Source organism: Barbus barbus (assembly GCF_936440315.1).
Source record: "Barbus barbus genome assembly, chromosome: 48".
NCBI lineage: Eukaryota > Metazoa > Chordata > Actinopteri > Cypriniformes > Cyprinidae > Barbus > Barbus barbus.
Window position 1 is genome coordinate 22,413,558 of NC_136726.1, and position 144,179 is coordinate 22,557,736.

Consider the following 144,179-nt stretch of genomic DNA (forward strand, 5'->3'; position numbering starts at 1 on the left):
TATAACAACATCCCCTGAAAATATAATAAATATCAATCAGTTTCTTCCTTCGTCCTCTACATTGCATGGGTTTTGTATTTTATTTAGTTTTTTCATATAACGAGGACTCAGATATTCTGTACTTTAATTATTTAACTATACTATATAATTATTTTAGCCCCAAATCTTGAAAATGTAAATAAATTAAACAATAAATAAATACAATATTACTGCTTTGAATGAATGTAATATTTTAGTATTTAATTTAATTATGCATTTAATAAATTTTCTAAACCTAATGATATAAATAATAATGAAACAATAAATATTTAAAAAGGCATGAAAATTACAATATGACTGCTTTATTGTTGCAAAATAGCTTTGGGTGATTTAGTGCCACAATGCATTACTGTTTATACCCATAGTGGCACCAGAGAACTCAAATCATATTGTCCAGCATGTTTATTTAAAATATAATAAATATCAATCAGTTTCTAGCTCCGTCCTCCACATTGCATGGCTTTGTATTTTTTTCATATAATGAAGAATCAAATTTTCTACGAAAACATACAAGTTTTAGAACTGCAAACACCCCAAAGTCTTGAAAATTTAAATAAATTAAACAATAAACAAATACAATATTACTGCTTTGAATTAATTAAATATTTTAGTATTTAATTTAATTATGCATTTAATACATTTTATAAGCCTAATAATAGAAATAATAATAAAACCATAAAAATGCATTAAAATCCATTAAAATAATATTTAAAAAATACAATATGACTGCTTTATTGTTGCAAAAGAACTCAAATCATATTGACCAGCATGCTTTTGGGGTCATATGATGCGATTTGAAGTTTTCCTGTTTTTCCTGTTCGTGCATATATAAGATCCGTAAAGTTAAGACTCGTCCACGCCTTCCTAAAACGCCTCATTCAAACGCCCCCACATATCTACGTCACTGTGTTGGAAGATCTGCATAACACCACCCAAATGTTTATGTAAAAAAAAAAACACTTATATTTGCTGTAGTATTGTTGCTTCCTCCACCACCATGTCGTGGAGACGTGTTTCCAAATACGGTGAGGGGCGTAACATTTCCATCACACGCTTGAGGTATTCGGCCAATCACAACGCACTAGATAGCTGGCCAATCAGAGCACAACACGCTTTTCAGAATTACAAGATTTGTAAAAATCGACACGTTTCAGAAAGACAGGGCAGAGAGGAGCAACAATAATGTATGGTATGTGGAAAATAATGTTTTTTTAACCTTAAACCATGTAAACACATTACATTACACCAAAAACACAAAATAATGTTCTTTTTACCATCGTCATATGACTCCTTTAGTTATTGCTTCTGACAGCTTGCTGCAGGGATATTAGACCTCTTTCATTTAAATACACTTTACTAACACTGACGAAGTTGTTGTTGAAATCACTTCTGTCACCATTAAAAGTATCAAAATGATCAAAGTTTTAATCCGTTCTTCAAAACAAGTTGAATAATTCCTGTGTTTGTTTATTCACCAGGGAGCAAGTTTCAACTCAGGAGCACCGCTGATTCTGTATTATAATGCATACAGGGTATTTTGCAGTAACAGGTGTTTCTGTGGACACTTCAGACTCAATCTCATCTGTTTTGGCACAGCGGTGATGGATAGACCCATCTGAGACGCCCAGCGTAATTTTCCTCCCCTGCAAAACAGCATCAGCATGTGTTCTCCTCCATAATATATCACAGACCCCCTCGCCTCCATAAATCACAGCTAGAGCTGCAGGCTACGTTTATTTCATTCTGGAAGAATAAACTGCACCTGATCATATAATGTCGTTCTGTTTTAGTTTGATATATAAATCAGTCTGATGTAAAACCAAAGTGTGAACTTTACTGTTACTAATCCACAGTGATTTTCAGAGGCAGTTACGTAAGTTAACATGTTTTGAGCTTTTCAGAATTTATTTCCCATTAACTTAAGACTGTTTTTGACCCAAGATATTCAAAATAAAATATATTTAATTATACATTTAATATATTAACCCTAATAAAATAAATATTTTATAAATAAAAAAAAATTAAACATTCATTTTAATCAATAAAAATGAAAACCATATTGGCTGGCATGTTTTTAATTATTGAATTACGGAAAGTCTAGTCCAACTCGTCCCTGGTACAGTAGGAACATGAACATCAAAATGGAAAGAAATGACGCTTGGGTAAAATTAACTGGCACCGGCAGCAGCCAAACCCTCTTTCTTATTAAATATTAGTATTTAATTACAGACATAAAACAGATTATTAGAGACATTTTGAAATGTTCCCACAAAACCTCCACAGCTCATGACCCAATATTACGTTGAGATCATAAAATATACCGTTTCCCATCACATTTGAGTCTTGCCATTTTATACTTTGGACATCGAATCAATGGCACATCAGGAACGAGATACCAGCCGCGAAAGAGATGTAAAAAAGTAGTCTGAATGATCCACCTAATAAAGTTCAGAGAGGTTAGTTAGGACAGACAATATCGATTCAGCTGGGTAAATTGTAGAAGACACAATAGCGGCTACCGGTCAACAATGCCAGTCCTCGTCTGAACCTTGAATGTATATTGGTGGTTAAAGGTACATCCTTCCACACATTCTTTAATTCAAAGTGAATGCCGTCAAGTACAATGCCTGGAAAAGGATATTTTAGGCCTCACGTCCTGTTCATCCGATGTCATCACGGTGAGGTCAACGCCGTGACATTTAATCCAGAACTGAAGATGGTGACCTTCAAGAATTCCATTAGAACCTGATTTCCTGTTGGGTAGAGATTTAAAAGAGATTGAATTCCATTGAGAGAATTCACTTCTGTACATAAAACCAAACCAGTGATGTTTGCATGATAATTCATACAGTTGAATGACTTTGTAAAACATAAACATGTGATGGATTTTTGAAATGCACAGTTTAAAAACGGCCAAATAAACAGGAAAACTGGAGTAGTTCTTAGAGGAAATGTTGTCCTATATGCTTTATCACATGAAGTGCTCACTTCCCTTTAGGATTTGTGTGTAAAATGCATGCATCACATTCTTACGGCTTTTGTAACTTGGTTTTTCAACTCTTTAAGCATTAAAAAAACATAAAGCTCACCAAACGTTGCCAAGAAACACAAACTTAAAAACATTTCTATAGTCATAGGGTATCAACCTACTGAGAAATTCCTCAAATGCTCCCGTTGAACTCGTCATGCCCTCTCATTCTTCCTCGGCTGTTGAAAATATTCCCAGTAAAACCTTTTTGCACCTCATAAACTGTTTTATGCTGTGTTGAGCACCTCATATTCACTTTTGAGACAGGTCTGCTACATGGTCTTCAAATAAACCTACAAATGGTTTGTCAATAATACGAGAACGTATATAAGACATGCTAAAATTGAAACACTTCACCTTTAAACTCAAACTGAACAAATGCAAGATATGTAATTTGGTTTTATAATTCAAAGTCTCAGCTCGTACGTATCAGAAATGGCACCGCAAATCAAATCAGACTGCGCTGAGAACATCTGAATCCATCCACAATCAAATTAAATGCTGTGCAACTGTTATTATTTCATCAGCTTGTAATTTGAAGGCAGTTAGATGATCTCGATAGGCTCATATGTAAATTTGCATATTCTTAGGATGCACGTGAGATGCATCAGCAATCAGAAGCACAAACTATCATGGTTAACTTGCAAACAAATGCTAAAAAAATAGTTCTTTAATACAACTTAAAGAAGAAGAAAAGAATACTTAATTATGCTTCATACATTGTTTTTGCATCAGATAGGCGAGACACTTTATTTTTTCAAGGCTGAAATGACATTAATCTTTCCTCCAGCGCCTTCTACAGTCGCTATGATTGATGTTTGCTAAGCTTATTACTTCAATTATGCCGTCTGGGGCTGAACAATTTCCCACGATGCAATGTATCAGTCACTCTGGTCATTATTTCTGCCATTTCCAAGACGTCTAATGACATTGATAACATTTTAATCACCAAACTGGCCAAATGAAAGCGGATCATGTCACTGACGATCGCATTTCCATTAGGCGTAACCCAGCAGTCGTGCCTTCTCAATCCATTTTTGACATTTATGCATTAACTGTATAGCTTGATTTTGTCCCTCAGATCAGATGAGGCCATAATCCAGCACATCTCATAACTAAAAGCTCACAAAATCATTCTGAAGGCATCACGACATCGTTTGCAGTTGTGAGGATTGATTACATCGTAATTGTCTTCTTCTTGGCAGACAGTGAACATATTAGCTCTGGAAAGCAGAACAATGTGCACCGAGTGTGTCTGAGGGACATTAGAGCAGGCAAGACACTTAAAGTCAAATGTTTCTAGCCTTTCAGCCTTTCTTACTAGACCACAGATACTCGTTATGGATATTAATTGTCTTAACCTGCAGTACAGTTCACGAGGATGAATAATGAATGAAATATTATGAGAGAAAATTATTATCATGTCGTTATATGGTAATTTCCACCACGAGACAAGACAATATTTTACGGAGGCACATCAGTATTTCACTTACATGCTAGAAAAAAACACCAAAATTAAAAGAAATAGTTCACCCAGAAACCACTAGATCTTCAGGAAATTACCAGTTATTTCGGCCTGTTTATCATGCAAAAGTTCCTTTTTGTGTTCTAAAGGAAAAAAAATGGTTTGGGGAAAAAAGTGGTTATAAAAATAGAAAATAAATAATTAATATTTAGGGTGAACTATTTGTTTTACATTTTATTTTGTATCCCAAGGCATTCTCTTTTCGTAATTGCCCTACATCATGGTAGCTCTGAGTAAAAGATATTGCTGAAGTTCATCTTCTGATATTGGATTCCAGCCTCAAATATTCAGCTGGAGGTAATTTCATTCTGGCCACGACTGGACAAATGACAGAAATTCTTCTTTCTTTGTGAAACCGGAGCATTATCGTTGACATTTTGCTCAAGTCTTTTGCTGTTGCTGCGTTCCAGGACACATACTGTGGGAGGTTGCGTGTGTGGCACAGACCTTGAATGACTGTTTACACCAATCTGTCATTCATTCTAAATGAGGTGAGAGATCCACATTCAAGCCACGAATCCTGAAGGTAAAAAAGAGTGTCTTGGATCTTCTTAACCTTTCTTCTGAACCCCTCTCCATTCACACCTAGAACGTGTAATATAAAACTAATTATTTTAGCGTCCTCACCAATGCACCATTATGTTCTGCTCTGTTGTTTTATCATCTGAAAAAAAAAATTTCTGAAAGTTATTCCAAAGATATCTTCTCTGTGTTGTTATCGTTATAATTAACTACATAAATATATAGTATCATTACAGAATTTCATAGAATGAGAACAATTGTTAATACTTACCAAGGGCATAGAATTTCGAGGCGAGGGACATATTCCTACAAATATCTAGCAAGTAAATTGTCTCTAGCAATAATTTTGATCAAACAATTAAATATATGTATATGTAACCACTGTTGTTATAATTTTGCTTTCAAAGACAGACATTTAATACAGACAAGGTATATACGTGCACAGTTCAGTTGAATGATAAAGTTGATCCTGTTTAACTTTATGTTGTTAAACATGATGAACCGATGTACAAGGCAAACAGTTAGCTGAAATATCCACGAAATAAAAAACAACACTGAAATGCTCGCCATATTAATGGAGTGTTCCAATAGTTAGCAGGAAACCGGTTACCTCATCTGTTCATAGATGTGTGTTTAATGTTATCTTTGGAATGGAAAAATATTGATATCTTATTCGAAAACAACATACTTTTCTCTTCTTATTTCAGTTAATGTCATAAAACTAGCGATCTAAGACATGAGTAGGCTACTGACGGTGTTGTAAAAACATGGCTGAAGAAGACGTGAAAAGAGACAAACTGATTCAACTGAGTGAGTCATTTACGCTGGAACCGTTCTGATGATTCAAACTCGTTATTCGATCATTCAGTTCGAGCGATTCACTTGCAAAAACCAGATCAAATCCATTCATTTTCGAATTTCAACATCGCTTGGGATGATTTTTAAAAAGCACGTATAGTGATTTGTGAAACTGAGCTTTTCGAAACTCTGAATTAAACCATGCATCGCAAAATGATTAACTGTTTCGAAGAGGTCCAGTCGGATCACAAATAATTTGATTCATAGCGGAACTTCAAATTGTGTATCGCAAATCATTTAGATCAGGACTTCGATCGGAGCTGGTTCGTGAATCATTGGATTTAGATCGGAAGGCAATGACTTTGCAGGCAGCGTTTTTGCACGAAGGCACCACACAAAACTGATTTCGGACAGGCTTCTGAGGCAGTGTAACGGTTAAATGATCTACAACAAAATAGAACGAGTTTTGGTGATAACGAAACAAATATTTAATTACTATAATACTAATTTCTCGCAAGAAATAACATCAAAAGTGCATAAAGTTAACCAAATGCAACTTTCAGCTCAACCGTCACGGAATGGAACGCACAGGATTGTGGGATATCAGAGGCTGTGAAGGATACATCTATGCTGCCTTCAAAAATCGATCAGATGAAGGTATCTCATGAGAAAGGAAGTGAAGCTAACTTTGGATTCAGACAACGTCTTTCAACTGAAAGTAGCTAAAGCCTGCTTGAAAAGTCGCTAAATGTCGCTAGATGATGTCATATGCTAATTAGCATATTCATGACGTCAGTGCGTCGTATTGTCTTGACTCTCTGTGCTCACGTACTGTATTTTAATGCAGCCAAATTCTCAACAGAACTGTTTTCATTTATATGTTACTGTTTCTGTTGTCAGAAAACGGGATGAATATGAAATAGTGACTGGAACGCGGTCCATTAAAACTAACCAGCTCTCCCTTACAAAATGTTAATCTGCACTAAAGTCCTGATTCATAATCGAGCCGTCGTCTATTGAAATCAAATACACATAAGATAAAGACATTGGCTTTGCTGTTATTTTGGCTATATTTGCATGTAAAATAGAGTTAGAAGCTACAGAATATCTATTTTAACTGAAAGCACTGCTCCTCTCTGCCGCTTGCTGAACAGATCAGACGCAAAGAGAGGTGCGTGCGCACTGGGAAAGAGAGACCTTGTGCTCGCATGACAGGTCCGGCGGGTCTCAGAAACTAAACAAGGTTTGTCCAAGAAGTCGCTAGATTTGTCGGTAGGCGCTTTTTTGGAAAAAAGTTGCTAAGGGGTCTGAAAAGTCGCTAAATCTAGCAACAAAGTTGCTAACTTGGTAACACTGGCCTTGATGCCTTCCTGCCTTGGAATTTGTCCTCCGAAGGCAGCATTTTTCAGTTTCAGGATGCAGCCCCTAGTATCGCAAATCATTTGATCTTCGGAGCGCATAAAGCGAATCATTTGATTTAGATCGGAAATTCTGAGCGAGTTTGTGAATCTATTGATTCAGATCGGAACCTTGGAGCAAGTTCGCGAATCATCCGCGCTCAAAGTCCTGATCTGAAATGATGGTTTGCAAATCATTATTCAAGGATGCGTTTCCCAAAAGCCAAGTATGGTCGTTAGTTCCATTGATCTCTATTGGTAATGACGGAACTTGTGACCGTAGTTGCTTTTGGGAAACCAACCCGGTCTCATCCCAACTCGTCACATATTGACGCTTTGGTTTTGGCGTCGCTTTTTGACGCTCAAGGTACCCCTTTAGCGTCATTTTTCGACGTGAAGGGAAGGTACCCCTTTAGCGTAAGTTTTCTGCGTCGATATGCTAACGCGATACTGGGAATTTTATCGTCATAATAAGGTTGCCATTATTGCATATATGTAGGGGTGTGATTTTTCAATGTAAACAGTCACAATAGTTTTATTTATATGACTTACCCAACCCCTGCCCCTAAACCTACCATCTGTGAAGAAAACGCAAGATATAGGAGGCAGATGCAAGTACTGGCATAATTTATTTAAAAATTATTAATATACGCTAAGTGTTTCCTATTTAAAAAAATTACCTTCCCTTCATGTCGAAAAGTGACGCTAAAGGGGTACCTTCAGCATCAAAAAGCGACGCAAAAACCAAGCATCAATATGTGACGAGTTGGGATGAGACTATGTTAGGGAAACACACTCCAGATGAGGACTTTAGAGCGCGGATCGTGAATAATTTGTTTTAAATCAGAACTTCAGGTTTGCATCTTTTGCTTCAGATCGGAACCCTCGGAGCACGGATCGTAAATCATTTGATTTCAGGAATTGGGTGTGTTTGCTAATCATTTGATTCGGACTTCAGCGCACATAGCAGATTAATATGCAATTTTCTCTGATTTAGGATTAACAGAGTTTTGGAGTATCCATATACTTGTATAGATCAACTTTGAGTAAAAAAAAGAGTGGGTTAGAGCTAGATTTGTTGTTTAAGTTTGAATTTAAATGGAAATTTAGCTAGCAAGAAACACAAATAAAGTAAGTTATAACTATTTTCTCTTTGGAGTAGTGAAAGAATCCAAAGAAAACATCTTTAAAACAGAAAGAAATAGGTGAGATTAGATGAGAAAAAAAAATTACATTGGAAAAACAAGTGAATGACAGCTTCCTCAAAATTACAAATTAACTTCAATGTCTGCCTTCTATTATAAATACATCCGTAAACTTTTTTGACATTTGGATTAACTGATTAATTTGTTGTTTGTATTTAAGGAGAGAACTGTAGTTTCCAAAGTCGGACATCGTTTGTTATGATTAAGCCTTTTTACAGTTATTGACAACATCAGCCTTAAGAACTCTCTCCTCAGCTTTAGCAATCAGGTTGATTTACGAACTCTAAACCTACACAGATCATTTTAAAAAGTTCAAAACCTTATAATATCCACAACTGCTGCACAAATGCTCCTGAACTCATTTGTAGGAAGAATTGTATAAACTTGTTAAATGATCTAAACCAACAACGTGTATGTTAGACCCTATTCCATCTAAACTACTAAAAGAGCTGCTTCCAGAAGTCATAGATCCTCTTTTGGCTATTATTAATTCGTCATTGTCATTAGGATATGTCCCCAAAACCTTTAAATTGGCTGTTATTAAAAAAACACAACTTGACCCCAAATATCTAGTTAATTACAGACCGATCTCAAATCTCCCTTTTCTGTCAAAGATACTAGAAAAGGTAGTATCCTCACAATTATATTCCTTCTTAGAGAAAAATGGTATATGTGAGGAATTCCAGTCAGTATTTAGACCGTATCATAGTACTGAGACTGCTCTCATTAGAGTTACAAATGACCTGCTCTTATCATCTGATCGTGGTTGTATCTCTTTATTAGTTCTACTGGATCTTAGCGCTGCGTTCGACACTATCGACCACAACATTCTTTTGAATAGTCTAGAACACTTTGTTGGCATTAGTGGAAGTGCCTTAGCATGGTTCAAATCGTACTTATCTGACCGCCATCAATTCGTAGCAGTGAATGAAGAGGTATCATATCGATCACAAGTGCAGTATGGAGTACCTCAAGGCTCAGTACTAGGGCCGTTACTGTTCATGCTTTACATGTTACCCTTGGGAGATATTATCAGGAGACATGGTGTTAGTTTCCACTGTTATGCTGATGATACTCAGCTCTATATTTCTTTGCGGCCCGGTGAAACACACCAAATTGAGAAACTAACGGAATACATAGTCGATATAAAAAACTGGATAACGAGTTATTTCTTACTACTAAATTCTGAAAAAACAGATGTGTTAATTATCGGACCTAAAAACCCCTCATGTAATAACCTAGAACACTATCTAACACTTGATGGCTGCTCTGTCGATTCTTCGTCATCAGTTAGGAACCTAGGTGTGCTGTTTGATAGCTATCTTTCATTTGAAAGCCATGTTTCTAGCATCTGTAAAACTGCGTTTTTCCATCTCAAAAACATATCTAAATTGCGACCTATGCTCTCAACATCAAATGCAGAAATACTAATTCATGCGTTTATGACCTCAAGGTTAGATTACTGTAATGCTTTATTGGGTGGTTGTTCTGCACGCCTGATCAACAAACTACAGCTGGTCCAAAATCAGCAGCTAGAGTCCTTACTTAGAACCAGGAAGTGTGACAATATTAGCCCGGTTCTGTCAACACTGCATTGGCTCCCCATCAAACATCGTATAGATTTTAAAATCTGGATAACTACTTATAAAGCACTGAATGGCTTAGCTCCTCAGTACTTGAGCGAGCTCTTATCACATTATAGTCCTCCACGTCTGCTGCGTTCTCAAATCTCTGGCTGTTTGATAATACCTAGAATATCAAAACCGACTGCGGGCGGGAGATCCTTTTCCTATTTAGCACCCAAACTCTGGAACAATCTACCTAACGCTGTTTGGGAGGCAGACACACTCTGTCAGTTTAAATCTAGATTAAAGACACATTTCTTTAACCTGGCTTACACATAACACACTAATACGCTTCTATTATTCAAATCCGTTAAAGGATTGTTAGGCTGCATTAATTAGATCAACCGTAACCGGGAACACTTCCCATAACACATGATGCACTCGTTACATCGTAAGAAGAATGGCATCTATTCTGTTTCTCAGTCCGTGTCCAGATCAGATGGTGGATCGGCTCCGAGAGATGATGTCTCCCTGATCGTCGGCGGAGGCCGGGACACCTGAATGAGATAAATGCAATAAAACTAAAAATAAAAAGAAAAGAAAATAACTAAAAATATAATAAAATACCTAACTACATAATACTATTATTGTTAGAAATTGCAACAATACAAAATAGAAATAAATACATTTATTAATACATTTAATTAAAACAATAAGTAAACAAAAAATACACAATTATCTCCTGGCCAGAGGAGAGCTGGCCCCCCGACTGAGCCTGGTTTCTCCTAAGGTTTTTTCTTCTCCATTCTGTCTCAGAGGGAGTTTTGGTTCCTTGCTGCTGTCGCCTCTGGTTTGCTCAGTTGGGGACAATTAATTTCTAGCGATTATCGTCAATTTGATTTAGCAGATACTATTTAAACTAAACTGAGCTAGACAATGACATCTCTGAACTCAATAATGAAATGCCTTAACTGAAAATTGAGTGTTTAATCTTATTTTTATACATTACTGACACTCTATCCTCCAATTTGATACTGTTAAGTGCTTTGACACAATCTGTATTGTTAAAAGCGCTATATAAATAAAGGTGACTTGACTTATCATTATAATTCTATGATAATAGGGAAGTCCAAACTACAACTATAACGATATTGTTGGAAACAATTTCAGAACGATTTTATTACAGCTGATGAACCATAAAAACTGACAGCCAATCAGCATTGGTGTGGATGCTATTTATAGCGTTAAAGCCGCCATTCTTGCTGTGAATGGAAATCAAAACTGTTCATATAAAGAAGACTCTTGTGGAACATAAAACAGCTTCACAGTGGTTGAGCAATATTTTATTTGTAGAGTGCTTGTCATGTCCTACGTACAATATGCACATCAAGCCAGCATAAATAACGAATACAATCACTGATTTTGAACATATATATATATATATATATATATATATATATATATATATATATATATATATATATATATATACATATACATAGAGAGAGAGAGAGAGAGAGAGAGAGAGAGAGAGCAGACTAAGGCTTTGAGATGAGTTTGCTCTCTCCTCTGGCTCCATCTGCTGGAAAACAACCTGAAGAACTTCATATGCTTCAAATGAAGAAGCACTTCTGTCTGAACCATAATCACTTGTAAACATCAAGACTTCATTTGTACATCAGTATCTTAAAGAAAGAGTTCACCAAAACATGAAAATTCATCCAAATACTTACCAAATATGTCATCTTAAACCGGTATGACCATATTGAAAAATATCAGCATATGGGTTTGAAGAACATGAGGGTGAGTAAATAATGCATGAATTAAATTTTGGGGTGAACTGTCCCTTTAAAACCACAACTGACAGCATACATCCATCTTCAATAATGTTATTCAATTCCATAAAATCCTAAAACAACTCTTTTTTTAGGCGGCACTTTTTTAAGTGTAACCTTAACAACTCGAACAAGCAGCTCTGTTTTGCTGTTTTTCACGTGTTTCTCAGGTTCTTGAGCTCCAGCTCCAATTGTTGGATTCTCTTGTCCTTTTCTCCGAGTTCATCTTTGAGTTTCCCAATTTCATCCTGCTGCTTGTAGACCATCTTCAGGAGCTGCATATGAGACCGAAAAATCTCCTTAATATCTCACTTTATTTTCATCAAATAATTATGTAGAGAGCAAATGGAGTCTTCTGGATCAGATGTTGCTTCTTAGAAAAACTCCCTCTTATGGGCAATTTAAAGTTAAAATCCCATATTAAAAGAATAAATCAACAAACTTAAACTCAAGGCAGCTGGTCAAAGAATCAAATCAAAAGCAGACAAAACAGATGAAATATTATTTCTAGTGTGACGCTACCAAAGTTTGTGATGAGAAACACACTGAAGTGCTGCATCAAAGCTGGATTTGTTTTGCTAAAAATACCTCATTTATAATGTCTGATCTGAAGACCCCAAAATAGTCACAAAAACACATTCATTCTCTATTAATAACACATTATTCATCTATAAAAGCACATTTACTTTATGTTTGAATATCAGTTACAGTTTTTGCATAAGCCCGCATGAGACTTGCTTATTTACTTGGTTAATTTAAAAATACTTCAGTGAAAAATGCACAGAACAAAAGCTTTATCAAATAACATGTTGTCCAAGCACAGAAACCAGACGGGAAAGCAGCTAATGAGGCACATCTGTAGATGCGCTTCATCTGTTTCATCATCAGATGGCAGTATAATATATATTAAGATGGCAATAAATATATATTAATGGGTTTTATCACATGGAAGAAAAAAGTAACAGTAAATCAGCATATTAGAATGATTTCTGAAGATCATGTGACACTGAAGACTGAAGTAATGATGCTGAAAATTCAGCTTTGCATCACAGAAATAAATTACATTTTAAAATATATTCAAATAGAAAACATGTATTTTAAATTATAATAATATTTCACAATTTTACTGTTTTTACTGTATTTTTGATCAAATAAATGCAGCCTTGGTGAGCCAGAGAGACTTCTTTCATAGAAGTGCAACAAATCTCCAACAGTAACACACACACACACACACACCCACACCTCTTTGTCTGTGTTTGGTGAAATGCTCTCCAGCAGATCAATGCCCTTCACTGTCCGTCTGTCCCGTTTAGATGCTCTGAGACCTGCTGGATTTGGATATTTATATGCTTCTTTAAGAGAAATCAGCAGCGGCCCTGTATAAATACACACACACAGATGACATTACACACATCTGTCCAGATCAGACATATTAATGAATTCAGATCATGTTCATTTATCCATTTATTTTTTAAAATACTGTACATGAAGATTGTCACCTCTGTCAATCCCACTGAGCCACTCAGCGGCCGACAGGGCCGATTCTGTGCCCGCCGTCATGGGGAAAATATCCTCCTGGTACGTCTCAGACTGCAGCGCACACAGATAAAACATGCAAAACTGCTGAAAACATTACTTAAGGTTTGATTTTTTTTAGTGCATAATGGCATGGTTTCAGTCTGTTCCTCACATAATGACGACTGATTTGGTTGTTTTGCTCACCCTGCGTGGGACGATCATGGAAATGGGCTCCACCAGACCTTTCAGAGTCACCAGCTTATAAAACCTGAAGATCTCACACTCGCTCACATCCACGCCGCGTTTAGCCATCACTCCTGCACACCATCAGCAATGTTTGAATAATTGGAAAACACCTTATCATATAAGTTTATTCATATATTCTAATATTTCGGTATTAAATAAACTAATTCAAATATAAAATAAAATAATAAAACAAAAAATCTGTATTTATTTTATTTTACATTTTATGGTTCCCATTTTTTCGATTTATTGTCAAAATGACTTCCATTGTTCTATTTCTTTAAAATTTTATTTTATTTGAATAATAACCTGAAGCAAAACACCATATCATTTAATTTAGTTTAATTATATTATATTATACATTCATTAATTTCTTAATTTCTTTCTTCATTGTCCCCATAAGGAGAAATTTGTCTTGAGCAGTCAAGAGAGCAGATTACACACAAAATTAAAGTAAGATATTTTACTATATATATTATACTATATTAGTGCTATCAAACAATTAATTGTGATTAAGCACATCCAAAATATAATACGTTTTTGTTTACATAATATGTGTGTGCACTGTGTATATTTATTATATATATATAAATACACACACATACACGTATATATTTCAGAAAAAACATGTTATGTTTATATGTTTTTATATATTATAAATTATATGAATATAAATATATACATGTAAATATTTTCTAAATATGTACTGTATGTGTGTGTTTATATATACATTATAAATATACACAGTACACACACAAGTATTATGTAAACAAAAACTTATCGTGATTGTTTGACAGCACTATACTATATATATTTTACTTCATTTATTTTATTTAATTATTCATGTATTTTATTTTCAGTTTGATTGTTTTTTTTAAATAAAAAAATATTTATGTTTTTGTTTTTTATAGATTTTATTTTACTTAATAATAACTGAAGCAATGCTTGAAAAATTGGGAAACACCATACAATTTATTTATTAATATTTATACTAATATTTTAATACTAAACCAATTCGATGATAAAATAAATGAAATGTGTTCATTAGCATTAAATTTTTTGCCTTGATATTGAACTTTGCATCAAGAATATTTAATTTAACTGGTAATTTGTTTATGTTTTTGGTGACAGGAACTCACCCAGACCCTTCTGCGGAGCCGGCGATCTGAACTCCATCAAGAACTGCAGGAAGGGTTTCTCAGCACTCACCTCATAATACCTGATGTTTCCGTCTCCCTGTGGATGTGAGACGATCTCGACAGTAAGATGACCCACAGTTCTGCACGATTCAGATTATCTTAATGGAGAGTCGCTCACCTTCCCGGCCAGATAAAGCATGTGTGTGTCAGCATCATAGAAGGGGAAGAGGACACCGGACAGCCCGTCGATCTCCTCCTCTGTGATGGGAGCGGACAGATCCTCCTGCATGTTTACACACATGTCTTAAGGAATTTGTTGACTTATTCTAGTCGGCCTAGTGGCATTAAACAGTTTAGACCCTACCTGATCCCACAATGCAATCTGTCTAGTGTTCCACCTGGAGAAGCCCGTGGAGAGGACACGCTTCAGATTACCCAGAAACACCACGCGGTTCACTCTGCTGCTTTTACAGTCTGCTTCCTGTTCGGATGAACACATTATACAGAATTAAACAAGCAGGCTCAGTTAAAATATCACGTACAGTTAAAATATACATTTAAAAATAAATATATATTTTTTAATTAATATTTATTTTAGTTAAAATATACAGATATTTTGGTATTTATCATAAAAATATACAAATATAAAAAAATTACAATTTAGTGGCACCAAACTGGAATGATGCAAAGATAACATTTATTTCCAACAAAATATATTGAATTATACACACATGCACAGCTAAATATAATGTATAGTTAAAATTTAAAAATAAAATACAGAATATCTAATGAACTCAAATTAATTGAAATACAACATTTTTATGTTTATTATAAAAATAACATTTAGCAACACCAAATTAGAATAATGCAAAAATGACATTTATTTCCAATAAAATAGAATTAGTTAAACAAACATGTTCAGTTAAAATATTATGTTGTTAATATAAAAATCTAAATAATATCAAATAAAAATATAAAATAGAACTGTTTATTTAAATAATATATATTTTATTAATATATAATAATATAAATGTTTATGTTTATATACTAACTACATTATATAATAGAACTGTTTATTTTAAAACGCATTAAAATATGTTTTATTGTTTATATTTATTATAAACAAAAATAAAAATAAAATTATAATTCTGTGACACCAAATTGGCATAACGCAAAAATATAATTTATTTACAACATAATATATTTAATTAAACAGACATGTACAGTTAAATATAATGTGTAGCTAAAATATAAATAAAAAATTAAAATATCATTTTTTATTTTAAATTAAAATATAGATATATTTTAATTCCATGACACCAAATTAGATTAATGACAATTAAAATATAATGAATTAATTAAATATATATTTTTTAATTTATTATAAAAATAATATTTTTAATAAATATAATATTGCAACACCAATCAGAATAACGCACAAATATAATTTATTTTCAACATAATATATGTAATTAAGCACTTGTGGTTAAAATATAATCTAAATATAACATAAAAAAATATCAAATATTATTTATTTATTTTAAAATACAAATATTTATTTATAAAAACTATAAAAATTATAATTCAAAAACATTTATTCTATTTTTTATTATTATAATCAGAATTATACAAAAACAACACTGATTTCCAAATACATATGGTTTGCGGTATATGACGTCTGCTCTCACCTGAAGAACTTTCCCTGAACGTGGATCAATAATGCGCAGTTTTTTATCCTTACAGCTGGTGGCCAGTAAACTTCCATCAGTGTTGAAGGACATACAGAGGATGACGTCTGGATGGCTGTCAATCATCTTCCCAGCCACGCCCTCCTCCAGGTTCCAGATCAGAATCTGTAACATCATGGGTTTGTCATTCAGGTCACTTCGGGTTAGTTAGAGCTAGTTCTGGTTGTCGTGGTTACCTTGCAGTCGTATCCGGCGCTGAGCAGGATGCCGCTGCAAGTGGGATGCCACTCGATAAGCCCCGCCCCCCGGCTATGACCAATCAGGATCATCAGAGCTTCGGTCATATTCCTCCTCAGACCGCCGTCAGGAATCTGCCAGATTCTCACCTGGAGGTCAAAGGTCACGGCTGCATTGGCATAAATGTCGTTGCCATAATCATCACAGTTAACCGGTTAGATTCTCACCGTACAGTCCTCGGAGCTGGATGCGATGATGTTGTCCATGAACGGACTCCATTTGATGTCCATCACGCTGCCCTGGTGGCCGCAGACCTTTGGGTGATGAGGGTCTATTCTCCCTGGCTGAGAGACAATGAGCTCATATTTAGACCGGGGCTAGTTGTCACACGGGAAAGTTGTCTAAATCTCAGTAGTCAAACGTTTTCTCTAGCAGTGGTGTTGTATGTTGGTAACATCTAGTTAATTTTATCTGACAAAAAATTCCATTCTCATATGCTATTATTACCATCGGTGAGGTAAAAGTGAACATAATAACACAACACTGACATATATTAAGACATGAGTCACTTTATAACAGTGTTCGTTCATTAATGTGAGGTCGGGGCAAGTTGTCACATAGGTTTTATATGCTGTAAAATTAAACTTTATATATTAGTTAAAGTGAGATTAAACATATTTACATAGTTTTCATTGATTTAAATAAAGATAAAATAAAATATAAATATTAGATGAACAATTCATTTTAAAAATGTAATAAAAAATTATGAAAACATAAAATGGTTTTATTTAAAATTATTAAAAATTAATGAAAAAGAAACTTTTAAAATATCGCCTTAGAAACTTATTGAAATAAAATATATGTAGGTAGGTTGAAATACTAAAGTTACTAAAACTGAAAAATAAATTACAGCTAAATAATATTTAGAATAATTTTACATTCAAATAAATATTAAATAGAAATATGTACTTTATTCATTAGTTAAAGTGAGAAATCAGTGTTTCCATTATTTCATTTTTGTTTGATCTAAACAATGGTTTTATTTTTATTTTTTTATTTATTGCATGTCATATTTTTCATTTTTAAATGCATTTCAAGCTGTATTTCATGTTTCATAATTGTTTTTACGGTTTAAATTGGGTTGAAAAAACAAATAGGCAATAAAATGTCTAAATTAAAATAGCCAATTAAATAGCAATATTTAAATACAAATTTTAATACGCATATGCTGGAGAAGATGGTATTGCATTTTTAAGGTATTCTTCTCAACTTTTATGAGAATACTGTGCAACTGTGACAACTTACCCCATATGTGTTAACTAAACTGTATTTTTTTGTCACCCTGCAATCATTGTTTTATAGTCTTTTTATTTCTCTCTCTTTATATTTAAATTCTTTTTCTACATTTAAGTTCTTATTTCTAGAAGGTGGCATTACAAACTATCCTTTCTGGCTTCACAGAAATCTAAGCAGCCACATTAACTTAACTAGCATTCAGTTGCTAACAGTAAATCATTTGATTCACTACATTCTCTTAAGTTTCATAAAACACATTTCTGATGTGGTTTTGCCTCAGTAGAGTGTGTGCACTTGAGGACTGAACTAACTAGTATCAGAAGTCTAACAGAGGGCTGATTGAGCATCTGTACCAGCCGCAACCATCTCTCATTCCCAGAGAGACTCTGACATCAATACATCCTCCAAACGCTGTAAACACACGCTTATGAAAGTGAAAGTGAAGTGGCATACGGCCAAGTATGGTGACCCATACTCGGAATTCATGCTCTGCATTTAACCCATCCAACGTGCACACACACAGCAGTGAACACACACACACACACACAGCAGTGAACACACACACACACACACACACACACACGGAGCAGTGGGCAGTCATTTATGCTGCGGCGCCCGGGGAGCAGTTGGGGGTTCGGTGTCTTGCTCAAGGGCACCTCAGTCGTGGTATTGAGGGTGGAGAGAGCGCTGGACATTCACTCCCCCCACCTACAATCCCTGCCGGCCCGAGACTCGAACCCACAACCTTTGGATTACGAGTCTGACTCTCTAACCATTAGGCCACGACTTTATGGATTACTACTGTCTCTAATGGCATTTGCACATGATCACTGGTTAAACAACTTTACTGTGATAGTACTGAGACCAAAACCTTACACCAGTTTGTTCTACTGTGCGTTGTACAGATATGCTTTCATTGGATGGATGGATAAACTAGTACTTTTGCCTAGTGAATGGTTATGCTCCCACTGGTTGATTAAACAAGTTTGTTTCAGTATATACAGAGTGGTTATTCTATAGTTAATCGGATAGTTAAACCAGTTTGTTGTAATAGGGGCAAAATGATTATGCTCCAGTTGGTTGGTTAAATTACCATATTTAATTTTAGCATTTACAGTATGGTTATGCTGCATTAGGTTGGTTGGTCATACTAGTTTAAGTATGCACAGTAAGATTTGGCTTCACTTATTGGGTTAAATTAGTTTGTTTTATGGGCGGTATGACTATGATTATATGATTATGTTTCACTTGGTAAACTAGTCTTTTGTGGAAGACGTTTTTTTTACTGTGAACAGTATGATTACACCACTTGGTTGGTTAAATTAGTTTTAGTATGCAGACTACAACTACATTTTAACTGATAGGATGATTAAACTAATTTGTTTTAGTACACACAGTATAGTTATGAGTCAGTTGAATAGTTAAACTAGTTTGTGTCAGTATGCACAGTATGACTTTGCTTTGATTGGTTGGTTAAGCTAGTTTCAGTTTTGCACAGTATGCTGAAGCTTTGGTTGAAAAGTTGGTTAAACTAGATTGTTTTAGTATGCTGTACGCAGTATGGTTATGCTTCATTTGGAAAGTTAGTTTGTTTCATTTGGAAACTAGCTGTGCACAGTACATTTTTGCTTCAGTTGAAAAGTTAGTTAAACTTGCTTGTTTTAGTATGCACACTATGGTTATGCTTCAGTTGGATAGTTGATTAAACTAGTTTGTTTTCATGGACAGTATGATTAAGTGTTAACTGATTGGTTAGACTAGATTGTTTTAGTATGCACAGTATGACTATGCTATAGTTGGTTAACCTAGTTTTATTATGCACAGTACAGTTGTGCTTCAAGTGGTGAGTTGATTAAACTAGTTAGTTTTAGTATGCACAGTATGACAATACTTTGGTTGGTTAAACTAGTTTTAGTACAGTTATGCTTCATTTGGAAAGTTGTTTAAGTAGTTTGTTTTCATATGCACAGTATGACAATGATTTGGTTGTTTAAAATGTTGTAGTATGCACAATACATTTGGATAGTTGGTTAAACTAGTTTGTTTCAGTATGCACAGTACAGTTATGCGTCATTTGGAAAATTGGTTTAACTAGTTTGTTTTCAAATGTACAGTATGACTATGTTTTATTAATGGGATGGTTAAACTATTTTTGGTATGCTCCGTATGTTTCAGATGAATAGTTGTTTAAACTAGTTTATATTAGTATGCACATAATGGTTATGCTTCAGTTGAAAAGTTGGCTAAACTTTTGATTTCATTTTGTATGGTTGGTTACACTGGTTACACTTGGTTACATTTTTGATTGGTTACACTAGTTTCTTTTAGTATGAACAGTATGAATATATTTTAATTGATTGGATGGTTGAACTAGATTTAATATGCACAGTACAGTTAAATTGAATTTGAATATTTGGTTAAATTTGTATGTTTGCAAATACACAGTATGATTTTAATTTAACTGATTGGCTAAACTAGTTACTTTTAGTATAATATGCTTTAATTGGTTGGATGGTTAAACTAGATTGTTTTAATATGCACAGTATGGTTATGCTTCAGTTGCATAGTGGGTTAATCTAGTTAAACTAGTTTGTTTGAGGATGTATTGTACATTATGGTTATGCTTTAGTCCCATAACTAGTTAAACAAGTTTATTTTAGTGTGCACATGCACTGTATGGTTATGCTTCAGCTGAAAAGTTGGCTAAACTAGTTTGTTTTAGTATGCACATTATGATTTCACCTTGATTGGTTACACTAGTTTATTTTAGTATGAACAGTATGAATATGGTTTAATTGATTGAATGGTTGAAATCATTTTAGTATGCACAGTATGGTTATGTTTCAGATAAATAGTTGGTATAACTAGTTTAATATGGACAAAACAGCTACACTTTAATTGATCGTATGGTTAAAATAATTTTAGTTTGAACAGAATTGTTATTGTGCTTTAATTGCATAGTTGTTAGACTAGTCAGTCTAGTTTATTTTAGTATGTACAGTATGGCTATGCTTAGTTGAGTATACACAGTAGGATTATGCTTCAGCTGTTTTGGTAAGCAGAGTATGGTTAGGTGTTATTAACTCTACCTTATTAAGCGGGATAACGAGGAACGCTCCTCCTCCCGCGCTCTCGGTGACCACGGCGAGGAATTTGGGGTTGACGGCACAGAAGTGGTTGTCATGGACGCTGTGAGTGATGGGAATTCCCTCGTAACACTGTTCCCTGCTTCCCGTTTTTCCATAAACATGCCGGAACTTGGAGCTTCTGTACATGGAGTGCCACGACATCTACAAACACAGTGAGAAATCACTGGTTACACAGACTAAACCAGCAGCACCAATAACACACATAACCCATGATGAGCACTCAGGTTAGCAGCTCTTGCAGGTTTCTGTTTAATGAATGCGTCTGAGGTTTATAGCAGGATGCAGAGTTTGACAGCTGCCACATCCCACATGTTCTAACGTCAGCGATCAAACAGAGAACATGACCCATTTTCCCTCGTGTTGCTCTCTCTCTCTCTCAAGAGGGTGACGTTGCATTCGGGCGGACAACTCCAATTAATGAGTTGGAGGATTTGCAGAAGAAAGATCTGCTACATATAATCTTCTTCAGTCTCATGCACCCTATATAGCAGATGAAGAGAAACACAGAGTGAATGTTTCTCGCTCCTTTATAAGTCTAACCTGACTAACAGTCACTAAAAAGTGTGATATAATCACATGGAAATGCAAAAATGACACATTTAATATTGACTCTGACTCTTGTGTGATTCTCTCATCCTGTGGTTTTTGTTTGAGTCAGTTGCTTTTCATTGTTTGCTATTGTTTCAGCTCAATTCCTGCTTTGCCCCCATGTGTTTCCTTCTTTTGCTCTCAAACACAAACACACTCCGACTCGAACCGAATCTTCAGGGATTCAAACACAATGGGAATCCATCCGCACCCTCTGCTCAAGAAGGGAAGTGAATTATATTCATATCTTCATATAAAGACAACATGAGCAACACAGAATGCACAACCGTCACTATTTAACTCACTTATGTGCTTGTAATAGACTAGATTGGAAAGAGAAAAGATTTCACACACATTCCCAGTTGTTTGTTTTCACATTTTAATACCTGCAAAAAAAAAAAACTTTTTAATCAGTATTTTTCGTCTTTAAAACAAGATGCATTTGCTATGCAAAACAACTTGAATTCAGATTGTTATTATTATTATTTTTACCCCATTAATAAATATTTTATTATAGTTATATATTTAAAACAAGAAAAATGTTGGTGGTTAAATATTTTTCACTACAAATCAAGACAAGAATATTATTTTGCATTATATATAACAAAATAAAGTCAAATATTGAAGCTTTGGTCATCTTTCTAATAATATTGTGTATAACTTATCAATAATAAGGATTTAATTGGTGATACTGTGCAGTAAATAAAAAATATGCATTTCTAGCTAATTTCTTTATCCATAATATACTGTAATCTCATAATATATTTATATTAGATCATACTATATTCTTTTTACTCACGAAAAAGAAAACATGCTATTAATATGAGACTTAAAAATTATAAAATATATTAATTATAAAAATAAGATAATAAAAACATTAGCTTTTCATATTATAAACTAGTTGTATTTTGAAATTATAATATAATCGTTTCATTAATAAAAGAATTGTGCAAAAAAATATATTCATTATAAAAGTAAAAAATAAAAATGTTATTCATTTCCATGATTTTCTTTACATTTTCTCTGGGAATCCTGCTCTCAGCCATTGACTCAACTAGATCCTGACCATTTCTATGCAGCATCTTCATTCAAACTCTCATGTCAGTCGTCTTACCTGAACTTTGGTCATGAAGATCTGCTCTTTTTGAGCTCCAAATGATCTTCTGCTGCTGAACTAATGAAGAGAAAGACAGAGAGAGTAAATGACACACATCTGCTGCTGCTGTTGAGTGTGTGAGTCAAACACAAACACACATGCTGGAAACACGACTCCTCCCTCCATCTCTCTCTCTCTCTCTCTCTCTCTCTCTCTCTCTCCATCTCTCTCTCTCTCTCTCTCTCTCTCTCTCTGGTGATTATATAACAAATGCAGGGTTTGACTGTCGCGCTGAAATAAACTCTGATCCGCTTTAACATGTGCTGGATACATCTGCATGTTCAGTTCACAGGTGCATCTCGCAGAAAAAGGGTCAAAATATAGATTTTTTACTTCATTAATTTCATGACAGTAGAATGTAAAATGCCGCGTTAAATATGGGGTGAATTATGAAGAATGACTCCAAACATTGATTTGTACTTAAGTAACCTTGATGTTTAAGAGATGAAAGCTTCATTTAGAAATGCATTCAGCTGATGTTTTGGGCGTACTGTTCATAACCCAGAGAGTTTTCATTATAGTTTTTATAATGTTTAAAGTATGTCCTTCTGACAATATCTAATCAAGGACTGAATTAAAGCTCTGCTAAATGACTAAATGTCATCAGGACACAAATCAAAACTGATCTGATGCCCTCATCTGGCCCGTGAGATAAAACACCAGCCACTGGAAACAATCAATCATTTGTGGAATTAAACGTATTTTGTGAATAAAATTGAATGTTTTAGATTTTTGGAAAGTAAACGAAGGGCTAGTTGTCACAAAGTGCAATTATATAAATCTCCAGCAGTGTTGCCAATAGTTGCAAATCACATCTTTGCTGGTGAATTTTTTTTAATGAAAACTCCTCATGACTAAGTTTGAGAAGAGTAATAAATAAACAAATTAAAAAATATTATTAAAATAAAAATCTCTTATCAACAATATAAATTAATTTTATATTTTTATTCATAATATAATCAAATAATCTGTATATTAAATCATGATATAATATTTTTACAAATAAAATACATTTGAAGTTGTATTAATTATTTCATAATGAGTTGTATGCTCATGTCAGACCGAATTAATTTGATATAAAAAAACAACAAACACTGGCAAAATGATGAGAAAAAATATAACAGAGACACAAGGATGCCAAACGTAATGAAAACACCTAGCAACCACCCAGACTATCCTAGCATCTGCCATGCTGAAAACTACTAAAAATATATTATATATATACATATTCCACACAAACACACACGTCTGTAAAACACATGCATTCATAAACACACACACACATGCATTTCCAGGGTTAATCGTGAAACAGACCTGATCTGGCAAAGACATCTCTGTCTGGTCTTCATGCCGTCTGGCCCAGATGAACGAAATCCACGCCAAACTTTGCGTAGCTTTGCTCCATGACACCCTTCCTGTCCCAGGATTTACTGTAATAAAGACACCGATGACCTCATGTTTCAGACTGACTTCACTTCTGTTTGATGTTATTTTAGCACATCTGATTCATTTGAGTTAATTTAACGCAGGTTTAATTGCAGCAGTTTTTGGCTGTGAACATTATTAACTGAATCACACCCACAAAATCTATATTTAAAACTTTATAGTGGCCTGACGTCTGCTAATCCATATTCCAGATATTTTCATGGCTTTCCAGTTCCTTAATCACTTCTTGTTTTGGCAAAAATTATTAGTCTTTTTTTTTTTTTTTTTTACCTGTCCAATTAAAATATCTAAAAATCTTTAAAACAAGACAACAACATTAAGATATTTACATGTTTCCATTACATCTTTTTTATTATATCTTGAATTTAAGTGTTTTTGCCTACTTTGAAAACAATATCCTATTAAAGATGCATTAAAGTTTTAATATCTTATGCAGCGTTTTCTTCATGCAATTAAAGATTTTTAACTTTTGAACTAGTTTATACTTAAAACAAGTGATAAAATATCATATTTAAGATAGATTATTTGAAAGTCATAATGTTTTATGCAGTGTTGTCTTACTGCAATCATATATCTTTAAATTATTGTATTTAAAAATGGGGGGGGGGGGGGGCATAATAAATATGCAATATAATTAAAACATTATAAATCAGAATATTACATTTACATTTGAAAGTATGTTATAATAGAAAAATGTTATCTCAAACTGTATTTCACAATATTATTGTTTTTACTGTATGATGAGCAGAAGAGACTTCTTTAAAAAACATAAAAAATCTTTTGAATGGAAGTTTAGATGACAGGAAAAGAAGAATAAGATACAAAATATAGAGTTTAATACAATTATTTAACATACTGTATACAATTAAAGAACAAAAAACACAATAAAAACCTTGAATTCTGATATAAATTTGTGTCTGTTCCTCAGATTAAACTATCAGATGACTTCAGGAGATTCCTGAATACTTTCATTTATGTCCTTTCAGGACTACATCTTTTGTATTCCACAGAAGAAACTCATAAAGTTTGAAAATGACACAAGTGTGAGTAAATGATGATTGCACTTCAGTTGTCCTGTGCACTGGAAGTTAATTCCTCTAAGAATTACAGCAAAGACCTTGTCTGCAGTTAATCAGCTCCTGCTTTGTTATTCTGGCGTATCAAACATCCCGTCACGTCTGGAGTCTCTTAAGCGCACTGAGTCACAGCATGAAGGTGAACGGCTAATCAGCAGCATCTTTGGTGTGGTGGCTGTTTTATATCCCCTCACCATCTGTTTACTTCGGTTTCCCACGTTTGACAAACCATACCAGAAACTAGCCATTGCACTGTTTTGGTTCAAAGGTTTTAGCTTGAAGCAAGACACTTTTAGGGAAAAACATTGCTTTTGCATGCACCGTTCACTTTTAAGTGCATGTTTGCACTTTAATCTTGTGTCTGTAGATTTCAATTACAATACATATCTTTAAAAGTTGTTTTGTCAAAATGAGTTTGTTTCTCCACTTCAGCTGCACTTACATCACAAGTTACAGTTTTATTCCTATCTATATTCTGAAGGTTTTTATGGAGGGGTTTGTTCATATATCATTTGTTTGATTTTGTTATTGCAGTTTATTTTCAAATACAATGCATATTGTTAAAGGCAGCTTTCTCCAAATCAGTTTGTTTCTGCTCTTTAGCTGCACTTACATACACCAAACTTTGCCGTTTTATTCCTATCTATATCCTGAAGGTTTTTATAGAGGGGTTTGTTCATATATTATTCCCCTGATGTCTTTAACATTTTATTACTAATACATGGTGATTTTTTTTCTCTGGCTGATGACAGTGTTTGCTGATTTATTGTGTGATAAAAATAGATATCCAAAATGTTAACAAAATCAAACAAGTATTTCATCCAGTGTTCAGATTTATATTCTGGAAATGTAAGAAAATGAAAATAGATTATGCATCACTATTTAAACTTAAAGAATTATAAGTTTGCTTAAAATTAGCTTTTTTTTTACCCTACTCACCGGTGGTGCATTAATGCATGACGTGTATAGATTCAAAACTCCCCAAAGTATGTGTTTTAAAGCTTGATGCCACAAGAGAATAAACCTACAGCCACAATTTTGATTTCTTGGGGTTTTTAAAGAATGCATGGAGTGGAAATTCTGGAAGTTCTGGCAGCAACGTGTGTAGTGTTTTCCGACAGATGTGAAGTCCAGAGAGCTGGAGAACTTCATTTTCCACAGCTACACATCTGGAGAGAGAGATACAGCAGCTTTAAGAGCAGTTACGTATGTGGGAAACTACAAGAGAAGCATAGGTATCTGCCTCAAACTCTCTCTCTGTGTTTGAGGACGGTCGCACCGTTTTCCTCCTCCTCGAGACAGCTGTCAGCTCCTCCTTCTCAGATGTAGTTCTGCTGCGGTTCAGGACTCGATCAGACCCGACTATCTGCTCTTGCTGTGATGACCTGATGCACACAAACACACTGACCTATTCATGTATGAACGTATGGAGTACACTTGCATCTTTCTGCTGTGCGTCGCCGCTCTGATGCCAGGTGAGTGTGTGTGAGTGTGTGTCAGTGTTAAGGGGGGATGTGAGTTTACGCAAGCATGTTTGTCAGTGCACTTAGAGTCTGAGGACAAAACAGTCTTCACACGTGAGATAAATCTGATTAAATCTCAAATAAGTAAATTAATTTTGGTTCCAGGTTTTCTTTCAGGGTTCCTCATGAGAAACAGTTCCAAATGAGTCACTAATTGTCATCCAGTAAGAATAGAGAGCTGTAAAATGAATGTGAAGGTGCTCAGATTATTTCATGAGAAATATAGAAGCTTATATTGAGATCTTGGTGCAGTTTGAGATATTCTTGAGATCTGAAACTCTTGAGGAGACTGATGTGAGATTACTGGGATCTTTCTCAGGAAAAAACTGTGGATATTTAGGCAAAAGTCTTGATTTGCTCTTTATTTTAATCTTACTCTGTCTAGAATATTATTTTGAGATATTCTATAGGTTATTTTTTATTTAACAAGCATGATGAAACTCAAAAATTCTATGCTTTATAAGTTCTGAAATATGCTGCATTGTATTTATATTTATACTTTAGGTAGCCTATTTTTGCAAAAGTTGCTTGCGGTTTGGGGCTTATAATATGAGTTGATATGAAGTTCAATAAATTGAATCGCAAATAACAGGGAACGTTCTGGCAAGGTTCTCTCAAAGTTATGAACAAACATTCTTACATAAACAGAACGTTCGTTCAAAGATAATTGGTCTTTAATAATGTTTTCAAAACTTTAGCACAAAAACATTATTTATACATTGTTCATGGAACGTTTTTTTTTTTCTGAAACGTTTTAGTTGGTTGTTCGTCTAATCTTTTTTAAAATGCTACTTTTTGTTTCAGAACATTCAAAAGTAACACCAAACGTAACGTTGTAACGTGATAAAATGTAACGCTCCATAATGCTTGCATAATCAAGCAAAAACGTTTTAAAACATCTAAAACGTTCCAAAATAACGTTTTCAAAACTTAAATGGAACGTTAACAAAACGTTCTAAGAACACATTTTTGTTACCGCTCTGGGAACGTCAGGTTGATAATGGAGGAACTCTAGAGAAACTGTGACCTTCATCCAGATGGACTTTTACGGGAAGGATCTAGTTCCTGGATCAAACACACAATCTGGATCCACTTATGCACTTGCTCTTCTAATGGACCTACACAGGAGGGCACATGTCATACATGGGTTGGGTTACAATAAATGTATGCAGAGAAGATCAATTCTGGCGAACCGAATCCCCAGAAATATCTATATGCCGTTAGGGATTTTTAAAGAGCTGAGAAGTGGTTACCTCAAGTCTTAGCTCATAAATACAGATCTATCCAAACTAGACCTGCCAGAACTTCAGCTAGACGGATTTCCAAGAGCAGTGGCTCCCAAAAGGGTTCCAAGACAATATTCATAATCTTTAAAAAATAAATGTAACATTTTAAATAGTTGCAATTGGTAACAATGCAGTCAAACCTATGTAGCTACAAGCCTTAATTAGCTTAATTAGCATACATAGCGAGTCAGAAAGAATAAAACTGTGATTGTGTCCTGTAAAAGGAGCCATTCGGTAATGCATGATTTGATTTGCAGTAACATACATGCGTTTGCGTGTGGTGCCCAGCAGAGGACGCAGATTTATTACATTGTTTACGTGCATCTCTGAGTAACATGAACTCTTAAAATACTGTCATTTAAAAACAATAGACTGCTCAATGTGGAAAAAGTACGTCTGAGGCAAGATATTTTTAAGGAATGCGTTGGAAAAAGGACCCAGCTTTTGTAATCCTTAGTTCAAAACACATGTGACAGAAGGAGCATATTTCATAATGTCACTGTGATGCATTAATGCTTACAGAGATGTTTCTCTTCGTTTTCGTCAACACGTGATCAGCGATCTGATTGGCTGATGACACCGGAAGTGTCTGAGCCTGTTTATATCATGATATGAACAATGAGGAGAAAATAATATCCATCTGACAGATTTTAACCTACTTTCAGCTTAATCAAAACCAGAGTTTTTTTTCCAATATTTAGTTTTGAGATGCTGACCTAATTATGCCCTCTTGTGTGCTTGGATGTCACAGTCTGGAGTGTTTTTTTGAGGAGAGGTGTGCTGTTACTTTATTAAGCGATTAGACTTGCGATTTTCACCTGCTGGATCATAAAACAGGTGAAAAAAAAAACTAGAAAAATTAGATTTAAAGAGGGACCTGGGCCATATCTATCAGACTTGGATGAGTCAGAAGAGCCACCTGTCCAATAATTCAAATTTAAGAGCGCTTTCCCAGAAACCTTCGACGACTTTACCATGCTGGAATCTTACACAGTCACTTGCCATGTGAGTGTAATGTCTGGTTCATTTCTGGCCCGAAGTGTTGGTCGTGGATTCATTTCTCATCCAAGCCAGAGCCGGTCTGAAAGAACTGAGATAAATCCACATCTTTTCTTTAACACAGATACAAAAAATGTCTAACCAAACTGGCTTTAGCTGGTCTGCCAGTCTAGTCATGCTGGTTTTGCAAAAAATTTAACTTAAGTTCAATATGAAGTTTGGTTTTCAGTAGCTTTTTTTAAAGCTTCATAAGTGCAGTCTTTATGCAAAGGATTTTTTGTCCATTTTTAAGGCAACATTGCAGGTATCCTTCATGGAAAGACAATCCCATTATGCAGTGCAACAATCTGGTAGATGAAGCTGGAGAAAATAGGTTGTACTTTCATTATTAAAATTATTCAATGATTTTAAATTGGATTTTTTTTTGTGTGTGTGATTTTTTTAACATAACAGAAAAACTACTGATAAAAATTGTTCAATGCAATTAAAAAGTATGTATTTTACCCAAAATATATGTATTTTGCTGGGCTAAAAACAACCCAACTTGGGCTATTTGGCAACCCAGCGCTGGGTAAATATTGGGCAGAACACATGCTGACCCAGCAGGTTGGGTTAAATGTTTTTACCCAACATGCTGGGTTGTTCTATTTAAGTCAACTATTGTTTAAAAATGATTGTATTGCTGGCTTAAAATGGACTGGTAATTACATTTTTTCATTATTAAGCAAGAACACATGGACAAAATACAAGACAAATTGAATTTATTTGGGTGAATACAGCATAGTTTACAATATTACATAAATTTATTTAACAAACATTTTAGACATAAAATATCATTTTAATTTAAGTGTATTCAACCGTTCTCTCTAATCGCTTTTTACCGAAATAGTGCTAATTCTCGTGCCGGTGTGTCGCCGAAATCTGAGCCGGTGAAGGGCTCAAGACTCCAAAACCTGGCCAAAAACAGAGATTAGAGAACATATTTAAACCGCTTTCTCCTGAAGAGGACTCAAATAGCCCACGCTTTGACTTTAACTCAGCAGCGTTAAAATCTACCCAGCAATTTAGTTACAGAAAATCTACCCAGCACCTGGGTAAAAATAGCCCAATAAAATGACCCAACAAGCTGAACCCGGCATTTGGGTAAATAACCCAGCATTTTTTAGAGTGTTGCTAAACCAACCAGCTTTATCCAGACAGAATAATTAATTGAAATGCTGGGGCTTCTGTTTGAATTTTACATTGCATTTACATTTAATCATTTAGCAGACACATTTATCCAAAGCGACTTACAAAAGAGGACAATAAAGCAATCAAATTCAACAATAGAGCAATGATATGCAAGTGCTATGACAGTTAGCTTAACGCAGTACACGTAGCAAGGTTTTTTTTGGATTATATAATGAATAAAAAGAAAACAGAATACAAAAAGAATAAAGATAGTTTTAGTTAGTTTATTTAAGAAAATGAGCAGCTAGTAAATGAATTGAGTGCAAGTCTAAAAGGGGCAATTTATTTTTATTTTTTTTAAGTATTAAATTAAAATGGAATTAAAACACATGTGAACTGTGAATCACACATGAAAAATGACTCTAATGTCACCAGATCTTCTCAAGAATCCAGAGCATCTGAGCACATAACATTCTCTATATTCATTACTATTGTAAACTGGGTTAATTTAGCCACAGATCTTGGCTGACTTCACTACCGCTTCACCTCACTTTCCCCAAGTTAGGAGTCTGCTTTCAATACAACCAGTGTTGTTACTGTTTACTAAAACTACTAAAAATATTTTTTGTTAACTGTAATAAAGCTTAAATAAAATAAAATATAAATATTAGATGAAAAATGTATAAAAAAAAATGTAAATGCGAAATGTTGCCTTAACTAGCTGAAAAATATTGAAGGTGAAGTACTAAAAGTGAAATAAAAAAAAAAACTAAAGTGCATTAAAAATCACTAAAACTTTAATGAAATTTGTATGTAAAAATAAAAGCTAATTCAAATGAGTAATAAACACTATTACAGCATGCAAATACTACCTGGATAAAACTTAAAGGGACAGTTCACACACAAATCATTTACTCCCTCACTGAATGATCTGCTGTCTTTGACGTCACAGAATAGTCGCTAGTTTGCGATTACGTGTGTTCACGTGGTGCCGATGTCCTTTTCCTGTGGCTCTAAAATTTTTAGGTCACATGACATTTACGACTGATTGGCTCAAAAATATCCGTCTAGAACTGAGTGGTCACCAGCAAAAATGTTCAGCATGTTCTTGGCACTTCCATGCTAAAATGAGCAGAGATGTTAATAGCCAATGGGCCAACTAGACCTACAAATAGCTAATTTGAATGGCCTAGATCAGTTGTCAAAAAGTATGCTTCAGAGTTCAAATAGCATTTTTGTCTGGAAGAACTCATTCAAGCATTAAAAAAAGAGCTTCACGTCAAAACCTCAAAGTGCATGACCCCATATTCGTGATTTGCAAATCTGATGGATAAGTGAATATTATTTTCTGTGGTAGCACATTACACCACAAATACCACCATTATATCTTGTATTGAAGCCAGAACATTCTTGTCTATAAAGAGACAAAACGACGCTCTCCAAAACGCATTCCACAATCAATGAGCCTGTGAATGTGAGAAACATATTTTCATTTTTTGTTGGCTTCACAACAGGCCACTGCATCTTTTTAAGTGTGATGACTTTTCATCCTGGGCTTCTTTCTTTTTGGGACTTTTCATCCTGCTGAGAAAAAGAGAAGAATATGGAGGAAATGTGACTGAGCCTTTTTCCAGTTTTTTCCTGTCAAACTCGAGAGGCGATGTGACATCACTTCTATGATCCCATATTCTTGCTTCCCATCCAAGTGATCTTTCCCGATAAACATTTAAATGAAATCCAGAGTCTGGGAATGTCCATCCAGAAGTGAATAGACCATCACAGGACGCAGCATTCCCTCTGATATGTGCTGCCGATGGCGTTTAGCTTCAATCTTTCCCTCCTGTTCTTTCATGGTCTCACTGACTGTTTATCATCTTTGTGCACTATGTGAGATAAATTCTGCCTCTTTTAGAATCGCACAAGAATAGAATATGCGTCCCTTAGACATATTGTAGCATTTAGAATGAGCTTTATTGGCCAAGTATGTTTACACATACAAGGAATTTGTTGTAGTGACAGAAGCTCCACAGTGCAACAGAAGGACAGTAACAGGACAGGACACAGGTAATGAAACAAAATAACAAGAAATAGCCAATGACCAATGTACAAGCAGCAAAAAAAAAAAAAAAGAAATACACAATATATAATATATAATATATAATATAGGCGACTATGTATGTACAGGTCAAGTATGTGCAAATTAGAAATGAGAAAATAAAATCAGTGAGTGTGGTGAATGGATAATGTATTAGTTGTGTGTTTTACGTTTATTTATTGAGTGTTCATGAGATGTATTGACTGAGGGAAGAAACTGTTCCTGTGTCTGGTCGTTCTGGTGCTCAGAGCTCTGTAGCGTCGACCAGATGGTAACAGTTCAAAGAGGTTGTGTGCTGGATGTGAGGGGTCCAGAGTGATTTTGCCAGCCCTTTTGCTCACTCTGGATAAGTACAGTTCTTGGAGAGTGGGGAGGGTTGTACCAATGATTCGCTCAGCAGTCCGGACTACCCTCCGTAGTCTTCTGAGGTCAGATTTGGTAGCTGAGCTGAACCAGACAGTTATTGAGGTGCAGAGGATGGATTCAATGATGGCAGAGTAGAACTGTTTCAGTAAGTCCTGTGGCAGGTTGAACTTCCTCAGCTGGCGAAGAAAGTACAACCTCTGCTGGGCCTTCCTGACAATGGAGTCAATGTGAATATCCCACTTCAGGTCCTGAGAGATGGTGGTGCCCAGGAATCTGAATGACTCCACTGCAGTCACGGTGCTGTTCATGATGGTGAGTGGGGGAAGAGCGGGGGGGTTTCTCCTGAAGTCCACGATCATCTCCACCGTTTTGAGTGTGTTAAGCTCCAGGTTGTTGAGACTGCACCAGACAGCCAGCTCCTTAACCTCCTGTCTGTAAGCAGACTCGTCACCGTCCTGGATGAGGCCGATCAGTGTGGTGTCGTCTGCGAACTTCAGGAGCTTGACAGAGGGGACTTTAGAGGTGCAGTCGTTGGTGTAGAGGGAGAAGAGCAGTGGGGAGAGTACGCAGCCCTGAGGAGCTCCAGTGCTGATGGTTCGAGTGCTGGATGTGAATTTGCCAAGCTTTACTAACTGCTGTCTGTCTGTCAGGAAGCTGTTGATCCACTGGCAGACGGAGGTGGGGACGGAGAGCTGAGTTAGTTTATTTTGAAGGGTTTCCGGGATAATGGTGTTAAAAGCAGAGCTGAAGTCCACAAACAGGATCCTCACATAAGTCCCTGGTCTGTCCAGATGCTGCAGGGTGAAGTGTAGTCCCATGTTGACTGCATCATCCACAGACCTGTTTGCTCTGTAGGCAAACTGCAGGGGGTCCAGTAAGGGTCCAGTGATGTCCTTCAGATGAGCCAGCACCAGTCTTTCGAATGATTTCATGGCTACAGACGTTAGTGCCACAGGTCTGTAGTCATTAAGTCCAGTAATTTTGTGTTTCTTTGGGACGGGGATGATGGTGGAGCGTTTGAAGCATGAGGGGACTTCACACAGCTCCAGTGATCTATTGAAGATCTGTGTGAAGATGGGGGCCAGCTGCTCAGCACAGATTTTTAGGCTGGCTGGTGACACACCATCTGGACCAGGTGCTTTCCTTCTTTTGTTTTTCCTGAAGACCTGGCACACATCGTCTTCGCTGATTTGAATTGTAGGTGTGGGGGAGAGAGGGGTTGCTGGAGGTGTGAATGGTTGTGTGAAGAGGTGTTCTGGGCGGGTGTGGGGTGATCGTTCAAAATGACAAAAGAACTCGTTTAAGTCGTCTGCCAGGTGTTGATTCTCCAGAGTGCTGGGGGGTGGTGTTTTGTAGCTGGTGATGTCCTTTAATCCTAGCCACACTGAAGCCGGATCGCTGGAAGAGAATTTGTTCCTGAGCTTGTCAGAATAATTCCTCTTTGCCACTCTGATCTCCTTTTCCAGTGTGTATTTGGCCTGTTTGTACAAGACTTTATCCCCCTTTCTGTGAACATCTTCTGTGAGCATTTAGACCTTTTATCAGTGACTCTCAATGTGAGCGCTGCGGTTTCACAGTATTTATGCCAAAAAAAGCATCACTATAGTGCTCACATTAGAAGGCAAGATCAATTTTGTTTAATGTTGTTGAACTTTTAGAGGTAAAGGTTTGTATGGGGATTTTGGATATCTCTTCTTATCACTCCATATATCAGAAAATACAGACAAAAAAAAGTGTAATGGCAAAATCAATGTTTGGAAATGTACACTGATATTACCAACTGACACACTACAGTAAAATATAGAAATAACTGACTTAAACTCATTTTTAGCTGCTGAAAATACCATTTTGGCCACCACTGTAGATGGGGGAGAACAAAACAAACAAAACACAGTTACGTTTGGTGTATCTAAGTACAGCTGAAGTGAAAAGGTCTGATTTGTAATTGAAATCTACATACGCAAGTAAATAAAGTCTAATAAAATAAACACTTAAATGTGTATTTTAGATATTTTCTTTCCACTAGCTTAAAAGAAGTCAATTTACCTGAAAAAAAAAAAAAAACTCAAAACTGATGCATGAAAAAACAATGGTTTTGCATAGAAGCATATAACAGTCTACAAATGGTAAAGTATTTACCATGAATTTAATCCATTTACAGCCAAATGAATTAAATTGAAAAGCTATTTGGGTTTATTTCAGGGCGGCGGACCTGCTTTAATATTGACACCAGACATGCAAAAATCATCAAGGGTTCGAAGGAGGCTCAGTTTGGATATACTGTTCAACAACACGAGGCAGACGGGCAGAAATGGTAAGACCGCATCTTCAGAAACTGATCTGTAAAGATCTTCCAGACCATAGAAAGTAGAGTAGAAACCAGTTCTGTATGGTAACTTTAAAATTATATTCCCAGTTTGAGTTTCATAGAGTTGAACATTTTCACAGATATTTCTTTTAAAATATCTGAGTAATTAAACAAAGATACAAATGAGTCATTAGTTGTCACACAGTATGAGTACAGAACTATAACATGAATGTGGAGCTGCTCAGACCATTTGATGAGAAATGTTTGAGTTCATATTGAGATATCTGACTTTCATATCTAAGCACAGTTTGACTTTTTCCTTAAGCGGAAACTTCTTTATTTGCTCGCTCTCATGGCTGCCTAGAAGAAACAATCAAGACATTTTAGAGAAAAGTAGAAGTTCAGCAATAATTTTATCCTTGCATAGTTTCATCCATCATATTTTTCCAATGAAATGCTGTTGTGAAATGCGTTCTGGTTCTGCTGTCTGCTGGCAAACACAGTCTCAGAATCGACCTTGAAACGCTCCCAGCAGGAAGACGTATCGCTCTCACTGAAGTAAATCAAACTGCGGTTCTCCCCGATGCAACGTACTTCACTTGCATCTGCACAAAGTCATGGGAAATTAAATAAGCAGTAAACAAAACCATTCACAATGACAACCAACAACAACATATGTTCATAGTAGCGAGTGAGTCAATAACAAACCATATTTTCCATTATTAAAAATACGATCCGCTGCAAAAAGGTAACCAGTAGTTTATATTTCACTATGTTTATATTTGCCAATATTTCTTAATCATTGTTATTTTAAAATGTTTATTCTACAGCACAAAAGTGTGTAGCTTCAAATTTTATTGCAATCATTTTCCAATATTTCCAACCAATTTATTATTGGAAACAGTCATGCAAACAGACAAGTCCCGCCCCCAAATCACATGATTGGTTGACTACGAAGTTGACGGATCAATGTTTTGAAAGTTTCAGTTTTTCACTCTTAATGAAGCCTAACTGAGTATGTGACTCTGTGAGAAACTGCATATACTAATATACATAAAATTAAATCAGATTTAGGTAGACCCCAATGTTAAACATACATTTTAAGACCAGGTGCATGTATAATTGCTGCTATGCAGAATGTGACATCATAAGCTAGTAATGGCATTACTGTAACCCAGCCAGTCTTTACCGTAAAGTATGTTAAAGCTAATCAATTAGTCCTAAACATTACATGCTCACAGTTTTTACAGCCTTTAAAACACAGGGTATTGTTTTTGACTCATAAAAGCCCAGGTACACAAAAGAATACACATCGTTAACCAAACTCCCACGGCACCAAAACCACCGAATCCGGACGTCAGCTTCCTGTTGTTTAATCCTGAGGTTTGTCATCACTGATGGAGAACTGATGGAGCATTGAGAAACCTGGGGGCCTTTGATGTGCACAGGTAAATAAGTGAAAAGTATTTGCACTTGTCTCGACCCGTCTGCGAGCGCAAGCTCTGGAAAGTATGTGTTTTGTGGCTTGTAATTCTCAAACTCCCTCCTGTGCATCCCATCGCAAGACAAACCGCGTGGCGCGCGCTTCCCTCTGGAATGCAATTTACTGCGCAGAACCAAGAGGAATGCAGATTTTTCATTTCTGTAGAATGTCACTTCAAATCAAGGGACTATTTTACTTCATGCACTAATGCATAAAATATTTTAGTTCTTAAAAACACATGCATCTCTAAAATGATTATGTTAAGTTATGCACACTATTCAAAAAATTGCCCCCTGTTGATTTAGTCAAGACCTAAGTGCATCCTGTTTACATGCAAGGATGACTGGATGTTTTGTTAAATTCCACCAAATAAAAAGCACCTCTTTTACATAAATGAATAGTTCACCCAAAAATGAACATTTGCTGAACATGTACTCACTCTCAGGGCATCTAAGATGTAGATGAGTTTGTTTCTTCATCAGATTTGTAGAAATGTAGCATTGCATCACTTGCTCACCAATGGATGTGAATGGGTGCCGTCAGAATGAGATTCCAAACTGATAAAAGCATAACAATCATCCACAAGTAATCCACACCACTCCAGTCCATCAGTTAACATCTTGAGAAGTGAAAATCCGTGTGTTTGTAAGAAAAAAAAGGGGGGTCAGCGAAATAAACTTGATTTAAATGTATTTTTCCAACCCCATTGGCAGATTATTTTTTCTTATTTTAAGCATAAACGCACTTTTGTTTTTTTTTGGTTTTTTACAGAAAACAAAACTTAATAATTTAGTCATTTTAAAAACTTAAAACTTAGTAATTTTTATTTTCAAGTATATGAATCTTGATTTAAGAATGTTGAAATATTTGTACCGGAAAACAAGACAAATACACAAAGTAAGAAATTTTATTTTTTTTTTTTTTTTTTTTTTGAAGAGTCTCCTGTTTCATATAAAAATACATCACATTACGGTCATAAACTGGGTTGACATTAATGGTAAACACTAAAAAAGTACTAGTGAAGAATGAAGAATTTGCAGTACTTTAGGGATATTGGTATCTACATGTCAACATATGCAAGATTAAGAACAACATCGGTCAATATTTCAGCTGGGTTTCTAGCTAATGTCATCAGCAGATGTTTTTATCAGAAGTGGCACACAGTACAATTATTTCAGCTCCTGAAAGAACTCGAAGTGGCTTTGCACCCAATTCCGATTAGTTTTTCAAATCCAATATTTAAGGCTGACCGTCTGCACCGTCACTGTGCAAGTGCTGAAACTGGATCCGTTTGTTCAGACAGCGAAGTCAATATCCAGGATATTACAACTAATACTAATCTGATTGTACTGTTTAGACTGAAATGCATTTCTAAAATTCCAATTTTAATCAGATTTCAGACCACATACAAATACGGTTTGGATTGGGTTTGTAAGAACTATGGATTTTGCACAGTTTTGCGGTTCAGACAACAAAGAACTAAACAGATTTGAGTCGGGCATGGGAAAATTCACTTAAAATTAATTGAACATGCTGTTAGCCTTCATTTGCATATACCGTCTGCATTGTTTTAGCACACAAAATAATTCAGATCAGGCAGTGTTGCAAAACACAACCAAATGCAACTGGCTGTTTTAACAGAAAATATATATATAAACAACTCATTTAAACAAAAAATGTAAATCTAGTAAATGCAATGTAATTTGCTTTGGAAAAAATGCATACATCTAAATGCAAAATAGTGCAAACTTTAGTGAACAAGGTGCATACTATAATGAACCTCATTTGCATTGCAAGTTCATGTGTTTGTGCTAGAAAAAAAAGAGAATGACTTAAGTACAATGTACAGTAGATACTAGTGTAGCATACTTGGAAAAGTTGACATGAAAATTAGTAAACAAATTCTAAACTATTCATTTAAGAGTGTGCTGGGATACATTAGCCCCCGGTTTCACAGACAAGGCTTAAGCTAGTCCCAGACTAAAATGCTTGTTTGAGCTGTCTCAATTGAAAATATCTTGCTCTGACATATCTTAAAATATGTCAGTGCCATTGTTCCGTCTCTAGATGCACACCTGTAAGGTTCTCTTCTAAAGCATTTTCATAAAAGCTGCTTAAATATCTTAATTTAACTAAGGCCTAGTCCTGGCTTAAGCTAAGCCCCGTCTGTGAAACTGGGCCTACAGTAGGTTACTCAGGGTGAGAAAGAGATGGTCTGTCATCCTTTAAGATGTTGAGCTCCAATTTATTCTGAAGGCCCTGGCATGTTGCATTAGCATCGGATGGCTTGGAAAAACAACTGGGTTTAACTTGACATTCCTCAAATAACTTTGCTTCAGGATAGACTAAACCTTCACTACGGGTGCCAAAGAGTAACAGTAGATTCCAATAATGACTGACGTTCAGAAAGTGGTGCATTGTGGGAACTAAGAGTGCTGCACATCACAAAAACAAATGCAATCCATCATGTGATTTAAAGCAAAAACTAATTCTACTATGGTACACCGAGAAAAAAAACGGGTAATTTTCACTCAGAATTTGCTAGTAAATTTCACAAACAATTACAAAGAAATGGCAAGAAACACACTAAATTAATTTTTAACAGTGACATTTTTAAGTAATAGTATTTTCTTGTAAAACGTACTCCAATAATCTGTTTTATTTTGAAAACTCATCTTTACTGTGTACTTTATACAGCATTGTACTAAAAAATTACCAGATTCATTTTCCAAGGGATACAGCAAATTAATTAGCATGCTTAATAAATGACTAGTTTTAACCAGCATAAGATGGTTTGCTTAATAGAGTTAGTTGGTTTCTCAGCCTGGTGAACCTGGTTTTCAGCTGGTTTAGTGTCCAAAAAAATCTAAAACCATCAAACTAGAGCATATTGATTAGCTGAACCCATTCAGTTAAAACCAGCAAACCACCTTAGACTGATTTATGCTGTTTTATGAAGTAACAACAATATGACAAGTTTGCCAGTTGACTGACGGTAAAGTTTCTGTGATACAAAACACATGGATGTAGATAAAACCATCAAACTAGACCATACTGGCTAATGAAAAACACACCAGTGGCCAGATAAAACCAACTAACCACCTTTACACCAGCATAAGATAGTTTGCTGGTCTTTGTAGGTTTAGCTGTTTTTAAGCTCACTTAGCTGGTTTAGGTGCCCAAAACCTCCATAAAACCATCAAACTAGAGCATCCTGACTAGTGAAAACCACCCTGGTGTCCAGTTAAAACCACCAAACCACTTTAGCCTGGTTTATGCTGGGGGTTTTTTCGTACTGACAATATGACAAGAGCACAAATTGACTGACAGCAATGTTTTTGATTCAAGACTGTAGGTAAAAACCATCAAACTACACCATCCTGATTACTGAAAAGCACTTTGTTGGCCAGTTAAGACCAACAAACCACCTTAGACTAGTTTATGCTGGTTTTATTCCATATTGACAATATGACGAGATGTGATTCAAAACCCACGGCTGTAGGTCGCAGTGGCAGTGGAGGAATGTAAACATTGCCATGGATGGATTTCACAGGCCAAACTCTGGGATGCGGTTTGTCGTCGCAGTTCTAAACGTCTTGATCTTAACGTGAACAGCATTACCGAGTTTGCTGTTGGTTTCTGGTATTGGCTCCGTCTCAGATGTACGAAGCTGGAAAAATCTGCTTAGCCGTTCCCTGCTGCTGGGCTCGTGTTGCGTTTTCCTCCTCTCCTATCAGGGAGTGAATGACTTCGACTGGAGCTCTGGAACGCAGCTGGAATGTTGAACTTGTGATCCCATTTGTGTTTCTCATAAAATGGCTGTTTGGAGTCATCTGCTACTGTTCACCAATTTATTCCCAATGTTTTTCTCAAATAAAAACAACAATTAAAGCTGTAATAGTGCATTAGAAAACCCAAATATGCCAAACTAGATTTTAATTAAGCATGATGCAAAATTGAAGATTACATCAAACAATTAACCCTGATCAAATAATGCATGTTGTATAAGAATTTGAGGATGAATATTCTTGTATTTCAGGCTCCTGGTCGGAGCTCCCTTTGAGAGCAGCGGTGAACACCAGACAGGTGACGTCTACAGATGTCCACTAGACGGCAAACCCACCACAAACTGCACACGACTGCACTTAGGTATCATACCACCCGCCTGACACCTCAATATTAACTCTTTCATCGCCAGCATTAAAAAAAAAAAAAAAAGTCAGTCGCTGTCAGCATTTTTAATAATTTTCACAAAAATTTCTATTATGTTTTATGAAAATCTGAATATGCAATATGTCAAAAGAAAGAACAGAGCCTCTGCTTTCAAACTATTTTATTCTAGCTTTATGCATTCTTTTTTATAAATAGTTGAATGTGAATGTTTTTAAAGTTTCATTAAAAAAGCAAACATTTTGAACAAAAATCATGTTTTGTCAAAGAGTACATCTGGATCAGATTCAGAATGATGATAAAAATAATAGATAAATAAAAAAAGATAATTTCCATCAAAACTTCCTGGATTGACATTTAATTTGGTAACAATAGGCAGTTTTAATATGTATGCTGTTTAATGTTTGATGATCACATTATTTTACATATGCAATTAATTATTTCTGCTCCAGAGATTCAGTGTAGTGCTGCCAAACAATTAATCGCAATTAATCGCATCCAAAATAAAAGTTTCTGTTTACATAATATATGTGTGTGTACTGTGTATACTTATTATGTATATATAGACACACACACACATGTGCATGTATATATTTAAGAAAAATGTTATATTTCTATATTAAATATATTTATATACTGTATATATACTATATTTATATTTATATACTGTATGTGTGTGTATATACATACACACACACACATACAGAATATATTTAGAAAATATTTACATGTACATATTTATTTTTGTATAATTTATATTATACACAGTACACACACATATATTACATAAACAAAACAAAACTTTATTTTGGATGCGATTAATCACGATTAATCGTTTGACAGCACTCTTTCTGAAGATGTGTAATAGCGCCTCCTACCGTATATCAGTGAAAACACGGAAAGCTGAAAAATTCTTTCAATGGCAGGGAAAGACTTAAGCTTAAAAAAGGTGTAATGTAACAAAACATTTTGTAATTTTTCTCTCAATCTTCTCTTGCTGTTTGGCTGTTTTTAAGAAAAGGTATCCCTGAACAACGTGTTTGAACGCAAAGAGAAAATGAGGCTGGGAATGACTCTCGCCTCCAACCCAAAAGACAACAGCTTTGTGGTAATATGCTTAATGCAACAAAAAAAAATCATAATTTTGCATCAAAATGCGGATGTAAAATGGCTCATGAATGCTGTTTCATGCTGACGGTGTTTTAGGCGTGTGGGCCGCTGTGGTCGTACGAGTGTGGAAGTTCCTACTACAGCACAGGCATCTGTTCAAGAGTCAACAGCAGCTTCGACTTCACACACAGCATCGCTCCAGCCTTTCAAAGTAAAGCCAAACTCTTCACTGATCAAGCTTCTTCTCATTAAGGATTGCAGATCACATGCATATTGACAGCAGCAGTTTCTCCACAGGATGCGAGACCTACATGGACATAGTGATTGTGTTAGATGGATCCAACTCCATCTACCCCTGGTATGAGGTTCAAGATTTCCTGATTAATGTGCTACAGAAGTTTTACGTCGGTCCAGGACAGATCCAGGTGCGTCTGAATTATGACCTGGAAAATCAGTTTTGGACTGTTCTAACATTGATTTATGCACCGTTTGGACTGTACAATAACAGCACTTACTACTGTACTCCTGGGGCTCAGGAACTCGTCAAACAGTGCAAACTAATCTGATCATTCAAGAAAATATACAGAATTATTCATTGAATATTAATCACTCAGAACACCCTGCCTGCCATGTTGCATTGTAGAAATACCTAAATATATTTTGAATATTTTCTAGCAATTTTTTTTTTTTGGTTTGATGCATTACAGTTACTAACAACAGAATTTGACAAGAATATGACATGTAAAAGCATATAGAAATTATCTCACCAGGTGTTGTGTCCTGTTGTCCAGGTTGGGGTGGTCCAGTACGGTGCGAGAGTGGTGAACGAGTTTCAGCTGGATGATTTCCATACGGTTGAGGAGGTTGTAGCGGCAGCTAAGAATATCGACCAGCGAGGCGGAGAGGAAACACGCACGGCTCTCGCGATCAGTCAGGCTCGGTACAGTGGCGTGCTTGTCTGCTATTCACTAACTTTCACTAACTGTGCATCATTATTTACAATAGAATATATGGAAGCTTATTTACGCCATGGAATAAAAATGTATACAATTATTTATATATATATATATATATATATATATATATATATATATATATATATATATATATATATATATATAATTGTGACTTTTATCTCATTATTTTTTTTCTCAGAATTGCAAGTTCGTAGACCACAACTGCAAGATATAAACTCTCAATTGCGAATTTGCATCTAGATTAAACCTCAGTTTACAACACGCAATTCTGGTTTTTCCCCAAAACAATTTTAGACACCTGACCTGAGCACTTTCAGATAACTTCTTTCTGAGAAAAAAAGTCCAAATTGTGAGATGTAAAGTCTTAATTCAGAAATAAAGTCAGAATTGTGAGATAAAGCGTCACAATTGCATTTTTTATATGTTTGTATTCCGGCAGAAATAGACTTTCATTCAACTCAAATTGGAACTGGAGTCAAGATGTTTTGCAAATGCATAAATCACACAAAAATTTATGGGGGAAGTTGGGGAAGTCGTGGCCTAATGGTTAGAGAGTCGGACTTGTGTGTGTGTGTGTGTGTGTGTGTGTGTGTGTGTGTGTGTGTGTGTGTGTGTGTTGTACGTACGTTGGATGGCTTAAATGCAGAGCATGAATTCCGAGTATGGGTCACCATACTTGGCTGAATGTCACTTCACTTATAAATGGAGATTAATTTTGGATAAACTCATAAGATACACAAATCATGTTAAACAGACAAATTAATTTAAAAATGGAATCTCATTGAATTGAAACTCAACTGGAGTAAAAACAGAGCTGAAACAGTGGGATTCACTCGTTTTCACTGTTTGACTTTCAACAAAATGCACATGTTCCCATTGCTGGGTCGTAACTGATTACATGTAATCTGGATTACATTATCAGATTCCAAAAATTATGTACGTGTAATTAGATTATATTACATTTTAAAACACTCTTTGGAAGGCTTCCATCTTTCATACACATTGCACATTCAAGTTATTTCTTACTGCCAACATTATTGTTTGTCAGCCGAACCTCTTTCACCTAATATATTTAATGTCCCCTGAGATTTTAAATAATACGTTCATGATTAAGTAACACATTTGCATGTTCAAGGTTCTCTGATGTTGGTTAATCGTAAAATATTTATTCTTTTTACTTTTGTCTTTTTACAACTATTGACTTTAATTTGACAGTTTTATGATTTAATTATTTATTAGCTTTTCGTTAAACTCACAAACCCCAGTTGTGGAAACTTTTTAATGCACTTCATGCTGTTAATAACAAGGAATTTAATATTTTATATCAATATAGTACAAGATTATCCTATTTAAATCAATGTGGAAAATGAGAAAGGTCAAAAGTGATCTAATAGTAGTTTGATTTTAATACCTTAAATATTAAATGTAATGGATTGTTACTAACTTCAATTTTTTTTATATATATAATTTGGAATCAGTAACGGATTACAATTTGTAAGTAATCTACCCAGCTCTGCATGTACATGTCTTTGTATATGTATTTATAACAGAACACAAGCATTCAAACACGGAGGTCGCCCAGACGCCAAGAAAGTCATGATTGTCATCACTGATGGAGAATCCCACGACAGCCCAAACCTACGGAAAGTCGTGGAGGAAAGCGAGAAGGATAATATTACCTTGTACGGTATTGCGGTGAGTTAATGCCTCTTTCCAGTAGAATCCTCCAGATTCTGTGTTCTTCAGGTTTACTCTTCTCCGTCAGATTCTTGAGTAGTGTTCAAACAGGTGCACAGGTCGAACAGGTGAATATAGTTCAGATATTCCAATTCCGTTCCAGGTTCTTGGCTACTATAATCGGCGAGGGATCAATCCTGAAGCTTTTCTGAGGGAAATCAAGTTCATCGCCACCGATCCTGAGGAGCACTTCTTCAGCGTCACTGATGAGTCTGCTCTCAAGGATATCGTCGATGCTCTGGGAGAGAAGATCTTCAGCTTGGAAGGTAGAACTCAACGAATACATGTTACACATAATCATAATCTCAAATTTAAACCATATTCCACACAGCAACATGCTAAAAAACATTCAGAACACCCTAGCAACCACATAACAACATAAGAACCACTCAGAACACCCTAGCAACCACATAACAACATAAGAACCACTCAGAACACCCTAGCAACCACATAACAACATAAGAACTGCTCAGAACACCCTAGCAACATAAGAACCACTCAGAACACCTTAGCAACTGCATAACAACATAAGAATCACTCGGAACAAACACCATAGCAACCACAGAGCAACATAAGAACCACTCAGAACACCATAGCAACCACATAGCAGCAACCACATAGCAACAAAAGAAGCACTCAGAACCCTGTAGCAACCACATAGCAACATAAGAACCCCTTAGTAACCGCATAGCAACATAAAAACCACTCAGAACACCATAGCAACCACATAGCAAAATAAGAACCACTCAGAAAACCTTAGCAACCACATACTGTAGAAACATAAAAACAACTCAGAACACCTTAGCAACCACATAGCAACATAAGAACCCCTTAGCAACCGCATAGCAACATAAGAACCACTCAGAACACCTTAGCAACCACATACTGCAGCAACATACAAACAACTCAGAACACCTTAGCAACCACATAGCAACATAAGAACCCCTTAGCAACTGCATAGCAACATAAGAACCACTCTGAACACCCTAGCATCCGCATAACAACATAAAAAACAACTCAGAACATCTTAACAACTGCGTAGCAACATAAGAACCACTCAGAACACCTTTGCCGCCACATAGAAACATAAAAACATCCAAACACTTTAGTGAAAGTGACGTACGGTCAAGTATGGTATCCCATACTCAGAATTTGTGCTCTGCATTTAACCCATCCAAAATGCACACACACAGCAGTGAACACACACACACCGTGAACACACACCCGGAGCAGTGGGCAGCTATTTATGCTGCGGCTCCCGGGGAGCAGTTGGGGGTTCGGTGCCTTGCTCAAGGGCACCTCAGTCAGGTGGAGAGAGCGCTGGACATTCACTCCCCCCACCAACAATTCCTGCCGGACCTGAGATTCAAACTCGCAACCTTTGGATTACGAGTCCGACTCTCTAACCATTAGGCCCCGACTTCCCGAACTCTTGATATGTGTTTTTTAGAAACCACATATCAAAATCTAAAACCAGAAAGAACACCCTAGCAACCGCATAGCTGTATAAAAAATACGCAACACTCTGGCAACCAAATAGGAATGTGCTTAAAAAAAAAAACTCAGAACCACATAGCAACATCTAAAACTACTCAGAATACCCTAGCAACCACATAGCAACATAAACCCTAGCAACTGCATAGCATTAGCACATTAGCATCACTGCAGTGATGTTTGCACAGCAAAACACCGGTTACCACCACAGTCTAGTTTTCTTAGTATTTTTTTACTTTTCTGCAGGCACCAACCAGAACGGTACGGCCTTTGGTCTGCAGATGTCTCAAGCTGGATTCTCCGCACACATCATAGAGGTGAGTGCATCTCCATCCGTTCCAAACAGAAGAAATATAAATATTGACAACAGCGCTAATGTGCAGAGAATTATATTACGTCCTCAGCGAGGTGCATGAAATGCTGTTATTTTGCTCTTTGCACTCTGTGATTGAGTTTGACGCTCTTCCATTAGCCTGGAGCAGAAGCTACGGAATCAGTCAAAATAAAGAGCCATTGAAAGAATGATTCGTTTACCGCTCAGTGCCCATGGGAAAACAAACCTGAGGCACGTCCTTTTAGGGCCTGACAGAAGCATGAAACGCCACTCTTTCAATTAAAATAAGGCTTGTTTATGTTTGAAGCCGTTCCACATGCTGTGAGCGGCATTAAAACCATTTAGACCGTCTTCTGAGGGAAGACTATTTTTCATGCCTTCCCTCTCGGTTTGAGTAATCCCATGCAGGAGAGGAGTTTGAAGGTCTGGGGCTCCTTTTGTGTTAGATGAAGTGTTAGACAATTTACCCAAAGACAAATAAAACATTTTTCATAACTTTTACTGTTGGATTCCAGGAACCGCTCTTGACAGTGACCATTTGAGATGGGAGATAACGTCTCAGAAAGTTTTTTTATTTTTTTATTCTTGACTTCTCCGAGGGAACAAGGTCCAGAGAACACATATGGTTTTGTTGAATTAGGCTCCTCGAGTGAGGAACCCTCAACACAAACACTCTCACACACGTGCCCTTGTGTTTTATGTGCACACTTGTACATGTGACTGTATTTGTAAAGGTCTTATTTGCTTGTGGCTGCAAATGTTTTTAAAGGAATGACTTTGTTTTGTTTTATAAGGAAACGAGTTGGGCATCCATCAAGACTGCAGTAAATAAAACCTAATCAGATGGAAATAAAACGTTTGGAAGTTGGTTTATTAGCTTGGACCGCTGACATGGACATGGCATACTAGATTTCACTGCTTTTGTTAAAGAGCTGCCAGGCCTAGAAAAACTAATACACTCTGTTCCAAAACCTTGCTGTCAAATGTCTACATTAGTGAAATAGATGAAACTGAGTAGAATCAAAAACGAAAATGAAATCAAATCTCGTAAGTGACTGATTTGGATCACTCAAAAGGCCTAGTGTATCATTCAAATAGCGATTACAATTGATTCCAATAGAGTGTGACATTAGCACACAACGTGGTACTTCAGCAAGCATTAAAATCCAAAGAAAATACAAATATTGAGTTAATTTAGAATGAACATTTACCTCACATCGTCTGTATCTCTGATCCTGCAATGCATTCTGGGATTGCCTTCGCCACAAAGCATGTTGCAGCTTGAGACTTTTGATAAAAGAAGGATCTTAAGGCGGCATAATTGTGCTACATTAATGTAAAATTTATAGAAAGGCGAGCACCTTATATATATATATATATATATATATATATATATATATATATATATAAAGTGCCCTCCAAAAATATTGGAACAGTAAAGACAAAATTGCTCTGTTGGCTGTGGAGTCAAGACATTTACAAACATGATTAAAATATGAATATGAGACAAAACTACAGAATGTCACATTTTATTATTGGGTGATTCAACACATAGATGTTTTACCAGCTAAGAAGTTCAGCACTTTTAGAGTTCATCCCTCTATCTGATGTGAGCATAAGTATTGGAGCAGTTGCCTCTCAGGTCTTTCTAAGTGATCAGCTGTGTCCTGCTGCATTAATTCTTCAGATATTAAAGCAGGGAATGTGTCGTATCAGTTATATCCATTACTTCTGTATTCTGAATCCTGTATTCGATGATGACACACACAGACCAGGATGAAGATGAGGGAGCGGACTTTGAGAGAAAAGCAAGCAATTTGGATGCTAAAAGAAAAGAGGAAGTCAGTTAGACCTCTAACAAAAACAAAGGGCATGGAGAAATCAAGAGTTTGGAAACCACCAGCGACACCAGCAACCAACAACGACCTGATCGGCTGAGAAAACAACAGTAGTTGATGACAGACAAATCATAAAAGCTGTGAAAATGAATCCTAAAAGACGTGTCTGTAAAATCACCAACAACTTCCAGAAAGCTGGGGTGATGCTCTGACAATCTACTGTCCTCAGGAGACTTTGACACAGAATTACAGATGCTACACAGCAAGATGCAAACCTCTGACCAGCACCAAACATAGAAAGACAAGATTAGAGTTTGCAAAAAAGCACAAAGGTGAGCCAGAAGAGTTTTGGATCTGTGTTTATGGACCGATGAGACAAAGATGAACCTTTATCTAAGTGATGGGAAAGCAAACATGTGGAGAAAAAAAGGGAACTGCAAATGATCCCAAACATACAGCCTCATCTGTAAAGCATGGTGGAGGTGGTGTCATGGCATGGGCATGCATGGCTGTCTCTGGAACAGGCCCTCTCAACTTTACTGATGACTTGATGTATGATGACAGTAGCAGAATGAATTTGGAAGAGTACAAAACCATCTTACCTACCAATATTCAAGAAAATGCCACCAGATTCATTGGGAATTGCTTCATATTGCATCAGAACAATGACCCAAAACACCCTGCCAGTTCAGTCAAGGAATTTATAAGAGCAAAGAAATGGAAAGTCTTAGATTGCCCAAGTCAGTCTCCAGATTTAAATCTGATTGAACATGAATTTTACCAGCTGGAGAGGAGAGTAAAGGCAGAAACTCCCCAAAACAAGCAACAATTGGGATTGGCTGCATTAAAGGCTGGGAAAAGCATTTCAAAGGATGAGAGCAAGAGTCTGGTGATGTCTATGGGTCACAGACTCACTGCTGTGATTGTGTGCAAGTGATCTGCAACTAAATAATAGCTTTTAATCTTTTATATCTGCCTTATGTTCAACTGTCCCTATACTTCTGCTCACATCAATGAGTGGGATGAACTCTAAAAGTGCTGTTCTTTTTATTTGGTAAAACATGTATGTGTTTGGCCAATAATAAAATGTGACATTCTGTAGTTTTGTCTCATATTCAATCATATTTGCAAATGTCTTGACTCCACAGCCAACAGAGCAATTTTGTCTTTACTTTTCCAATATTTTTGGAGGGCACTGTATATGTGTGTGTGTGTGTGTGTGTGTGTGTGCGCGCAACATTTCTCAGTACTAAAATAACTAAAACTAAAAACCGAAATACATATTAAGATAAAAAGGACAAAAACACAACAAAATGATTTTAAAATTAAGAGAAAATACAAAAATATAAAAATATGAATATCTACTTTTAATTGATTTTAAATAGTTTAATACTAAAAGAACAGTATTATTTAAATATATGGGCACATTTGTTTTTACCCAAATTCCTTTAATGAACTACTTATTTATTAGAATACATCTAAATATTTCAATGTAATAGTACAATAATATATATTTTTTGGTTTGTTTTACCTTTAATCTACTCCAAGCTGTCTCAGAAATTATTAGTTATTAGTGCTCAAAATGCTGAAATGGATCCATGTCTGTGTTCATGTTGATGACAATAAAACATAGTCACTACATTAATTATCCTCTTTATGTGCCTGCAAAATATTAAAGAGCAAAGTGCATAGCCACAATAACATTACATTTTAAATGGTAAAATGTTACATAACTACATTTAACTATTGAAACCACTGCCAATTGTTAAGACATGAATGGTTTTTACTCGTCAGAAACTCAAAATGATGTTATTTCTGACTTTGCATCACTACAGGTTGGTAGGTGTTCTGGGTGGATGCTAGTGTTTTCCTCAATAATCCACACAATTTGAGGCATTATTTCTTTCTTTCTTTAGCACAAAAGTTGCATACTGAAGTTTAATACTCCGGACTAAGGGTTTGTTCAGGGGTTTGCCTTTGCAAGCACCACTAATAAAAAGCGAATGGAACAACGCACAGAGTGTATTGGAGAGAGTTTATTGTGCAAATGTGCCATGGAACTCTGTCAAAGTGTCCACGTCGACATTGCATGAGGAAAACATTGGCAGTGAACGCAGCGAGTTTTAGGCTTCCAGTCAGACTCACAGATGACTGCTGCTCTCGCTCGCATGCATCCAGGATATCAAAGCCAGAGACTTTTCTGTCCGCTTCATCCCAAAGGGTGGTCCAGATCCCTGACATGACCATCGTTTGTATGGAAAATATATCTCCGTCCTCTTGGAGAATATGGTTTGTGTAGTATTTTATTAGTGGTGTTTACTAAGCCAATTGTCACTACGAAGCTGTTCAGTTTATAGTCCAAACAGCAGAAGAGAACTGTTTTTTTCAAGCCAGAGTTTCCCTTTGGGAATATCTAATACATGTTTAGAATAGTGGTTTTCTGTGCTCATTTAAAATATGAATAAATCCTGTAATATTAAATGAATTATACTAAAATAACACAATGCAGCTGTGTAGAAACCCATTAAACCAACACTTTAGCAACTGCTTGCAATTCCCTTAACCTCTTTCTAGCATTGTGTCATTGAGTTGTGCACGGGTCATTCATTTAGTTAGTTAGTACTGGACATTGAGTCTGACTGTGAATCAGAACTGGAGTAGGACTATACAGTATGACCAGCGTATTTGAGTGTAATGGTGGTATTGGTTGGGAATGGGCAGTTCCTTACGGATCTGAATACTAAAGTTAATGTTAATGCAGTGCAGAATTTTGGCAGGAGCTCTAGGATCGGCGCAGGAGAGGTTTGGCAAAGCTCTCTGTTTGCATTCTCTTTACTGCTGAAGTCACTGCCAGGCTATTAGTCATCATCCCATAACACTCACTGAGTTCTCACTGCAGGTACATGAACCCAGATCTCTGGTTCAACACTCTGTGTTTTATATGTGTCTTTCATAAAAGTGCAATGGTTTATGATAAAAGTAAATGTATGCAACTGAAGATGCAAACCATTCTCTTAAAGGATGGGATTCTGGTTGGCGCCGTTGGGGCGTATGACTGGAACGGAGCTGTTCTGAAAGAGACCCGTCATGGTAAAGTCATCCCACCCAAGTCCTCGTACATGAAAGAGTTCCCTGAGGAACTGAAGAACCATGGAGCATATTTGGGTAAGAAACATTTTTGGTTAATACCAAATGAGGATCTGATTCCATGACTGACAAAAATGAATATATACTCACCCTCAAGTTCAAAAACGACGGACTTTCTTGTGTAGAACATAAAAGGAATGTTTAAGAATGTTCACTCTATTCTTTACCAGTTTAATTTATGCATGCACATATTAAAATGAACCAAATTAAGATGTGTTGCACCAGATTGGATGTTGATGACTCTAAACGGCATTGGTTTTTGCATGCATTGCAATCAAAAATGACCCGCCAAGATTGAAAGGAAGGAATCATTAGGGTACGGAAAGAAACATGTTCAATGAATAAAGACATAAATTTCAATCTGTTCCCCATGCAAGCTATCGTAGGTCTTACATATGTAGCATGGACTAATTTTAAGACATTTAAAGCTACTTAACTAACCAGCACCAAACTAGGAAGAAAATACATGCAAGTTTCATAACTAGTCTCAAAAAAATTGTATTAATGCTTTTTAAAATTGTTTATTTTTTCCAAGCCAGTAGGCAATGTTTTTATCATATTTACTGTGTGTATAAGGTATAAAATTGACACTTGTTTCTAGGGTACATGGTGTCATCTGTCGTCTCGGCTCAACACGGTCAGCTGTATGTTGCTGGAGCTCCTCGATTCAACCACACGGGGAAAGTAGTCATCTTCACACTGACCAACAGCGGCAACCTGACCATACTGTACTCACTCTACGGACAGCAAGTAAAGCCGAGTACACACTACACTTCTAAGTTTTTAAAGACATGCTCTACGTGGTACTTCCACGAATACCATGGTATCAAACATGGCAGGGCTCAACAATAAGGCTTACTGCAAATTAAAAACTGATATATACTTTAAAGATACTTGATATTAAATGAAGAAATAAATATCTGTTTTGGCATATAAACATTTAAAAAAAAAAAAAAAAAAAAAAAATTTGGGCCAGTGAAAATATTGGCAGACTAAGTAAAAATCCTTATTTTTGTGCCATGCATGTCAATACCATAATACTTTTTGGTACTTTATGTAAGTGCCAAATTGTAGCCACCTGCCTGTTGCCAAGGTTTCTAGTGTGCACACTTGAGATATACACTCAGAGTACTTATAGTTACACTACGATAAATTGGCAACGGCACAAAAAAGTGATTTTCCTCCACAGCAATTTAGTCATTGTCCAGTGCAAATATCTAAAATATCCTTAAATCAAGATATATTTACTTAAGAAGCAAAATGACATAAGATAAAAAAGTAAACAATAAAGTGATGTTATATATACAGGTACATCTAAAAAAACTTGAATATCATGAAAAGGTCAATATTTTTTGTTACTCATTTCAGAAAGTGAAACCCATATATTATATAGATTCATTACACATAGAGTGAAATATTTCAAGCCTTTATTTCTTGAAATTTTGATTATCATGGCTTACAGATAATGAAAACCCAACATTCAGTGTCTCAGAAATTTAGAATATTACATAAGATCAATAAAAAAAGGATATTTTAAACAGAAATGTCAGGCTTCTGAAAAGTATGTTCATTTCTATGCACTCAATACTTGGTTGGGCCTCCTTTTGCATGAATTACTGAATCAATGCAGCGTGGCATGGACGCAATCAGCCTGTGGCACTGCTCAGGTGTAATGGAAGCCCAGGTTACTTTGATAGCGGCCTTCAGGTCATCTGCATTGTTGGGTCTGGTGTCTCTCTTCTTCCTCTTGACAATACCTCATAGATTCAGGTCAGGCGAGTTTGCTGGCCAATCAAGCACAGTAACACCATGGTCATTGAACCAGCTTTTGGTACCTTTGGCAGTGTGGGCATGTGCCAAGTCCTGCTGGAAAATGAAATCAGCATCTCCATAAAGCTTGTCAGCAGAAGGAAGCATGAAGTGCTCTAAAATTTCCTGGTAGATGGCTGCGTTGACTGTGGACTTGATAAAACACAGTGGACCAACACCAGCAGATGACATGGCAGCCCAAATCATCACTGACTGTGGAAACTTCACACTGGACTTCAAGCAACATGGATTCTGTGCCTCTCCACTCTTCCTCCAGACTCTGGGACCTTGATTTCCAAATGACATGTAAAATTTACTTTCATCTGAACCACTTTGGACCACTGAGCAACAGTCCAGTTCTTTTTCTCCACAGCCCAGGTGAGACGCTTCTGATGTTGTCTCTGGTTCAGAAGTGGCTTGGTAGCTCTTTTCCTGAAGACGTCTGAGCGTGGAGACTCTTGATGCACTGACTCCAGCTTCAGTCCACTCCTTGTGAAGCTCTCCCAAGTGTTTGAATCAGCTTTGCTTGACAGTATTCTCAAGCTTGCAGTCATCCCTGTTGCTTGTGCACCTTTTCCTCCCCAAATTCTTCCTTCCAGTCAACTTTGCATTTAATATGCTTTGATACAGCACTCTGTGAACAGCCACAGCTTTCAGTAATGACCCTCTGTGACTTACTCTCTTTGTGGAGGGCATCAATGTTCGTCTTCTGGATCATTGCCAAGTCAGCAGTCTTCTCCATTATTGTGGTTTCAAAGAACAAGAGATACCCAGAATTTATACTGTAGGGATGGTCATTAATTGAAACTCAAATGTAAATATTCTAATATTTTGAGATACTGATTTTTGACTTTCATGAGCTGTAAGCTCTAATCATCAAAATTAAAACAAAAAAACTTTTGAAATGTTTTACTTTACACGTAATGAATCTAAAATATATGAAAGTTTCACTTTCTGAAATGTTACAAGAAAAAAATGAACTTTTTCACCATATTCTAATTTTTTTAGATATACCTGTATATATATATATATATATAGAGAGAGAGAGAGAGAGAGAGAGAGAGAGAGAGTGCAAATAAAGTGTCTACTTTAATGTTTCTAATAACTTCTGTGAAAATGTCAAAAATTATACATTTTACTACTAAATACAAAATACTTATACTAAATTGTATTATATTTTAAATGATTAAAAACGTATTACTGACAAATGGGTAAAATAGTGGGTTGAAGGATAGTGGCAAAGATTGGTAAAGATTTAAAATGATCCTTAAATAGTCTTAATTCAAAGACTAATTTAAATGATATTAAAACACTCTTTAAATTAAGACTATCTAATAATCCTTGTTATATACCTAAAAAGATTTGTTGGCATACAAACTATTATTCATTTTCACATTTCATATAAGATAAAATGCCATGACAATAAATGTAAGACTTTCTACACCTATGTAATACAACTATGCCTTGGCAACAACCCTCAGAAACCCATGAAAGTGCAAGAATGAAAAAGCACAATCAGTGCAAAAATAGCCTTGTTATAATGTTCTTTTCCATCTGTTGATAAATGACTCCTGCCATTATCAGAACAAATCTTCCACAATCGCCTCTTTTAAACAACATTCCATTTATGGTCTGCTTTCCACAGATGGTTAATTGTTCCATGGAAATATTGCTGTCTTGTCAATAATCTAGGGCTAATCTGCATGAAATAGTGCATGTAAAAGTGCCGCAACTGTTTAGTGAGTGTAGTAGTGTGCACTTGGTCTAAATGGTGCACATTTACCCTGACTGCTTCTTTAATCCATCTGTCTGTATTTTTCCATCATACCTTCTCTCTCTCAAACGGTGGCGTGTTTCATTGGAGAGGCACATCAGTAGATTAATGCGGGCCATGTGTGCGGACAGGAGACAGCGTGTGAAGGTCTAGACTCAGTCACCCGCTCCAGATGGGCAGGCGTCTCTGCAGCCCATGTGCATCTCATCTGCACGTGTGTGTGTGTGTGTGTGTGTTTGTGTACGCATGGCCTGCAGTGAATGCACACAATAAACGCTTACTGTTTCAAACGCTGCCGGTCGCCGATCACAACATTCATTTAGCCATCAACCTGTTATGCACTAGACCGTGTGTGTGTGTGTGTGTGTGTGAGCCCTCAGGAAAGCACTTAGACGGGAATGTGATAAAGTGTGTCTCCTGTTTTCTGGTGTTTGTAAAGCTGGCAGGAACTTTCAGGGTTGAAATGCAAGTTCAGAAGAACCTGCCGCACAATGTGTCTTCATCACTGATGCAATAGAAAAACAGGCTATAGATTAAAATTAAAATGTTACATTTTAGTAAACTTAGAAACTAAAGTACCAGTAAATGTTTTTATTAATTTGTCCATCTGACAGTAAAATGCATAGTTCTGATTGATCTTAATATACCCTAGTGAAAAATAAATATACTTGAATGTATTTCAAATACATTTATTTCATGCTAAGTATACTATAAATACATTTTCATATTTATGTACTTAATAAAATGCCATGCGATTGTACTTTTAGTATAGGCCACTAAACTGGTGTACTTAAAGTCTGCTAAATTGTAACAAGTAATTTTGTACTTAATGCACATTAATTGTGCTGAAATAGTGCTGAAGTACAATTAAACTTAGTATATATAATTGTGCCAAAGTGGAACTATTGCAAGTACACTTTAAATATTTTGCATATTTTGATATTATTCAAAGATCAAATCCTCATCAAAAGTGACATTAAAACACATTTTAAACTTACGCCAAATAAAGTTTAATTATAATTTTTATATCATTAAGTATTGAGTTATCTGTCAGTAAATATATTAGATTTGAACTATACTTAGTAAGAAATACATATATTTTAAATATAGGTTATTACTTTTTTACTAGGGTACATACAATTTATTCTTAATCATAATATGTTTACTTTCTATTAATATTGAAGGCTATATGCTTTATATGTAGCTCTGCTTGACACATTTTGTATGGGGGGTCTCTGCTCCATGTCTCTATTGTCTAAGGGGTTCTTGTCCTAAAAAACTTAATTTTTAACAACTTAATTAACTGCTGTTAACTTAATATTTATATTTTCCATAATTGTACAATACTATGTATTGTAAATGAAAAATAATAATTTTATGAAGCATTTCATTCATTCTCGAATCATTGAAACCTTACTGATTCTTTTGCTTCGAATCAAGTCATGTATTTATCATCAAACGAGGCTTCCTAACATCATAACGCTTTGAAAGTCAAGTCAAGTCAGTATTATTTGTATAGAGCTTTTAACAATGCAAATTGTGTCAAAGCAGCTTTACATCGGCTTGATATAGAGCTGGGTGGCTTTACGGTATTTAGACGGGGAAATAGTTTGTCGAAGTATAATTGTAGACTTCGCCCCCTCGTCCTCTTCCACCAATCACTCATTCCTGACAGCTGCAGTGTTGTTTCACACATTCTTCTCTTTCTCTCTTATCTATCTTTCCTCCCTGCACTATTGTAATCATGAAGGACTACATATTGTACATACATTAAACAATACATTATGGTCGAAAACACTTGCAATTGTTTTGTAGAGCACATCATTGGAGAACACAGGGAAAGTCTCATTGGGGAAAGTCGTGGCCTAATGGTTAGAGAGTCGGACTCGTAATCCAAAGGTTGTGGGTTCGAGTCTCGGGCCGGCAGGGACTGTAGGTGGGGGGAGTGAATGTACAGCGCTCTCTCCACCCTCAATACCACGACTGAGGTGCCATTGAGCAAAGTCGTATTGTCAAGTATGGTGACCCATAATCGAAATTGGTGCTCTGCGTTTAACCCATCCAAGTGCACACACACAGCAGTGAGTAGTGAACAAATGCACACACACACACACACACACACACACACACACACCGTGAACACACACCTGGAGCAGTGGGCAGCCATGCTGCGGCGCCCGGGGAGCAATTGGGGGTTCGGTGCCTTGCTCAAGGGCACCTCAGTCGTGGTATTGAGGGTGGAGAGAGCGCTGGACATTCACTCCCCCCACCTACAATCCCTGCCGGCCGGGGACTCGAACCCACAACCTTTCGATTACAAGACACCGAACCCCCAAATGCAGAGCACGAATTCCGAGTATGGGTCACCATACTTGGCAGTATGTCACTTCACTTCACTTCACTTCATTGCATTACTGTGCAAATTTCCTCATTGTGCTCATTGTCCGAAACAGTGAATCTTTTTGCCAAGAAATTGATTCAAATGATTTGATGGTTTGAAAAGCATTGCTTCTCCAATCATACCACATAGTTTTGTGCTACAGACATGAATGATTCCTCAAACCATCAGTCTTGTGATTGATCACGCTAATGATTCTCATACGGTGAATTGATAAAATGGGTGAAAATCCCTCAAATTTACAATGGAGGAACTCACATAGAGTTGAAATGGGACAAAAAACAACTGCTTAGCAATCATTAATAATCAGGGCTGCCAACTCTCATGCATTTAGCGTCAGATTCATGCAATTGACACTTTTCTCACACTCTCACGCCACAGATCCATTTTCTCATGCAGTCAAAAGCACCTTCAGTTAAAACTATATATATATATATATATATATATATATATATATATATATATATCCCCAAATAGCACCCCACCCAACCTGCTGTGGGAATTCTCACTCCAAGTTGAACTCAAAAGTTGGCAGCCCTATTAATACAATCAAGAAAATCTAGAAACTACCCAAAACAGATACATAGACTATGGCCTAACGTATATGCATGTCAAATGCTCACAGAGTGTGTTTTGGTGAATTATAGATCGGATCGTATTATGGAAGTGAGCTGGCACCGATCGATCTGGATGACGATGGATTGACGGATCTTTTACTCGTCGGAGCTCCCATGTACTTCTACAAAGGCTGGGAGAAAGGCAGAGTGAACATCTACACCATCAGCTTACAGGTGACAACCTCCTAAACACAACACCATAATGCTTTCTCAAAGAATAATTCTTCACAGAAAGACTTGGTTTATGTTCGAAGTAGGAAACTATTCACCGTATTCATTATACACCGCTTGTTTACACAACTCTCGCTGAATCTCCAGCCACAGCTGAATACATTTGATATATTTTACAGTGCAGGGCAACGATTAAACTCGATTAATCGCATCCAAAATAAAAGTTTTTGTGTACATAATATATGTTTGTGTACTATGTATATTTATTATGTTTATATAAATACACACACATGCATGTATATATTTAAGAAAAATGTTTATATATTGAATATATTTATATATAATATAAATTATATGAATATATATATGTAAATATTTTCAAAATCTATACTGTATGTGTGTCTTTATATATACAGTTGTGCTCATAAATTTACATAACCCTTACAGAATGTGTTAATAATTGAAACTAAATAAGAGGGATCATGAAAATTGTATGTTATTTTTTTATTTAGTAATGTCCTGAATAAGCTATTTCACATAACAGATGTTTACATATACTCCACAAGACAAAATAATAACTGAATTTATAAAAAATGACCCCATTCATACCCTTGAATCTTAATATGGACGCATCCGCATCAGGGTGGACCAGGCCTGTGTGTCAGCCCTGCCCCCCTGGAAGGACCTGCGGTGGTTCGAACAAGGCGTGACCATGGGTTTGGTTTATAGAAGGAAGGTTGTTACGACGGATGCCTCCAACACAGGTTGGGGGGCTCTGTGCAATGACAAACTGACCTTCGGCTCCTGGACGAACGCAGAAGGACAGATGCATATCAACTGCCACAAAATGATGGCAGTATGTCGAGCTCTTCCTGCCAGTCCTGAAGGGACACCACGTGCTAGTCCGCTCGGACAAGATGACGGTGGTGTCATACATAAATTGCCAGGGCGGGCTCACCTCGAAACGCCTTTTCGAGATGGCAGAGCACCACTTAGTATGGGCACATCTCAACCTGCGTTCACTGAGAGCAGCTCATGTGCCCGGCGTGCTGAACCAAGGAGCAGATATGCTCTCTCGGAACAACGTCCCCTCAGAGTGGATGCTCCACCCACAGACGGTTCAAGAAATCTGGCAAATCTTTGGAAGGGGAGAGGTCGACCTATTCGCCTCCAAAGACAACTCTCACTGCCAAATTTACTTTTCGAAGAGCGAGGACGCGTTGGCCCACGAATGGCCCAACCTCCTTCTATACGCTTTTCTCCCGATTGCTCTGATTCCTCAAGTAATCAGGCGAATCAGGGAATGCAGGCACAAAGTGCTTCTAGTGGTCCCACTCTGGAAGAACCAGCATTGGATCCCGGAGTTATCTCAGCTGCTAATAGCGGCTCTGTGGCCCATTCCCCTGAGACGAGACCTCCTCTCTCAGGCGAACAGAACGAACTGGCACCCCCAGCTGAGCTGTGGGACCTGCATCTATGGGCACTCGATGGGACTCAATAGATCTCCCCGAGAATGCCCTGAATACCATTAAACAGGCTAGAGCCCTGTCCACGAGTCGCCTCTACGCCCTTAAGTGATCGGTTTTCTCCGCCTGGTGTCAAGTGAGGACCCGACAACATGTGACATATCAGTGATATTGTCATATCTACAAGAACTGTTGGATAAGGGCCACGCCCCTTCCACACTCAGAGTCTACGTGGCAGCTATAGCAGCTTCTCACGTTCCTATAGCCGGACAGTCAGTGGGCCGGAACAACCTGGTTGTCCGTTTCCTGAGGGGTTCTAGGAGGCTCCATCTGCCCCGACCCCTCAAAGTCCCTGCATGGGACCTGCCCACGGTCCTGAGAGCCCTTAAGGGCCCTCCTTTTGAGCCACTACAATCTGCAAACTTAAAAACACTGTTGCTCAAGACTGCTCTGCTACTAGCGCTAGCATCGGTGAAGCGAGTTGGTGACTTGCAGGCTCTCTCTGTAAACCCTCCCTGTCTTGAGTTTGGGCCTAACAACTCTAAGGTCGTCCTAAAGCCAAGACACAGCTATGTCCCTAAGGCGCTCTACACTCCGTTTAGGGCCCAGGTTATTACGCTCTCTGCGCTCCCCTCTTCTGAGGAGGACAGAGAGTTCAACCTTCTCTGCCCGGTCAGGGCATTGAAAACTTACATCGAGTGTTCCGCGCCCTTTAGGCAGACGGAACAACTCTTTGTCTGCTTTGGCGGCCGCACCAAGGGGTGTCCGGTCACAAACCACAGGATATCTCGATGGTTAGTTGACGCTATTGCACTAGCATACTCCTCCCTGGGCCTCCAGAGCCCCATTGGAGTGAGAGCCCATTCCACTAGAGGCGTGGCCTCTTCTTGGGCGTGGTCTAGTGGTGTGTCCATAGCAGACATTTGTGCGGCGGCCGGCTGGGCCTCGCCGTCCACATTTGCCAGGTTCTATAACTTGGATGTCCCAGCCTTACAGGCTCAGGTTCTCTCTGCTTAGAGGGTACACGCCTGTCTTAAGCGGTCCCCTCAGGCATTGCCTGATTCTCCAAGAACGCTCTTGGCCCCATTCCTGGTGCTGAGGCTGTACTTATGACCGTTGAAATGATCTCTAGGCTGGACTGACCTCTAAGAGTTCGGTCCTCATGCCTCCTGCAGGATTCTTCCTGCTCATAATTGGTCTCTCTGAGCCTTATTGCTCAAGGACAGTTTATGTTTGTCGTTTCTCTTCATGGCATGTATTTGTTGTATTGACATGTATTGACTGTATTTGTTCCCCATAGCGTCTAGCGACGCAGTACTCGTTCCCGTATCTAAGGGAACCGAGGTTACGTTAGTAACCGAGTACGTTTGACAGCACTAATTATATTATATTATATTATATTATAAATGGTTTAAATTTAAACCATTTATTATATATATAATATTATATTATATTATATCACTCACCTAAGGAGCCCCTTAGAGCTCATGGTGGTGGAAAGATTTCGGGGTGGGTGAAAAAAATATTTTTCAAATCTTTTGCATTCCCTCGAGAAACTTTTTCTCGCAAAGATGTTTGCGTTCCCTCGAGAGAACGCAAAGTTTTGCGAGGGAACGCAAACATCTTTGCGAGAGAACGCAAAGTTTCTCGAGGGAACACGAAAGTTTTGCGAGAGAACGCAAAAGATTTGAAAAATATTTTTTCCTCCCACCCCGAAACCTTTCCACCACCATGAGCTCTAAGGGGCTCCGTACTCACCAGCCAATTTGCCTGCTAAATTTTTAAGTTACCAGCCATTCATACCTTCTACTAGCTAAAACAATCAAACAAACAAAACATTTCCGAAATAAACCAACAGCTTGAGGCTGTCCACACTGGATGTGACAAAGTGGGTCTTGCAATTCATTTGAACTTTGTGTCAGTACGTCAGAAATACAACGAGGCAGTAGTTTACTGTCATGTCATGCCGCATCCAGTGTAGACAGCATCACTGATTATAATGGATCAACTGATTATTTTAACAAAAATATGAACTTCAAACAATCGTCTGAGATGGTTTGGATGCCACGAGGTCATGCGACAACATTGTTGCATGCTTAAGATTACTATACTAGTATTCGATTCTAAACACAGCTATTTTAATGAATATTTTCTTGTCTTTCTTTCTCTGTTTATTCCGCAGGGCTCTTTTATACCAGATGGGACTCTTGGACCATCAGAAAAGACCCATGATTCTCGGTTTGGCGCGGCCATGTCCGCTCTTCCGGACTTGAATGGCGACGGCTTCAGTGAGCTGGTGGTGGGTGCACCACTGGAAGACAATCACAAGGGAGCCATCTATCTCTTCTACGGCCAACAAAACAGCATCCAACCCAAATACAAACAGGTATTGTGAGTCACTGATATTTAATAAACATGATTAAACGGCATTCCAGTGAAGCCAAAATACAGAATATAATAACAGGTATAACCTTTTGCACCTTATTTGTTCATTTTTAATTCTTACCACTCATCTCAGAGAATAGCCGCTGGTGACATCTCTCCAGGTCTCCGTTATTTCGGCCGCAGTGTGCATGGGAAGATGGATGTGAATGGAGATGAGCTCATAGATCTGTCCGTGGGTGCTTTAGGCGCCGCAGTTCTGCTTTGGTGAGTTTACACATTTCACACGGGGCAGGTTAAGTTAAGAGTCATACTTACGAACCAATAGCTTAACCTAGCACCCATTTTCAGAGCTGTGTCTTACAGGGTTATCATAGTTAACTAAAACTAAAACAGTAAAAAAAAAAAAAAAAAAAAATTGAAATAAAATAATTTAAAAAGTTATTTAAAAAAAAAAAACTTATATTTCAGCTATTTGCCAAAGCAACATTTTTAATTTTCATTTAGTTTAACTTACAAAAATTTTACTAAAATAACTAAAACTGAAAAAAGTAATAAGGACTACACAGACACAACTAAATTACTTAAACTTAAAACGAAAACAGAAATTAATAAATTAATATTATTTTAAAATTAATATATATATATATATATATAAAAAAATCTAATTTAAAAATATAACTGGATCTCAAAGATCCTAAAATAAAACTGGTGGCTTGAGCCATCATCACGAAAATAAAAATATGAAAATAAAAATATATAAAATACTGTACGAAGTATTATTAAAATACACTATAATCCCATAAATATTCAAATTGACAGTTTTAATATGATGTAAATGGATGTGAACGTATAACACAGTGTTATTTTAGTATCATCGGTATACTAATTATAGTTTGTATTAATATTTTGAATTAATTATATATAATATACATATTTATTTATATATTTGCCATTTTAATTTTATTTAAAGTTTTAGTCATTTTGTTGTGTTTTTGTCTTTTTTTAAAGGTATGTTCATATAGATTTAATTAATTATTTCAGTTGTTATTTTATAACATCAAGTTAAATTAAATGAAAATGAAAAAGTTTGTTAAAAATTTGGGTTTTTAAAGATACTTCTTTATATCTGTGTTTCATTTAACTTTTTACTATTTATTTCAAGTAATAATTTTCTTAATGTTTAAGTTGTAGATAATGATAATAATCCTGGTATTACAAAGGGGGGGGGGGGGGGGGGGGGAATCCCAAATGAAGTATCTTTAATACTTTATCATAGTTGTTTCTCACAGACAGCAGTAAGATTAAATAAACAAAAATAAATGTCTCTTGCTTCCAAAAAAAGACCATTGTAGTCTCAACATGAATATTTCTCATCAAAAGATCTTTAGCTCTATAGTTTTAATATATGTTAACATTGTTTCATCTCTATCAGCTTGTATTTCTCCTCTGGGATTTATGGAGAAATGAAAATGATTGATAATTGAAATCTCCTGAATTCTCCCGAGGCAGTTTTATAACTTCATGTGTTTTCAAACAGGTCTCGCAGTGTCATCCGCGTGGGGATCAGCATTCATTTTGAGCCTTCGAAAATCAATGTTTTTAATAAAGACTGCATCCGAGGAGGTCGAGAGGTGTCGTGTATGTTGGCTACTGTTTGCCTGAACATCACATCGCAGACACCGATGACGGATCCAAAAACAGTCGGTATGTAACTGGACTCTATCTGCGAACCTGAAAATGACTGACCAATCAGATGGCTGAATGATAAATGCGCATTTGTTGTATTTTCCAGCGTCCTGTGCCTGTGAGTAATGTCTTTCAGATGTTTGCTCGAAAGGTCACTTCTTAATATTAGAGCAGTTTTTCCTAATGCATAAAGCCTCCGGCCAAAGAGAAAACACTTTAGTCCCAGTATTTAGAGCGAGAGGAGCTCTTGGAAACCATAATAAAACTGTGTCAGGCATCCCTTACATTTCCCATCTGGAACTTATAAGATCAGGACAGAGCATAAATGTGTCTGAGAGTCACAGACAGATAGCATTCACCCTTTTATCAAATACTGGCCATATTTTTAGTCCGAATTGAAGTCTAGTTCCTCCAAAAATTTAAAGTCTGTCATTTATTCTTCCGATTTCTTCAGCAGAACACAAAAGGAGATGCTTAGCAGAATGTCGCTTAAAAATATCCAAATAAGAATACCCAAAAGTAGCCTAAAATGGCTTACATTTGAGTTTGTTCCCAAGGGCGTAGAATTTAGTGGTCAACTGTGGTCAAGAGTATGATAAATGTAAAAATGTTGGGGTAGTTGGATGGGGGTGTTGTGTCCCCACCAATGTCCAAATCAAACCTACATCCAGCTGTTTTGTGTTCATCTGCTCTTTTTACATTGACTATCACACTGTATAGACTCGTACAATCAGATACAACAATCAGTTCTCAAATATGTATTACAGTATATACTGATAAATTTAACATCCACTTCAGTGGTATGAGATGACTGGGTGCTTCCAACTGATTTATTGAACTGAATTGCAGCGGTCAAACTATTTAAAGTATAATAAATATAGCAAGCCAAGACAGTAGTAGTACTGATAGTATTAACATGGCTAAAGGCGCATTAGCGGAGGAACAAACACACTGATTCAAATGAGTGAGTTATTAGCGCTGGAACTGCTTCGATTGATTCAAATTCTAACTTTTGACTTCGATCATTCAGTTCAAGCAGTTCACTAGCGAAAAACAATTCAAAATTTCGACATCGCTTGTAATGATTTTAAAAAGCACATGGGTGAAATGGAGCTTTTCAAAATCCAAATCAGTTGAAACATTGCGTCACAAAATTATTCCCTATTTAGAAGCGCTCCAATAGGATCACGTATCGCAAATCTTTTGATTTAGATTGGGATTACAAAGCATGTATCGTGAATCATTTGATTCAGATCAGAACTTTGGAGTGAGTTTGTGAACCTTTTGATTCAGATCGGGAATTCGGAGCGTGGATCACGAATTATTTGATTCAGATCAGAACTTTGGAGCGGGTTTGTGAATCTTTTGATTCAGATCGGGAATTCGGAGCGTGGATCACAAATTATTTGATTCAGATCAGAACTTTGGAGCGGGTTTGTGAATCTTTTGATTCAGATCGGGACTTCGGAGCGTGGATCACGAATGATTTGATTCAGATCAGAACTTCGGAGCGGGTTTGTGAATCTTTTGATTCAGATCGGGACTTCGGCGCGTGGATCACGAATGATTTGATTCAGATCAGAACTTCGGAGCGGGTTTGTGAATCTTTTGATTCAGATCGGGAATTCGGAGCGTGGATCACGAATGATTTGATTCAGATCAGAACTTCGGAGCGGGTTTGTGAATCTTTTGATTCAGATCGGGACTTCGGAGCGTGGATCACGAATGATTTGATTCAGATCAGAACTTCGGAGCGGGTTTGTGAATCTTTTGATTCAGATCGGGACTTCGGAGCATGGATCACGAATGATTTGATTCAGATCAGAACTTTGGAGCGGGTTTGTGAATCTTTTGATTCAGATCGGGACTTCGGAGCGTGGATCACGAATGATTTGATTCAGATCAGAACTTCGGAGCGGGTTTGTGAATCTTTTGATTCAGATCGGGACTTCGGAGCGTGGATCACGAATGATTTGATTCAGATCAGAACTTCGGAGCGGGTTTGTGAATCTTTTGATTCAGATCGGGACTTCGGAGCGTGGATCACGAATGATTTGATTCAGATCAGAACTTTGGAGCGGGTTTGTGAATCTTTTGATTCAGATCGGGACTTCGGCGCGTGGATCACGAATGATTTGATTCAGATCAGAACTTCGGAGCGGGTTTGTGAATCTTTTGATTCAGATCGGGACTTCGGAGCGTGGATCACGAATGATTTGATTCAGATCAGAACTTCGGAGCGGGTTTGTGAATCTTTTGATTCAGATCGGGACTTCGGAGCGTGGATCACGAATGATTTGATTCAGATCAGAACTTCGGAGCGGGTTTGTGAATCTTTTGATTCAGATCAGGTCTTTGGAGCGTGGATCACAAATCATTTGAATTAGATCAGGACTTTGTGGGTTTGTGAATCATTTGATTCTGATTGGGACTTCAAAGCGTGATATTTTTTTTTAGTAAAACCTCTTTTGAGTTGTGAAGCAGTCCAAAGAAAACATATTTAAATGGAAAGGAAAGTCACTTACAAAATGAGTTTGGATGAACACAAAAAAATCTAACCAAAATTTCTCTGTGTGGGTACAGTGCCAAACAACTAAATGAATCTTCCTCAGAATTGTGACAAAAACAGCAAAAAGCATCATATGACTTCAAAAGTCATATAGACTATTATGAGACTCTTAAGGTGCTTTTTTGACTTTTTTTTTCTTTTCTTTTTTTAGTTTGAGTTGAAAGCCTCTGGTTGCTGTGTTTCATTGTACACTCTTAAAAATAAAGGTTCTTTATTGGCATTAATGGTTCATTGAAGAACCTTTAAAGTCCATGGAATCTGACAAGGCTTTTTATAGTGATTTTATATATATATATATAAAATGTTCTTCGAAAATAAGGAAAACCTTTTTTTCTTTTAGGGACAGTTCACTGAAAAGTTCTTTGGGGAACCAAAATTAGTTCTTCTATGACACTGCTGTGAAAAAAAAAAAAAAACCCTTTTGGAAGCTTTATTTTTAAGTGTAAGGTGCATTATGAACCGGATTTGCTTTTGTAAAATAACTATACATTTGGAAATGGGAACATAAACAGAGATGTTGCTATTGTTGACATTGAGATGTTGTATTTCTGTTCAGCGATGAAGTACAGCTTTGGTTTCGAGGAGAATGGCTATTTCCCCAGAGCCATGTTAGAAAGCACTGAAGAGCCGCAGCCCAGAGACGTCACCCTGAGGCCGGACTCAGAGTACTGCCAGCAAGTGTATTTCCATGTTCATGTGAGCCACTTTCTGTACATGTATCCTTTTATCCATGTCAGCTCTTTTTTTAATTAATCTAGCATCTACATTGAGGTATAAAAGTTTGGGGTCAGTAAGATTTTCTCTTTTTTTTTTTTTTGCGAAAAATTAATAATTTTTTCAGCAAGGATGAATTAAAGGTGGGGTAAGCGATTTCTGGTAGCCAATGTTGACATTTGAAATCACCAAAACAAACATGTCCCTACACCAAAAGGGTCTATTTTGCTAGCTCCGCATCACACATACATACGACAATGATAAGCTCTGTGAAACCAAGCAAAACCAATGTTACTCACCGATCGAGAAAAGCTGATCCGATATTTTTACGGGTCCTACTTCTTGCCTTATCCTAACACCGTGTCTACACCGGACGTGAGTGGCGCAGTGCGGCGCGACAAAATAGGCTACTATAGAACTCATTATAATCAGTGACGCTGTTTACATTGGATGCTGCACAGCAGCATGACAAATCCCCAACAGTAACTGCTGCCGCGTTCTATTAAAAAGTAAAAAAGTAAAAGTAAAGTCGTGACATATTGTCAAGTATGGTGACCCATACTCGAAATTGGTGCTCTGCGTTTAACCCATCCAAGTGCACACACACAGCAGTGAGTAGTGAACAAATGCACACACACACACACACACACACCGTGAACACACACCCGGAGCAGTGGGCAGCCATGCTGCAGCGCCCGGGGAGCAGTTGGGGGTTCGGTGCCTTGCTCAAGGGCACCTCAGTCGTGGTATTGAGGGTGGAGAGAGCGCTGGACATTCCCTCCCCCCACCTACAATCCCTGCCGGCCGGGGACTCGAACCCGCAACCTTTCGATTACGAGTCCGACTCGCCAACCATTAGGCCACGACTTCCTATTCATTACATATTGACACAAATTTCAAATGATTTTCAACGGTCGCTTTGTCGTGTCCAGTGTAGACAGACTTTAGCTGTTGTGGCGCCGCGTCCGGTGTAGACACGGTGTAAGCCGCCTTTTGTTCCCAGACGTTTTCCTCTTTTGTTATTTATCCGCCATCTCTATCTTTCTGTCGTCACTCAGCTCGGCTAATGTCCGTCCTGTGCACTGATGAGCGCCCTCTCTCTGTCAGCATCATGAGTAGACACGCCCCTTACTCCTGATTGGTTACAAGTTTGTTTTGGTACTCGGCCCCGACTCGTTTTCTAAAGCATTTTTGAAAGAATGCATACCCCACCTTTAAATTGATTAGAAGTGCCAGTAAAGACATTGATAATGTTACAAAAGATTTCTCTTTTAAATAAATGTTGTTATTTTGAACTTTCAATTAATCAAAGAATCCTGAAAGAAAATGTATTACAGTTTCCACAAAAATATTAACTGTTTACAACACTGAAAATAATCAGTTTTTTTGAGCAGAAAACCAGCAAATTAGAATGATTTATAAAGAATCATTTGACACTGAAGACTGGATGTTTCTAATGATTCACATAGAAAGCAGTTATTTTAAATGGTAATAATATTTCACGTTTTCTGTTTTTACTGTATTTTTGACCAAATAAACGCAGACTTCAAAAACATTTAGAAAAGCTTACCAATCCCAAACTTTTTAATGCTAGTGTATGTAGGATATTAGCCAGTTATACAGACTCACACACAAATATTTAAATGTCCAATGCTGCAATTAACCAATCAGATTGAAATATTCCAGAGAACTATGTAATTATATGCAATAAAAATGTATTGATTTAGAAATGTCCATTCCAGTCATACTTGATTCACATTTACAGCAAATATTTCAGTTTCTACCCCACTAATAGTTATTTAATAGTTGATGATCACGTGTTAATTTTCATGAATATTGATGTTTGTGCAATATGGAAACTGTTTAATGCAAAAAATAAAATACTCAATATTTTTGTCTTATTTTCGAGTAGAAATATCTAAACATTCTTAAATCAAGGTGCATTTTTTTTTACTTAAAATTTAGGAATATTTTGATATTTGTACTGGAAAACAAGACAAAATATGAAGTAAAAACTCATCTTTGCAGTGCTTGAATGGTATCTTACTGTTTGTTCATACAGGAAGTGACAGATTACACGCGACCCCTGATCTTCAGTGTTAACGTAGGCCTGCAGAACACAGATGAAGGGCCGGTGCTGGACGATGGGTGGCCCACCAGTCTGCAGTCAGAGGTCAGACACACAGACAGACACACACACAGACTGGTAACACTTTTGTCTTGCATCCTTCCAAATGACATTTCTTTCTCTCCAGCTACCGTTCTGGAACGGTTGTGATAATGACGATCGGTGCATTCCCAACCTCATCCTGCAGAGCAGCTCTGACCTATTAGATCGCAGGTTTGTCCTCAAACGCACAATTTGCAATGCTCATAAACATTGCTCTTCAACAAAAACAATGCTCTTACTCGCACATTGAAACACTTCAGTCCTTAAGCAGGGTTTCAGCAGGTCTTAAAAATTCATAATTGATAAATTAAGGCATTAAAAAGGTGTTAAATTGGGCATAAAGGCATACACTACAATATCATCCTTTAATCAAGATAATTTTACTTGAGATGCAAAATAAATATATGAAGTCATGTTTTCTGAATAATTGAACACAACTAAGGGAGTTTATGCTTAAAATATGAAAACAATCTGTCAGTGGGGAATGAAAACCTTTGTGAATTAGGTCAAAGTTTCTGAACCCATTAGCAGATATTTTGTTCTTATTTAATCAAACTCACTTAATTTTTGATCAATTTCCCAGAAAACAAGACTTTTAGACATTTGCATCGAAAAACAAGACAAAAATACAGACGAACATCACTTTTTTTTTTGGTATCGTGATCAGATGGTACAGTAAAAAAAATATTTTTTGTCATATTCTAGTGGTTGGGAGCCAAACTATTCAAGTCACAAACTACAGTATTTTATTTTTTTTGTAAAATTAATTAAAAATAATGCAAATCTGTTGGAAGTTATATTTTTGACATTGTGTTCCCCTCAATTTATTCATTAAAAGGGTCTTAAACAAGTCTTAAATGTACCTTGATGGAACCTTCAAAAACCCTGTTGTTGTGTCTCTGTCTCTTTCAGGCAGTTCTGTGGGCGACGCGAGCGCTCCTCGTGGCCGCCGTGTGTCCATCAGAGGACGAGCGGCGAGCGTCTGGTGGAGGCCAGCCGGAGGAAAGTTCTGGTGGAGGCGCGTTTAGAGAACCGAGGAGAAAACGCATACGGCACGATCCTGCACATCACGCATTCTCCAAACCTCCAGTTCTCCAGTCTGGTGGTGAGGGTTTGTTTTCTGGAAAAACACCCTGATCTAAGTCTCAGGCTTCACCTGTATTTATGAGGGTTTAGAGCATTTAAGAAGGAATTCAAACGTGAGATGGAAGGGGTTGCTGATAAAGAGGCCAAGAGTGAAAGGGAAACTATGAGTCGTGTGTGTGGATGCGATCCACAGCCTAGTGAACTTCCTCAGTGACTTCATAGGCAGCATCCTAATCTCACTGGAACCTGATAAGTGACTGAGCAACACGTATACCACACAAACAGCCCTAAAAGACATGTTAAACTGATTTAAAAATAGACAAAACAAGCTATAAAATAAGCTATTTTAATTTGTTTCCTTGACAACTGGTATTTTAATTAAAGAACAACCTGAATACACTGAATACAAAAATAAAGGTGCTTAAAAGGTTCTTTAAAGTGATGCCATAGAACCATTTTTGGTTCCACAAAGAACCATTCAGTCAAAGGTCCTTTAAAGAAGCATCTATTTCTTAGCTTTTTATCATCTGAAGAACCTTCTTTTGCCACAAAGAACCTTTTGTGAAACAGAAAGGTTCTTCGGATATTAAAGGTTCTTTATGGAACCATTTAGACAAAAAGGTTCTTCTATGGCATAGTGAAGCACCTTTATTTTTAAAAGTGTATGCAAGGGATATTTTAATGCAAATTATCAAATTGAAATTGAATTAAAGTAATTATAAAGACTTAAAGAAAAATCCAGTATATGCTGGTTAGGTATGTTTTGAAGCATGGCTGCTGGTTTGAGCTGGTCCTTAGCTGGTCATGTGCTGGTCCTAAGCAGCTAGCTCCTGCTCAGGACCAGCTTAGGACCAGCACATGACCAGTTTAAACCAGCTCAAACCAGCAGCCATGCTTCAAAACATACCTAACCAGCATATACTGGATTTTTCAACAGGGATCCCTGTCATCACAATTGACAAAAAAAGTAATATAAAATCACTGGTAAATTAAAATCTTTGTAAGCTAAAAATCAAGATGTAAACTGAAATCATGTCTTATTTTAATTGGTTCTCTTAACAACTGCCATTTATTTTAATTAGCAGGGTTTCAATGGTCTTGATCAACCTGGATATAAGAGGGACTTTTAAAAGTGTGATTTCTAGACCTGGAAAGTCAATACAATTAAATCAAATCTTCATGCAAAACTCATAGAAATATTTAATATACCTTTTTTTTTGGGATAAATAAATTGATTAAAATTTTGTTACGTAAATACTGCTCTAAAATACTGTATTTTATCGAGTAGAAATTATATTAATGATTAATAAATAGAAAATAAATAAAATTCCATTCAAATACATAAAAAAAATCCATAAATCACAAACGAATAGGTGCTCATAGCACAAAACACTAAAAAACAGCCAATGGCAATTGATGCATATTTAGATCAAAAATTCAAATAATTTTAATTTCTAAACATTTAAGGCTTTTTATGGATGAAATATGACAGATTAATGAACCAAATTGTAAAATTAGTTTACATGGGCTGTAGTTCAAGTGATAAAACGTCTAAAGTCAGTATATTGACTACTAAATTCATTTTTTGTCTATTTTTACTCCATAATGTATTGGAATTATCTTCTTTTGTGGGCTTGTCTCAGCAGAAATGCATTGGTTTGAAATTGAAAATTAGTTTGTTTTTCAGGCACCTTCGGACATTGCGATCGAGTGTCTGAACTCTGATACGAGTCTCTACCGAATCTGCAACGTCAGCGCGCCGTTCATGAGGTCCTCTGCTCAGGTGAGACGCCTCAAACCTGTAACAACTGACTAGTCTGAATATTACTGATCAATCAAGTGGTGGTTGCATAGTTTAGTGAAGGTATCAGATGGCAATGTTATATACCGTGATATTCAATTAACATATGCATATGGCATGATATTTATAAGATAAATGGCCAACAAACGTGTTGCCATGATGCATTTCCAAATGCCATTTTATTTCCAATTGTAGCATTTCCAAAAACATGTATTGGTTAATTTGGGTACGTTTTAGTTGCGGTCAAAATAATGCTGCTGGCTGATTGCTTGGAAAAATACATGTCAATGAATGTTGGAGTGAATCTGCGACAAAACAGAAGCCCGAGGTTGTCAAAAAGATGTGCATAATCTTCCTGACATCGTCAGAAGCCACAGAATGGAAAACCTCATCATGTAAAATCCTCTTCATGTGCAGATATTTGTTTATGCCTGTCCGAACGGGACGTTTCTCTGCCGTTTTTCACATACCGAAGGTCTGATTCTCACGTGCCATGTGTGTTTGATCAGTCTGTCTCACAGTGGGATTGTTCCTTAGAGAGTTTACAGGTACATTCTGTGATTATTTGGTGTTTCTGTGTGGTTTCCTGTGCTCTCGCTGGGCTGGCGTCGCCCCAGACTCTTCCTTGGACTACTTGAATTCCACTCGCGTCTCTAGAGCCTGTTGGAAATTCATTGCGCCTTCTGTTCAAATCCGGTACAAAGCAGCAATTGCATTAATCACAGTTTTCCAATTAGATGACAGTGAGAAACCATAGAGCCACGTACTAGAACAGTGTGTCCTTTAGTTGCGGTTTGGCTTCTCTGTTGTCTTTCGTTCACATTTTGTTTCATTTATCCAGGTGTATTTTCGACTGGAGTTTGAGTTCAGCAGATCTGTCTTCTTGAACTACGTCCAGATCACTCTGAGGGTCTCCAGGTGAGGTTGAGACCTTTGAACCGATGAGAATCTCATCTGAGGATATATTTTTTTATTAATGTATAAAATGAATGTAGATTAAATAGTTTTTCATTTGGAAAAATGTATGTTGGTTTAAGAAAGCTATAGATTTTTTTAGATTAATCTGTCTGTTTCGTTGCAGTGAAGGTGAAGAAATGTCTCCAGAGGACAACATCAATGACATATATCATAATCTGAAATATGAGGCTGATATTCTCTTCACAAGGTAACACAGAAGCGTGAAACTCACAAAGAAATGCCCAAAAATCAAGTGCTTATATTTATTATAATCATAATAGTAATGTGAAAAAATACAAGTCTTTTAACCTGGGTTATTATAGTTAACTACAATTAAAATCTGAATGGTCCAAAAACAGGACAAAATGAGATTTTTGAAGTGAAATATGACACAGACATGTTCTTGACAGGTTTTGTGAAATTCACCCAGAAATATCTCAAAGCTAATAAATGATTATTCAATATTGAATGCTTCATACGGTGAGTCTTTCTTTCAGAGATTCCAGCCCGTCCCGTTTTGAGATCAAACCTGAGCTCGGCCAGAGCTTCCCTGTTGGGACCGGACCACCCTTCAATCTCTCTTATCAGGTGGGCTCCTCACATCCAAAACAGGTTTTAAATAATATTCTCCAGAATGAATCAGAGCACATACGCAGTGCATTTCAACAAAATAAATATGTTTCTCCTAAAACTATTTGTTTTGCAGATCCAAAATCTCGGCATGTTTCCCGTATCTGAGCTTCTCTTCACATTAAACGTCTTCGCTGTGACCAGAAATGCAAATGCTCTCCTGCGCCTCGCAGACTTGGATATTGATCAGGTGCATTTTTTGTCTTAATTATGTGTACAGATTTTTCAATTAATCAAATTTCGGCCTCAAACTACGAACTTAAAAAAAAAAAACAGTTCATCTGAAACTGAACATTGTGTAATTATTGTTGTAAACGAATCCTTTAACTGCTTCCAGAGCTTGTTATTTTGCCTGATTCACAATGCAAGCAATCTGTTTATCCAGTTTATTTGAGTTGGCACAGCTTGAACTCAATCAGTAGTTGTTTTAGTGGTTGTTGTTCTTGTGTAAATCCTCATCTGTTTTATCAAGAATTATCGTTCACCCAAAAATGAAACTGTGCTGTTAATTTACTCACCTTCAGGCCATCTAAGATTGCTTTTCTTCAGACGAACGGTAAAGAATCCACCAAGGATTTTTAGCCCTTGTTGATTCATAAAATGCATGAACCGCTGTCTGTTTTTAAGAGTCAAAAAAAGCATATCAAGGAGCACAAAATTAATACACATGGCTTTTGACGATATATTGAGGTCTTATGAAGCGAAACGATCAGTATGAGCAAGAAAGTGAATATTATTTACAAGATTATAATTCGAACACGTTTTCATTTTATGTAAAAATAAGACGTTTATTCACTTTATATGCTTTAGATATGTAAAACATCCACATTTTGCATCATTAGTAGGTGGTTTAATAATATTTTTGCTTTACATTCAGCATGTAGTGATTTGAATCAGTTCATTGAAACAAACTGTCCGAAAGAATCAGTTTGCGAGAAATAATCAAATTTCCCCAGGATTACAGGTAATGTTGTAAAGAATGCTCAGTTTCTTTCACGGACCGCTCGTTTCACTTCATATAAACCTCAATATATCATCAGGAACCAAGGGAATTCATTTTGTGTTGCTTGCTATGCCTTTTTTGACTCTCAAAGTGATGGTAGCTGCTGACTTACATTTTATGAATCACCAAGGATCACAGCCCTGCTGAAAACCCCCCAAAAAACTATAGAAACCATCACAGAATGGTTTCCACTACAAATAACATTACAAACCATCAACTTTTAATCTTTAAAAAATGGGTTCCCGTAGTTTTGGGACATATTCCATTAAGATTTATTGGTTTTAACAAGCCACCAATAGAAGGAGACCAATTATCAGTAGAAACCCAAAGCATCCATTACAGTTTCCATTAAAACCAATACAAGTTCCAGTATAACCAGTAAAACCATTACAAATGTTGTGAAGGTGTCTATTTTTTTTTTTTTTCAGCAGGGAGTTTCAGCTAAAAATCTTCTTTACTGTTCTACTCAAGAAACAAGTCAACTATATCTTGCATGGCCTGAGGGTGTGAAAATTAAAAGCAAATTTAAATTTTGGGGTGAACTGTCCCTTTAAGACCTCTGTTTGCTTGTTTGTTTGTTTCAGACGTCTGGCTCTCACTGCAATGCTCCACGTGTCATTACCGCCGGCTCGTCCTCTCAGGAAGATCTCTCCCTCAACCTGCACATGGTGAACTTTATACACATCGTCCACACTTCTTCAAAACTTTTGCGATACACAAATTGCATCCATCTGCAGGGAAACAAAGCAACAGAGGGCTAAAGTGACGAGCTTGTTGAAAACAAACCACCCACCCAACCTGCTTGATCACTTCCTAACACAAGCATTCGTTTGGAATCTTTATGTGCTCCAAATTGGAAATAATTCACTTGCAGTTTCCTGTCTGGCGCATCAAAAAGTGTCCAAGTGATCAAAAAGCATTTCATGTCATTCATATTGTGTTATTTGTGTTCACAGAACACATCCACCAGGGACACATTATCGCAGTGTAGAATCAACCTGCTTCCCCAAAGAGACGTTAGCATCGCCGTGACAGGATGGCTCAATCTGCATACTTTATTAGCTGTGAGTATCTCAGAACCCTGCTGGAAATCCAGATAATAGGTGGTCAGCTGTCTATATATATATACATACATAACAAAAAAAATACATTAATAAATTACAGTTATATTTATCAGTACAGTACCTTTTATAATAATATTGTTACATAAGGAATTTGTTCAGTCATCATGATTTTGAATGCCACATTACCTAATTGTTAACAAATTGTATATAGGTTTTTTATTTATTTTTTCAATCATAATTTTATTACATTTTATTGTATTATCCAATGTAACAACAGCAACAACAAAAATACTGAACCGTACAGAACTTTTCTACCCCAGCATATATAATAAATAATATAATAAAAAAATATTAGTGCTGTCAAATGATTAATCGCATCCAAAATAAGTTTATGTTTACATAATATACATGTGTGTGTACTGTGTATATTTATTATGTATATATAAATACACACACATGCATGTATATATTCATGAAAAATATGTTGTTTGTATATTAAATATATTTGTTATATAATATAAATTATATGAATGTAAATATTAAATATAATATACAGAGTACACACATATATTATGTAAACAAAAACTTTTATTTGACAGCACTAAAAATATATATGCAATTTTTATTGTATTATATATATATATATATATATATATATATATATTCACACAAACAAATTAATTATATAATATATAAATATATAAATTAATTAACAAGAAAATTACATTTATCAGTCTAGTATCTGTTATTGTAAAATAATAATGATTTCTCACATCAGGCATTTGTTCACATTATTGTTTGTTTATTATCATTACTATTTTATATTCCATCTACTTGTTAACAAATTGTTTAAAGGGGTCCATATATTATTAAATATACCTACCTTTCCTCTAATTATATATGTCAATTTTCCCAAAGTAAGCTTTTGTGCTAATTTGTTATTGAAACGGAAAGTTGGTGCAGGACATATCGAAAAGGACTTCAAATTGTTATGAACTGTTTTTTGCAGAGATGCGATTAAAACAACCTCTTCATCTCATTCCTCAGGTGAAATTTAAACGGTTAGATCTGGTATTGACGGCTGTAGTTGAGTTGAGCCCCTCAAGTCCGATGTTCCTCCACGAGGAACGACCCATGAGACACGTGAGTACCTCCAGAATGCTGTAAATCACTGTACATGACACACTTCATGGATAAATGAAAGTGATGCATCTGAGTTCATTACATTTGCTTGTGCTGTAAGTAGAAGCTAGTGTGACATACACGGGTGTAATGAGAAATAAAGATCAGTTGCTTACAGAAATTAAGAGTTTGTATGTTTTTTCAATACACTCTTAAGGTTTTTGCAATGGGCAAGTGAAAAATGAACAAATTCTTCTGAGTAGCAAAATAACTCAAGTGATGTGCTGCCCCCTTATGGATAAATCAGTCTTTAATACTTGATAACTGGTGCAAAAATACAGTGTTAGTCAACTTAATGACACACATAACTTCTAACATTAATTTGTGCATGTTTGCATATGAGGCCTTATCTTGTATACCCGATTCTTCCAAGAATTTGACTTTAAGCGTTTGGTTCTGTAGATAATCCTGGAGATTAGGAAGGAGGAAGATTACCGGATTCCCATCTGGGTGATTGTTGGGAGCACATTGGGAGGACTGCAGCTTCTGGCCCTGCTGGTACTGGCCCTCTGGAAGGTCTGAGACGGTTTTTATTCAGTTACCAAGCTAATATGAACATATGTATTAGTGTAGACTTATATTACTGTAATGCAATTGTAAATACACTTCATTTGAGTGTCAAAATAGGAGATGAAGATGTTTAGGCCTCATTTTGGTTTAATTCGGGGTGAATCTTCCTACGAATGGCTTGCTTTATCTGCATATTAAAATGCATACGACACAAAGTGGTTTAAAATCCAAAAAATGACACTTTAATATGCTAATATTTGGCTATTTTTAACTAAGAATAAAACAATTAAACTTTGTTTTCTGTAATTGAAATAAAGCTCAAATAAAATAAATATTACTTGCATAAAAATTAGATGAAAAGCTCAAACTTAAAAAAATAAATGTCTTGGCAACTAACTGAAATAAAATAAGTTTAAGTTGAAATACTAAAATTGCTCAAACTAAAATAAAACAAATAAAGTAAAAATATACAAAAATAAAACTATCAAAGTATAGAATTACTAAAACTTAACTAATGTACTAAAATTACAAATGTTGCCTTGGCAAATAACTGAAATAAGCTGAAGTACTAAAACGTATTAAAAATAATAATAAAATAAATATTTAAGAAACAACAATAATAACAACAACAGCAGATAACAAATTAATAAACAATACAAAATATAAATAAATGCAATAATAACACTGATATTTGGCTGTTAGGCTAACAAACTTGCATCATGTTTGCTTGACTTATCAACTGAAATCCCTTTTATCCACAGCCAAGCTTAAATTCTGTCCATATGCTTGACACTCTTTTACACTAGAGCTACATTTGCATATCAAGACATACATTTACATAACAAACACTTATTTTAGGGTTTGTTTAAGGTAAAATCTCTCAGGACGCTTCCGCTATTTGATTCAAAACAAATCAGTTTTTCTTTCATCCACAGCTGGGATTCTTCCACAGGCAAAAGAGAAAGAGGGAAGAGCAGGCGACCAATGAGAAGACAGCAGAGGATCGGTAATGCCATGGCAACCTCCTCAGCCAATCACTCAGGGACTCTCCAGACACAGGTGTGTGTCAGCCAATCAGCTGCTCTCGAGCACTGCCACGCCCTCCTGCCTTCCGATGCAGAACCAATCAGCTCGCTTCCCCTGGCCATGCTGCCAATTAAGATAGAAGATGCGGTTTGAGGAAGAAATTTCACGCGACTTTGGAAACAGGTGGAAAGTACTAGTCAACGAAAGAAAAAACACTAATGAAGAGGCTTCGGTTTGAACCATTTTGAGAGGTTTTGGTGCTGATGAATTTTTTGCATGTCACGAAACAAACCTCAGATTGCGGAAAAGAATAGTAAGACTTTTTTTTTTTTGCTGCAGCATAAATTCAAGCTGATGCACTTGCACATTGTATAGAATTTTGAAGTTGAAATTTGTAAATAAAGTTCAGCAATATAATGTAAAACTGATAAAATAAAATATTTAACCATAAACTTATGCACCTTAATGCATTTGGTTGCAACATCTGTTCAAGGTTCATGTATTTGAGATTCTGTCATAATCACAATTTTATATAAAGTACTGGAATCGGAAGTATTGCTTGCTTCCATGTGTTTTTCATCATTAAAACTGGTAAAAGGGTTTAAGGGTAGTTGAAATAAACATGCACATTTTACTTTTTTATTCAGATTTTATTTGCAATATTTTTTTTTCTTTTGTCTGCAAATGTGCTTTCATAAATAATACAAAACAATATATATATTTCTGTAGTGTGATAGCATAAAAATAAATACATGTAAAAGTACAATATTCTATGTAATATCTCTATTGATATTATCATAAGACTTAAGACACAAATTTGGGGGAAAAAATGCTATAAATTAATAAAATATTCTTGACATCTCAACTACCCTTCAACACTTTTTTTTCATGATCGCTGCCTCGAATAACACTGGCTTTGTTCAGAATGGAAAACTAGTCTACTACTTACAAGCGCACTGTATACTGCAGACTATTGAAATAGTATGCATCATTCCATGTGTAAACCAAGGGTTTTTTTGTTTGTTTTTTACATTTAAAGTCGAAGTATTTATGAACTGCCTGACCAAATTATTAGTATGAAAACTCACAGCTGATCAAATTTACAATCCATTCATCACACTGGAAAAGTGAAAGATCAAGTTAAATGCATTGCACTGATGGTTAACCTTATTCTGTGCAGTGTGCACAATTTGATAAACGTACGTCATGCGATGCAGAAAAAGCATACTGTGCACACTATACATACTTCAGCAATAAGTAGTTTGATGGTTCTATTCTAAACATAGTCATTCAATCCAAAATGTTTTCAGACAGTATTTTCTTCTGACATGGCTTCACAGCTTAAGACACCGTGGTGATTCTATGGTCACTCGGTTTAATTTTTGTCATTTATGTCATTTTATTGCATGTGAAGGTGAATGTTTGTCATGTGCTTTTAATTGGACCACTGAATAAATTAAAATCACCTTGGTTTAAAAGATTAATCTTGCTTTTGAATTCCCTTATTTAAGAAATAGTTCTAAATTTAGCATTCCATCACTTGCTCACCAATGGATGTGAATGGGTGCCGTCTGAATGAGAGTCCAAACAGCTGATAAAAACATCACAATAATCCACAAGTAATCCATACCACTCCAGTCCATCAGTTAAACACATAGCCTGTCACTTCACAAGATGAAGAAATAGATACATGATTCAGGCACTTTATCTTCAAACCTTCTGTTTCTTCCTAAAAATACGAGTTCTTTATCCATAACGCTTCTTCCAGTGAAAATGTCATCTCGCCTGAATCGGGAGAGAAATCTGCACAGATCAAGCACCGTTACAAGCCAAAACAGCTCTAAACAAATAAGTGAGAATTTTGATATGAGCGACAACAGGGGATGGACTTTTTCACTGGAGGAAGTGTTATTATGGTTTATGGAGTCATATTTTGGCCAGAAGCGACAGTTTAAAGTGTATTTGTTTGTAACAAACACGCAGCTTTTCACTTCACAAGATGTTAACTGATGGACTGGAGTGGTGTGGATTATTGTGATGTTTTTATCAGCTGTTTGGACTCTCATTCTGACGGCACCCATTCACTGCAGAGCATCCATTGCTGAGACACTGATTCAGTGCTACATTTCTCCAAATATTGGGTGACCTGAGGGTTAGGACATTTTTCAGCAATTTTTTTGTTTTTGTGTGAACTATTCCTTTAAAAACAAACAAACAAACAAACAAAAAAAAAAAATAAATAAAAAAAAATCGCAATTCAAATGCGACAGAACCACACAGGGTCTGACAGGTGTCTTAGATTGATGTTTTTAATCTTGTTATATTTGGTTTGGAAATAAAAACAAGTTGATCGATCTCCAGTAGTTAAAGAATAAAACATGGTGCAAACACAGAAGGTTAAAAACCTCCACATTCAGATTCGGCCACATTCAAGCAGACATGCTCTCAGAAACACACACACACACACACACACACACACACACACACACACACACACACGAGCTAAAAACAGGAAGACATGCTGCTCACACATTCACACAACAGCACCATCCAGAATAAGGCCCCGTGACTCAAAATGAGCTCCAGCACATGTTAATTAACACACGTCAGAATTACAGACTCGCTAATTGGCTTTGCAGTGGCGTCATGGTTAAAAAAAAAAAAAAAAACAATAATAATAATAATAATTATAAATGTCCAACTTTCTGGTTACAGGCACATTTTAATATTCAAATAAAAGAAACCACCTGGCACGGAGTTTAACTTTAGAACATCAACTTTCGGCTATTGATTCATTATAAAATAGACATTTTTCACTCTGTTTTAAATAAACCTAAATAAACCTTTTATTAAAAAAATATGAAAATGTTGACAAAAGAGCAGCTTAATAAAAAAAAAGCTGTTCACATTGTCATAACTAAAGTCCAACACACAATAAAATGCTGTTTGCCAAAAGAAGAAACGTATCAGTTTTCAAAATAAGAGTCCTTTGCGCTACCTGTATCCATCAGCATCAACATCCTCTTTGATTTGTTTAAAAAAAGAACCAGAATGAAACTGGACACTCCAGTTCCTTTGGGATAAAATGCAGCAGTCGGATTTAGTCAGATCTCCCTAACGGATGTATATTTTCTATCTTTTCTAGACTTGCAATCCGTGCACTAAACAAGGTCAAATTAGGAGTCCTCAGCACCGTTTCACAGGTTAAAACAAACTCCAAAAACCAGATCTAATGGACAAACAAAAGCACAGGTCAATGAAATGCAACAAACTCCTCCAGACTTTTGGGAATCTGGTCCCGATACAAGATCTGATGTTGCTGCACGGCACGAGCCGCCAGGCATTTCAGACTCATCTTCATCTGCGTCTTCAGTAGGATTTCAGAAACGCCCGTTGTGCTCTTATCAAGCGGGGTCTTCTTTTGCTTGTTGGTCATGTCCGTATGTGCGCCAGCTTCGACGAGGCTGATGATAATGGCGTGGAGAGTCAAGAAGTCGCTGATGGGACGGTTGTACTGTACAATGAGGTGTAAAGGGCTGTTTCCTTCATGGTCCACTGCGTTTACCTGGGCGCCACAGTCTATAAGCAGCTTGGTCACTTGTGCGTTTGGAAAACTGCACACGTCGTTGGTGTGGAAGTCGTCTACTGGCGTACTAGAGCTAGCCGCTAGGTGCAAAAGCGTTAACCCCTCTCGGGATCGCGGATCTAGGCGTATTAAGTCGTAGATCTGTTTGTTTATACGTGCTCGTTCCTCTTCGCTGCACTGCGTTTTCGTAGAGATGCAAACCAGGTAGAGGAAAGTGAACACGTTAGATTCGTGGCTGTCAGTGGCCACCGGCAACTCCGCATCAGTGGTGGTTCGCAAGCGCGCCATGCTGCGGCGGATCTCTAGGACGCTGGCGTGTAAAACGTGTTCAACGTCCGATGCGTGGACCGGCTCCTTCAAGTGGACCATTTGCGAAAACACTTGCGCAAATCTCAAGAGGTCTTTATGAGTGTTGCGGTTTCCTTGTTGGCGTAGATGCAAGGCGTGCAGCCAGAGTTTGATGCACTGTTCAAACTCCATGTTGTCGGCGTAGACCGCGCCACGGTATATTATGGGATGCGACACGTCTATGTTATCCACACCCAGAATTCGTTCGCGAATCATAAGGCCTTCCATGTGTAGTGCATCCCGGTCGTGTCGAATGACCTCTAAGTCTTGCAAATTTCGGCACTCTGCCCTCCCTCCGTACGCCGCAACAGGAGACGGCAACTCTTTGGCGACAACCCTCTCGGGATCGCGAAATCGCTCTAGCATGGCGAGGTACAAGTAGTGGTAGGACTTAAGAATGTCGTAATTCTCACGGTCGTTGGCGAAAGATGCTCCAAGCAGTTCCAACGCCTCAATGCGGCTATGTACGTTGCAATCCGCATGCGACAGCAGCAGCTCTACGACGTCCGCCTTGCAACTTTCGGCCGCCACTTTCAGCGGCGTCATGCCGTGTCCGTTAACCACCATAGCCGCTCGGCATCGTACCAGCTCCTTCACGATATCCAGATGCCCGGCTTCTGCAGCAAAGTGCAGCGCGGTGGCCCCGCAGTGAGCTTTGGCGTTAGGATCCGCGCTTCGCTCCAGCAGGAAGTAAACAACGTCGGTGTGGCCCTTGTAGGCGGCGATCATCAAAGAAGTGTTGCCGTATTTATTGGCGATGCTGATGTCAGCCTTGTGCTCAACGAGATACCGTACGATGTCCAGCCGACCGTCGAAGCACGCAGCCCTGAGGGGGGTGGAGTTGGTAAGGGTGGTGTGATTCACGTTGGCGTTGTGCGAAACCAGCAAACGTACCACTTCGAAATGCCCAGCACCAGCTGCACACCAAAGAGCCGTGGCGCCATCAATAATATACCTGTAAGAGCGAAAGACAGTGAAACACAGGGCTCTTTTGGAATAGTTACACAATAATGACGTTTCGGCCAGCATTTACCCGCTCTCATGTTGTTCCAAATTTCACAATTCTAAGTGCTCACCAGCACAAACACACTTTTAAAAAAAAGTTTTGAAGTTGTAAACAAAACAAAGAAACAACAACTTAAAAAAAAGTTATTTTAGTATTTCTGCATAAAAAAAATCATGTACAATTTAATGTTACTTGCAGTTTCTTTGTTACTGCGAAATTTACTAGCAATTTCTGAGTTAAAATTGTTTCTACACCAATTTTTTTTCAGTAAAATTCTTTACAGCTCTCCATAAAATTGGCATAAAATATATATTTTTTTTTTACATTTGTAAGGTGTACATGAATCAAAAATATATTTATTGACCAAGAAAAATTTATCACAGTGTAAAGTTCAAATAAAATAATTTACTACAACGCTCAAACTTGTGGTGATGCGTCTTCGTGCGCCATATATGAATGTACTGGAGCATGAAGATTTTCAATAGATAACGACTTAAATTTGAGTGTTCCTCACACAAAGCAATTATATGACTTCAGAAGACAGCGCAAAAGCCACATTATTGAGGATCTCCCGAATTTACTTTAATTGCATGAAAAAAAAAATCATATTCATATTTCATATTCCACATAAGAAAGTAAATCATACTGGTTTGGACATGTATGATAAACACGAATGGCGGTTAAAAAAAAAAAAAAAAAAAAAAAAGACAAGTATTTTATTACACGGGGAATACTCGCTTCTGATTAGTCAATCACGGTATTCAGCGGTCTAATTTTCGCTGTATATCAGTCCGCTTATCTGGGGTAACTGAAACCGGCGCTACTTACATTAGTCTCATATCACTCCGCGGATTCGCGCTCTTTTTAATTCAAACGCCATTTTTCCGTTTCCGTTATCGATTGTTGTAAAATTACCTCAGACAATATTAAATATTAATTTTATAGTAATTGTCGCCACCCCGATTGTAATTGATTACTAAGCGGAATCTTTAGGATTATACACAGGTAAGATTACAACATAATTTGCAATTCAATCAATATTTTGTGTATACGAGTGTAAGAAATAGCAAACATAATATAACGTTACAGTCAGCGAAATAAATGTATCGCTTTAATTTACATAATCAGTGTATTAAAAAGTAACCATATAAAATCATGTAACACGTAAAAAATAGACAACTCACCCGTCAAATCTGACAGTCCCGGTCTGTTCGGTGTCCACTTTATAATGGTCCAGAAGCAGCCGGACCACCTTGTCATGTCCGTTCCGAGCAGCTATAATGAGCGGAGTGGACCTCTGTCCGGCCTCCTGGGTCACATACTCCAGCAGGAATCGGGTCTGAACGGTGGAGTGGTTCAGGAGCAGGGCGGCCAGGGTCAGGACTCGCCCCTCGCTGGCCGCTTTGTGAACATACCGGGCCAGGGACTCCAACCGGGCCAGAGCCGGTACCTCCGCCATCTGTGCAAGATTCTCCCGCTGATCTCAGAGCAGATCAAGCCGTCTCCCATTAAAAACAGCTGCCTGAGCTCTTCAGCTCATATATGAAGCACATGCAGAGTCTCCGCAGGACCAGCTGCCATTAGTGCTGATCTCTATTACAATAAACTCATCTATTAATATGGATCTTATGAGCTGTTTAAAACAAATGGAGACTTTGTCTAACTTACTCAATTTCTGATTATATGAACGGACTATATTGTAACTGATATAGTGATTTTATAATCCTAGACTTTAGTGTTTTAACGTTAGTCTGTTCGATTCAAATCGGAATTCTCTTTCGCTTCTAAACGAGTTTACTCGCCCCATTCCTTCACTTTTATGCTTCGGTTCGTTCTGAGTCCCTCCGCGATAATGTCCGCCGATCACTTCAACAGAACGAATCCAGATTTCGCTGATAAATCCGAATTAAAGCTCAAATCTGCGCTAAATGTGATTGTGTCTTTCACCTCTGCCAGTAACGACGCCCGGAAATGAAGTCAGCCATAACAGGAAGTGCGGCACTGGGATTCCTCGGACTGCTTTTCGAAATAAAAGTCCCATAAAGAACCAATACATTATATATATTTTTTATAATCAATCCCAATAAAATTACATAAAAATACAAAAAAAAAAAAAAACCGTATTTTCCATATATAGTATACTTTGATACATAAAATAACTATTAGTGTATAATATACTATAATATAATTTATGTGTTTGTTTGGATGTACTCCACAATGTCAGAAACCTGGACCAAATAACACAATAATGTGGATCTGAAAAGTTTCCATATAATATAATATCATACATGATTTATTAGCCTATATCTATTAATTCTATTTATGTTTATTATATCTATTTAAAAATGTATTGATGTGTGTGTGTGTGTGCCAAATATTTGCTTTGTGTTTGTGTTTGTTTAGAAGTTTTCTACAATGTCAGAAGCCTGGATTCAATTCCAAAAAAATAATATGGATCTGAAGATATTTATATATTTACACATCACTGTACAATATACAGTCATGGCCAAAAATATTGGCACCCTTGATAAATATGATCAAATAAGGCTGTGAAAATTAATCTGCATTGTTAATCCTTTTGATCTTTTATTTAAAAAATTCTAAAAAATCTAAAAATAAGAATTTAAAATGGGGGAAATATCATTATGAAATAAAGGTTTTTCTCAAATATATGTTGGACACAATTATTGGCACCCCTAGAAATTCTTAAGAGTAAAATATCTCTGAAGTATATTCCCATTCATATTCACAATTTTGAGCACTCCATTAAAAAGAAGTCAAACAGCCCCTACATCAGCACATGTCGTTTGGGAGGGTTTCAAGAAAAAGTATCCTAGCTCGTCCAAAAACAAACTCCAGCATATTCAGTTATCAGACATGACAGGAACTTCAAATGGGACTGGCTTCTATGGTCAGATGAAACTAAAAAATGAGCTTTTTAGCAGCAAACACTCAAGATGGATTTGGTGAACACAGGGATAAAAAGTACCCCATGTGTACAATGAAATATACTGCTGTATTTGTGATGTTGTGGGCCTATATTTCTGCTGGAGGTCCTGGACATCTTGTTTAGACACATGGCATCATGGATTCTATCAAATACCAACAGATAAAAAATCAATAAGTGACTGACTCTGTGAGAAATCTTATAATGGGCCATGTTTGGATCTTCCAACCGTACAATAATCCAAACACAAACCTCAAAAACAACACAAAAATGGGTCACTGAGCACAAAACCAAGCTTCTGCTGGCCATTCCAGTCCTCTGACCTGAACCCTGTAGAAGATGAGTGAGGTGAACTGAAGAGAAGAAGCACCGTCATGGAGCTGTGAATCTGAAGGATCTGGAGTGATTCTGGATGAAGGAATGGTCTCTGATCTCTTGTCAGGTGTTCTCTAACCTCATCAGGCATTACAGGAGAACATTTAGAGCTGTTAAACTGGCAAATGGAGGTTTCAAAAAGTATTGAATAAATGGGTGATGTTAATTGTGTCCAATGTGTTTTAGAGAAAAACATTTATTTCATAATATTTCCTATTTTAAATTCTTATTATCCAATGAAAGGTTGGATTTTATTATTATTATTATTTTTTATAAAAGATCAAACGGATTAACAATGCAGATTAATTTTCACAACCTTCTTTGATCATATTTACCAAGGGTGCCGATATTTTTGGCCATGACTGTATAATATGAGTAAAAAAAATAATAAATATATACATATTTGTAATAAATGCTATGTGTATATACACTTGTAATTTTCTTTCAAATAGATTTAATTATTTAATAATAAATACAATTTTGTTTTGTTTTTGGCAGTCTTTTCTAGGGACACAGTGCTGTATATTCAACAGAAATATTAAATCCTGAAACATGTCATGTGTTTATAAAGGGAGTGGTTTGGATTAAAGGTTTATCTGCACAATCAGCCGCAGCAACTAGAAATGCACTGAAGATCTCACAAAACCTAATCTTTCAGGATTTTGTGTTTGAACAGACAAGCTTTAGTTATTCATTTGTTTTACTAACTACTAACATTTTTATTTAGTTATGTGTTTTGTTTCATTTTACTTTATGAATAAGCATTTGCTTTTATAAATAGTCAGAAGTCAGTGTATAGACCTGATGTATGTTGTAGGACGGGACAGTCACATCTTGTGTTACAGCTACACCAGACACCTGCCATGAGAGTCCTGCAGCTTTACAAGCTCTGCATCCAGGAGAGAGCGGGACTAAACCAGAATGAGTGCTTTCTTTTGACGTTTTACCCCTGCCCGCTGAGGTCAGAGGTCAGTCACGGGATCGTCTGCCTCCAGTGCGGCTGAAAGCAGAAAATCTTCATGGTGCTGCTGAAATGCCACCCATCATGCGCAAGAGGCAAAACTGTGCCATGCATGCTGCCTTCCTGACCAGGTTTGAAACTTTTTATACCACATAATGTATGAAGTACAATGAAAGTTTTGTAAACAATTCAGATGCATTGTAAAAGATTCATATAAGTGCATATTAGTAGTTGGCGTTTATGTTCTAAAAAGTATATCTAATAATTGTATATGGCATATACTTATATATAGACATGTTAATATTTAAATATAAAAATGTGTCTAATGATTAAATATTTATTTCAAATCATTTTGAATATATATTTAAATAGGGATTGGGTTGAATCCACCTTAGAATCACATTCAAAAGCTAAAAGCTCTTTGATGCCTCCCAAAACCCCTGCAGCCGGAGATATTGCATTGGGATTTGAAGGAAACCAATCGGATGAGATTAAAGTGTGTTTCCCACGGCGGTCCATGAGACACTTTCTATCCGCTTTCTACGTTTTCTTGATCTGTAAATGGAGGAAGAGTCTGGATGCGTCCTAAACCATCATCATTACACTTGCACTTTTTAGTTAAATTTTTTTTAGGTCAAAAATTAGCGATTTGAACAAACACCAACACTAAGTATTTAACTTAAACTCTTCACGCTTCTATAGTGAGTTCTGCACCAGGGTTATCATAATCAAGTGAAACTAAATGTTATTTTAAATTAAACGTTCGAATGTGATCTTGAATATTAGTTTTGCATTTTTGTTGTCGTTTGATGCGGCATTAGCTCCTGCATCCTCATGCCAACTAATCCATTAAAGCTGATTTGTGCTCCAACATCTGGTCCAGGGTGCAAAGTCAGCATGAAAGTCAAACAACGGGAGAAAGAATTAAAGTGACATAACCAGAGTGAGACAGATGGACATAAATATATGAAAAATATTTGCCAGATGGTCTGGGAAACGTAGATGCTGCTAAAAGCATCTGCCATCAGCAGAGCGTTGTGTGACTTTAAGGACCTCAGGCATATTTCTCATTATCATTTTATATTTGTCTTTTGATGTCATGTGCTCTTGACAGACACAGCTCGAGGGAGACGGACTCCTGTCTGAGGAAAGCTCAGTTCCACATGGACCTCTGGTGTTATTTCACCCTCCAGAACTGGCTGCTGGACATCGGCAGGCCTTTAGCCATGGTATCAAAATAACGTAAAATAAGCTTCACATTGTTTTATTAAATAGAGATCTGAAAATAATCAAAACCTTTACATTTAAAAAAAAAAAACATCTCTGTGCAAAATTCATTATTTGACAACATTCCATGGCAATGATATTTTTATGTGATTGAGATAGCAATTATAGTTATTAATTTTTTTTATATATATTTTCCATTTTCATGTTAATTTTACTTTGTTTTAGGTTTTTTAATTTATAAATTTTATATACATTATGATGTTAGAGGTTATTTTTTATTATTCTTATTCTTTACTTTAGTTATTTTAGTACGTACATCAAATGAAAATGAGAAATGTTGATGAAGTTTAAAGTTTTTTAATTATTATTTCAAGTAACATTTTGTTTTTACTTATGAAAACACAATATCATTTTAGTAAAGAAAAGGTGGATGTTTTGAGTTGTTATATATAATTTATATTTTCTCTGTGTAGAGATATAGTATAGAGATTATGCACATTTTTTACTTGCAATAATTTTAAGTATTTTACTGTAAAACTGCATGTATTGTTAAATGTAATATACGCTGTAGTTTTGTATTTTGTAAGGTAAATTGAAAGCCAGTTAACAGGTTTTACATTGCTTTATTGCCAAGTGTGCTTACACAAGGAATTTGTCTTGGTACATACAGTGCATGCATTTGTTGCCAAACAATCTTTTAATCAGTTACACCTGTCCTTGTGTATTATTGAGCAGTTTATAATTTTATTAAAATGCTTGTGTTAATTCTCTGGCACAAAGTGTTTTATTTAAGCTGTAAGGTGCCTAAAATCACTGATGTTTGATGCTTTTTCTGTGGGTTTCTTTAGATCTTTTGCCCTTTGGAGTGGTTTCCTTTGAATAAACCTAGTGCCAGTGACTATTTCCACATGCTGTACAACATTACAACACCCTTCCTGCTGCTCAAGGTGAGTTTATTATTATGAAGCAGGTCACCAATTACTGTTACACCTATTTATAGGCTCCACCCCTTTGCTAAGCCCCACCCCTTTGTAAAAATGCAACACGCTGGACCAAGATGTATTACACTTCCAAGTTGTTTTTGGCAGGGCTGCTTTCGGTAAGGTTGGACACTTTGTTAGTGTCATATTTGTCGATGTGAGGCTCAGACAGAGCCTCACAGAGCAAAACAAGCTCAGAAGGATGTGATATTTATGACCTCAGCCGCTACATGTCGCTGAAATGATGTATCACCCCATACCTGTTGGAAATGAACAACTCGGGCCTTTACATCTGAGGAAATATCTGGCAGACGTTTCTGCAGTTCTTTGTCTTCTTGGATGAATTAGAGATTTCTCTGTGTCTCAAAGAACTGCGAAAGAACTGGTTTGCATGATTGATGACATGCAATGCATGCATCCAGAAATCTGTGATGATATTCTTGTCAGGTCAGTGTTGAAGAAATGCTTTTGCAGTTTTGCAGCAAAAGCTTATGGACGTATTTATAATAAAATTTCCGATCTGAATCAAACGATTCACAATATGCGCTCCAAAGACACGATCTGAATGATTCTGAATGATCAAATAATTCGCAATCCGCGATCCGATTGGAGCACTTCGAAACAGGGAGTCATTTTGCAATGCAGTGGTTTAAAGGATTCAGCTGAAATAAATGAATATGAAAAAAGTATGATTTTTAGTATTTCCATTCCAAAAATAACACCCAACACAAGTCTATGAACATATTCAGGTGAGGTAATCGGTTTACAGCTAACTAGTGAAAACACTGCATTAAAATGACGAGCTGCAGCTCAAAATAGAGCGTTTTCACAGCACGTCATCAATCCGGATGTCAACCATATTGGCGGCACTGAATGTAAGCAATGCCACTGAACTGAACGGAACTAGTCTATGGGCTTCGTGAAAAAACGAAGTAGTTCACTATGTCGGGATAAGAAATAGAAGGAAGAATTGCCGGGTCATCAGTCCACAACAAAGGAGGCAGTTGTACGGATCTTTATCACAGGGTTCGACAGGAAGAACTATCTGAAGTTTGTTACTGGCCCGATCAGGCCACTGCTGCATCATCACAAAAGTGTTTGCATAGTTTGCATTTGTTTCTAAGCCTTGCTAATTTAAAAATGAAAGCGATTTTAAAGCCTTCAAGCAAGACTACATTCAGTAGCCCTGAATTGCGTTTCGTTTTCACGTCATCTTTGTAACATTCAGTCCACTGTTGTGGATGAACCCAAATGCAGTTTTATTAAATCCAAGAATGAACAGATACAATATCAAAAAGACTTGGCTATGCGACAAGAACAACTCACCAAAAGCGGGTTACACAGTACAAAGCTAGACCAGGAACAATGGCAACAAGAGGGCTACGTATATCAAACACTGAGGGTCACTTGACAAGAACCAACCAATGAGCAAACCGAACTGAGAATCATATGACAGGACAATAAGAAGACAACCAATCAGAACAGGACACATAGACTAAGGGAGCACATGGCAAGAAACATGAGGGCAAGGGAATCACATGACTAGACAGGAACCATGACAATGATAAAACTAGTGATGGGCAAATGAAGCCTCGGGAAGCATGACTAGGGGAAGTCGTGGCCTAATGGTTAGGGAGTCAGACTCGTAATCCAAAGGTTGCGGGTTCGAGTCTTGGATTGTATGTGGGGGGAGTGAATGTACAAGGCACTCTCTCTTCATCCTCTCTCCATCATCCACGACTGAGGTGAGACCCTTGAGCAAGGCACCGAACCCCCAACTGCTCCCCGGGCACCACAGGGTGTGTTCGCTGATTTGTGTGTGTGTTTACTTTGGATGGGTTAATTGCAGAGCACAAATTCCCAGTATGGGTCACCATACTTGGCTGTATGTCACTTTCACTTCACTGAGGCTTTCCTCTAACTGTTTCGGGAAAAGATTCAAAGCTCAGAGTGTGTTGAAAACATCTGGTGGTTAATAAAAAATATAGCAGCCAAAAGCCTGTGATAGACGTAAGACGAAGCATCAACCACATATTCCATAGATCGATTCAAGTTACATGCACAAATAAAAGCCTAACAGTTTATGTTTGTTGAATTTCTGTCTATGATAAATTAATTTACCCATTAAACTGTGCAATTTAATACCAGTACAAATATCAATATGATGTAGTAAAATAATAATGTACACATATGAATTGCATATGACAGATATTTAATTTTATCTAAAATATAACTGAATAAGTCTGAATTAAAACTGTCTTGTAAAGTAAGATCTGAGGGTTCGAACATTTCGACACGAAAAGTCATTCGCGCACGTGACTGGACAGAAAGTGAGGCTTCGTTTGTCATTGGTCATGTGATTTCTACGTTAACAACACAAGCTTTGCAACAACACATGTTTTTCTTGTTTAACATTGTAAAGCTGCTTTGACACAATCTGTATTGTATAAAGCGCTATAAAAATAAAGGTGACTGGACTTCTTTTGCTTGAATGGACAAATACTTTTGTCAAAATACCTGTCTTGGTATATCTGACTGTACCAGTAGAAAAAAATCCCTAGCGTTGAGCCCTGCGTTTACTTTAGTTTGTCAAAATCCTGCTTACTAAGTCCTTTATGTGATTTAGCAGCTTTTTCCATGGTTTAGACATCATAAATTAGTAGAACAACATATTCAGTAGCACATTAACCGTGCAATCCATGCTGTTGTTTTCATCTGAGTATATATCTCCAATATAGCTGTGCATCCGGGTAACTCAACAAACCGTGACATAGGTGCAAACGCTCTATACATGTGAGATGGAGACATTGGACATTATGATCACATTTGTAGCTTAATTCACTATATTTTGAATAGTTTGACCACCGCAGTTCAGTTGGTGACAGACGGTTTGATAGGAAATCAGTTCATACACATCATTGACAGATAAACTGCACATTTCAGTGTTGTGTTTTATTTTGTGGATATTTCAGCTATCAGTTTGCTTTGTGCATTCAGTTTAACAACATAAAGTAAAGAGATGAACTTTATCATTCAGCTGAACTGTGCACGTATGTTTGGCTACCTTATATGTTCTTACTCTGCCCATGTATTAAAGGTACATCCTTGAAAGCGAAATTACAGTGGTTACATATACATATATTTAATTATTGCTAGGGACAATTTGTTGCTGGATATTTGTAGCATCCCTACTAAAATTTTCAGCCCTTAGCATTTTGAGGTATATTACCTCATGCAATGTTCTGTTCCAGTTCATAGAGCGAAGCCCAAAGACGTTGCCTCGATCTGCCGTCTACCTGTGCATCATCACGTTTGTGATGGGCGCCAGCATGCACCTGGTGGCAGAGTCCATCAACCATCGGCTCCTGCTCAGCGGGTACCAGCTGCATCTGAGCGTCAGAGAAAACCCCATCATGAAGAACCTCAGACCAGAAACTCTGGTATAATTTAGCCTTATTTATATATCATTGTATAGTAGTATTTATTTATATTACACTGTTTATTAAGATTTAGTTGCCAATTCAGCATTTTTAAGTTTCTTAAATTTAAGCTTTTCATTTTTTTCAGCTTTATAACAGTCATTTATTATAGTTAATTAGTTATTATATTGAACTAAAACCATAAAAAAAATATTTCCGTTACTTGAAATAAAAACAATAAATACCGAAAAATATATATTTTGAAAAATTATACTTATTTTATTTGAGCTAGCTGCCATTTCACATTTTGATTTAGTTTAACTTAATGTATTAAAATAACTTTGTGCTTTCCTGTAGCTCAAATAGTAGAGCATGCAAGCAACGTCAAGGTCATGGGTTCGATTCCAGGGAAAGCAAGAGCTGATAAAAATGTAAAAACTGTAACTTGAATGCAATGTAAGTCGCTTTGGATAAAAGCGTCTGCTGAATGCATAAATGTAAATAACTAAAACTGAAATAAAAGTTATGTAGACATTTAAAAAAAACTTAAAAAATGACAAGAACACAAAAAATTACTAACTTTAATTATACTAAATAAACACTAAAAAATACTAAAAGATTTCAAGTGATAAAAAATAATTTTCATAGTTTTTATTGTAATTAACAATAACGGCAGCTTAGTTTTGTGGGCAAACAACATTTTTTCAATAGCCTATATAAATCCCATTTCTCTGTGTTTTCTGACAGATTGACTTGTTTGAGTTGCTGCAGTATTATGATGAAAGTCTGGGTCATTGCATGTGGTAAGCTGTGAAATATTCTGCAAACATTCGGCATTTCGGTGCTGATTTACTTTATACTAGTTAACCCGATTAATTTGAAAATCATAGAAACATTCTTGTCACAAGAGAGTTTAAACAGAAATGTGCAGTTTATAATTTTATTAAAGCATTTGAATAAATTATTTTGTACAAAATGTTCTATTTCAGCAAAAGGTGTCTAAAAATCAGTCGATTTTACATTTACATTCAATTTTTCTTTTATTTTTTTGTAGGTATGTTCCTCTATTCCTCATCCTGTTCCTGTATTTCACTGGCTGTTTCACTGTTGTCAAAGCTGAGAAGACGATGCCCATCTCCGCTTGGCTTCTACTGGGTCCTAGTGGCCTTTACTTCTGGTCAGTTTATCAGTGTTTGGGAGCCACATGCTCTTCATTATTCACCTCAACGAAACTCAACTCTCCTTCACAGATCAGAATTATTTATAAAGTCAGCCCTTAAAGAAAGAACAGCGGCCGTATCGTGTGTTGTGCTGTGGGAATGAGCTCCAGTGTCACACGTTAACTTTGTTTCCAGGCTGTGTTTACATTAGTGTGCCATCTGACACGGGCATTTCCTTTCCTTATCTGTTAGACTGATGATTAAGGCGCCCGTCTCACTTTATAGATCACGGTCAAGATCATTTAGAAATGTTTTTAAACGACAAACCACTCATTTACACATATTTGTGAATCGGAATAGCAGATTGTTCATGACATGTTCAGCAAGTTTGTGAATATTTAGAATGAAAAAGGAAATAAAAGTGATCCATCTGTCATACAGTGTTATTGTGGCCGCGATGTGTCACGTGACAAGCATGATGCGTCGCCATGGAAACAGTAAGGGGAGACGTTCTAAAATTACTTTGGGGGGACAGCTAGAATATTTCAAACTCACCAGTGAAAGGGTTAATGAAGTTCATAATTTTTTTTTAGCATTTTGAATTTTTATTAAGTCGAGCTGGAACTAAAATGAATGAATTGCTCTGTACTCCACAGGTATCTTGTGACAGAGGGACAAATTTTCATCCCGTTCATTTTCACTTTTTTTACCATGATGGCTACAGTCGTGCACCAGAAGCGCAAAGGTTTTCAGCCTGACGGTAACGGACTCTTCCTGCTCTACAGTTTTTCTCTATCGCTCGTGTTAGTGACCATCTGGGTCGCCTGTCTGTGGAACGACAAGGTGTTACGGAGGAAATATCCAGGAGTGATTTATATACCAGAGCCGTGGGCCATTTACACGCTGCACCTCAGAGACAAACACGTGCCACTCACAGACTGACTCCATGAATACAGTTTTAGCAAAATGACTTTATAGTTGTGCTGCAACTATAAACTCTTTATTTATGTTTATTTGTAAGTAACCGTCACGTTGTGTCTTCAAAAATGGACTTCCTATGAATTTCTGGAAAACATTTGTGCACAGTGTGTGCTTTTTGTTTTGACTGTGCAAAGAGTCCATTTCCACCAGCCCAAGTCGTGCAATAATTCTATTCTATTGATTTTAAGGTAAAATACTTTTACTAAGTGTTGTTAACACACTGACATTTCAGACATTTTTCTTCTTTTTGATTTGTTGAAGGTTAAACAGTGTGTTGTATGAAGGTTTTCCCTTGTGTAAAATAATTACATAATTTTTTTTTCTTCTGAAGATGTATGTTTTTAATTTTTCCATAGTGTATAATATTTTTAAGGGAAGACACTACTGGCAAAAACTGATCAGGTTTGAGATTTTTCTGCTGCTTTGCTTTCAAACCGTGTCTTCTTTCAGAATTTTGGAAATGCAACATGTAAAATACACATTTGTGACCCTGGACCACAAAACCAGTCTTAAGTGTCAATTTTTCGAAATTGAGATGTATCCATCATCTGAAATCTGAATAAATTATCTTTCCATTGATGTATGGTTTGTTATGATAGCACAATATTTGTCTGAGATACAACTATTTGAAAATCTGGAATCTGAGGGTGCAAAAAAATCTAAATATTGAGAAAATCTCCTTTAAAGTTGTTCAAATGAAGTTTTGATATATTCACGGTAGGAAATTTACAAAATATCTTCATGGAACATGATATTTACTTAATATCCTAATGATTTTTGGCATAAAAAAAAATGTATAATTGTGACCCATGCAGTGTATTGTTGTCTATTGCTACAAATATACCCCAGCGACTGAAGACTGCTTTTGTGCTCCAGGGACACATTTAAGTGTTTATTTTATTATTTTTATGTATTTGTGTCTGTAGTTTTTCATTCCAATACATATCTTGCTGTGAGACTTTCCTCCGCTTCAGCAGCACTTAAACCAAAGTTTGTTTTATTGATGTCTATATTCTGAAGGTTTTTATAGAATTGTTTGCTCGTATATCAGTCGCCTGATTTTATACAATATTTTATTCCTAAAATATGGTGAAAATGTTTTTATTCTGTCTTTCTGTGGACAGTATGTTCTGATTTATGGAGTGATAAAAAGACAAATCCAAAATCCCCTCTGTAAAACCCCCAAAATGCATGCTACACTCTTAAAAATAAAGGTGCTTAAAAGGTTCTTCACACAAAGAACCATCTCTTTATACCTGAAGAACCTTCTTTCGCCACAAAGAGCCTTTTGTGAAACAACCATTTAGACAAAAAAAGGTTCTTTTGGCATCGTGAAGCACCTTTATTTTTAAGAGTGTAATTAGTGCATATTTAATAAAGCTTTCAGGAAAAAAAGAGAGAAAGAAACTTATTAAGGTGACATTTATTTTACCCTATTCATCTGCGATGTCTTCCCTCAGAAAATATATTGTTACTTAATAATGTAATAAATTAATGAAATAATTTTGAAAAATGAATTTAAGAAAGCAGCCTAATTACTTTTAAATATATTGCGGGTGGAATGGGCAAGGCTCATCATCTCTAGACTTAATAGGTCTATATGGATAATCTTTTCAGTGGTTTTTTTTGTAAATGTTCGGTGTTTATTAAATATTTCGGTGTCATTCAGGCAGAAAAATCGCAGCTGAAGAATGTAAATGTAACACTTCAAAATAAGTCAAAGGAGTAAAGGAAAAGACCAAAATGTTCCTGGACAAGATCATTTATTTGGGCATCAATAGCCAAGGAGACTCAAGCACACAACATTAATAAATGAATATGGCACTTTTATTCTTATACAATAATACAACACTATTAAAACCTTAAAAGGGCAAAGCAGCAGGTTAAGATGGTTATCACATATAGGCCTGTACTTCAACTTTGACAAATCACAAATTACCTAAAATAAGTAAGCAATCAACGAGCAGAAAGGTATTCAGCAGAGGGTTTCAACACCTTAAAATTAGTTCATGTGTCCACCAATTATACACAATTTCATTACACAGCAAACACCAAAAGTTCAAAAATCCATAAGTGCATCTGTTAAATCACACACTTCAATTCACACCAAAAGATCACTCAATATGTGCCAAAACCACTCTGGCTAACTACTTAGCCGTCATCAATATAAAACAATATGAAAAATGGCACATGAAAGAGAATAACCTGCCCTAATACCCCATACACACACACACACACACTCAAAATTACAAATACACATACAAACGCTGGGGGACCGGTAACAATTAATCAGTCACATTAAACCAGGACACCCCGGCGAATAAGACACTTCATATATATATATATACATACAATTCAATAAACCATAAAGGCAGATAATGGGCTGCTACAGGACATGGGGTAGGGGAGAGCGGGCCACAAAGTAACACTTTTTGACTTTCTCTAATTGTGTCAGAGTATAATTTCTTATCCACAGTAATTTCACACTTGTCTAGTACAAATATGTCGCTTTGTTTCATAAATACAGTGTATATGTTTTTCTTTATTTACCCTCAAAAGATGGAAGTGAAATGTGACAACATGCCCCGTAGGTGGGGTGCATTGTAACATGACCATATGACACCCTAAAATGTTATCTGATCTTATGAAAAAAATATCCAAGATAAACTAAAATATTTTGTCAATAAAATTATTATTTTAAATAAAATAATGGCTTTTTTTAATAATTAACAGTAATCTGATTTTTGAGTTTGATAATGAACATATTGCAATCATCCCTGGGACGGCCCACATAAACGAGCCAAAATGCTTTCAATGTCTTGAAATAATAATTATCAGTCTTTATTCACCTGTTTCTCGTTGTTTCTCATTAAAATGAATTAAAGTAAATAGTGTGAATTACATCTCTAATGTTATAGAATAGCACTGCAGGGTTACCACATCTGAGCAACTTTAATTTAAAACCGGTTAGCGTCTTCTTATCTAAACTGATAAATAACAGATTGCAGATTAAAATAATAGCAGATTTGTCTCACGTTACTTTGTGCCCCGCGCTCCTCTACGTGGAACCCCAAAACTACCAACTATCCTTCCCAATCTCTTCACACACGTCCCGACACGGTAGCCTCGGCAAGAAGCTCAGCAGCACTCACACACAACATCCTCCCAAACAACAACATTCCTCATACCTTTATCGATCCCATTAGAAATGCAGCACAGGGCCCTTTCCCCTGAAGAGACGCAAGACAGATACTGCGGGCAAACCACTGTCGCCCTCCACTTGCCAAAATACTAGTCGGTCTTATCAAGTTACGTTTGTTTTTAAAAACCATTATAAAGAGATAGACTGTATTTGATATTTTTAAACTATTAAAAATTTAACATGCAACTATTGAACTGTTGAAGTGACTGGAGATTGGGCTTTCTGTGCAGTCTAGCGCCTTCTTCAGGAAGATTAAAGAGGAAAGTTAGTCTCATTCATACAGATGACAACATTTGCAGCCAAATATCTGATATGCTGTGGGTCTGCGAGTGGACATGGTCAGTTTAGCATCTGTTCTTTGCCTATTATTTACATGTAAACAAAAATATATTTGACTTAATGTATAATAATGTCATTGCAGACGAAATTCCTCAATCAAGATCAAATCAACGGTAAGCAGGTTTATTCTGTCACAAGTATATGCTACACTTTTCGTACAGACACGTGGCTGTTTTTTATCTGATTAATTAGATACATTCAGATGTATAGCTTCAACGCAAGCCAAAAATGCAGGTTAAAGTAGAGATTGAGCCACTTGAACTACAGCTTTCATAAAATAGTTAATAGACCATTAAATGATGAATTTAGCCTTTATAGCCTTCGTGACCTTTTTAATTAGCCTATTTATATCTGCTAAATATTATATAAATGTGAATTGCTGTTATTATAGGCTATATAATTATTATATTGCACTGATACTGAAGCGACTACTGAAGTGACTTTTGTTGCTGGTCACTGGACTTCAACTGACCGATTACTGCAGGACAAGCACGTGCAGAAACAGAGATGGGGCTCAAATGGGTACAAAATATGAGAATAAATACAAGACAGATAATGCACAATTTACACAAAGACACGCTCTGCAGAAATGCAAGGAAGTCTTGAAGCTTCAGTGTCTCATACTGTCTGGCTTTGATTCGTTCGTCCACCTGCTGTTGTTGATAATGCTGTAATCTTGATTCCCTCCTAAACAGGTTGTCTCAGTTTATGCCAGAACAAATCCTTCATTTGGGATTAAAGAGATTCTTTGCCAAACTGTATCCAATCCTTATCAAACTAAAAGCATTTGATCTGTCATCTGGATGCATTTCAAAGAAAAATGTGTACTTCAGAGTTAATTAGGTTAAGGTGTTACATTTCAAGTGTTTGCATGCTACACTTTCTGTGTATAGTAATACATTTATGTCTTTTTTCAGAGTATAAAGAGTGTTTTAATAAACTGTACGATCAGAAGAGCAAGGGTAAAATGAAGGCGCAGGATCTGCTGATGGTCATGAGAGCTCTGGGCTGCTGTCCGACCCTGCAAGAGCTCAACAGACACTTGCTGAACCATAAAATCGGTATAGTGTATACAGCCACTTGTTTAAGTAAAAGGGGTTGTGAACTACAAAATAATTAATGTTTTCCTAAACACCTCCCCTTCTGCTTTCCATCTGTCAGTCAAATGGATAGCCCCGCCCCAAACTCACTCTAGAGTGCAAATGTTCCCGCCCACTTTTTCAGCAGCCTGAAGTTTATTTTCCCATAGGGATTTTTAAATTGTCTTTGTTAAAGAGTTATAACCTATGAACCAAACTAACTTACGGAAGTTCTAAGCGGCCATGCATTATTATAATTTTTCTGTCTTGTTTTCTCGTGATCACGACTTAATTTTCTCGTGATCTCGACATAACGAAAGTTGTTTTGTCGTTATCACGACTTAATTTTCTCTGTGTATTCGGCATGAGAAAATGCTATAGAAGCAGCATCATCGCAGGATCATGGATGATCATATTCGCTTTTACTTTGATCAGGGACTCACTCAAACTGAAATAGCTCTGTGTCTGTCAGTGATTGACGACTTACACATAAGTGTTCGACACTTGAGAAGGAGGCTGTCGGGTCTGCAACTTTATCGTCGAAGACAATATAGCGACCCTGATTTTCTCACGATAACTACAATTACGTCGTGAGAAAACGGTTTTTACGTTGAGATCAACAACTTTCGTTATGTCGAGATCACGAGAAAATTAAGTCGTGATAACGACAAAACAACTTTCGTTATGTTTCGAGATCACGAGAAAATTAAGTCGTGATAACGACAAAACAACTTTCGTTATGTTTCGAGATCACGAGAAAATTAAGTCGTGATAACGACAAAACAACATTCGTTATGTCGAGATCACGAGAAAATTAAGTCGTGATAACAACAAAACAACTTTCGTTATGTCGAGATCACGAGAAAATTAAGTCGTGATAACGACAAAACAACTTTCGTTATGTCGAGATCACGAGAAAATTAAGTCGTGATAACGACAAAACAACATTCGTTATGTCGAGATCACGAGAAAATTAAGTCGTGATAACAACAAAACAACTTTCGTTATGTCGAGATCACGAGAAAATTAAGTCGTGATAACGACAAAACAACTTTCGTTATGTCGAGATCACGAGAAAATTAAGTCGTGATAACAACAAAACAACATTCGTTATGTCGAGATCACGAGAAAATTAAGTCGTGATAACGACAAAACAACTTTCGTTATGTCGAGATCACGAGAAAATTAAGTCGTGATAACGACAAAACAACTTTCGTTATGTCGAGATCACGAGAAAATTAAGTCGTGATAACGACAAAACAACTTTCGTTATGTCGAGATCACGAGAAAAAAAGTTGTGATCACGACAAAACAACTTTCGTTATGTTTCGAGATCACGAGAAAATTAAGTCGTGATAACGACAAAACAACTTTCGTTATGTTTCGAGATCACGAGAAAATTAAGTCGTGATAACGACAAAACAACTTTCGTTATGTCGAGATCACGAGAAAATTAAGTCGTGATAACGACAAAACAACTTTCGTTATGTCGAGATCACGAGAAAATTAAGTCGTGATAACGACAAAACAACTTTCGTTATGTTTCGAGATCACGAGAAAATTAATCTGTGATAACGACAAAACAACTTTCGTTATGTTTCGAGATCACGAGAAAATTAAGTCGTGATAACGACAAAACTTTGTCGAGATCACGAGAAAATTAAGTCGTGATAACGACAAAACTTTGTCGAGATCACGAGAAAATTAAGTCGTGATAACGACAAAACAACTTTCGTTATGTTTCGAGATCACGAGAAAATTAAGTCGTGATAACGACAAAACAACTTTCGTTATGTTTCGAGATCACGAGAAAATTAAGTCGTGATAACAACAAAACAACTTTCGTTATGTCGAGATCACGAGAAAATTAAGTCGTGATAACGACAAAACAAGACAGAAAAATTATAATAATGCATGGCCGCTTAGAACTTCCGTACTAACCAGTGTTGAGGGGAATCACAACATTACAAACTTTGATTTGAAGCAAAAAAAAAAAAAGTATTTGGAAATTAGACAACGACTATGTAATGGCTTTAATGAAGGAAAGAACTACAATCCCATTTATTGCACATGATATAATCCAAATAATATCAATGGATAAATATAAACTATTGATTTAAAGATGTTGATTATGTTTATAGAAACAATATATTTTATATTTAGCTCAAATATAGACAAATATAACATTCGCAGTGCTTCATAGAAGTGGGTGAAGCTCTTTTGACGTGATTTGCTTGTGATTCTTTGGTGGAGATTTCTCTGCAGAATCATGGGTAATGTAGTTTCTCACTGTGAATTTTGCTGTTGAATGCGAGTATTTTAAAAAAATAAGTTGAAATATTGCAGGTTGATGGCTTCAACAGAATCATCTACCATTGATTAGCAACTTCCTAGCTCACAATATGTCTTTAAAGTTCAATTCAATAATTATGAACTGAATTCATTTCTGCTTTAATAATTGAAGAACTTTGCAACTTTGACACTGTTATTGAACCGAATTGAATCAACATTAAGCTAAATTAAGCTTAATTATGACACTTTTCTGCTTCTGTAAAGCAGAGTTGACAAAAACGAAAACTATTACAAATATTTTTTTTTACTGAAATTGACAAAAATTAGAAATGAAAAATGTTAGAAGTGGCTAACGGGAAATAAATAAACTCTAAAACTGATTTAAAAAATAAATGAAATCAAAATAGTAATATTTAAGAATAATGAAAACTAAAAAAAAAGACAAAAGCACATGACAGAATTACTAAAAATTAAACCCAAGTTAAAATGAGAACTGAAAATCTAAAAATAAAAGGTAATGCAAAATATTCATAAACTATACTAGCATATAAATAATTCTAAAATAACACTGCTGTAGAGCTGCTTTATAGTTGAAATGTAATTGTTTCATAATTGCTGCATTAACACTGTTGTGTTTCTCTTTTTTATAGCGCAGCTGGTATGAAACAATCCTTAGTGTATAAAGTGCTATAAAATAGAATTTTTAAGAAAGTTATTGTTAAAAATCAATTCCCCTATGGAGAAAATGAATGGGATTTTTAGTTCTCTACCAGTTGAATGTGGCAGCTCATAGAAAATGATCACTGGTTGACTTACAGTGACTCTGAACACTAAACTGAGATACTGGAAGTATTTGAACATCTAAACAAATGACTCATGTCACTGTTAAGTTATCAGATGGATGTCCTCCTAAACTTCCAAGCCCCAAGTAAAGTCAACAGTGTAAAACTTTGCTTACTAAGTTAAATAAACGTGAAATCTGTAGGAGTACGCGGATGAAACTCAACAATAACAACTGCAAACCTCAGACATCCAGATAAGGCCAGTGAATGCAGAAAGATGGTTTATAGAGTCACCTGGAAGAAAAACAGAGCACTGAAATCCCACGCTACACGCTCACAATGATTTTAATTGAAGGAAGTGTCATTTGAACTGACATCACATGTGGTGCTGCTGATGATATGAAGCCCTGCTTGACAAATGTGATGCAATGTTTTAAATATAAACCCTCCACAGTAAATATAACTCTCAGCCTGTCAGACGTGATCAAACGGCTTCTGTATCTGAAGATTTTTGGCAAAGCTCTTTGACTCTGCCTGTCCCAGATAAGAGAGGTGAGTTGGACTTCTCCACGTTTCTCAGCGTGATGCATGCTCAGATCCAGCAGGTTCTCCGAGATCCTGCAGGCCGTGAGGTTAATGGACACGAGCAGACGAGGCTTTATCACGGCGTCAGAGCTCAGGGCCAGACTGACAGGCTTTGGAGAGCGACTCACAGATCAGGAAGGTAAATCTGATCCAGACAAAGGGCTCGGGAGCGATAGAACTACATTACCCACAATGCATTGTGCGGTGTGCCATTCTAAGCCAGATGTGGGATATTCCTACTACCTTGACTTACAACAACAAAGCCGTTTCTATTGACTGATACTCTGAATGTGATCTATCAGAAAATTAAAAAGAAAACTGAGAATATAACTAAAAGCTGTTTCAAAAACAGTAATAGTATATAAATAATATTCTGTTGTAGAGCTGCTTTATAGTTGAAATTGAAATTGTTTCATAATTGTTGCATTTTGCAACATAAGCACTGTTATTTTCCTGTTTCATTAATGTGCTACTGTTTTGAAACAATCCATAAAGCGCCAAAAAATATATATATTGTTACAAAATCAATTCCCAATGGGTAAAATGAATGGGATCTATTAGTAAACAATATAATATGATATATAAGCAAACAAAATAGTAATTCTTTTAGTAAGGAGTCTCAAAAGTCTTAATATCTTGGCTAATTTATGCATTTTATTAGGATAAACTAAAATATATCACACATACTTATTTATACCTTAATTTCCATAAAATTTACAGAAAGTAAATCTGAAGATTAGATAAAGCCAGGTTCAAAATTCGTATTTAATTTTGTTGACATTGTCAATTGTTTTTATAGTGGGGATTTGAGATATCTCTTTTTATCCCTCCATAAATTAGGAAATACTGCCAACAGACGGGGGGGAGGGGGGAATCATCACCTTTTTTCTTTTCAGCAAAGGTTATATAATCTAATGTGATTGATATATGAACAAATCTCTCAATTAAAGTCTTCAGAATATAGATGGGAATAAAACTGTAAATGTTGGTGTGTGTAAGTGCTGCTTAATGGCCTTAAATATGTATTGTAAACCAAATCTACAGATGCAAATAGATACATTTCTATAAAATACAAATCAATAAAATTGTACATTACTTTTATGGAAGTAAAATAGCCCAAAATCTCTAAATGAACCAGTGCGTGAAAATACAAGTTGCAAATTCCAACTTTTCATGCCAAATGCAGCATGTTAAAAACATCTGCAGTCCAGGTACAATTCAGAACATATCAGCATAAAAATGCCTTATTTTTCCATTTTGCTAATTCCTCATTATATTGTTAAAGTATAAATTTAGTGAAATAATGCTTTGTGTCTGTGTGGACAAACTAAATGAAACCGGCGTGATGCATGATGGACAAATTAACGACGAGGGTTTTGCAAAGATGGTGACATTTCTGACCGGCTGATGCTGAACAAACTCCGGAGCTGCAATAAATCAGCAGAAGAATGTCATTCCAGCTGAAAACCACAGATATTACAGCCTCTAAATCTTCCTAAAACAGCAAAAAATTAAATAACTACACAAGCATGACTGATAAACCACCTGCCATGCTGCTTCAATCATTAACTAACAACCGTGGGATTGTTTCCAAAGACACCAGATGTGCGACTTTTTTACTTAAAGGTTAATAGTGGGCTGAAAGTGGACTTTCCTGAACTTTCAAACTGTTTATTTATACAGTTTCAGATTATTGGTTTTGTATTTAAAATTGCTATCACGGTGCCCTCTTGTGTTTATAGAGTGAATATTATTTTATTTTGCATGAATCGCATTCTCTTAACCTTCTGGTTAAAAAACAATAAAGGTGCATGTGGATCACTAAATGCCCACTGCTCCTTTCTCTGTGTTAAAACATGTTTAAACAGTTTATTATAACCTATAAAAAGCAAGGACTGAAAGCAAACTGTTGTTTTGTGAACCAGCCCGTCTTTGCATCACAGAGCTCATAAATTCCCCTGTTGTTGTGTTATTGCTTGCATGGGTTTATGTGTCTGTGTTGAGATAATAAACTGAAGTAAAGCTGTTGAGGTAGATTTACTCCCTAAACCACAGACCTGCTGTCAAATGTTAATTAGATGGAATAACAGTAAAATTCAACTGTAATTGTGCTTATGAGGAAAACAAACATTGCTATGATAAGACAGGACTTTATTATGCCCTTCAAATGGACAACATAGTAACACTGTTTACATTCATTTCCTTTCAGACCATCACCTTCACATGGTTGAGGTCATTGACACAGCTTTATTACACTTCAAATGAGCAATACATTTTAATTATTTCAGAATTTCCAGGCAATAGATTCAAACAACAAAAAGGGGGGCGGAAACCTATTTAAGGAATAATGTGGCAATTTCAAGTTGCTGGTTTACAGTATGAGCATTCATTAAAAATTATTTCAGTCTTAGACCATTTTTTATGCAAACTAAATCTTACTCCAAATTTGAATAAAAGTGAAAAGATGGGGTTGGTCAAAAATGTTAAATAGCTGAAACATATTTAAGTAAATCTTAGTGTGTGTGTGTGTGTGTGTGTGTGTGTGTGTGTGTGTGTGTGTGTGTGTGGCTTATTGGTTTTTTTTATGCAATGAAGCAATGATATTTTACTCCAAACGTGTGTAAGATAGAAAAAAAATGAGGATGGCCACATATTTCTAATAAATAATGATAAGATATAATAACAACTATGTATATATAGTCGTTTTTTTTTTTTTAATGCAACAGTATTTCCTCCAAACATGAGTAAAAGTGAAAATTATAAAAGTTGCATTGCATCTTAAGTCAAATATTTTATTTCGATAATTCGATACTCTGTCCATCCAGGTCTGCTTCACCGCGCACGATTACACGGAATAAAACCACTCTTTTAAATTCAGAAACGTGGACAGAAGCGTTAAAAAAGCACTGTGGCTTGCAGCGGACCCACAGTTTGCAAAAGACAATTTGGCACGAACGTTTAAGGATGCAACATCTTGAAACATCACTTGAAATAACAATAAAAAAAAGGCTCGAACGACATCCTTGTAGAGTTTGCAGAAAGTCTTCTAGTACTGTAACTCAAGTAAAGAGCGCGCTTTAACGCACGGCTTCGTGCGTCTATCTCTTAACGGCGCAGTCCGTGGACGGTAACGCGTCGGTTTGCCCGTTCACCACCGACAACCTGTACTCCTCGGTCTCCATCACGTTCAGAGGAATCGCCGCCTGGCTGTCGTCGCGCTCCTTCACGGTTCCCGAGAACGGTCGGATCTGACAGCTGTTGACGATCGCGGGCGACGAAATCCTCCAGAAGAAGTCCTTGAGCATTTTCCTGAACTCCCTGCGCATGAGGCAATACAAGACCGGGTTCAAGCAGCTGTTTGAGTGCGCCAGGCAAATGGTGACCGGGAACACGTACGTGTGGAGCGTGTAGTAGACTTTGTCCCAGTGGATCACGTTAAACTTGACCAGGACTCCCCAGAAGGTGATGGCGTGGTTGGGCAGCCAGCATATGAAGAAGGACAAGACCACGATCGTGACGGATTTGGTGACTCTGGACCTGCGCTTGGGGAAGTTGTTGTTCATGCTCCGCAGGCGAATGAGGCGCAACAGGAGAAGATAACACACGACGGTTATGAGCATCGGAAATACAAACGCCACTAGGATCTTCTGCAGGTGATAGAGAGCGTGCCAGTGCTGGCCGTTGGGGAAGCGCAGGAGGCACAGCTTGACGCCGCTGATCGAGCTCACCGTGGAGAAGATCGCCGTGGGAACCGACGCAACGGTGGCTAGGAGCCACAGAAGCGCGCTGACCAGCTTCACAGAGCAGCGCTTGTTGCGCGTTCGGTCCTTGAGCGCGGACGCAACTGACCAATAGCGCGTCACGCTCATAGCGGTGAGGAAGAAGACGCTCGCGTACACGTTCATCACGGTCACCGTGACCACCACCTTGCACATGACGTGTCCAAACGGCCAGGTGAAGTCCAGCGCTGTGTCCACGGCCCAGAAGGGCAGCGTGAGGACGAACTGGAAGTCCGTGACCGCCAGGTTCATGATGAAGTAGTTGATCGTGGATTTCTTCCTCCCCTGCCGGACTTTCATGAGGAAGAAGACCAGCAGGTTGCCCACCAGACCCACCGCGCACACCACCGAGTACACTATGGAGATCATGACGCGCAGCTCCAGCGTGCCGTCCGCGGGCAGGTTGATGTCCTCCAGGTTGCTGAAGCGGCTGAGCTCGGTGCCGTTCGCGGAGCTCTGGTTCTGGAGGTCCGCCATCCGGTCCAACCAGAGCTCGGCGTCTGGTGTCCGGTGCAGCCCGGGTCTGTGGAGGGCTTGCATCACCTTGCTGACTCGCGGGGTGGGGGGGACACTAGGAGAGTGAGTGAGGACTGCGCGTTTCTTCCAGACACAGCGAAGAGGATTGAGACTCCCGCGCCATGACGGTGCTGCCGCCGCCGCCGCTGCTGATGCTGGAGCAGACCGCCGCGCGGGGCTTTATGAAACCTGCGCCGCGCACGGGGGCGGGGTCACGAGGATTCACTCCTCCCTCTCGACCAGCGAAACGAGGTTTGACACTCTTTACATTTCTCTCTTGGCCGCTTGAGAGCGTGTGCGCAAGACTTAAAAACGCCAAAGCACAGTGCCCTTAACGCACACAAACCCCTTGTCCAAATACCCACACTTGTGGTCTTTGCACTTGACTACTTATATGTAACCCTGCACCACAAAACCAGTCATAAGGGTCAATTTTGTAAAATTGAGATTTATAGATAATCTGAAAGCTGAATAATCTTTCCATTGATGTATGGTTTGTCAGGATAGGGCAATTTTTGGCTGAGATGCAACTATTTGAAAATCTGGAATCTGAGGGTGCAAAAAAATCAAAATATTGAAAAAAATCACATTTAAAGAATGAAACACGGTGCGGGTGTTTTTATATCACTGTATCTCTGAAGGAAACATCTGTCCTCAGAAAATTTCCGATGCCATTTTCATTTCATCTTGCCTGTAATGCCTGATAAAGCAGCATTTGTGAGCGCATGCTTATTATGACAGCCCTTTTCAGAGAAACCTCGATCTCTGCTGCTCCAAAAGTACCTCCTGCTGGCAGAGAATGAATTTGCATTTTCAGTAAGCCCGTCTGATTTAGGCATTTGTTATCAGAAATGATCTACTCTAGATTTCTCGCCTGATTCAGAAGAGACCAAGCAATGTTATGGATTATGAACTTGTATTTTGGTTTCTCAAGTTGTTAACTGATGGACTGGAGTGGTATGGAATACTTGTGATGTTTTTATCAGCTGTTTGGACTCTCATTCTGACGGCACCCATTCACATCCATTGGTGAGCAAGTGATGTAATGCTACATGTAATATCATACTAATGGTAAAAATCAGTTGAGCTTGAGTCTCTTTTAAATAGGCCACTTGTAGCATTCCTTAGATGACACCTCTTATGTAGACAGCAGATGACAAAGCAGCTCACTTTGGAACAGAGCCCCGATGACGCTATATAGGGGCCATAAAGTGCCCGTGCATGTACGAAATTCAATAGTGATTCAATCTTAGATTAGACATTTGGATTGTGTCATTGCAGTACCATTAAATGTTTAGCTTTTAGCCATTGTAATTAAACTCTGCAAAGTCGTAAATGTCAGTATGTGGGTGGCTGTTCATGATCACTGGCGTTAAGATAAACTACACTTTTAAGATGTCCTCGACTCAACCAGAACATCTGAACACATGAGAACACACACATTCTCCTTTTGTGTCACAGCTGAACAAGTTTTACCTTTTTGTCGTACAGTGAAAAGACTGGACACAAAAAGAGAGACACCTACAAGCAGTGAGAAAATCAATCTTATAGTACCAGTTCTCATAATACAATGTACAACCAAAGTGTAGTAGTTTATATTGAGCATGTGCAATATATAGCGTTTGCAGTCAAAGTGTGTTCAGACGAGCAAAAGCTCACTCAGTGACTTTGTGCTTTAGTGTTTTTGCATGATAAAGTAGATGTGAAGAGCATAACAATGAGTGCAAATGGAAAGTTCTTTATTTTTATATTTTAATCTCTCGGGTCTGTAGTAATCAGTTTTTTAACAGATAAACGACATACTGCAGCAAGGAGAAGGAGAGTATATTTTTAGACAAAAGTTCTTTACTTTTCCAGTGGCTCATTGATAAGCGACAGTTTATAGAATTAAAATAATTACTGTTATCTGTCTGCACTTCCTCTGTCAGAAAAGACAGCTAAATATGAAAGCGGAAACATTAGTGACATATTTGATAATTTGGTGTAGGCTGTGCTTTGTTGATGTGTTGGTTATTAAAAGATTGTTGCTGGTTCAAAACAATCTAAAATAACATATACTTATATAAACATATACTATATAGTAGTAAAATGCATGTGAAGAGTAGCCTACTTTTTGATCAGTTCATCAGTAATATTCAGGAAATAATAGATATTGAATGGATGTTTGAATTTATTTGAATGTTTTTTTTTTTTGTCTTTTTATCTTCATTCCAAATGATCTGGAAAAGAGGAAATCAATAGTAAAACAGGAGAAAGTAGTCAATTATTACTATATTACTGTGCCATAGTATAATACATGTGCCTATTTTTTGATCAGTTGACCAGCTATCTGCCCAATCAGGTATCTAGGTGACACAGTTTATAGTTCTTGAGAGTATGGTAGCTCTCATTGGCACAGTGTAGGGCTGTAGTCAAGTCCACCTTTGTCGAGTCCAAGACAAGTCCAAGACCAGGACTATCGAGTCCGAGTCAAGACCGAGTCCAAAGAGGTTCGAGTCCAAGTCAAGTCCAAATGGGACAGTCCAAACAGAGAAAGAAAATAAAAGCATCTTCTTCAAAACCACATACTTAACTATTGATAATTTATGTGACACGAGAGACAGCATATCTTCTATTCTAAGATAATCATTTTGCATTATTTGTAATGATCTAAAAGCATGTGCAGCAACACTGTAGGATAAAATATTTAAAAAAAAAATTAAAAAAAACAAACAAAAAAAAAATTGCTGTTTACCTTAGGCCATATAATATAGGTGCAATATATCTCCCCCGGCCCCGGGGATAGGGGGATATAGACAGAATTACAGGTGTTAAGCTGAGGCCATTTTTAATAGTAGAAATAAAAATCATTTAGTTCAGTTAGAGAATAGACAATTAAAGATTGAAAAATTAAAGAAATAAAAAATTGGAAGGTTTTTTATTTGTTTCTATGCTAGACCATGTGGCAAAAAAAATAAATATATTGATTTTCATATAATATTTGACCAATTCTCGATTTTGTACAATTTTAACTAGTCAACTTGAAAAAATAACTAAAACATGATTCAAGCAACTTTTTTTATTAAACCTCTAGTTAAAGAAAATTATATTCTAAGTGCACCGCACACATGAAGTTGTCATCATGATGTAAATGTTAAACAAATCATTAAATATCTTTGCAGAAAAGATGCATAAACTACAACTACATCTTGTACAAACTTTTCTTATGCATAGGCCTATATGTTCATAAATAATACAAGAAAAATGCTTAAAAAATTCTCAAGTAATTCAAATTCAAAATGACTGAAGGTATCACACCTAGAGAGTGCTATTATTAACTATAAATGCTCTGGGAAAACTATGAACATTAGTTTTCAGCCTGTCACCCTGATGCAAACATGAAATATCAGACAGTAGAAGTTCTTCACAGGTTTTTAATTTGATTATGCTGCTTTTCCATTGTTTTTTCTATGTAAACATGGATGCGTTTGACTGTTGTTGCGCTCGCGTCTCTTGCAGTGTTTCGTGCATGAAAAAAATGCGGCGCTCTAGTTATTAAAAGATGTTTAACTCCAATCTTCTTGCATTATTTCCTATTCCACTGCCCGCGTCGCATCTTTGTCAACACAAAAGCACATTCTGTGTGAATGGCACCTAGAGAGCATCACAAGAGAGCGGTTAATCATGTGCGCTTACATGCAGTGAAAGTAAATTGCGCACGGACATTTATAAGCTATAAAAGCAAAGGAAAGTCAGGTGGAAGAGAGGGAAAACTCCTACAAACTTTGTAAAACCAAACTGTATTATGCAACTCGCCGACATTGTGTCTGTGGCCAAAATAAAAATTAATTATGCCTCTGTGCAGCGCGCACACTCAGAGCCAGGCATATGATGCAGCCGTGCATTTACCAGGCGACCAATGGCAATGCCCGTTCTAGATGGATTGTAAATTAAACCAATTACATTACCCATTTTCCGAACAAGCGAGCCAGATTAATGGTTTTGTTTTGAAAGAGAAAAAAAAGCATATAGCTGGACTCCGTCGAGACCAACTACAACATTTGGCGAGTCCAATGACCAAGTCCGAGTCAAAATACCAACGAGTCCGAGACGACAGAAAAACGTCTCGAGTCCGAGACCGGACTCGAGTACTACAGCCCTAGCACAGCGCACAGACCTCATACTGACTGCACCTGTACTTTCTGCCGGCGGCCCTTAGAGCGCGCGCGATCAGAACAAACAACGCAATCTGGCCGACCATCAGAGAGCAACAGCTCTCCTATGGACACTACGACCACGTCCATCCCTGCCACCACCATCGGGCAAAGGGTCCAACTTATCATTTGTTTGTGCTTCGTGAACACTCTCGCCTTGCACGGCGGCACCATTGCGCATGCAAAGATGTACCGGGAGAACCGCGATCATTAGACGACCGATCGTCATTTCGCAACATTTGCAACACATCCTCACGGTACAACTTTTTATTAGCCATTTGGCGATTTTCTCTCACAAATCTCACAATTTACTCGCATGCTATGAAGTGAACTGCTTCTGCATCAATGACACGATAGCTCACTTGCTCGGCTGTTTTCTCGAACACTTTGAATAGGAACAGGATGTAATTTTGGTCTAGGATCGAAGTACTACATGTCTGCCATCTAGTGGTAGTGAATATAAATGAGATATTACACCATATTAGGAACTGCAGTCTATTTAATTATGATGTCTTTTCGCAATTTTGCGACTTTGGCGCTTAGAGGGTTAAATGAAAAATAAAATGAAATTATTACATGAAAAGGCTGTGAAGTTTTAGTCATTCTAATTGAGTTTCTGTTAATTTACATAAAAGCATAGGCTATAATAAAAGTCTGCATGAGTGTTTTGGGTTCCTGTCATGGTCCTTTCTGAAAGTGAACTTGTCGGTTTTGCTCCGTTGGGCTTTTTAATTGGATTCTTGAATTTGAGCCTCAATAACGATCCAGGCTGTTATATCCGTCACACACACCCCTTATCATCTTTATGTTCTCTTTTGGCGTGAATTTCCGAACATCTGTGCAATTTCTGCATTAAGGGCGTCTAATGAGGTAAAAATCCCATAAAAGAGCAATAAAGCTTTTCTTTAATATAATTCAATAATCCAATATTCATTGAACAGGACCGTTTCTGTGCCAGGCCCGTGTCGTTTGTGTCTTGGCGCTGTTCTGCTGTCCTCTAAACACTCAGTAGACGTCTTTGAAAATAACTATATTTGACCCTGAAGATGTTCAGAGTCTCGTTTTTCGGATTCCAGCAAGTCTAAAAATGCCTTTATTCTCAGTTAAGACCAGTTCAAACCAAGAACAATAGCCAGATTAAACTATGTCCTGCTGCGTTCACACCACTGCACAATAACGTTATATTTATTATTTACACGTTTTGCCACCTGCCACTTTAAATGTTCGCTCTCAGGACAGATTCTGACTGCTTGCACTGTTGCCAACTCTCACGAGACAAATAAACAACTGCAGCTTCAAAAACAAGCCCAAAACAAGATTTATTATCATCAATATTATTTATTATCAACAAATGAGCCTGCATCATATTAAACTAAAACCACTCTTTTATCTGAAAAGCAAAAACAGAAGCTGTTTTACAAAAATCAGCAAACTGCAACAAAAGTGGGACCAAAACTCATCTCCAATCAGCTGTGAGCAGAACAGGATTGGAGAGATGGAAAAGGAGAAAAACACAAGAGCTTCAAAGGGGAGCTGTAACATAGCCACATATTTATAGCCAACTAAAATATAGGCTTTTCGTACCAAATGTATTTATTAGTATAGGACTAATCGTTTTTATTACAGCCCATGATAATTAATACATTACAAAAACATTGTAAACATTAGGCTAAAAGAAAGTCATCCCACTCCTCTACGTCTACATCTATCATCGCGTCGCATGCCTTCTTTTTGAATGTGATTTTTCTCCAATGAGGGGGAGGAACATTTGGCAAATTACGCTGCAGCACTTATATTATTGCACTGGTTGGCAGTGGTGTGAAGTAACGAATTACAAATACTCACGTTACAGTAATTAAGTAGTTTTTATCAGTAATTGTACTTTTTTGAGTAGTTTAAAAATTGTGGACTTTTACTTGAGTACATTTTAAGTGATGTATCGGTACTTTTACTCCGCTATTTTCATCCGTTTGTGGTCATTACATGCTTGTTTTAATTTTATTTTAGCCATTAATATGATTGGATAGGGAGATAGTGTCTCGTGACTTTCGTCAAATCAAATTGTGCATAGAAAAATTTAACCGCCAGCTGCTGTCTATCATGGCTGCTGGAAGTGCATTCTTCAAGCATCAATGCAGTCACATCTTCCTCTAATATGTTAAGGTAAATTTTGGATTTCTGCTTACTAAATGATTTGTATATATGCTTGCCTATCTACACGACCTGAAATTTGGTGTGAGGTTGCGGGTATTGCGTACAGTGTTAACTCCTGCAAGTGCCACGTTCAGTAAAGTCTCTCACGCGCGTTCAGCTGCAGTCACTTGGATAAGTTGAGGACCAACATGCACCTTATTGATGACAATACTGCATCTGTGTCAGCGCGTGATGTAATAAAACTGCAGCTCATTAATAAACTTTTTTTAATTTCTTTTTTTTATCCATTTTATTCAATCCGCCTTCATTTAGCATGTGCACTCGAGCATAAACAATTTTCAAGTTCAACACTTTTTGTTGCATTCGTGCATGCTGCTGATTCACCGAGACCGCCGCGGCTCATCATTTGTGTTTTCTTTTGAAAAAGTTTCCCCAGAAATACTTTATTTAATGCATTTTTCCTTACAAATTGTTTTATCGACATAACAATTCGAGTAATGTAGCTATATGTACATGTAATGTACATGATGCCATCCTTCTAGAACAATGTGCATTTGTTAAAATTGTAACATAAATTATCAAGTTTAGTTTTTCTTGTTTCTTTATTGCAAAACGCTAAAACTGGCACCGTTTTGGAGAGAAACGGGCTCTCATGTTAACCCATATCATGGTGTGTGATGCTGAACTAGGAGTTTCTAATGGTGTTTGTATTTGCACTTAAACATGAATATTTTATGTGCAACAACAGCATGCTCTCAGTGGCCTTACACATGATTTTAAATCTATTTTTCAAACTTTGATTTAAATGGGGATAATTGTACTGAGAATAACTTTCATCTTTTCTTCAACTGAATACTGTTTCCATGCTGTTTTGATGTGTTTTAAAGAGTTAGCAGTCAAAATCAATCAAGACTGCTGGATTATAGATATTCTTCATCCTTTATGACAAACAAGATAATGTGAATTACAGAATGTACAACGTTTTTTAAAGGTGACCATGGACCACAAAACCATAAGTCTCAATTTTTCAAAACTGAGATCTATACAAAGCTGAGTAAATAAGCTTTCCATTGATGTATGGTTTGTTATAATATAGGACAATATTTGTCTGAGATACAATTATTTGAAAATCTGGAATCTGAGGGAGCAAAAAAATCTAAATATTGAGAAAATCTCCTTTAAAGTTGTTCAAATGAAGTTCTTAGCAATGCATATTACTAATCAAAAATGAAGTTTTGATATATGTACAGTAGGAAATTTACAAAATATCTTCATGGAACATGATCTTTACTTAATATCCTAATGATTTTTGGCATAAAAGAAGAATCAAAAATTTTGACCCATACAGTGTATTTTTGGCTATTGCTACAAATATACCTCAGCGACTTAAGACTGGTTTTGTGCTCCAGGGTCACGCATGTATAAATTGCAGTGTAGAGCAGTTATTATGAGGGGGTAGAATCCACAGCTCAGTACTCACTACTCAATACTCATGAGTACTTTTAAATAGGCTACTCTTTTACTCTTACTCAAGTAGTTTTTTGGACAAGTACTTTTTACTCTACTCAAACTACATTTTTTGGAAGGTAATGGTACTTTTACTTGAGTATATATTTTCAGTACTCTTTCCACCACTGCTGGTTGGCACTGGAGAATATGGTGAACATAAATAAAGAAACGAAGTTGCTTGTCAGATTTACCTAACAAGCATTTTTTTAACTTAAAAAAAAAAAAAATTAAATAAGCCCAAAAAAACGCAACCCGGGTTTTTTTTACGCAACTTTACAAAAAAAAGAAGCCCAAAGTCACGTATAATACCCGGACATGGCAACTCTGATTGGCTGTTAGTGTTTTCTTCGTTCGTCTTCTGTGGAAACATATTTTACGGGGTGGCTAATTCATATGAATTCATACGACCTCACTCGTACAATTTCATAGGATTTTTTCAATTTGTACGAATGACCTACACCTAACCCCGCCCCTAAACCTACCCGTCACTGGGGTTTAGACACATTTGTATGAGTGAGGTCGTACGAATTAGCCACCTCGTAAAATAGGTACGAATTGGTCGTGAGATAGCGTTGGAGATGTCGTTCCTCACCGTTAGCGTTGTAGTTGTGTTATGGACTTCCCTATTATCATGGAATTTGAACAATTAATATAGTGTTATAGTTATCGTACTTAATGTGAACAGTTTTGAGTGGTTGTTTCATTTTTGTGCAACATCTGTGTTTGTACTGGAGTGACCATTAAGGAGATTATAGATATTTAATATCATACTTGTCATATTATACTTTTTTTCTTTCTTTTTTTCCAGTACGCAGTTTGTTTTATGTGTGCATGGAATACCCGGATGACCTACTGTGAATTTCCAGCATTATGGATCTGACATTTTGCAGTCAAAACCGCTCAGAGAATTATCTAATTAGCTGTCTACTGAACTATTTGTGTATGATCCTAAATCCCTGCAGGTAGAGACAAGCTCTTTTCAGTTTAGATAGGAAAATAAACTTGCATTATAGACGTGACAAAATGGAAATAACTTAGTATGAACTCTGTGATTTGATTCAGGCTTTGGACATGAAGCTTTCTTTTGAATCAGCTGTATGATGATTCGATTGAACTGACTCGCGCATCTGATTCAATCGAACTGAATCCGTCAGACTATGTTTCCATCCTCCTATTTTTATGCGCATTTTGGAATATCTCATAAAAAAACAAGATTATATTCAGTCGCTTCTCTTACTTTTCTTAGTGATATTTAGGGCCAGTTTATCAGGAAGTGATGATTTTGTTGTCTTTGACTCTTTGAATGGAAAAGTGCTTTATTCGCAAATGTTTTATGCGATATTCCAGTTTTGTGCATGTTAAATTGGCATCTTTGGATGGAAACATAGTGGAAAGGTATGTTTCGAAGGAAACGTTGCTCTACTTGTATTTATGAACAAATAAAATAACTTTTAAACTCATTTGTCGCCTTCTACTGGCTAATCGATGCAACTGCATAAAGAGTCACTATACAACTATAAAACTAATAAATAAGATTTTAACATACTGTACGTCTGAGAAAGTGAACGAAATAATTTAGTTAAGAAATTTAATGTGGTTGGACACAGTTTTTCTCATAATGTTCTTCTAAGTGTCAGAGATTGTTGAGATTAAAGACTCCAGCAGAAAATTAGCATTTAACAAGCAAAAATTGCTCAAGTTCTCATTGTGTTAAGACTTGTTTTTTTTATAGTTTTTCCATTTTTTGGCCTGAACTCTCTAATGAACATCAGGAGAATCCAACTTAATGTGTTTTTCACTCAAGTTGAAAATCAAACAAAAGGATCTGAAAGCTCTGTGATTATGACATGATTCATAATAAACACACTCGGGCAGAATATCTCCATATGAATGCAGACGCTTTTATTGAAATTACTCATTATTCGTTTCCCAAAGGTTTTCAGAAAGCAGCACAAAAGACTTTCAACAGTTTCAAATTATGAAGAAGCAAAATATTCAATAATCTGCACTCATCTGACACAAAAGAGTAATTAAGCAGCCTTTAGGCCTATATATATAATTTAGTGACCAGTGAACTGCTCTGTTGTTGAGTCTAGTCCTACATAGGCAGCTACATTCACTTGTGGAACTAATACGTGATTTGTAACGTGTTTGATCAGTAGCCAAGTAATAAAGCATTGCTATATTGCCGCTTCATTAAATACCTCTGTGCTGTGTATCACTCCGCAACATCATTAGCAATATGAACAATACTGTCAAAACTATTCCATGTATGTATTTATAAATAATGTTGTTTTTTTTATTATTAAAATTATTTAATGAAGTAAAAGTTACCCCTGCTGGCATCAGTTTATGTCAGGGTCATTTACCTTTAAAGTGCCCCTATTATGGATTTTTGAAAATGACCTTTCAAGCAGTGTGTAAAGCCCAAAACACACTGCACAATTTTAGCAATCCTATAAGATCACTGCTTGTCATATTGTGCGACATGGATCTAATAAACTTGGCCACGACGTGTGTGTAGACTGTACGATGAGGACACCTATTGACTCGTACGCTACGACATACGTTACTATAGTAGAATAAAACGTCATCAGCATGCGCTAGTGGTAAACAAAAAGAGCATGATAAATCATACTTTAGCAGTTGTATTTTTTATGTGTGCTGAATAAAAGTGGAATGGCGAAAGAAGAAGGGATAACAGCTTGAGGTAAGCAGTTTTATGTTTTAGCTCCATGACGCGTTTTTATTGGTTGGTCAGTAAATGTGGATAGTAGCAGCAAACACACTGTGTGATGATGATGCTGTATCGTAGGCTGTCTTTGGTTGTAAGAACGTGACAATGGCCATCTTCGAACCTCTCTCTCTGTATGACATAGGAGCACCGATTAGGAGCCATGATCACAGAAATTGCCATGATTGTTTCACGAAGCCAATCTTTCGTCCGGGACAGCCAAAAATCGTGCAGTGAGTTTAGGGCTTAAGACAGCTCTAAGTGAATGAAAACCTCCTGCAAAGTTTTAAATGTATAAAGTTCAAAAGAAAGAGTCGACTGAATTATTGAAATGAGTCATTTTTAAAACGAATCCCAAGCCGTTTCATGTTGACGTCAACATGAAACATTGACCGCCCACTTGTTGCGCGCGCAGACCAGGAAAAACTTGATCGATTGTCGATTTTCGCGTTGGTCTGAATGAAAAAGCAAATTCATTCTTTGCCACTAGGTGCCGCTTTTGGAGCGGTAAAAAAAAACAGCAGTGCGCTCACAAACGCTGCTTTATCAGGCATTACAGGCAAGATTAAATAATAATGGGACCAATCACCGCAGATTAGCGTCATAGGAGGGGTTTGGGAAAAATGAATCGTTGAGTGAATCGTTTGGGAGTCGTTGAGCAAATAAGATAAAAATAAATGCATATTATAAGACCATGAAAGTGTTTTTTTGACCTTGCATGCATGTCAACCTGTTATTGGGACTCCCAAAACCAAAATATGTACCTTTTCATTACCCATAATAAGGGCACTTTAATTTTGAGTCCACGCCTTCCCCTTGTAGCTAAAGTCTTCTTGTGCCGGTGAAATGTTGACGCGTGTGTGGAAGCCTGCAGTTTCCGAAGTGCAGAGGAAATGTTATTTAAAAGTTTCCTTTTTCAGGTATGGTATTGTATGTTCAGCGAGTTACAATGTTTAATGACTCTTCTTTTTAATTAACGCTGTGCCGCGACCCGGTCTGGTTTAAAATAAAAGATGGAAAACCAAGGTTTGCTAATGCTGACGCATAATTAAACTTTTTGGGTGAACTATCCCTTTAAAATTAATGTCCAATTTTCTTGTGATTATAACATTAATTAAAGGTTTAAAAAGTTAGAACGTTCATTATGTCGTTCTAAGAACGTTTTCTGTCAATGTTATGGGAACGCATATTTTCTACATCCATTTTGTAATGAATGATGTTTTATTAACAAAGTTCGGGAGGAGTACGTCAGATACTCAGCCTAATTAACACAGGAGGTTCACACTCAAGTTAATTAATGCACGGATATAAATACAGCTGACATACCTCTAATCATTTGACTGATAATCAACATTCGGTTTGCACCTTTTACCATTACATCACAGACTCAACGCGTCCCGTCCAAACAATGAGACCTATACTAAGGATATTTTGGATCCTCCGGCCAATCTGCCAGCCCCATGATCGGTCTTTCTCTGCCACACATGGCCGCCGAGGCTAGCTCCAGTGCTTTGCCGGGGCCGTTGCTCTCTGCTCGAGGCTACCTCGCCTCCAATGGCGTCGCTTCCATCCTCTTATCATTTAGACGCAAATATCATCCGTGCCAACAATCCCTCCGATCGGAAAGTGGTTTGTATTTAAGCCTGAGGCAAACGCTGATTAATTCCGACGCAACATCCTCGTGGAGAGTAAACGAAGCAGATTTACACGATCTATTCTTCACCACGCAAACCAGCCAACCGCACACCTAAATCCACTCCAGCCGCCAAGGCGGCCAATAGATCGAGAAAAGCTCCGAACTCGCCTCGCTCGACACCACCGTCGTCTCCATGAGGGTCGGGTCGCAGCAGCAGGCCTTCAGCGAGCCTGGGCCGTGCCCCAGTTCTCACGGCAACAAAGCCTCACTCGCTTCCCGCTTTGGCTCAGCCTTCACCGCGGCTCTCCCGTCCGCAGCGCCGTATACAGCCGGGCCTCTTACTTCTGTTTCCAAATGCTAGCGCGAGGCGGCTCCCGCTAGCAGCGCAGACCACCAATGTTGCCAGTGTTGTGAAGGCTGTTTTTTTCTTTGGATACAGGTGATAAGGGGATCTGCCAATATCCTTTAGTTAAATCCAGTGTCTAATAAAATCGAGCTGAACCCAGCCGATCAAGCAGTTCGTCAACCCGCGGCATTGGATATGCGTCGAATTTCGAGCATTCACCTTGCGATAATCCACACAGAATCGTACAGAGCCATTCGTTTTAGGTACTAATCACCACCCCCGGCTCGGCAGGGGCGAGAACACATCTGCAAACACGGCCTGTAGCTTGGCTACATCAGCGAGCTGCGAGGGCGAGAGGTGGTCTCCCCCAGGGGCCAGCGCTAGAGATTTTGGTTTGGTATTTACCTCCAGCCCGAGATCCTCCTCCCCACTCACTGCTGTCTCTGTCATCACTGACTCCGCCTCACTCCACTTTTTCAGGAGGCTGAGATGATAAATCAGATGTGCCTCATTCCTGTCTGTACGAATCACCTCATAGTTAAGGTCCCCAATTCGCCGCGTGACCTCTAAGGGTCCTTGCCCCTTGGCGAGTAATTTAGAGCTAGAAGTAGGAAGCAATACAAGTACTTTTTCTCCCGACTGACATGGAGAGAGCGGAGAAAAAGGCACTGTTGCGGCCACTGTACTGGCTAGCCCCGCCCCCTTGGGCGGCGCTCTTGGGTCAGCCCTCCTGCCCGTACCTTCTGGTCCATCCAGCTCCGGAACAGCTCACGGTCCTCCTGCTGGGCCTGCACAAGAGTGTGGAAACAATGCTCCTGGTCGTCTTGTATCTCCAGCAGCTCCTGATGGTGTTCTTGGTGGAGGCCCGCAGGCGATTGTATCACTTCTGCAAATGGCGAACTTGGCGGTGACTGCATGACAGCAGCGGCCGGGTTTCTTCCTTCCCGGGTTTCGGCACCAGTGTAACAATGTTCGAGAAAAGGAAGGAAAAAATTGGGACCAAATTTGTAATGATTGTTGGACAATGGAATTACTGTATGGAAGACGTGAGACGGCAGTAAGAGGACCACACAGTAGTGCAGCTGTTATATTGGTGCATATCAAATAAAAATTAATAATAATAAATGGAATATTAATAATAATATAATAAGAAAGTATATACTAAATAATAACATAAAATTAAACTAAATGTTAAATAATATTAACTTTAAAATAAATGTCCTTATGTACTGAAAAATAATGTGGAAAAGGCTAAAAAATGAAAATGAAAATGTATTCATAAGGTTATTTTTCTTTCTCCAGCACTCTCATACCTATTGACATTTATATATATATATATATATATATATATATATATACACACACACACACAGTATATATGTTTACATTTGTCAGGATCTGATGTTCATATGAAAAAGTCAAATGTCAGATCCATGATTTTGCAGCAGTGAGTTGAGAAAAGCAATCAAACTATCCCAGACTCCAGATCATTTGAAAGTTTTGTTATTTCTAGCCCGAGAGCATATGTCAGCATCATCATAATGTGACTTTGATTGGGTGATTTCAGGCCGTGTTTGGTCTTCTGCCTCTTTTATTCCAGTTGTCGATGTTCCCTCAGTAAATTGACGTGTCCAGAAGGTCTGCAGCTCTCATGTTCTCCAGCATAATTATTTGGCAGCGGCGAGTGTCACAGAGGCTGGAGTCAGCTCGAGTGAATGACACGTCTTTTGTGTATCTGAGAGTCAGATTTGAGATCATTAGCTTGAGTGCGACGTCAAAGAGATGTCCTCGATGTCTCCTCACGGCTCTGGAAGTTTCTTCTAACATTCCCTGATGTTTCACACTTGGATAGATTTAGACAGGAGTGTTTCGAGCCTTAGAGCTGGAGCTCAGGCTCTCCATTAAAAAGTGTTCCCATATTTAGATATCTGCTCTGTTATGATACTGCTTTTGGTGTATGGATATAAATTGTCTTTACCTGCATTACAGAGTGTGTTGCTGCATGGTGCAATACCTGTACGGCAAAAAATATATTTGTTCATTTCAAAATATACATACAAAAAAGGCCCAAACAATATATTAGCTATAATATATTTAAAAATATCTTATATTTGCTTATATTTATATTTATCTTATATACATGCCTACGGGCCAAACGGCAGTGCAGAGTACCCGGCCTTCTTGGGGTCTCTGGGAGGGGTGCTGGAAAGTGCTCCAACCAGGGACTCCGTCGTTCTACTGGGGGACTTCAATGCCCACGTGGGTAGCGACAGTGATACCTGGAGGGGCGTGATTGGGAGGAACGGCCCCCCTGATCTGAACCCGAGTGGTGTTCAGTTATTGGACTTCTGTGCTAGTTACAGTTTGTCCATAACGAACACCATGTTCAAGCATAAGGGTGTCCATCAGTGCACGTGGCACCAGGACACCCTAGGCCGTAGGTCGATGATCGACTTTGTGGTCGTTTCATCTGACCTGCGGCCGTATGTCTTGGACACTCGGGTAAAGAGAGGGGCGGAGCTGTCAACTGATCACCACCTGGTGGTGAGTTGGATCCGATGGCGGGGGAGGAAGCTGGACAGACTCGGCAGACCCAAGCGTACTGTGAGGGTCTGCTGGGAACGTTTGGCCGAGTCTCCTGTCAGAGAGATCTTCAACTCCCACCTCCGGCGGAGCTTCGACCGGATCCCGAGGGAGGCTGGAGATATTGAGTCCGAGTGGACCATGTTCTCCACCTCCATTGTCGAAGCGGCTGCTCGGAGCTGTGGCCGTAAGGTCTCCGGTGCCTGTCGAGGCGGCAATCCCCGAACCAGGTGGTGGACACCGGAAGTAAGGGATGCCGTCAAGCTGAAGAAGGAGTCCTATCGGGCCTGGCTGGCTTGTGGGACTCCTGAGGCAGCTGACGGGTACCGACAGGCCAAGCGAACTGCAGCCCGGGTGGTTGTGGAGGCAAAAACTCGGGCCTGGGAGGAGTTCGGTGAGGCCATGGAGAAGGACTATCGGCTGGCCTCGAAGAGATTCTGGCAAACCGTCCGGCGCCTCAGGAGAGGGAAGCAGTGCCCAGCCAACGCTGTTTACAGTAGAGGTGGGGAGCTGCTGACCTCGACTGGGGATATCGTTGGACGGTGGAAGGAATACTTCGAGGATCTCCTCAATCCCGCCGTCACGTCTTCCATTGAGGAAGCAGAGGCTGGGGGCTCAGAGGTGGACTCGTCCATCACCCAAGCTGAAGTCACCGAGGTAGTCAAGAAACTCCTCGGTGGCAGGGCACCGGGGGTGGATGAGATCCGCCCTGAGTACCTCAAGTCTCTGGATGTTGTGGGGCTGTCTTGGCTGACGCGCCTCTGCAGCATCACGTGGCGGTCGGGGACAGTGCCTCTGGGGTGGCAGACCGGGGTGGTGGTCCCTCTTTTTAAGAAGGGGGACCGGAGGGTGTGTTCCAACTACAGGGGGATCACACTTCTCAGCCTCCCTGGGAAAGTCTATGCCAGGGTACTGGAGAGGAGAATACGGCCGATAGTAGAACCTCGGATTCAGGAGGAACAGTGTGGTTTTCGTCCGGGCCGTGGAACACTGGACCAGCTCTATACCCTCTACAGGGTGCTGGAGGGTTCATGGGAGTTTGCCCAACCAGTCCACATGTGTTTTGTGGATTTGGAGAAGGCATTCGACTGTGTCCCTCGCGGCGGCCTGTGGAGGGTGCTCCGGGAGTATGGGGTCCGGGGTCCTTTACTAAGGGCTGTCTGGTCCCTGTATGACCGAAGCAGGAGCTTGGTTCGCATTGCCGGCAGTAAGTCAGACTTGTTCCCGGTGCATGTTGGACTCCGGCAGGGCTGCCCTTTGTCGCCGGTTCTGTTCATAAGTTTTATGGACAGAATTTCTAGGCGCAGCCAGGGGCCGGAGGGTGTCAGGTTTGGTGACCACACGATTTCGTCTCTGCTTTTTGCAGATGACGTTGTCGTGTTGGCTTCATCAAGCCAGGACCTTCAGCAGGCACTGGGACGGTTTGCAGCCGAGTGTGAAGCGGCTGGGATGAGAATCAGCACCTCCAAATCCGAGGCCATGGTCCTCAGTCGGAAAAGGGTGGTTTGCCCACTTCAGGTTGGTGGAGAGTTCCTGCCTCAAGTGGAGGAGTTTAAGTATCTTGGGGTTTTGTTCACGAGTGAGGGAAGGATGGAACGGGAGATTGACAGACGGATCGGTGCATCTTCTGCAGTAATGCGGTCGATGTACCGGTCTGTCGTGGTGAAGAAAGAGCTGAGCCGCAAGGCGAAGCTCTCGATTTACCGGTCAATCTACGTTCCTACTCTCACCTATGGTCATGAGCTTTGGGTCATGACCGAAAGGACAAGATCCCGGATACAGGCGGCTGAAATGAGCTTTCTCCGCAGGGTGGCTGGGCGATCCCTTAGAGATAGGGTGAGAAGCTCGGTCACTCGGGAGGAGCTCAGAGTAGAGCCGCTGCTCCTTCACATTGAGAGGGGTCAGCTGAGGTGGCTCGGGCATCTGTTCCGGATGCCTCCTGGACGCCTTCCTGGGAAGGTGTTCCGGGCGCGTCCCACTGGGAGGAGACCCCGGGGAAGACCTAGGACATGCTGGAGAGACTATGTCTCCCGGCTGGCCTGGGAACGCCTCGGTGTCCCCCCGGAAGAGCTGGAGGAAGTGTCTAGGGAGAGGGAAGTCTGGGCATCTCTGCTTAGACTGCTGCCCCCGCGACCCGGCCCCGGATAAGCGGAAGAAGATGGATGGATGGATGGATCTTATATTTTCTACAAATATATTTCCTGCTATTTTTAGTTATATAAAATATATATATATATATATTGAAATACTTTAAATAAAATAAATGGTAAATGAAATAAAATATAAAAATATTAATCAATTAATTTAATTACTTAATTTATAGTTTCCAAGGCAACATTTCCCATTTTAACTGTTTATATTTAGCATATGTTTTTGTGTTCTGTCTCATTTGTTCTCCATTTAATCTTCCTGCAGTTTTTTGTCCTTCGTGTTTTTTAAAGCTTGAATGTAAATTGATATTCAATTAATTCCTCGTAAATTTTTTGCCACTGCACTCTTAAAAATAAAGGTGCTTCACGATGCCATAGAAGAACCTTATTTTTTCTAAATGGTTCCATAAAAGGTTCTTTGTGGTGAAAGAAGGTTCTTCAGATTATAAAAAGGTAAGAAAGAGATGGTTCTTTAAAGAACCTTTGACTGAATGCTTCTTTGTGGAACCAAAAATGGTTCTTCTATGGCATCGCTGTGAAGAACCTTTTAAGCACCTTTATTTTTATTTTCCTTTATTCATTTGCATTACATAATCTTACCAAATAACTGCGGTATCAAAGTAAAACAAGCCGTCCAATTGCTCATTTTGGAGAATGGAGTGGTTCCTCCAACCCTTGACTGACCTCTCCTCCAGTACCTGCAGAATAAGGTGTCTTATCTTCCCCCTGCAGGCGTCTGAATGCACACCTCCAAACGCAGGAGTCTAAATCTGAGCAGGAGCAACCATTCAGGTTACAGGGGGATGAATGACAAGCGTGAAATGAGCTTGTTGCCTCTTTCTTCCAGTTCGTTTGTTGGTCTGGCTCTCGTTGCTCTCTCTGTCTGATTCTAACACTTAAGACTCTGGTATATTCACTTTAATATCAGTGTGAAGAGCAGATGTTTTGCCTCTTGTGAAGCACATGGAGGGTCTGTTGCTTGTTTAGAGTGTGATGTTTCAAAAGATTCAACACGTCTCTCAGTAAGAGTTTTTCACAAAATCAAGAAAGTGCAAACAAAGAAACATATTTTAGAAACACAAAGGTGTAGGTTTGATTTTGACATTGGTGATGTAAAATGTACAACATTACAGCAGCATCAGAGCTCTGTCTTAATCAAGCTGTACATTTTATTTTAATATTGAAAATAAATTGCAGCAATGGGACCCTACTGTTGTAATAACCTTCACACGCATCTGAAGGTTGCAAAAATGACTACTACAGTGGTTACTTATGCATATATTTAACTGTTTGATCAAAATTAGTTAGCTAATGATGCTTTTGGGAAACAACCCTGAATGATTCACAAATCATCATTTCAGATCAGGACTTATTCGGAGCGCGTGTCGCAAATCATTCAATTCACAAAATGATTCACAAACCCACTAAATTCCAATCTGAATCTAAAGATTGATAAATGTTTTTTTTTAAATCATCACATGTTGAAATTCGAAAATTATAAGCTCTTTTGAACTTTTTTTTCTTCTAGTAAATCACTTGAAGTGAATTATGAAAGTCCCGAGTTTGAATAAATCGGAGCGGTCTGAGTGTAAATGACTCACTCAATTGAATCAGTTTGTCTGTTGTTCCTCTGCTTTTCACGTCTTCAGCCATGTTTATGCGACACCGTCAGTATTGCTACTGGCTCAGCTCGTTTTATGAGATTAACTGAAATAAGCAAAAAAAAAAAGTATGTTTACAAATAAAATATCAATATTTCTATTCCAAAGACAACATTAAACACAAATTTAGGAACATACAGTATTCAGGTGTGGTAACCGGTTTACTGATAACTTGTGAAACTAATATGACGAGCTGCACCTCACAACACACGTTAGATGGAAATATTGAGCATTATGAGCGAGTTTGTTGCTTAATTCACTATATTTTACATCGTTAGACCACTGCAGTTCAGTTGGTGACAGTTCAAGAGGAAATCAGTTCAAGCACATCTGATTGACAGATAAACTGCACGCTCTTATTTCCACTCATATTCGTATTAAATGCACATCCTTGAAAGTGAAATTACAACAATGGGGGTTACATATACATACATTTAATGATTTGCTTGATTGCTAGGCACAATTTACTGTAGTTTTCGCTGGATATTGGTAGGGACATGTCTCGAGGATTCCTACTAAATTCTATGCCCTTGGAGAAACATATTAACATTGTTAAATGGCTTTAGGGTCAGAGAGAATGGAAATGGTAACTAACTAACATTATGACCTTCTACACCTTGACTAATATTACAAGTGGACTTACTTACAAAACTACAGAATGTAAGTGATCAGTTTGGTGCCTTTAATGCAGTTTGCAAGTCTCAGATTGGTGTGCACATTTTGTCTGTGCATATAATCCTAAATCAAATACGCACAGACTGAAGATCTGTCGTTTGATTGGGGCTGCTGCCTGGTGGCGATCAGACCAGCATCATTTGCATTGCTTAACAGCATACAGGTTAATGTCAGTAATAATCTAAGATTACCGCAGCCACGCTGACCTTTTGCCACAAACAAAATACATGCTGCACAATCAGATGGAGTGTTTGGTGTGATTGGCTGTCACCGAAGGTCGAGCACTTGCGAAACTGTGGAAATGAAAGAGAAGAGTTTGAGGAGATGGTAAATTCATGAGCTGAATACGAGCACTCTTCACTGTATAGTGTTCAAGGGCACATCTTTATGAACATCAACCTGAGGAGGTACTGTAAAAAGCACAGGCACAGGGTTTGGGTTTCAGAAGGTTTCTGTGCACTGTAAAATGTGTTAAAAAATGCATGAAAAAAAGTTATATTTTTTCATATTTTCTTCATGACACACACACACACACACACACACACATATATATATATATATATATATTTAATCGCGATTTATCACATGATTGTAATTGCAACTTAATCACACATTTTTATTTGTTCTAAATGTACCTTAAATTAGTTTTTAATACTTTAATCAACATGGGCATGGACAAATATGGATGCTTTATGCAAATGTATGTTTATTATTATTGAAACCATAATCAACATAGAGCATGAAGACTAGACATGTTTCAAAGGTCATAGATGTTCGTCAAAGAACTTGTTCATGTCTATTAGACACATGAAAACAGAAATACCAGGTTCCCATTACTTCTCTTTCTTTGCACTGAGCGATTTATTGACACAAACCTGTTTACATTATTGCAGACAGGGCAGCTCACTTCTGAACATGCAAAATGTACATTTATTATTTATTATTAGATTTGTTTGCTTCTCTCTCTGTGCCCATACTGTATTTTGATGAAGCTAAATTCTCAATAAAACTGTTTTCATTTATATATTTTACTGTTTCTGTTGTCAGACAACGAAATGAATATGAAATAGTGATTAAAACGTGACCCATTAAGATTACATAACTAGTTCCCTTCCAAGATGTTAATCTGCACAAAAATCCTGATAATCGAGTTGTCGTCTGATGAAATTAAATACACATAAGATGAAGACAATAGTTGTGCTGTGATTTCGGCTATACTTGCATGTAGAATTAGAGAAGCAGCATAATATCTGTGTTTAACTGAAAGCTGAAACTGTCGCACACTGAACAATGCAGAGAGAGAGAGTCAGTAACTAAATGAGATTTGGGCAAACCCTAAAGATTTGTCGCTAGGCGCTTTTTTGAAGAGGGGGGACAAAGTCACTAAAGGGGTCTGCAAAGTCGTGAAAGACAGCGGTGATATCTGAGCAGGTGAGTCGTATGTTTACTTTTTAATTAGTCTGTCAATTTCAAGTAAATACAAGGAAAGAGGCGTAAAACTCGTCTTTTCCCTCTTCATCCCCTCGTCAAAATCATATCCCAATGGCCTTTCCTGAGTGAATCAGTACTGTTGAACAAATCAGTTGAGTAGATGATTTAATGTCAAACTCATAAAAACAGTCATTTGTTGTGTTCCTGAATGAATCAGTGTTTTTAAACGAATCGTTTGAGCAAGAGATTCTGACTCATTCGTGAATACGGTCACTTAGTTCCTGAAGGAATCTGTGCATATTAAAAAACTGTGTGAATAATTCAGGGATTCACTAAAAGACAGCTGCTGAATTCAGAATCACATACTAGTATACTACTCTTGCTAATTACCATATCTTTCTCTGGCTAATATAGTAATATAGCATGCTAATGATGAATTGTTGGAGTGAGTGATTCTATGACTCATTCCTGAATCTGTTTATATGAACAAATTGGTTGAGTGAATGATTCAGTGATTTGATTAAAGACAGCAGCTTGTTTCATACCTATTTTTAGTCAATTGTATGAATGAATGAACAAATCAGTGACTCATAAAGCCTGCCACGTTGCGCCACCTACTGTTGTATCAGTGTAACTCACAGAGAAAGTCAGCCTTGCAGGCTCTTTATTCCAATTTTAGTTGACATCAGATATTGGGGGTAACGCATTACAGGTAACGCGGGTTATGTAATCAGATTACTTTTCTAAAGTAACTAGTAAAGTAACGCAATACTTTTTAATTTAGAAAGAAATATCCGAGTTGCTTTTTCAAATAAGTAACGCCAGTGACATCTCTAGTGTTGCCATGTTGAGAGAAATCAGGAGTAAGTGCAGAACGTTCTGAGTGAACATGATCTTACTGTAGTTCTAGACTAAATATTAACATGTACTGTATTTACTCATCTCACCTGCAAAAAAACAGATTCAGTATTCCTCAAAATGAATAAAAGCAATCAAACTCAGAATATTATACAAACCTGCAATAATTAAATATATTAAATAAGACAAATATCATGCATGTATTTAATCCCATTTTACTGAACAATGATCCATTTCAACCATACTAATAAGCAAAAATGACACATCTGTGCTTCATTTTTGTTATTGCTGAATAGTGTTGGACTTTCTTCTCCTGCGTCATTCTTCATGCAGTTTGTTTGAGCTTAGCCCTCTCTTGTACAGACGTGAATTTACATTTCCTTCAGCCTGAGGCGTAGTCATTTCACTGTTGGTGTGAAAGGGCTTTTACATTTGGAAAAGTAGTTTTTTATATTAAAAACAAATAACCAAGCCCTGGCCAGATTTTAAAAGTAACTCAAAAGTAACTGAACGCATTACTTTCCATAAAAAGTAACTAAGTAACGTAATTAGTTCCATTTTTAGGGAGTAACACAATATTGTAATGCATTCCTTTTATGGAGTGTCTATTTACACCCGCCTTGTTGGCTTAGGCTATTTACACTAACTCCGCCCACCAACGTGTGATTCGGATAGTCAACACAGCAAAAAGAAGCTTGTTCAACATCAGTTTTAGTGGCGTAGATGGTGAGGTGAATGCTTTTTGACGCGATCGACCTGAGTTCGAATCCACCTTTCAAATCTCATATCGCATCAGAAAGGCATTTATTTTCTATAAAAATTTAGGAAACAATAAAAAAGTTGAGAATAAAGTATCGGGTAGGGTTAGGGAGGGCTTTATTGACCCAATAAGGTGACATCCATTTAATAATTTGAATTATAATTTTTGAATTATAATTTACACTCAATACATTATTATTGCGTACTGTTTTATAATGTACTACAATACTGAGGTGCAGATAATTGCCACTATTTGCAATAAGTATATAAATAGCAGAAAATCTTGCTATTTTTACATAGTGTAAATAGCATCTATCGCTAAGAAAATATGCTATTTGCACTTAGTCCAGAGTTCTCCAACTCTGGACATTGTGAAAAACAAATATACATAGTTTCATCTAATTTCTTCTTGACTATTGCACATCACAACCCACTCTCTCCTAAATAAAGCATGGTGCATGTTAAAGAATGAAAAGAAAAGAAAATCAGTGGCTATGCTGCTTTTGAATAATCTGGACAGCAGGCAGATGGTTAAATATGTATTTTGGTGTAAGATGTATAAGTGTTTTTTGTAGAGTTATGAGACCAGCGTTGATTCCCTTTGTTCAGAGTCCATCATTCTGATCATTCTCTCTCTTACATGCACACAGTCTCATTTATTAATTTCCATGTGCTGTCCATCACCACATGCCAGGCTTTGATTTATATCTAATGATCTTTCCTGAATTTTCTACAGGAAATGTGAAAATCTAGTTTGTGCTCTCTTGCCTTAAATGACGGAAATTAAATCTAATTTGTGAAGATGAAAGGTTTTTATATTCATACGATCTCAGTTAACCAATGCAATCTAATTTGACTAGGTTTCTATGTCAATGAGCAAATATGAAATCCATGCATCAGCTGAAATGCAAAAGGAATCGAAGGTATATATCAAAACTGACAAAAATGACAAATCAAGGCAATATTTCAGAGCTCTTTGTCTCTCTCTCTCTCAGATAGCAGGCGTCAGTCAATGTTTCTTCCCTCATCACTGCGTCTCGTTATAGCTCGCAGATTTCCCATGGAAAACGAATTAATGCGCTAATTTGGCAACAATCTGCGCTAATAGTGCTCGCTACGTCTCCTGTTTACATGTGCTTAGCGCAGACAAACGCCTTTTTAATTGAATTCAACTGCTCCATTAGATTAGAGAACAACTGGCGGTCTCCTAGATGACTTTATAGCTAATGTTAAACTAACCAGTGCCTAGTTGAGGTTTAGTAATAGTAGCCTAGTTGTCTAGTTTCATGCTGATAGATTGAATATATAAACAAGTAACTAGCTTTAAATCTTTAACACCAGCATTAACATGATCTGTACTTACCTTAAAATATATAATCCACATATCATCTGCCCCCTAGTGGATTATTCTTTAGAAAGTTGAAGGACAATATTACAATATTATTTTCAAACATATCTGTCTCTGTGTTGCAATAGTAATGGCAAGAGTTTATTTTATTGATATGTTAAAATTAATATTTTGATGATTTAAACCTAATTTCTACTTAGTATTTTATACATTATAGAAAAATTGTGTGGAAAATGTCTAGCAAATACAACACATCAGGTATATTGACTGGAGAAAGTAAAATGTCCACCACAATAAACGTAATCAATGAGTCATTTAATTATTAATGTAAATGAATAAAAAAAATTGTTTTACCAATGTATATATCTAGAGTGAGAACTGATGTATTTAAGGAGCTCTTAAAATTATTTTCAAATTAAATAAATTCACCACAGTCTACAGTAAAACGCTAAAACAAAAATCTAAATTTGTAAAACAAAGATTATTTGATGTTTTACAATAAAATACTGTTTTGGTTTTTCTACGTCAAATTCTTGCTTTTAATTTAATTTGTTACTTGCTGCTCTGTAATTGTTTGAGAAATTTACTCCCAATTTGTGAAAAGTGTTTCTACACATTTTGTGTGTGTGTGTGTGTGTGTGTGTGTGTGTGTGTACACCTATATACGTGTACATTAGGGGTGGGAATTGCAGGGTACCTCACGATACGCTATAATCACGATACATGGCTCACTATAACGATAATATCACGATACAGCGATTCTACGATAATCTATATATTGCTAGACAATCATATAATGATACATCACGATATGTCTAACTATGAAAACAAAATGCATGTGAAAAGGGTTAAGTGCAAGTTCTTTCTTTATTCAAGTCCAAACTTTTAGAAAACAGCAAAAAAAGTTCTGTAAATCAGTTTTAACATGTTAGGTAAATTAATCATTTTATTCTTGGACTTCTTAAAAGCTTACAATTTTCTCTGTATGTAAACCAACACATTTAACTGCATATATATATATATATATATATATATATATATAAACCTGGTACATTTCAAAATTTACCTGAAATGTTTTCTCAGCTTTTCCTCTCCTCTCATCATAAAGACAGTGCCCTGCGCATAGGGCATGCAGGGAAAAAATAGCCGTTCGCACCGCGTCTTTTGCGTGCTCAGGGTCATTATTTCAAATGGAGATGCGCGACAAGCACACACACTTCTGACAGCTCTGACAAGGTTTTGTTTCACCGTCCATGCCATAGGTGCAGATTTATCTTTCTACCGGTTGGTGGCCACTGCTCTCACACTGCATAACGCGCACTTGTAATATCTGAGAGAAGGGAAAACTGGACGCTCTGGCAGCACTCTCTCTAACACATATAGTGAGGGAAATCCACCTGTGATTCGAGCAGAGAGGCTACTCATAGACTGAATATGCGCTCAGCAATAATACCATGAATGATCGGTGCCTATGGTCCAAGCTGATAGCTGTTCTGGCACTTCCGGGGTCTATTGTCCCACCCCTAGTGTACATATACCCCTAAATGTAAAATTGCCTCTAAATAATGAAATGTTCAGTTGTTTTTTCTTGAGTTCGCTTCATCCTGCCTCTCTAGCATGTAGTGTGTTCATGCGTGGCGTGTGTCCAGGCGTGTTTGAGGATGCTGAGGGTGCGTGACCGTTGCCAAACAGATTTCATCATCCTGTATCATGCTGAACCCCCGCCGGTAAACACTCTTGCTGTCTCCAAGAGAAACTCATAATTCCTCCAGCTAATCTCACGTCTGGATGGAGCCGTGTTTCTGAGCCACCGGGGGAAAAGACACTCGAGTCTCTGCAGGAACGGACACTTGGTATTCCTCCATTTTTAAGCAGAGGGAAATGTTTTGTTTGGGGGTTTTTCACAGTTTTGGTTGCCCAAAGAACCTTTCAGTGAACCATTCTTAAAACTTCCATTCTTTTTTATTAGTGTGAAGAACATTTTAATAATCAAAAAAATTGTTTTAAACTATAAACAAGCTTATGTTCAATGGAAAGTTTCCATGGATTCCAAAGGTTCTTAAATCGAACCACTGAAGCCATTCTTTATTTTTAGGAGTGTATCAATAAGAATAAATGCTTTGTTTAGTAAAACAATCTTCATTTGGCTTATTAGTGGTGTTTGCTAAGGCAAATGTCCCTTTTGGTCATATTTTGGCTGCAGACATGAATTATTCTTCAAATCATGCAGAGTCAGCCAACATGCATGATGAATCATTCATAATAGGCCAGAAATGTGTGCTAATACAATTAAATAGTGTTCATTTTGATTTTATACAGGCCTATGTCAAGCTTTCTTCAGCCTGTGTTCAGACTACTAAAAAGCATATTCCCTTTGATTTTATATGCAGTAGTTCAAGCGCCTCATATGCTGGTCACAACAGGGGGGGAAACAAGTTAGGAGGGTAGATATTCAGAGATTTTCCTTTTCTAGACTAAAACAACAGGCTTCCAGGAAGGTGAACTATTCTCTGTCTTGTCGAGGGAGGGTTTCGTTATGGTCTAGTGTTTTTTTTAAGAAGTGCAGCTGAGCGGTACTTATAGTGTTCAACAATACTTTGAGCGCTGAGGGAATATCCTGGACTGAGATCTGCAGAGAATAGCCTGAAGAAAACTTATACTAGTGCATTCTGGGACTCTAAACGGGCCTGGTCCAAAAACCCGTTCTGTGTTGTACCTCGCTCTGGTCGGATATGATAGCAACTCTTGAGTAGACAGGGCTGTTTTCTCATTAGGCGTTTTAAATGTCAAAACGGGTTACCTGACCGTCTTTTTCACGATAAAGTGTGCGTTTGACCCACGCTTTCTCTTATCTCCATTCAGATGCATCTGGTTCGGCTCAAAACGCGTGTCAATATTGCCACGATATCACGTTTGAACAAAATATAACGCTCACAAAAGAGCGCGAAACGCAAATATCTGGCAAGCGGTTTATCAGATGTGTGATAGCGCAAAATAATGAAACTCTGCTTTGTTGCGAAGCTTGATTAATTTCCCCACGATTGTTCGTTTAAATGTTTTGTAAGCTTTGTGCCAAATCCGTTTAGCTCGGTTTGGCTTCCTGTTTATGAGCGACTCCGATTCTTAACGGCCAGTGATTTAATCTGATATTGGGTTTTTAAAGATCACTGCTTTTTTTTTATTCCTCTGTTAAAGTGAATTAGTTTGGTGGTGCTGAGACTGTGAAGGCTGCTTAATGCAGTTACAACAACCAGATGCGGGAAATTAGCCTGTGTGTGAGTGTGTAGGATGCTTAAGTGTCATGGTTTGCTTTGAGATCATTTATTTGTATATAAAGTCAATTACTGAAGAAAGAAAAAAACATGTAAACAAACATTCTGTATTAGCGTTTTGTTAAACTGACAGTAACCTTTTAAAAACAAATGGGCCATGGAGCCCTTACTGAAATAGCAGCAAATGTGCCATCTTGAGAAGATAAAATTGGCAGAAAAGTTGTGTCAAGCATGAACAGTGGCGTAAGATGAATGTTTGAGCATGTTCGAGGATAAAAGCTCTGGTTTAAGACGTCTGCTGCCCGTGAAGGAGCTGACGCAAATATATGGCGTTATGTAGGGCTATTACATAATACGTTGTGGACATGCAGTTTTAAAGTTATTTTCAGGCAAATAACAGAGTTTTATGGTAGCAATGAATAAAAGACTGTTGCATGTGTGAAAGCAGATGTTGTGTATCTAACAGAAAAGGTAATCTAGCAATTTTATTGGTTTCATATGTGAATTATGTTTTTGCAGATGAGGTTGTTTCAGTGAATGACTTTGTAGCATTAATTTGGCTTGAAAATGATAAACAAATAATATTTTGGACCGTATGCATGTATGACTTCAGTAAAAGGCTGTATAATTTTCAGCTTTTTTCAAATTTTATTTTCTCTAAAGAACTGTACATGAACATTTTAAATAACAGATCTTTAAATATAATTTATTTATATAAAACATATTAATAGAGTTTATAATCTCAATTCAGAGTGACAATTTAACTGAAAATCGATTATTTACAACAATTTAGAGTCAGTTTATTTTAGCATGTTCATAAATAATAACAAGTTACACAATGTTTTTATGTACTAATCGATTAAATGGCGCAATTTATGCAAGAATGGTTTTTAAAGGAATAGTTTAGCCTAAAATGAAAATTAGCTGAAGATGTGTTCACCCTCAGGCCATCTAAGATGTAGATTAGTTCATTTCTTCATCAGATTTTGAGAAATGTTGCATTACATCACTTGCTCACCAATGGATGTGAATGGGTGCCGTCAGAATGAGAATCCAAACAGCTGAAGAAAAAAACATCACAGTAATCCACAAATAATCCAAACCACTTCAGTCCATCAGTTAACGTCTTAAACAAACTGTTCATTTAAAGTTCAGCTAACACAGAAATTCATTCTGATGTTATGTAAATGAGGCCTAACGTCACAGACTATTAACAATCACAGATATCAAACATGATCAGATGATTATCTGCTAACTTCACCAGTGCTCAGGGGCATTTCTGACCCATTTTCTTTGTTATTTTCTCACATCTGACAGGTGCACATGCATAAACACTCGTTCGGTCCTGTTTGCTGAAAAAAACCAGCTTGCAAACATTGAGATGACAGCAATACAAGAGAAATCTCACACTCAGCTGCTCCTTTTGCTGCAGTAACGAAATCAAGATCATTTGAAGTTGTGCAAGTCCCAATCACATACAGATGCACAAACGCAGTCTCACAGGACACACATTTCTCACAAGTGTAGCCTATACACAAAAACACAAACAGAAAGGCCAAAACCCCACAAGATTAGCGAATCATACATAAAGCATTGTTTTTTCTCTCTCTCTTTTATTGTGTTTCCTCTGTGATCTATTTCCGCCCGTGGCTGTGATGTTAACACATGCTCATTAGTGCACACGATTAATTAGACTTTTAATTGACATCAGATATGCTGCTGCGGATCCAAATATCAAATCTTGCACCAAAGGACTCGTTTATACATCACATGTTTTTGGGGGGTTTTTTTTATGAAGATCTTGAAGATTCTGCTGATGTATATTATTCTTTAATCAATGTTTTCTGAACATTAAAAGCATCCCGCTGAGTTTCAGACGCTGTCAGGCAGAAAATTACATCTGGATTAAACAGATGCATTACAGTGTAAATGTTAAACAGCCTGAAGCCTGCAATAAACTCACATCTGAAGACTGTACTTCAGAAAGATTAAAGATTCAATACAGAAGAATCAAAGAAAAGCTTTGAGTTTTATGAAGTCATATTTGATCAACAATGAGGGCCTGGGGTTTTTGTGTGTTTTCACAGCCATAAATGCTTTTCTTAAATTGTGTGCATATTTGAGTTGAAATGCAAAAAGGCAGTTTCTCAAACTTCAAAATACCAGCGTTAATCATTCAGTTTATAACTTACAGTACACATGAAAAGTTAAGTATTTTTAAAGTTGTACTTAAAACCAATCAGTTTTTTTTTTTTTTTTTTTTTTTTTTTAGATACATTTTCATGCTAAATTGAGACAATTACAACTAAAGTATTTGAATATTTAATATATTTTATATAATTTTTAATTGTATTATTATTAATGTTTTAATATTTGTAGTGTTATTGCATTAAATTGTAATTATTTATATCAGAGTTGATTTTAATTAGACTTGGAAAAATGTAAAATTAAATTAAATTAAAATATTTATTTGAAATAAATAAATAAATAAATAAAGGACAAAAATAATTGGAAAATAAATTGGTCTTCATGTGTTTTTTTTTTTTTTAACTGCAACTTTTTCTATCTTAAAATAGTAATATTAATCAAATCTGAAATATGATTTTATCATAAAATATATAAATACATTTTTATAAAAAAAATATGAAATAATGAATTAATTTAATGCTTAAGTCCTGTGAAGAAGATAAATAAAATAATAATAATAAAAATAAAAAAGCAGCAGCAACAACAAAAAAACTTCCTGAATGATGACCACTGGACATTCAAGAAGTATAAATGAAAAGTAGATGAAAAAGGCTGTATATTTCTGGTACAGTGGATATAAATAAAAAAAATAATAATTCTAGGATCCTCTGTTAGAAGCGGTATGTAGATGTTTCATTTTGAATGTAGGAAATGTATCAAGATACAATAACACCAACAAATACTAATGTATTTGGAAGTATAATCAAGTAATATTGATGTTTTCATAAATGCTGCTGCAGTCATTTGTACAAAGCACACATACACTGAAAATAATCATGTTGTGCAACTTCTTCCCATCTGCTAACAGCCTGCTTCTCTCTCGTGAGTGTGTGCAACATTCATTAAAATTCATCTCGACTTCAGATGTGAGCTTCCATATGGCCACGTACACCCTAATCACACAAAACAATAATTTCATAAGGCGTAATTATTGTTATCTTGTGTTTTGTTAGCATGGCTGCAGCTGTATGTTTGTTCTCTGGTCTCCTGCGTCTCGTTCAAAGACTCGGCCCTGTATAAACGACCCTATTACCACGGCCTGCATTCAAAACCGTCTCTTTCCACGAAACCAGAAGCTTATTTAAAGATATCCATCTGGATCACGCCATGCCAATCACCTCGAGACGACAACAAACAAATAAATAACCCACCTCAACCAAACGAAAGCAGCAGAGAGAATACATCACTCGAATCTGGCTGGGTTTGAACTCTGAAGTTTAGGCTTTCGATTAGAGTACAAAACCGAATTTAGTGATGGTTGCCACACAGTCAGATTCTAATGGCTCTCTTGTGGCCTGAAGCACAGCAATACTAAGCACTTTGTTTCTGTTATTTTCTATAGCTTTGGTGTTTCATTCAAGAGATTTTTTGTTTAGTCTGAGTAATTTGTTGTATTATGAAAGCCACAAAATAAAGGAAAAATAAAAAAGGAAAAAAGAACACAAAATTGAGTTGATTTGAAATAAAGCAGAAATATGAATAATAAATTTACTACATTAATGAATAAATAAAAATAGAAAACAACACTATTGCAATTTAAATATGAAAAATAAAATATAACCAAAACTATTAAAAATAAAAAGCAACCCCCCCCCCCCCCAAAAAAAAACAAAAAACAAACAACAAATTAACAAAAAGTAAATTACAAAAATAATAATGCAACTGAAATGGACCTAATAAAACAAAATAGAAACACAAATATTAAAATTAACCTATAAACGAGCTAATTTAGAATAAAAAAATAATACTAATGCAATTTGAATTTAACCTACTGTAAAATTATTAAATTAGTATCTATTAAGAAATAAACAAATACACAAAAATGTAAATATATGCAAAAAAACTAAACAAACAAGAATGCAATTTGAATTGTAAAATAAAAAGAAATGTTACATTAAATAAAGACACATTTAAAATAATACTAATGCAATTTGAATTGAGTAAAACATTTTAATAAAACCAATCTAACCAAAAATATAAAAAAAATTATAAAAAATATAAAACAAATTTGTGTGTGTGTGCGTGTGTGTGCACAATTGGAAAAACATTGGTCTTCATGTTTGTTTGTCTTCTTTGGGGAAGTTCCAGGCCAAAACAACTTCTTTTCTATCTTAACAATATTTATAAAAAAATAAAAAATAAAATTGAGACAAAATTATGACCGATAATTCTCAATTCCCAAGAAAAACATTTCAGGGCTTGAAACTCTTTACTGAGTCTTATTGAGAAAATAAATGGGAAAAATGTTTCCAGAATAATGTCGGCTGAGAATGTAATGAGCTGCAGAGATTTATAATCATACAGGTGCTTCTGCTGCATTATGAACGCAGAAAACCACTCATTTCAGCACAGTTACCTCTGCTAACCCGTGGTAAATCACTGTAACGACACGCTCATTTGACCCAACAGGTGACGACGGCTTTGAAGTCGAGCAGAGAAACGCCCGCTTAGGGAGAGAGTGTGTGTGTGTGTGTGTGTGTGTGTGTGTGTGTGTGCTACAGTGGAAATGAACAGGGTTTTGAAGTGTCAGAACCACTGTGAATCTGCACAGATGAAAATATACGCACATCAGAAAGGTGTGAGAGATCTGGATGTCTCTGCGTGTCTTCATTATTGTCATATTAAGTCGAGGAGCAGAAGTTGATGCCAGTGTGCGAGCAGCAGAGAAACATGAGCTGTTCAAACCTGATGAGCTTAAATGATATGGAAACTCATGAGGGACTGATTTAGTGTATACACACACACACACACACACACACGTACATACACATTCATATGCTTATGTAATATTTATTCCAGTTATTTTAATTTGACTCCTCAATTTTAAAACTTGTCATCCTTGACTAGCTAAATCAATCACTGAGCTAGATGGGTTCAGGTTGAGTTTTATGCGAGTGTAACTGTCCGGTGTTTGTGATCTGAGGAGGTTAAGCAGCACACAGCTGGTGAACATGAGCTGATGAAGTATTGCAGTGAGATGGTGATTTCCCCGGCGTCTCCTCCTCCTCCACCGCATGGATCTGAATCAGTTATGCTCCGATCGGCCCTGATCTCTGCAGCAAACGACCGTGATGAGACACAGATGCTTAACCTCCAAAACACGCACATACACTTAAGGTTAAAAGATTCATCAAGTCAATACAACATTTGCTTCCTCGCATTTATTTGCATACTGAATAGTAATAAAAACAGTTCTGACAACTCTCTACTGAAGTGTGTTCAGCTCAAAAATGTTTTACTTTTCCACTTGATTTGTGACATTCTCTCTCACAGCCATCTATTTCCAGATTTTAAGTGCTTTTATATCATTAGTTTTTTTGCCTTTTTGCCTCTGTACTGTCAGTAATGTGTGGCGTCCTTGCTGAGCTCTGGCGTGTTGGAGATGTGGTGTTCTGCCTCTCTAGAGTCCCATAATCACATCAGCACCGTCTAAATTTAACCGCTCCGCTGAGAGTTGCAACACAGTTCATTGTCCCTGCAGTGCAGCTGAGGGTCATTCACTATGGTCAGAACCCCTGTTCACACCACATTAGTCTGATTTATGCTGTATTTAAAAATTCATTTTGACAAGCTGTTGAAGCTTGTCCAGTGATTTATTGATAAGGGGTGTTATTGTTTTATTTTTATGGTTTTAGTTAACTTTTTCCTTACTTGAAATTAAATGTTAACTGAAACAAAATAAGTGTCTTGCATAATTCCCTTGTCCAGTCGACTGTATGATGGGATGAAATATGAAGGAAGCCTGTTTGCATGTTTCCACTTTTTACTGAATGTTTCAGACCCCGTTTCACTGCAGTAGTCCGTTATTTAAAGGCATAATTCACCCAAAAAAGAAAATTAATATTTCTCTCCTGCTTCAGACCAGATGACTTTTTCCCTGGAGGAAGCATTATTATGGAATATACACTTGTATGCACTTATTTCAGCGAGAAGCAATGGTTTAAAGTTAAAATCGTCTTAATGATTGATTTGTTTCATCTTTTGTCTTCTCAAGGTGTTGACCGATGGACTGGAGTGGTGTGTATTATTGTGATGTTTTTATCAGCTGTTTGGACTCTCATTCTGACGGCACCCATTCACATCCATTGGTGAGCAAGTGATGAAATGACACATTTCTCCAAATCTGAAACAAACTTTAAAAAAATGATAATAAAATACAGTACAATTATAGACTTATTTGAAAACCTAAAACTGATGCCAAAACACGCAATAAAATTACTAAAACTTTAACTACAATTAAAAGTAATAAATGAAAATTTTAAATCTAATTCAAAATATTAACAAAAACTATAGTGATACTAAAATAATCCTGGTGTATTTTTCAGCAGAATGCATGGATGTCATCCAGTCCGCAGTGCTTTTGAGCCGTTTTATACCACATCAGAATGCTTAGGGTGCAGTTTTTACTTGGCACATGAAGTTATGAACAGTTTTGACTGAGCTATGAAAACATGAGTCAGGACTTGCTGACACAAGGATGCTAAAGCAACAATCGGCTCTATTTTGACTTTCAAAATGATCCCTGGTGTGAAAAAGTATGATGCTTTTCACAGTTAGTGCTCAAGAAAAAGAGGGAATGTGCCATTAAACATGAAATTTCAGCTCTCATTCTGCTGATAATATGCATAATTACATCTGTAAGGATTCCCTGTAGGGCAGCAACACTGATGGATTTAAAGGTGCCATAGAATGCTTTGATATAATATTTTAAATTGTTCTCTGATAGGTAAGGGCAAAAAATCTCCAGAAATGAACATGATCACTTCGAGACGCTGGTGGAGTGGATGAGGCTTGAGAGAGAGTTGTGAGTGAGGCCGTGGACGCAGCCTCTTTGTTGCCAGATTCAGCTGTTATAAGCGTTTTTGGACTTGTCTTTTCTCTCTTTTTGACACTTTAGAAAGTTAATAAAGTAGGATGTTACAGTTTAGGTTCAGCAATATTGCCGATCAGCGCGCTGGTTTGTTCACTTCCATTTTTAATGAGTCCCTTGCTACCTCCGTGGTTCCCACTTCATTCAAAAAATCCATTATTATCCCTGTGCCGAAAAACAATAAACCCTCTTGCCTGAATGACTATCGCCCAGTTGCCCTCACATCTATAGTCATGAAGGTTTTTGAGAGACTTGTAAAGAGCCACATTTGCTCCTCCATCCCTGATACTTTGGACCCTCTTCAGTTTGCCTATCGCCCAAACAGATCTACGGACGATGCCATTTCTCACGTCCTCCACTCTTCCCTCACACACTTGGACAGCAACAATGGGAATTATGTAAGGCTGCTATTCATTGACTATAGCTCAGCTTTCAACACTATAGTCCCCATCAAGCTGGCATCTAAACTCACAGACCTCGGCCTAAACTCCTCACTCTGTGACTGGATTCAAGACTTCCTCACCGGCAGACCTCAAGTGGTGAAAGTTGGCCAGTTCACCTCAAACTCCATCACTCTGAACATAGGAGCCCCACAGGGCTGTGTCCTGAGTCCCCTGCTCTACTCTCTCTACACGCATGACTGCGTGTCCTCTCACAACTCCACATCTATTGTCAAATTCGCTGATGATACTGTGGTTCTGGGCCTCATCTCCAACAACGATGAGACCGCATACTTGGATGAGATAGAGAGACTCACATCATGGTGCCAGGACAACTGTCTCTCTCTGAATGCGAGCAAAACTAAAGAGCTGATCATGGACTTTAGGAAGAGACAGCAGCAGCCCTGCACTCCTCTTATGATCAGTGGGACCCTGTGGAGAGGGTGAGTAGCTTCAAGTACCTCGGTGTAAACATCTCCGAGAACCTGACTTGGACTACACACATCCAAACACAGGTTAAGAAAGCCAGGCAAAGACTGTACCATCTGCGACAGCTGAGGAAATTCAGGGTCTCTCCAGCAATCCTGAAAACTTTCTATTCAGGGACCATAGAAAGTGTATTGACTCAGTGCATCTCAGTGTGGTATGGAAACAGCTCCAATCAGGACTGCAAAGCACTACAGAGAGTTGTGCGCTTAGCTGAGCGCATCTCAGGGTCTGCTCTCCCCTCTCTGCAGGACATCTACCTCAAACGCTGCAAAAATAGAGCTGTTAAAATCATCAAGGACTCTAATCACCCTGCTAACCGTCTATTCACTTTGCTTCCATCTGGTAAGCGCTTCCGTAGCCTGATGGCAAAAACTGAGAGACTTAGGAGGAGCTTCTTCCCCCAGGCCATCAGGCTCCTAAACTCTAACTCTGTGTCATAACATCACTTGACTCCATGTAAATATCACCATATCAATAAGCTATTCATAATTTTTCTCCATGTAAATATCATATATCAATAAGCTATTCATAATTTTTCTCCATGTAAATATCATATATCAATAAGCTATTCATAATTTTTCTCTACCTCATATTGCTGCTATTCAAATACCCTGTACAACTTTTTGCACATTATTTTTGCACATTCCTCTTATTACTATTTAAGTCAACAACATACTGACCTGCACATTTATATTTATATTTTTTATCTTATTTTATTTTATTCTTTTATTTTATTTTATGTTTTGTACTTCTTC

The 144,179-nt window shown here is 37.2% G+C and overlaps 6 protein-coding genes across 6 annotated transcripts; 3 read left to right on the plus strand and 3 right to left on the minus strand.

Moving 5' to 3' along the window:
* Positions 1 to 12,069: 12,069 nt before the first annotated feature.
* Positions 12,070 to 21,325, minus strand: coro2bb (coronin, actin binding protein, 2Bb; the record flags this gene model as incomplete). The annotated part of the gene is made up of 11 exons (XM_079411531.1): positions 12,070 to 12,189; positions 13,157 to 13,290; positions 13,414 to 13,504; positions 13,637 to 13,749; positions 14,815 to 14,911; positions 14,993 to 15,097; positions 15,179 to 15,295; positions 16,503 to 16,667; positions 16,739 to 16,888; positions 16,967 to 17,083; positions 21,125 to 21,325. 11 exons carry the CDS (start codon positions 21,323 to 21,325, stop codon positions 12,070 to 12,072), a joined length of 1,410 nt encoding a protein of 469 aa, XP_079267657.1.
* A 5,446-nt stretch (positions 21,326 to 26,771) lies between these two features.
* itga11b (integrin, alpha 11b) lies at positions 26,772 to 79,987 on the plus strand. Its single transcript, XM_079412021.1, has 30 exons — positions 26,772 to 26,925; positions 35,092 to 35,203; positions 40,720 to 40,829; positions 41,867 to 41,958; positions 42,057 to 42,171; positions 42,258 to 42,385; positions 42,752 to 42,900; positions 44,488 to 44,632; positions 44,778 to 44,940; positions 46,415 to 46,485; positions 51,361 to 51,505; positions 52,089 to 52,237; positions 58,116 to 58,259; positions 61,905 to 62,108; positions 62,241 to 62,371; positions 63,645 to 63,811; positions 66,919 to 67,058; positions 69,139 to 69,249; positions 69,332 to 69,417; positions 70,159 to 70,351; positions 72,020 to 72,115; positions 72,975 to 73,051; positions 73,215 to 73,298; positions 73,588 to 73,678; positions 73,797 to 73,910; positions 75,308 to 75,391; positions 75,680 to 75,787; positions 76,835 to 76,930; positions 77,372 to 77,485; positions 78,415 to 79,987. Exons 1-30 carry the CDS (start codon positions 26,865 to 26,867, stop codon positions 78,487 to 78,489), a joined length of 3,555 nt encoding a protein of 1,184 aa, XP_079268147.1. The 5' UTR covers positions 26,772 to 26,864; the 3' UTR covers positions 78,490 to 79,987.
* An 807-nt stretch (positions 79,988 to 80,794) lies between these two features.
* Positions 80,795 to 85,442, minus strand: fem1b (fem-1 homolog b). The gene is made up of 2 exons (XM_079412095.1): positions 84,630 to 85,442; positions 80,795 to 83,394 (listed from the first exon to the last, which is right to left on the minus strand). The coding sequence occupies exons 1-2, from the start codon at positions 84,902 to 84,904 to the stop codon at positions 81,759 to 81,761; spliced, it is 1,911 nt and encodes a 636-aa protein (XP_079268221.1). The 5' UTR covers positions 84,905 to 85,442; the 3' UTR covers positions 80,795 to 81,758.
* A 2,358-nt stretch (positions 85,443 to 87,800) lies between these two features.
* Positions 87,801 to 95,456, plus strand: cln6b (CLN6 transmembrane ER protein b; the record flags this gene model as incomplete). The annotated part of the gene is made up of 7 exons (XM_079412508.1): positions 87,801 to 87,859; positions 88,843 to 88,957; positions 89,804 to 89,902; positions 93,187 to 93,375; positions 94,102 to 94,157; positions 94,409 to 94,531; positions 95,171 to 95,456. 7 exons carry the CDS (start codon positions 87,801 to 87,803, stop codon positions 95,454 to 95,456), a joined length of 927 nt encoding a protein of 308 aa, XP_079268634.1.
* A 3,650-nt stretch (positions 95,457 to 99,106) lies between these two features.
* Positions 99,107 to 104,584, plus strand: calml4b (calmodulin-like 4b; the record flags this gene model as incomplete). The annotated part of the gene is given in 5 exon segments (XM_079412509.1): positions 99,107 to 99,149; positions 99,954 to 100,097; positions 103,733 to 103,796; positions 103,798 to 103,913; positions 104,574 to 104,584. Coding segments are annotated over 5 exon segments (378 nt in total).
* Positions 104,585 to 105,915: 1,331 nt separating this feature from the next.
* rxfp3.3b (relaxin family peptide receptor 3.3b) lies at positions 105,916 to 108,220 on the minus strand. The gene has a single exon (XM_079411559.1). The coding sequence runs from the start codon at positions 108,091 to 108,093 to the stop codon at positions 106,873 to 106,875; it is 1,221 nt and encodes a 406-aa protein (XP_079267685.1). The 5' UTR covers positions 108,094 to 108,220; the 3' UTR covers positions 105,916 to 106,872.
* Between the last annotated feature and the right edge of the window lie 35,959 nt (positions 108,221 to 144,179).

Excerpts from the sequence above, each read along its gene's own strand:
- itga11b (XM_079412021.1), top strand. The coding sequence starts at position 26,865 with ATGTATGAACGTATGGAGTACACTTGCATCTTTCTGCTGTGCGTCGCC. Across the intron at positions 46,486-51,360 it reads TCTCCGCACACATCATAGAG|GATGGGATTCTGGTTGGCGC; the intron begins GTGAGTGCATCT and ends ATTCTCTTAAAG. Across the intron at positions 73,052-73,214 it reads ATCACTCTGAGGGTCTCCAG|TGAAGGTGAAGAAATGTCTC; the intron begins GTGAGGTTGAGA and ends GTTTCGTTGCAG.
- rxfp3.3b (XM_079411559.1), bottom strand. The coding sequence starts at position 108,093 with ATGCAAGCCCTCCACAGACCCGGGCTGCACCGGACACCAGACGCCGAG.
- fem1b (XM_079412095.1), bottom strand. The coding sequence starts at position 84,904 with ATGGCGGAGGTACCGGCTCTGGCCCGGTTGGAGTCCCTGGCCCGGTAT. Across the intron at positions 83,395-84,629 it reads GGGACTGTCAGATTTGACGG|GTATATTATTGATGGCGCCA; the intron begins GTGAGTTGTCTA and ends TCGCTCTTACAG.